Source organism: Acartia tonsa, chromosome 7, assembly GCF_053477335.1.
Source record: "Acartia tonsa isolate MP-2025a chromosome 7, ASM5347733v1, whole genome shotgun sequence".
NCBI lineage: Eukaryota > Metazoa > Arthropoda > Copepoda > Calanoida > Acartiidae > Acartia > Acartia tonsa.
In genome coordinates this window covers 21,792,459-21,936,637 of record NC_137266.1, presented here as the reverse complement: position 1 = coordinate 21,936,637, position 144,179 = coordinate 21,792,459, and the positions used below count along the sequence as shown (strand labels likewise).

The window sequence follows — 144,179 nt, the reverse complement described above, 5'->3', positions numbered from 1 at the left end:
GATAGATCACCTTTTTTAGGAAGGACAGTAAGATGTCCATCTTTCCAGTCTTGAGGGATCTCGTTTTTCTCCCAAATTTTCTTGAGAAGTACTTCTATTGCATCTGCAGAAACCTCTTGGCTGGCTTTCATGGCTTCTGCTGGTATATCATCAGGACCAGCTGCTTTACCATTTTTTAGAGAGCTAATTGATTTAAGGATTTCTTCTTTTGTAGGTGCAGCCACATTCACAGCAAGGTCTTCATCGATATCAGGGATATTGATATTACCTACTGGAGGGGGCCGATTCAGAACATTATTAAAATGTTCAACCCATCTGGCTTGCTGTTCTTCAAAGGATGAGAGAGTATTTCCTTCTTTATCCTTTATGAGAGGGGTGGAGGATGCTTTCTTATTGATAAGCTTTTTAGTGATATTGTAGACTTCTTTAGAATCATTTCTTGCTGCGGCACTTTCAGCCTTGGTAGCAAGTGCATCAATTTAGTCCCGTTTATCACTCCTGACACTTTTTTTGATTCTTTTTGACAGGATTCTGTAGGATTCTTTGAGCTCCAAGCTGTCAGAGTTGCAGAGTTTTAACTTGAACTCTTTTCTCTGTTCAATAAGATTCAGACTATTAACTGAAAGCCATTCTTCCTCCTCTCTTTTTTTCTTACCCAAAACATCTATGCATACTTCATTGTAGGATTTTTTGATGTACTCCCATGTTGTTTCAACAGTATCTAAGTTGTTGGTAGAGTTTTCATCATCTTCGTCATCTGTATCTATGTTATTTGTCAGAATTGCAAATTTATTTGTAAGTTTCAATGTAAATTCATGGTTGACTTCAGGATTGACTAGTTTATTTAAATTGTACTTCTCTCTGTAGGAATTTTCATTTCTCATAAATTTAAGTTTTAGCTGTATTTTTGCTATGACTAGGTTATGGTCTGAGTTACAATCAGCACCTCTCTTAGTTCTTACATCTAAAAGAGATCTTCTGAATTTCTTGGAAATACAGATATGGTCAATTTGGTTCCTAACTCTGTCACCAGGTGATGTCCATGTATATTTATGGACTGTTTTGTGAGGAAAAACAGTGCCTCCAACAACCAGGTTGTTCTCCAGACAAAAGTCAGCAAACCGTTCACCATTATTATTCATAGTTCCAAGGCCATGTTTACCCATTACTCTTTCATAACCATCATTATTGTCTCCAACTTTTGCATTCATATCACCCATAAGGATAAGGATATCCTTAGCTGAGTACTTTTTTTGAATCACACTCTCCAACTTACTGTAGAAGTTGTCTTTAGCTAAATCTTCAGCTTCATTTGTTGGAGCGTAGCACATGACAACCCTCAGATTAATATTTTTCATGGAGGTTTTGAAAAATGCTTCTATGATTCTTGGTCCATGGGGTTCCCAGCTTTTGAGTGACTTTTGTGCATTTTTAGATAGCATAAATGCAACTCCTTGGGTATGTTTTGCATTTAGTTGACTGTGACCAGAGTAAAGTAGCTTGACACCATCTCTGAGGTTTTCTTCACCTGTTCCTATCCACCTTGACTCACTTAATCCCAGAATTTGAACATTGTACCTATTCATTTCATTTAACACTATTTCGGTTTTCCCCGCTTGAAACATTGTTTGAACATTCCAGCATCCTATCCTAACTGAGGACCTTGTGCTCAAGATCATCCGCCTGTCTGGTCCACGTTGGGTTTGCCTGCCAGCCATCCTGTTCTCCATTTCTGAAGCTTCTTGTGCACTTTGGTCAGGTAATATTTGGTTTTGATTCGTAAACATTTCAGTAACTATGTTTTTCTACCAAGATGGGGAGTTAGCCCTTCTTGAACCCCCCGTAGGGGTAGGGGGTGAGCTGCGTTTAGAGGTTCATGTTCAATTTTACTTTAAACTTTTTAGAGGAATAGATTTTTCTATAAATAATTTCAAAAAACGCGCTGCTAGAGCTATACTACACAACAAGACCAAACTTCTCAGAAGAAAATATATTTTTTTTTATTCAAGCCTTCTCAACTCTATAAAAAAAAATAACCATATTGAAAAAATTCTTTAAAAAAACACAAGCTTTACACTAGTTAAAATTAATATATAAGTTTAACATAAATTAGGTTAAAAACGTTAAGTATTGTTTCATGAAATACTTTCTCTATTGAGGGCGAGATCCTTCGCAACAAACAATAACATACATCCTGTTATTTTTTTTGTAACCGGGTTTTGTCCTTTGGCTAATTTGAAATACTTTTCAGTTATGAAATTTTTGCGAAAGCCATGCCCCACCAAATATTACTTATCCTTTTTTAAACTCTTTTGGAGTCTGTTTCTTGGGCAGGTAAGGATATTATTGAAAACGAATACAAATACGAGAAAGCACTAACAACAGTTTTGAATTAGCATAATAAAGGGTTAAATCTAGGAATCAAAAGGGATAAGACAATAGCCGATAAATTAAAAAATCAACCAATAAAAACTCATTAAAAGTTCCCAAAGTTTTAAAGCCGACAAATAAGAAAACGTTATAATAAAACTTTTGGGACTATTGTAATAAACAGCCCCTTGTCCCCTCCCTGGGTAGAATCTCTGTAATCAACTATTGAACACAAATATTCCCCAGGAAGTAAGGGAGGAGACAATGGATCGAATATTCAATTTTTAAGGAGTCTCAGACTTTGGGGACTGGCTTAAAGGGAATGTGCACGAATACAGCAGATTCTTACTGATTTTGGGGACTTGCGCATCAATGCCCCGCTAACTAGCTGAGCTAGTTTTGAATATGCAGACAGAAAAGTTTTTTATTTATCGCTGGTTTTAACAAATATTTTTTCCCAAGAAAATGTCTTTTCATGTATAGAAACTCTACTGTGATATTTATGTATTAAATAATATAAGAACCGCTTAAATTTAGGGGTTAGTTATAAATATATCAGAAGGGTTGAGGTAGTTCTAAACAAGATTTTTCTAGTGATTAATTACAGAATGTTTACTACATTGTGATGTGTTGATAATTTAATTTTCAAGTAAATGATTTTTTTCTTAGAACTAATTTTGTTCTAAATTAGGTTACCATGATCCCTTTACAATTTTGGTAAAATTTTCTTGATAAATCTGGTTTTCATTGCTTTTCAGCGAACCCTCTTAAATTGAATTAATTGCCCATTGTCCCCTCCCTTACTCCCTGAATATTCCCCCATTAACGCTTGAAGGTCGTGCAATCTAAGGGTTGGTTGTCTGAAGTTTGGCCGATGGCTCAGTTATCCCACAAGTAATAGCCTTGATCCTATTTGTTTTTAATGAAAATTCTCCCTATTCATGGTCTAGGTATAGAGAACTCATTTTTAAATTTTAGTACATACACCTTCTATTCATACTACTCATTCATCCATAGAGCAACAACCAGGAATAAGAGATATGTTTATTCTGATAATATTTGTACAGCTCTACATTTGTATGACAAATATTAAAATAAAATAGAGGGGAAAGGAGTATAAATGTATGTTCACAGGATGGGACCCTGTGCAGACTTTCAATTGGGTCCATAAACATCATCCAATAGCGTTTTAAATTTCAACACAGTCAAGTCGGAACAAAAGAGCAGAAAGCAATTTTCTAGCAGAAGGTCTCAACCACTGGAACCGGGTAGTTTTCTGTGTTATACATCTATACTTATACATTTATTTGTCAAATAGTTTGTTTCAGTTTCAGATTGTTTACAACAAAATGACAGCTTAACTGTATAAAGGGAAAATAGGATTTGGCTGAAAATTGTGGAATGGGGCGGTTGTGTTATGACTGAAGATTTTTGACAAAAATGGACATAACCCAAGAAGGCAGAGGACATTGGACTGTAAATTATCCTGGTCCCTAAAGTTTTATATACAAGTTCTCTCATTCATTGGCTTTAAAATTTTGGTACTTTATCAATCTTGATTTTTGTGTTAACTAGCAGTGTCCGAACTTTTCAACCAATGAAATAGTTTGTAATGCAAAATAAACTTCATATTTAAATACTTGGGAGTTGGTGATTAAATTAAAACAGTATAATATAATCAATTGTATCTTTTTTATTTGTTTGCTACGTTGGGTTCCTAAATTTTAAAAATTTTCCTATACCTTTCTCCTGCATAAAAATAAGGATTTTGATGTACCACATTTTTTAATAAAAAAGGATTAATAAACTACAAGGTTTAAATGATAAAAATTATAATTTGAATTTAAATGTTAAAACAAGGACAACACTATCATTGAAAGCGAAACTTACACAACAAAATAACTTTGCAATAATATATGTCATTATTAAAAGACTTTTTGATAACACAGCTATTCTATAATTAAAACCTTTAAAGTCAAAATATTTGCGTCGTTGTAGCATTAGTACAATAGTATTACCCGAGGTTATACAAATGATTTGAAAAGTACCAAAAAAATATGTTAAAACTTGTATGTTTAAATTTAAAGTTAGAAGGTTTACCATATAAAAAGACTAGCCTACAGCTCACGTTGTTCGCTGGTCTGTAATGCTCTTGAGAATATTAAATATCCGTACTGGAAAGGTAGAAGGCTAATGCAATTATTAAGGTATAAAATCCTTTTTGCTTTTATTTGCTTTGCCTTTTTTTTTTTAATTCAAGAGCTTCTATAGTTATGGATGTTGTCATCTTTATTTACCTGTTAAATGTTAGTAGCGAAAAGTTTAAAATTTTTATTCCTTACTTAGTCCGTTATTCTGTCTATAGAATACTAATATTTTGTGTGAAGTTTTGTATGACCACTGCACTGATCATCGTTCGTCTGTCTGTTGGTTATGCCGCGTTTTCTTCTTTTTGCTTTTAAGTTTTACTTTTACTATTAGGATTTTTGCTACTTATGGATATTATCATCTTTGTTGATGATTTTTAAACTCAGGGATCTTAGGAAATAATGTTTTATATTTATTTTACATCCCCCATGATGATAAACAGGGGTAAGCCTTCGGTTGATTTAAAAGTTTGAACACTTCTTGTTTAAACTGACGAAACACTTATTAGGTTTTTTAGTCAAAGTAGTTACTAAACTTTGGTTAACAGTGTAATTTACAGTCATATGTTACCTCCTTCCCTGAGGAAAAGAAATTTTGGAATTGAAATTGTCCTTCTTACTCTATAATTCACTCTAAAATATTTGTTTTCTCAGCTGCTATAAAAATTAGATGGCTTAAATTTTTAATCATGATTATAATAGACATTTGTTATTATAATTGCTTATTGCTTATTTATAATTCAAAATGTCCGTCCGTTCGTCTGTTGGCTAGGATTAGAGGAAAAAGTAATTTTCTCATTTGCTATTCAATGGCTGAAAATTGTGTTAATATTCCCTATATAGCTTGCCAGTATGGACCATATATATTGGTTAGTTCTTACATCCAGTAAAAGAGAAGGAAATGGGGTAAAAGGGTTGTATAATGTCAATGATCTATTTCTTGTTAAAAGCCAAACTTTTCTACAGTGGGGGTTGATCTGTCCATCTGTACGTCCCTAACAGATAGTTCTGATAGCCCTATCACCATGACGTTAGTATGTCCAAATAAAATAACTTTTATTTAAGCTATTAAATGACATATTTACTTAAATTTTTGCTGAAATCTAAATATTTTCTCTTTTAAGTGCAGTTACTCTATATTTCTTAATGTTCTTTAGTAGAATTGATTAATGTTTCTATTTTACGAATTTTGTCATCCTTGTTAATGTTATTAATATAGATTAATTATTTATTTGATTTTTTAGATTTTATAAATGAAGCAGGTACAATTTAAAAACAATATTGAAAAGAGCAACAAATCACAAGAAAATACAATATTAATTTCCAAAAATACCTTACAAATACCGTCTAAAAAGCATAAGAAAAAGTGCAATAGTAACAATAGGTATTAATTAATAACAAGATAGATTATATATTATAATATCATTTTTAAAAATAACAATCCGAAGCTATCTTTATACATAAATATAATCGACCATAATATGGTAATGTGAGGGGGGGGGATAATTAAACTTTCATCGATTTTGGAAAAAAAGCATGTATTAAAAACATCTTTAAATAAGGAAGATTGCATTCAAACTTTTGTAAAAGTGGATTTCATCATTTTAATATTACTAGAGTTATCTTCTAAAGCTAATTTCTTCGAATCTTGATATCAGGGTGTTGAAAGAGCTTCAATCTTCATGGTAGAGTTGTAAATTTTATTGATAAAGGACACTCTGAAGTTTCCAAATCAAAAATAATTTTCAAAAGCCAACAGTTAAGAAAACTAAATAGCGTCCTCCAAAAATACAATTATCAATAACATAATAATCAATAAATACAAAGCACATCAAGTAAACATCATCAAAATTGCCAAAAATCAGTCCATTATTTTAGGCCATATTGACCAATATTTTCCTAAGAAACCTGTCTATATAAATATTAGAAAAAGGCCTATGCGACCAATATCATCATTTTCTTTTATTTTCCCTAAGTGTCTTAAATTCTAGTACCTAGTGATTTTAAACAATAACGTAAATTGGTATTAAACTTTATTCCAGACAGGACAAAGTAAAATATAGAGTTCTATTTTTACAAACTAAACCTTCTTAAAAAAAAGAACGATTACGTAAAAAGTACGGATATCAACCCATTAGTTTTATCTAATTTTAAAAAGAAAACCAAAACGGATTTGTAACCCATGAGTAATCTCATATAAATATCCACAGAACCGACATATATGTGTTTCATAATAGGCCTTAAGATAAAAGCATGGGTATACACTATACATGTTATAATTGAAGAAAATTTATATTTTAAAACTGCTTCTTCACACACAGACACAGACACACACACACACACATACAAAATAACTAACAGAAAACAAAAGTACAAAAGAGTGCTAAAAACTACACTAAAAGCAACACATATAATACAACAAGTAATTAACACCATGAAACTGCTCAGAGCATCAAACCATATAAATTATTAAAGATCGAAATAAACTACTTTGTCTGTTTTATAGCACTCCCACGTGGAAAACACATTTTCAACTCTTTAAAAAAAGCCAAATTAACAAGTAAATTTGTTTAATTTTATTAATAGCTATGATGAAATAAAAGAGGGCAGACGTAATCCATAATTTAAGTCCTTATAAATTATCAAACGTAATTATCCGACTCAAAACAATTCTACCAAACAAGGCTAAATGAAAATTAAGTAATGAAATGTGTGAATTTGAGAGAAAAAGATTTTTAGAGAGAAAATTCAATAGATAGTAAAAACACTTTATACAAATGAAACGAACAAATACAACGACACCCGTACACACACATAGACTCATTTTCGTAGTACAAAAGTGCTACAAAATAACAAAAGAAAACTTATATTGCCTTAATTATATGAGACATTCTTTGAAAGAAAAATCAATTGAATTTATGATTCCAAAATACTATTTAAAGACACAAAATTCACTGGATTACTCACGCTAACAAATACTTAAACAATGAAACACAACTTTTCTGTTCCTTTAAATAGTATTAAGACTTAAAAAGTTCTTTACAAGTATCATTATTTTGTTGACCACAATTTCACTGTAGCTGATTTTAACTTTAGTTTAATTCGTAGCACTAACAAAAATATTTTTACGATCTCAATTCATACAAAAAATACTGCCAATATTATAAAAAATAGTTAAGCAGAAAGTATTTAATGAACGCAAGCTTAACAAATTAGATAAATAATATGCAATGGATGAAAACGAACCATGATTGATCTTATAATGAACACGTGGTAATCCACTAAAATTCATTTAATTTTACAGCTTCTTTTTTAAATGAAAACAAGATTTACCCAAAATTACAGAAAAAAAACCTAATAATAATCATGATGACCTATACAACACGTGGTTATCAAATCAAACGAGGGAGTATATTATATAGCTGGTTATCCAACTTTAAAAAAAAGTAAGGGGGGGGGGTGAATAAAATGTAAATTTTTGGGAACAAGTACAATCTATAATTTAACAAAAAGCACGATAATACCCTATTTACATGTTGGAATCAAAAATTCTAAAAACAGCTTAAGGAGTTGTTTCATAAATCCATATAAAACTAACTCCATTACTAAATCTATCCAGCGGACAAAACAAAAAAAAGAACAGGAGCAATAAAAACTTAATGAGATTTGTTCGAAATACCATAAAAAAATAAGGATGCAAAACTTTTTTAATGACAATTTAGAAGTTTTATATCACACACACAGAAAAAAATATATTATAACCTATCGCAACCGTGTCCGCTAATCAAATGAGTGTTGGTGATCCAACAGAGTTAAAACCAGTTTTGTACGAGAGTACACATTGTGTACTACACAAAGAGAGGAGAGGTGGTCAGACCACCTTCCTTCTTGGTGTCTCGTACTCAACTGTTATTAATTATCAGAGATAATTACTCTTTTTCACTTACTATCGCTCCTTGCCTTACAAATTTTATTCTCTTATTCTTCAATTAAATGTTCATTTTATCATCTCTTCAAATTCAGCTTGTAATAAAATTAGAATGCCTATGATTAATTATGTACTCCCCCCCGTCTCTCTCTCTCTCTCTTTCTTTCTCTCACTCTCCCCCCCCCCCCCACCCAACCTCTCTCTCTCATTCTCCCGTTCTCTCTCGGTCTCCCCCCTTTCTCTTTCTATCTCTCTCGCTCCTTCTCTTTTTCTCTCTCTCTTCATATATACGTTACACATAATGATTCGACTTTAACATTTTACGTTAGAATATCTGTTTAATATATATTTAATCAGTAATTATTAGTTTTATATTTACACCCAATGTAACAAAACACGATTTAACGTTTTGCTCCATTTTTTTTATCATATTTTAAAGATTGAAATCCTAATATTCTTCATTTCAATTTATCGTCCTCAAAGGGTTGAAATGTTTAGTTCAATATCTGACCACATTACGGGAGTGTCGCATGAATCATTTCATTTTAAAACTAAGTTTTCTTAGATTTACTATAATATAAAATTAAGTTTTCTGTTTTATGAATAGAAATCAAATACTTTAATGTTATTTAAATAGCAACATGAATTAAAAAACTAAATTTATGATGCTAAAAGTAGAATAATGGGTCTTAACGTTCTGGTCAATGAGAATTTAATAGGGATTATTGGAGCACTATGAGTTTTATACACTATTATACTCTTGGAAGATTCGAGCTCATTTATAGACGTTTATTTCCTATATAGATCTGTCATGGATCTTGATGCAATAAAGCAGGCTGTTTTGTAAATGTTAGAAATTGGAAGATTTCATTAAATAAAAGTAATCGCAAATATACTTAGTAAATAATTTAAAAAGGTTTGGCAGGGAACATTAAACAGGCACCTAAAGATGAAACCTTGTTATCTTATTCGTTGGATCAAAACTTTGGGTATTTTTATTAAATAGTGAATGGTTAGCTCTAAATTAGCGTCCAAACTTTCAACCAATAATTTAAATCTAAAGAAGGGGTAATTTTGTTTATCATCATTAATTTATAAAGTCTTGTAGATTAAGATTCCTAAAGGAAGATTTAGAAATTAAAAGAAGATACAAACCTTCAATTTTTAAAAATTGCATACGCCTGTGCGGCTGCCGAGCCTTGGAATTAAGTATGCAACGCGGATAAAATGAATAAATTGTAAATACTTTATTGTCACTGTCCTTTCCACGGACAGATACAGATATTGTGCAGTTTGGTTGTGGCAGTAAGTAAAATTCCGCAAATGTATGAAACAGAAAGATTTTTCCACTATTGCTTCGAAACCCATTAATATCCAGTGAATTAAAACCGGTTCTCAGCCATACAGAAAAACCATGAATAGCACCGTAGCTAACAAAACTGGTTTTAACCTTATAATTTTTCATATTGATATCCGCGGAAAGCTGTCTGTCTATAATACGATGCAGTAAATTTTAACTATTATTCAAAATTTATGTTGCGGCTTTTGCTATGTAATGTCAGAGAAAAATCTGTATAGCTGTAAAATATTAATTGACGCATAATAAGCATAGACTCAAGGGTTTGGACTTCTAATCGAAGGTTCATAAACGGCTGGAACGCACTTTTACAAATAAAATTAAAAGCTCACATAAGATGATTTCAATTGATTTAAATTGCTGAATACCTTGGTCTGTTCTTAGTCCTATTCATTACCATAAATGGAATTCCCATCCTTATCTACAGAAGCATCACTTTTCTAAAATAAAATGTAAAAAAAAAATGTAAGCTTGAATCAAGGTATATTATTGTACAGTCAAAATTTCAGCCAACGAAAGAAAAATTCAACAGAACTCGTTTCTCCTATCATATCAGTTGTATCTTATGTTGATATATTATTTCAAAAGCAACAACACCACCCCCCCCCCCCTTTGGATATAAATTGAAAATAAGAAGGGGGTATTTTTTCAGCTATTTGTTAAAAGCGAAGCTTTTCTATAATTAGAGTCGGTCCGTCCGTACGTCCGTCCGTCTGTCCGTCCGCCCGTAACGGATAGCTTTTTTCGTTCATTTAAGCATTTTAGAATTGTCCTATCGATTTCAAACTTTGCATGGTAATTCCTTTAGTAGTTAGTTTGTTTACAATTTTGCTTCGACTGTTATTTATTTTTATGCTGATTATTCAGTTCTGACACTATATAAGTGTTAATGTCCGTTTGTCCTACCGTTTCAGTGCTTCGCTTTTATGGATGTTGTCATCCTTGTTTTTTACTTTAGGCTATAGAGGTTACTTGAGTTTAGGGCACTTCAGGTATAGGTTAGGCAAAAAAACTTCCCCTTTCCCCTTATTTTCAAATTATTTAAAAAATATTAAGGGGAGTGGGTTTCAGTGATTGACAGTCATTTTTTTAAGCAACCATAGAAGTAAATATCTGTGACATAATATGTTATATATTATTCTGTATCAAATATACTGCTTTATATATCCTTATAATAAAGTAACAGGATGTGTGTTTGTTTGTCTGTCTGCGTGTCTGTCTTTTTATTTGTACCGAATGATCTCGCTAACCGCTGAACCGATCAGGTTCTCATTAACAGGGTAGCTTCTCATAGAACTAAAATTAAGAATGGAGGACCCCCCCCCCCCCTAAAAAAAATCCTCCTCCCCAACTTTTTTTTTATTTTTCTTTTAATATATGAAATAATAAGTTGGGTTATCATATTCGACTCTTCCCTCATCAAGTGCCCCTAGAGGCTTGTAGGATCGCAGCCGCTAGTAATATATATACTAGTAATGTAAATTTTTGCGATATGGCATTTAATTAAGTAGTCATCTTACACGTTATGGACAAAATGAAATTCGCTGCTTTAAAAAAAATTCTAGACACATAGTTCATTAGGTATAAAAAATATTTGAAGCAGCAAGTTTCGCGTTTATTTTACTTGAAATATCTAAACCACCATAAATAGTTTTGAAATTTATGAGAGCAAAAAAAGAACCCTTTTGTAGTTCTTTTCTATCACACCAAAACCAAGCAAATTATTTCAACTTTGGATCTATTCAAATTTAGGCTCATTGGTTCTTTTACATATTTACTGCAAGTTTAAGAATACAAGTATACAAATTACATAGCGAATTATTGAAAAAGGAGTTTATTTTTCTATTTTGCATGTGATTAGTAAAGCTTAAAACATAGGAATTTGCTGAGCAGGGTGTAAAAAGTTTAGGCAGGTGTCCCAAAATGTTTTTTTTTATACAATCATTAATATTCTAATCGAGCACCTGTAGCTTAAAAGCAACAACCACATTCAACCTCTATTTTTTAGTTAGTTTTTAAACATGAACACAATTGAGTCCCGATATATAATCTTATATATATATATTTTTATATCTGATCCATATCTGATCTTCCTAACAAACAAATCAGCTGTAAAACATTTAAATCTACTGTCTCATTGCTTGTTAAAGCAAACACATGCTTTAACAATCGAAGCCTCAGACTACAACTTTAAAAGAGTTTTGGATTTGCCAGAAAAATTTCAAAATAAATTAAAGGTAAGTCTACCTGCATACAAAACCTTTTACACTGTTTTTAAAAGCATAGTTTTTCTATATTTAATGTCAATACGTCAAACTCTTCACAAATTGTTGCATGTAGCAACTAATAAACATCATAAACTCTTGTTTGAATTATGAGTTTTAGATTTATTTACATGTGATTTTTGTTTCATGTTTTAAGCACAGCTCTCTATAATAAATTTACAAAGTATGTCCTAATTGATGATGGTTTCTAGGGGGCTTGGTTTCGCTTCGGATTCAAGACCTCTCTACGACTTGAAACATACTTAACATTTACTTAATTGTTTTGTAAATCGTACCTTTTCATTGCACGACATTTCTCTTAGACGTTCTAACTGTTCATGGTAATAAGTTACGCATGTTTCGGGCCAATGCAATTCCCCCACTCTAACTATTCATGTCGCGCAACCTGGTTTGTCAAGATTCAGTATCTGCTTTATAGTTTGTTAATATTTGAAGTGCGCTTTTATGGATGTCGTTATCCTTGTTTGTTTTACAATACTACATACACTCTACACAATCGATATATCATTACTTGGATAAGGCACCAGATTTTCATGTACTCTAATAAAGTGAAACTAGCAGATGGACAAAATAAAGATACCACCCATCAACCCTCTTTACCCCATCATATTGGTTGAAGGAACTAGCCAATAAATGAGATCCATGTTAGCAACCTAAATTGACGACAACCTTTCCCTTGTCAATATATCCATGTATATTCTAAATCCATTCATACACACATGCCTTAATACTACAAGCAACACTAACGGATTTACTTTTAAACATTCTTAGGCATACTCTAGGATTAGTAATAGGGATAACGAAAACCAGTATGGCTTAAAAGCTGATTTATATCCGCTGGATTAGATCCGGTTTCAACTTCTAAGCCATACTCAAATATCATGTATTGCATCCTATTACAGACAATTTTCCTGGAATATTAAAATAAGAATACAAACTTAAAGCCAGTTTTTTAGTACGGGCCTTCGGCCCCTGGGAGCTAACATAGATGATTTCAATCTTATAATTTTTCATTTTAATAACCACAGAAAGCTGTCTTTAATACAATACTATAAATAACTTTTCATTATAGCTTTTCCTCTCCGTAGCAATTTTAGCTTCTATGGAGAGCTTTTTCAAAAGGATTCATTCAAACTCAACCCTTTTAGGATATTTTCTTTAGACTATATTTTTTGGCGTTTTTACAGGGATGTAAAGGGATAAGCCAATGGATGATAAATTGTTGCATATTCCCAATGATGAATAACAAAATTATCTCTTAGGTACATGGTAGATTACAATTATTGATTGAAAAGTCCATTCAGTTAGTTTAAACCAACTATAAAGATTTAACAAAAGTTCCCAAATTTTTAATCAGACTAACTAGAAACTTGTTGAAAAAAATAGTTACTAGTTACTAGTACAATTTACAGTGGTTTTTGGCCATTTGTCGAGGAGCGCAGATGTAATGTTATACCATAAAAATGTAAAACATTTCAAAATAGTTTATTGCATTTAAAATATACAAATTGAAGTTAAAATTTGTACATATAGACAGCTTACATTTTATGGCATAATTAAATACAAATAGGGGTAACACTCAGGGATCTAAAGGGATAGGACAATGATCAATAAATTGATGTCCATCCCCAGTGATGATACAAAAATTAACCCTTCTGTAAATTACAATTACTGGTTGAAACGTTAAGACATTCAACTTAATGAACCATCCAATAAAAATTCATCAAAAGTCCCCAAAGTTGTTAAAAAAACGAATTAGAAATCGTCATTATATGACTTTGGGGCCTAGTGTAATAGATATTCCAATATGTTCTCCTCCTCTCTGGTAACACAAGGATGGCAATATTCTCATACGCAAAGATTAAACAATTCAGATAAATATTGCTTGTCGTTCTGGTTGCACGTATTTCTACTTTTTATTTCCTGGAAAAAAATATGGTATAAAAGGCAGGTTTTTAGTTGTAAACATTAATAATATAGCTTCTTAAACATCCTTAAAATTATAAACATAGTGGCTTTTTCCTTGTTTTAGAGTTAAAGCGCTAAGAAAAATAAAAGTTTTGCCGTTTTAATATTGCCCATATTTATTTTAAATTGATACATTTAACATAAACCATAACTTAAATTTATAAAGTTTTTATGTACACATTAGACTTAAATTAGATTGTGCAATGAAATAGGTTTAATAACCTTTAAATTTTGAATTGTTTACTATAAGCAATTACTTTGCATTATAACGTTATACCTAAGGCATTTTATAAGAATTTATTTTTTTGGGAATCATCAATTTAATATTATTTATTTCTTAAGACGACTTCATAAAATTTTTAGCTTTCTTGGAAGGTTTACCTAACTTTAGATTAAGGTTTTAAGATGCGCTGAAAGTGGATTGCCTATTCCTTCCCTAATTTCTAAAGTTGTACAGCAGATAACCCAATTATTGCAAACGTTATTTTCAGCTACTCCGGTCAAAGGTAAAAGCGATATAATGTATAAACGATTTACACATTATACATTCAAAATTTTGATTTTTCAAATTATGATTTTTTTAGAAGTTTGAAGCTTTTTTAGTTAGTAGTAAGTATTGAGATAGGACGCGGAAGCTAGGTATACTTTCGGAAACTAAAATTCAGTACATCGGTTTTAAAGATCTTTTAAAACACAAAAGTTCTAGCGTCCTATAAATAAAGGTGTGTCACTCTAAATTGTGATATTCAATAAGTCTATTGGCCAGACGACGCAAAGATGATCTCTTTTGTAACTAAAGAAATCATGAGTTAGATCAAGTGATAATCCAGCTTATACCAATAACGAATTTAATTCTGGGATCATGGAAAGAAAACAAAGTCATTCCTTAATTAGGACAGAAGTCACCTTCCTAGGAAGGACATAAGTAGCTTCCCTTATGTGAGAATTTGTTAGATGAAGGGCATAACTTGTCTCCCTTAACAAAGATTTTGCAAGATGAAGGACATAAGTAGCCTCCCTTCACCACACAAAACCTAGCTTTTTGGTCCTTCACATAGCAAAATCTTGCATAAAATAGTTTATCTGTCCTTCACATAGCAAATTCTTGCAAAACATAGCATTTCTGTCCTTCACATAGCAAATTCTTGCAAAACATAGCAAATTCTTGCAAAACATAGCAAATTCTTGCAAAACATAGCAAATTCTTGCAAAACATAGCAAATTCTTGCAAAACATAGCAAATTCTTGCAAAACATAGCAAATTCTTGCAAAACATAGCAAATTCTTGCAAAACATAGCAAATTCTTGCAAAACATAGCAAATTCTTGCAAAACATAGCAAATTCTTGCAAAACATAGCAAATTCTTGCAAAACATAGCAAATTCTTGCAAAACATAGCAAATTCTTGCAAAACATAGCAAATTCTTGGAAAACTTAGCTTTTCTGTCCTTCACATAGCTAATTCTTGCAAATTCAAAACATAGCAAATTCTTGGAAAACTTAGCTTTTCTGTCCTTTACATAGCTAATTCTTGCAAAACATAACAAATTCTTACAAAACATAGCAAATTCTTGCAAAACATAGCAAATTCTGGCAAAACATTGCAAATTCTTGGAAAACTTAGCTTTTCTGTCCTTCACATAGCTAATTCTTGCAAAAAATAGCAAAATCTTACAAAACATAGCAAATTCTTGCAAAACATAGCAAATTCTGGCAAAACATAGCAAATTCTTGCAAAACATAGCAAATTCTGGCAAAACATAGCAAATTCTGGCAAAACATAGCAAATTCTGGCAAAACATAGCAAATTCTTGCAAAACATAGCAAATTCTTGGAAAACTTAGCTTTTCTGTCCTTCACATAGCTAATTCTTGCAAAACATAGCAAATTCTTGGAAAACTTAGCTTTTCAGTCCTTCACATAGCTAATTCTTGCAAAACATAGCAAATTCTTACAAAACATAGCAAATTCTTGCAAAACATAGCAAATTCTGGCAAAACATTGCAAATTCTTGGAAAACTTAGCATTTCTGTCCTTCACATAGCAAATTCTTGCAAAACATAGCTAATTCTTGCAAAACATAGGAAATTCTTGCAAAACTTAGCAAATTCTTACAAAACATAGCAAATTCTGGCAAAACATTGCAAATTCTTGGAAAACTTAGCTTTTCTGTCCTTCACATAGCTAATTCTTGCAAAAAATAGCAAAATCTTACAAAACATAGCAAATTCTGGCAAAACATAGCAAATTCTTGCAAAACATAGCAAATCCTTGGAAAACTTAGCATTTATGTCCTTCACATAGCAAATTCTTGCATAAAATAGCATTTCTGTCCTTTCAATTTATGAGATCTTAAGCTACAGACAGAAAAACTTTGCTTTTTTGTTTTCAATAAACCAGGATATCATAACACTAATGGAGTAACAATGTTGTTTTCAAAGTACAGTTGAAGCTTTCTGACTGCCCTTGTACTAGGTGTGTTAGTGTCTGTGTATGTTCTCACAGCTTTAGTGGCCAGGTGGAAATATTGAGAGCCAAAATTATCAATTTAAAATTTAGAAATATAGATTCTCAACAAAAATGTAGTCTCTTGATTTTTTTACTAGGCTCATTACATATTTATTTTTATTTTTTAGAATATATATTTTTTTTTGGCCACATTATTATCATTTCTCCCCTTCCTTGACTGGCTATCTATCTATCAAACTTATTTCATAATCCTTTACAGTAGCCAACACATAAAATATTATACCAAAAAGTATTTAATATGAATCTAATATTTCTACATATTTATTTTTGATTATTATATCAAACTATTTTTTTCTTCATAAAATATACCTATACAATTATCAATGCTTATATAAAAGAAACAGGAGAAATTGCCCAAGAAAAAAAAATTAACTAACCCTCTCAAAGATAAAAATTTGGACATTTGTATTTGATGAAAAGTACACACCTCTCTACATAGAGCATAGGCATATTAGTGTCATACTTGTTAGTCTAATCTAATGCAATTCTCCATTTATCTGGTACAAACTCTAAAGATGGTTGACAACTTCATTTTCAGCGGTTCAAATAAATCAGCTGATAAATTATGTAACGATTGCAAGGGCTTACTTTGAATTTTTAGGAAAGCGGATAGAAAGTTAGATTTTTTTCTCCCCATAAATATTTAGAATTGAATAAATTAGAGTTTTTTTTTATTTTTGTAATACAAAATAAAACTAATTTACCATTCCATGAAAAATCATCCCTGAAAAAAATACTTGGTTTAATTATTAGAGTTGTTGTTTAATCTTTTATCTTTATATAAACCCAGGGAGGGAGGGTACATTAGACTTTAAAGAAGTAAAGTATTGAAAGGGGTATTTTAAATTAATTATACTGGGAATGTACACAAATTTACCGGCCATTATCCCTAGAGATCCCTGAGACTTCTGTTCAAAATGAAGCTTTTCTATAATTAGGTTGGTTCTTTCTATATGAAACAGTTACCTCTTTTCGTAAATTTAGACATGATATAATTGTCTTATCAATTTCAAACTTTGCATGATGATTCCTATAACAGACCCTACTGATTTTAGAGCTACGCTTTTATGGATGTTGGCATCCTTGTTTAATTTTGATTATACTTATACATGTTTGTATATAAATAATTTAAAGAAGGTGTATCAACTTTTTTTTTTATAGCTAGCCGGTTCTTTTAGTAAGTAGTAGATGTAAAATTTTTCATAGAATTCAGATATGCAATCGGTTTTTTTGTAGACCTCTTATTTTTTAAGTAATTTAAGTTTTTTAAAAAAATAATTAAGTCGGTTTTAAGGTACTAAAACGCAACAAAATAAAAGAAGAAAATGGCCAGTAAGAACAAAAATAGTAAGATCTTTAATTTGACACCTTACTTTTAAAATTCTGTTGAGTAATTATTGAAAAAATCTATTTTTTTAACCTCGGTTTAATAAAAACTTTAGACCTAAATATTTTCTCAAACAGAAATAAAAAACATGGGTTCATATATACCTTTAGAATCAGAAAAATATTACGAATCCATTGTAAGCAAAATTGAAAAAAAGTAAAAAAATTAAAAAATTTAAAAATGGCCAATTGTATTTTTTGTTCTGGCAACACTATCGTCTTCCCTTTTTTACCCCCTCTTTACCCCCTCTATACCCCCTTCCCATTTTTATACTCAATTCAAAAGTTAAGACGTTGCCTGTACAATATAATATGATATTTTCATATAATTCCTTTTATTGTAGTTTATATACTATATTGTAAACTTTTTTTTTTAATTTTGCTTCCAATGGATTCGTAATATTTTTCTGATTCTAAAGGTATATATTAACCCATATTTTTTTACTTGTGAAATGATAAAATTGAGTTCAAAGTTTTTATTCTCGTGGGTTTAAAAAAATCGATTTTTTCAATAATTACCTGACAGAATTGAAAAAGTAAGGTGTCAAATTAAAGATCTTACTATTTTTGTTCATAATGGCCATTTTCTTTCCTTTTTTTGTTGCATTTTAGTACCTTAAAATCGACTTAATTTTTTTTTTTTAAACTTAAATTACTTAAAAAATAAGAGGTCTACAAAAAAACTGATTGCATATCTGAATTCTATGAAAAATTTTACATCTACTACTTACTAAAAGGACCGGCTAGCTATAAAAAAAAGTTGATACAATTTCTTTAGATTATTCCAGATAGAGAGTAGACATTGGTCTGTTTATTACACGTTAGTCCCCAAAGTTTTATAATAACGTTTTCTTATTCGTAAATTAACCAACTTTTTGAACGTTGATTTTTGAATTGGTTGGTTAGTTTAGTTATGTGTTTAAATGTTCAACCACTAATTTTGATCTCAGAAAGGATAATTTTGTGCATCATCATTGGGGATGTATATCAATTTTCGGCCATTTTCTTTCCTTTTAGATCCCTAATTAGATCATAAGATTATTCGGGAATAGTCCCTTTTGTGGCAACGCTTTAAGGGGCGATTCTTCGTATTTTTAAAAGCGAAGCTTTTCTATAATTAGGGTCGGTCCGTCCGTCCGTCCGTCCGTACGTCCGTCCGTCCGTCCGAGATAGATAGCTTTTATTCGTTAATTTAGGCATGTTAGAATTGTCCTATCGATTTCAAACTTTGCATGATGATTCCTGTAGTAGTTGGGTACGATTTAGAAAGCGTAGCAACTCTATAATCATTACCAGAATGTCCCTACATCCATTTTAAACATGTTGATTTTTCTACTTTTTTAACAACAAATTTTCAAGTGTTCTAATTATCCGTTTGATCTGATTTTTGGTATATTGATTCCTGGGACAACAAAGAACAATATTATAAGCGAAGCAACTCTATAATCAAGTCCAAAAATTTAAGTATGCTGCTTCAAGCAGTTTCTCAACAAATTTACTTACAATTTTGCTTTGGCTCTTATACTTTTAAATTCTGATTATTCAGTTCAGATACTATACAAGTGTTAATGTCCGTTTGTCCGACCGTTACAGTGCTTCGCTTTTATGGATGTTGTCATCCTTGTAAAATGGCGTTTTAGAGGTTATTTAGGTTAGGTTAAGTTATATTGGGTTAGGTGATTGCCCCACAGGATATTTTATCTCCAATAATTTTATGATTCATCGTTCAGGAATATACGACGCATCGTATTATATTTAGCTTTCCGAGGCCATAAAAATGTACATATTATGCTTTATATAATTTTTCAGTATTGCTGAGAACCGGTTCTAATCCACTGCATATTGCTAGCAGACAATATTTAAATAATATTAATTTATAATCGACGCAATTTATGTAATAGTACATTATTAACAAGAGGAAAAGGGGGGAACGTTTAATTAAAACAGTGGAAAAAAAACATTGTAAAATAAAAAAAATCAAATCAAAATTCTATATTTTCAATAATAGAAAAATGAGGAATAGTCCCTTTTGTGGCAACACCCATTAAGGGGCGATTCGTCTTATATATTTTAAATGGCTTTTGATGGGTTATTTTAGTTTAGGTTAGGTTATATTGGTTAGTGATTGCCTCACAGGGTGAAAAAAAATAAAGAATCGCCCCCTAAGGAGCATTGTCAGGAAAGGGACTATACCCGAAAAATTAATTAGAATTAAACTACTCCTTAAGATCTACCAATTGGAACTGTCACATGAAAAATAATTAATCTTCTTAAATATATTACATAAATTCTTTAATTCAATGCTAGGACAATGGATTTAAATTTATCTTCTCCAGTGTTCCAGTTACATGAAATTGTGGAATAAAGATTTAATTTTATTGGTTATTTTAAATAAACACTGTACTCTTTAAACCTTATTTACTATTGTTAGGTTAGTTCTCATCTCCTGTTAGATAGAAGTTTAAACAGTACATTACTTTCTGCCTTCTATACTATTATGAAATTCCTAGGTGGCCAAAAAAATATATTTTAAAAAATACAAAAAAATATGTAATGAGCCTAGTAAAAAAATCAAGAGACTACATTTTTGTAGAGAATCTACATTTCTAAATTTTAAATTGATAATTTTGGCTCTCAATATTTCCACCTGGCCACTAAAGCTGTGAGAACAGACACTAACACACATAGTACAAGGGCAGTCAGAAAGCTTCAACTGTACTTTGCAAACAACATTGTTACTCCATTAGTGTTATGATATCCTGGTTTTTTGAAAACAAAAAAGCAAAGTTTTTCTGTCTGTAGCTTAAGATCTCATAAATTGAAAGGACAGAAATGCTATTTTATGCAAGAATTTGCTATGTGAAGGACAGAAATGCTAAGTTTTCCAAGGATTTGCTATGTTTTGCCAGAATTTGCTATGTTTTGTAAGAATTTGCTATGTTTTGCCAGAATTTGCTATGTTTTGTAAGAATTTGCTATGTTTTGTAAGATTTTGCTATGTTTTGCAAGAATTAGCTATGTGAAGGACAGAAAAGCTAAGTTTTCCAAGAATTTGCTATGTTTTGCAAGAATTAGCTATGTGAAGGACAGAAAAGCTAAGTTTTCCAAGAATTTGCTATGTTTTGCAAGAATTTGCTATGTTTTGCAAGAATTTGCTATGTTTTGCCAGAATTTGCTATGTTTTGCCAGAATTTGCTATGTTTTGCCAGAATTTGCTATGTTTTGCAAGAATTTGCTATGTTTTGCAAGAATTTGCTATGTTTTGTAAGATTTTGCTATGTTTTGCTAGAATTAGCTATGTGAAGGACAGAAAAGCTAAGTTTTCCAAGAATTTGCAATGTTTTGCCAGAATTTGCTATGTTTTGCAAGAATTTGCTATGTTTTGTAAGATTTTGCTATTTTTTGCAAGAATTAGCTATGTGAAGGACAGAAAAGCTAAGTTTTCCAAGAATTTGCTATGTTTTGCAAGAATTTGCTATGTTTTGCAAGAATTTGCTATGTTTTGCCAGAATTTGCTATGTTTTGCAAGAATTTGCTATGTTTTGTAAGAATTTGCTATGTTTTGCAAGAATTAGCTATGTGAAGGACAGAAAAGCTAAGTTTTCCAAGAATTTGCTATGTTTTGCAAGAATTAGCTATGTGAAGGACAAAAAAGCTAAGTTTTCCAAGAATTTGCTATGTTTTGCCAGAATTTGCTATGTTTTGCAAGAAATTGCTATGTTTTGCAAGAATTTGCTATGTAAAGGACAGAACAGCTATGTTTAGTAAGGTTTTGCTATGTGAAGGACAGAAAAGCTAAGTTTTGCAACATGAAGGACATAAGCAGCCTTCCTAATGTAAGAATTTGTCAGACAAAGGACATAAGTCACCTCCCTTAAGTTAGATTTTGTTAGATGAAGGACATAAGTAGCCTTCCTAAGACCAATTTCCAGTGACTTCTGTCCTAATTAGGAATGACTTTGTTTTCTTTCCATGATCCTAATTCTGAAAGAAATCACGAAACCTATACGTGTTTTTCAGCTGTCGTTGGGGGGCAACACGTCGTAAAATTGATGACCTCTTCATTTATTTCGCTTGTTGGTTATACCTAATAACTAAACTGATGTGCTATCACTTCTGCGTAAAAAGTTGTTTAAATTAACCCTCTTCCCTTATTTTGTGAATAAATTAAAAATAAGACGAGGGTGTTATTGATATTTAGGTGGAAATCATGATACACCTCAAACTATTAATTTAGGTGCATATATATTCTTGCCGACGCATCTATCTCTTTTAATTTTTATTATTCCCTCTATTTTCCACGAAAGATAAATGCTTATAGCCTATTCGGAAGGCTCTAAATCTCAGGGGCCAAACTCTATGAGGTACAATCCATGCGGGGCAATTCTAACCATTACTAAGTCTAACCTAACCAAAATAAGAATGAAAATACATAAAATACATTCGAAATTTATCATCTTTTTTCTTTCCTCTCTTACCGTTGTTTCATCTATTTTGGGTAACGTAGACAGATCTATAGTGATATAGGTATTTATGGTTACCTGGGCCGACAGAACCGATAAGATTTTAGGTTGTTGTTGTTATAGTAATTTTAATTGTAGTTGTTTTTTGTATCTTATATTTTTGATTTTATGACTTTGTTTATATTTTAATGTCCAAATAAATATGTTTAAGTTTAAATTCTAGAGAAGCTATGCTCCTCTAACCAGCGTAAGCTGATGAGCAAGATAACTATTTTGCTAACACATTTGAGCCCACTTCAGAGATACAGGAATTAGACAATGGATTATAAGTTTATCTCTCCCCCCACATAATGATGTAAATATCGAGGGCATTTTGATGCACAAAAACTTTTGCGCAATTTTCCTATCATAACCTCTCCCCCTATTTTTTTGTTGAGATTCTAAAATCATAATTTTGTTTTTTATGGGTTGATTTTTTTTATCGTCTATTGTCCTCTTCTCCCTGTTCAAGTTGGCACAATGTGTTAACGTTTGCAAAGTGTGTCATCACCTCCGCATACTGTTATACCTGCATTGTTCTTTATTTGCTTCAGAACACAGGCGGTTTTCCTAGTAATATGAGAATCAGGTACTAAAGGGATAAAACAATGGAAGATAAATTGATGTAAATTCCCAGTGATAATACAAAAATTTAACCCTCTTGTAGATTACAATTTGTAGTTGGAACGTTTGGACACTCAACTTATTGAACCAACAAATCGAAATTAATAATAAAAGTCCCCAAAGTTGTTAATAAACAGACCAATAGTAATGCTTTTGGAATGCAAATGTTTTTCTTTAAAGCGTTTTATTTCATGTATTTTAGGATAGGTTATGTCAAGTAAAGCTTATTTGAGCCCCGCATGGACACTACCTCTTAATAATAAGTCTTCAAAGAGAGTGTTTAGTAATATTAGATAATCATAACTAGAAATGGAATCAATAAAAATAACTTTGAGTTGAAATGATTTTATTTTTTTTTTCGAAAGTGGTGGAACACTAGTTTGCAATCTTAATGAGAGTAATCTTAAGGTCGTGAAAATATAACCTCAAGGTCGATTTATCTACCAAAAACTTTACCAACCAATTTTATTTTTTATAAAGAATTAGCTTCCCTAGCCCGTTTTAAATATCTTATTGTGTATGCAAACTAATAAAATGAAAATATCTTGTTTTTTTCATATCATGTTCTTTAAAGCTTAGCTCTAGTCACTCTTTTTAAATTTTTCTTTTAAACTAGAGATTTTGAAAATTAAAGATGTAGAATCCTTTCAACTTACTAAATTATTGTTTTTGTATGCCTGACATATTTTAAATTTTTTATTAAATCAGAATATTCTTTCTCGTATTCATTCGAATCCGGTGGATAGGAACCGGTTCTCATCCATACGAAAAAACTATGTCTAGCATCGTTTTATATCCAGCTTTCTACGAATATAGAAATGTACAATTTTAATCTTATAATAGTACATTCTACATCCGCGGAAAGCCGTTTATAATACGATGCGAGAAATAACTATTATTATATTTTTTTTAAATTTTTCATTAAGTATTAATTAGACTTTTTTATAGATGATTATGAAACAATATTTTGTTTGTTATCAACTTCCGGGTTTTAGAAAAATTAGGATAACAACTTCCATAAACGAAGCTCTGAAACAATAGGACAAACGAACATTATCACTTGTAGAGTGTCATAGCTGAAAAATCAGAATATAAATGTATAAAAGTCAAAAAAAAATGTAAGCAAATTCGTTGAAAAACAGTAACGTTTATAGAGTTTTTACGCTTTCTAAATCATACCTAACAACAAAAGGAATCATCATGAAAAGTTTGAAATCGATAGGACAATTCTAACATGCCTAAATTAACGAAAAAAGCTATTTGTTACTGACGAACGACCGGCCGACCATAATCATAGAAAAACTTTGCTTCTAAAAATCATAAACAAGGAAAAATGAACAATAAAAAAAATAAAAATCTATCTTCGATAATGATGATAGATTTAGAGGTTGAAAAGGTCAATTGACTATTTTTTACTAGCGTAGTTAATCTTCAGTTGTGTCTGTTGGTTGTTTGACAGAAAACTTAATCCTTATACTAAAGTAACAGGATGTATGTGTATCTGTGTGTCTGTCTTTGTGTCTTTACCGAAGGATCTCGCTAACCGCTGAACCGATCGAGTTCTCCTTAACAGGGTAGCTTCTCATAGGTCCCGGGAAGGTTTATAACTATTTTCTTCGGGGTGGGACACCCCCAACCCCCCAAAAAATAAAAAATAACCCCCCCCCCCCAAAAAAAAAAATAAAAAATTTTCACCCCCCAAAATATTTTTTACTTTTTCTTTTAAAATCTAAAATAAGAAATTGTGTTATCAAATTCGACTCCCTCCTTCTCAAGTGCCCCTAGAGGCCTCTAGGGGCGTAGCGGCTAGTATTTTTATATTTTAGCATAATAATTATAGATATACCAAACTTTTTAGTATTGTACTAAATCGTCTGATCGTCCCTAAAATCATCATTTAAAACATTTTAAGGTTGGTTTCATAAGTATTTTTTAAATACAAGGTTTATAGTTTTTTTCATATTATATGAACTTAAGGTTTGCAACTAATAGGCCGATTCCAACAATTCTAGATATTATGTACGCTCTCCGTTGGGGACATACACACGCTTTTAATTATTTTTAAGTACGGTTGATCCGATTCGATACGTACCGTGATGAAATCACATAAATCGTATGGTTTTATTAAAAATGTTCACACAAAAAATTAACAAAAGTTAAGGATTAATCCTTTTCATGTTAGACATGGTCTTCGATCTCTGGGCCGAAAGAAAAGAAATTTACCATTTTGTTCATTTCTTACCCGCGGAACACATGAACTGTCCATAAATGCATGGAAAAATATGAAATATGAAGCTGATATTTGAAAAGCTACACTACCTTGGACATTACCTATCATGTTATTCTTCTGATTTCATGCCTATCATGAACAACATATTAGATGTGTTATAAGTTACAAAATGTACAAATGATAATAAATGTTATAAGTCTAGATCTATGATTCCTTAATTATCACTTTGAAAAAAAAATATTTTTAAAGATCTTCTTTTGCTAGAAAATCTTTAATGATATGGACGTCTTATTGTGTTTAATTGGTCATCTACAGTAATCAATCTATTATTTTTTATCTTTTCTTATAAAAACAGTAATATCTCCAATATTTATCGCTTTCCACGAATATTAAAATGAAAAATTGTAAGAATAAACCCATTTGTATGCCCCGAAGGCCCGGGCTAACAAAACTTAGTATTAATTTCATGGTAACTATCTTAATATTCGTGGAAAATTGTCTCTAATACGATTCTATACATGATTTTTCAGTATGGCTGAGAACCGATTCTAAACCAGTGGATATTATTCGGTTTTCAAGCCATACTTGAACAATTTTTTTCCTATTTTTGCTTTATTAATTGTCGAAAATTGTCCGTGATACGAAACGATACATAGTTTTTCAGTTTGGCTGAGAACATGTGCTAATCCAACGGATATCAATCGGTTTCAAAGGCGTGTTTGAATATCAAACAAAAATTATTGTGTATAGTTATCAAAAAACCCATCATCCACTGTCTATCCCCTAGAGGCTAGGGTTATATCTACTTGATTAGGAATGATTAAATTGTAGAAAAGCTACACTTTCCAAAAGTAATATAAAATTTGAAACGAGCTGCATTTGATTAAGACTTCAAAGAGCTACTAAAAGCCACCAAAAAATGTTCATATTAGAGTTATTGCTGATTTGGAATAGAGTATCATGAATATCTTATAATTTTATTAGCCGAGATTTTTTTGATAGTTGTCAAAGCGTTTTATGCAAGAATTTTAAGTGCATTAATTTAAAAATATATATCTAGAGGTTTACTAATAGGTTGGATATGGGGTTTTTAAACATTTACCAATTAAAATCTCAGTTTAAATTTCTTTAGGGGTTTGACTTTCAAAAGTAAAATAAATAATCTCTAAATCAATGCCGACCAAGTTTTTTTTTCAGGGGAGAGGGAATAGTTGTTTAAAACACTCAATAAGATTCCTTTGGTTGAATTTTCAATTTTAAGTTAAGTTTCTGATAAAAAAATAACAATGGGAGACATTTTAAGAGAATTTATCCACCAAAGCTTAAAAATAACTCCTAAATCTACTTTAAACCTACATGATGCTTTCCTGACAAATATCCTAGATTTCTTATATTTTCTGCAGGTAATTGAATTCCCAATTGAGAGTTAAAATATAAATTCTATCAATCTAACAAAATTAAGTCTAATATCTACCAATAAAAATTGCACATTTTCAGTAATACAGGGATGGAACAATGGACGATATATTAATTTTCCCATATATATGTCTTGGGTAGCTTATACTACGTCATAATGGGGGAAGAAACTGATCAATCGAAGCGCCATTTTAATAATAAATGTATAAGTATCCAGACAACTACCTACTCCAAGTGGAAGAGACCCTTTTAGTGTCATAGTAAATTACTTTTTGTAAGGAATACGCTGTGTTATAATTCCGTCGCTATTAACTTATTTCAAAGACCCAATACATAATTGGTGTAGCCCCTCCCCTTCTCTGTTCTTTAACTTTAATTTTTCCCGGGGTTCCCAAGATAGTATTCTGTATATTATAGAGTGGCGGAGAGAAAGAAAGGGGTGTAAATTACTTGTTCTCTGCCTCCCTGATATTCTACATTGGTAAGTGCATTTTATGGATATTTACTCCCTTTGATCGATTACAATCAAAGTTTTTTAAAGGGACACTGTTTTTTCCATTTTTTTTAAATATCTTTGTTAATGTTAAATATCTTTAAAAATAAACATAATTACGACTGATTAGCGGCTATGTTCATATAGGCTGTTGAGTGAGGTATTTAACTTGAGAGGGGGAAGGTAACCCCCTAGCTAATAAAAAAAATTTCCCTGGACCTTAAGAAAGCTTCAATATAATGGAGTAACATATTGGTTCAATTACAAACAATAAAAAAGGAAGTAACGTATTCAGAATTCCAATCTATAATTCAAGGTAGAACTCCCTATATCAAATTAAATGCAAAAAATAAATGGTTTTAAATTATGCTACTTTTAATTTCATAAGTAATTGAAGAGAACAATGAAAGAATGTTTTTGTGTGTAAAAATAAATTGCAAAAAAACCAGATGTTAGACTGTCTCTTTAGAAAGGACTGAAAATGAATTTGGATATGCTCAAACTATCAATAAAATACTACTTCATGCGAGGGCACGTTTCTAGGAAGCTTAAAACATTTATACAACAAGGACAAGAGTATTTTTGCACATAATTTCTTTGATTTTTGTCCATAAATAGCTCAGCAGTAACTAGCTAAAGATATCTAATGAAGATCAGTTTAAAGCTAAAAGTCTCATGTACAAGGTGTATTTCCGTTTAGTGTTCTACTGTTATGCTATCTTTAACATAGAGAATGGCCGATCAATTAATGTACATCCAAAATGATAATGAGCAAACTTACCCCTTCTTTAGAATTTGTGGTTGAAAGTCCCCAAGATTGTTAAGCCAACGAATAATAAATTTTTTAAAAAACTTCGGAGACTAATGTTATTAACAGCTAATTGTTCACTACTTCCTTGGAGAAATGGCATATATATAAATTGGTTTGTAATTTTATATTTTTTTCAAGTGAAATATGAAATCTATGAAAAGTACTGGGAAAAAATCAACTATAATATAAGGCTAATTTAAGAGTCCATAGTATGTCCAAAGTCACTATAATAATGAAACGATATTAAGTGAAGCTTTAGAACTCCGAGTTTTTTTTAAATAGAAAGCACATTATTGAGATCTTATTGGACAGTCAAAATTAGTTAATAAATTTTCATATTCAAGTTATTTCTTTGAAAAAAGTGTATGATAATCTTGTACTTTATAAAATTTGAATACATTTCTCAGCTGTCATTATTAGTATAATATGGTTTCAACCCATTTGCCTATAATGCTTTGAAAATCATAGATTACTACAGAATACCACCGTCAGAATAACAAGTAAATTTATGTCAGTAAGTGGCATTTAACAGCAATTTATTTATTAAGACCAGTAAATCCTGATATATTTGTCTGTCTGTATTTAAATATATCCTTGTTTGTCCGCTGAACCGATCGGGTTCTCCTTACAGGGTAGCTTCTCATATGTCCCGGGAAGGTTTATAACTATTTTCGTGCGGGGTAGGACACCCCCCCCCAAAAAAAAATGAATTTTTTTAACTAAAATTAAAAATGAGAGGGGGGACACCCCCCCCAAAAAAAAATTGTTTTACTCTTTCTTTAAAAATATAAAATAAGAAATTGGGTTATCAAATTCGACTCCTCCCTCCTCAAGTGCCCCTAGAGGCCTCTAGAGGGCGTAGCTGCTAGTTGATTTATAAAGCTTCTTATTTACATCCTTTTTAGGGGAATAAGTGTTTAATTTCTTCGCTACTTTTAGGTATGATTGTTCTTGTGTGTTTTCAAATAGGTTTTATTTATAAAAAGAACTATCGGTATGGTATCGGGTATACCCCTAGTATCTAGAGGCTCTGCATTCAAAGGAACATAGAGGAGATAGAAAAATATCATAAAACCATCCCAAGACTTGAATCTGAAACCAAAATAGACTAAAACCATCACATGCCGTATGAGAAACTTACCTCAAATAGAGAACCTATTTGGGAAGATGATTAAAGTCCCTCCACAGATTATGACGTCATACGATAGAATAGCCAATGAGAGGCCAGCATAAATTTTACCATTGGTCAATTACAGTGTATACTGGCCTCTCGTTGGCTATTCTATCGTATGACGTCATAATCTGTGGAAGGACTTTAATCATCTTCCCTATTTAGTTCAATAGTTGTTAAGATCTTATGCTTAAGACTTTATATCTTAAGGTAAACTAGAGGTAGTAAATTGCTTTGCTACCTGCGTATTCATCTACATGTTAATCTATGATTGAATGGAATTGTCTGTTTATGAAATTGCAGGACCTTTTCAAAAGACAGGAATTCGTTTCGTATTGTTTATTTCCTGACTATACATGCACTGGCATGTTGCACAGGGGTTTAGTGAAACAAAACTTAGTTAAATTAAAGTAAAAATATTGATGCGCATCCAGCCATAATTATGCCACGCACAATGTTAAAGTAACAGGATCTGTGTGTTTCTGTCTGTGTGTGTGTTTCTGTCTGTGTGTGTGTGTACCCAAGGATCTCGCTTACTACTAAACCTCTAGAAAAAAAATATCCTCTCCAAAAAAATATTTTAACTTTTTCTTTTTAAATCTACAATTTAAAGTCGACTCCCCATCCCTAAAGTGCCCCTAGAGGCATCTTGGGGGCGTATATAATTAAGACATGAAGTATATAACTTGATTCTTATCTAGTCAAAACAATGTCGGACTTTAAGTTTTATTTTTTTTAAATCAGAAAGATCAGATAGTTCTATGTGAACTTCAAACAACACTTAAATCTAGAAATAAAAAGGCAATAAAACATATATTGGTTAAAATAACTGAAGGTTTAATTCCTCAAAAAATCTTTTCCATACATTTTATTTATCTGTTAACCCCTGATATAAAAGAGAACTATAGGGGGTAATTTTGCATATTAGCGTTCGGATTGGCATGCTATATCATTATTTTTTTAGGCTTCTGCCGAAATTTAACTAATCATACATTCAGATGGATAAGTCTGTCAGTCCGTCCGTTCTTTTTCACTTTGTCAAAGTGAGTTTTGTAAAATGACTGTATTTTCTTGATTATTGACGGATTATAAAAATTATTGAAAAAATAACAGCTTAGAATTAAATAAAACAGTAATGCCACATCAATAAAAATATAATTTAAAGTATATCTGTTTTTATAAAATTGAAAGCCAATAGATTTAAAAATGAGATTTTTCTGTATGTATAACGAAAATCCTTTTTTTTTCTTATTTTAGCTTCTTATTACTGTGCTACTTTGTAGTGTTTAAATTGATTTCAAAATGAAACAACAAAGTCAACCTAACCCTAGCTATCATTAGGCATTTGAATATTATTGAGACTCAATATAAGATAGAGATATGAATTCAAGATATGATTAAGTTAAAAACCACACAAAAAGTAAATTTATTTATAAATTAAAAATTTTACTTTGTGGGTTATATAAAACTTAAAGACTTTTTGTTCTTTTTATATCTTATTCTTTAAAAATGCACTTTCATGATTTGCGAGTGACTTAAAACACCAATGTAAAACGGTGAACATAGAAGCAGTAGATACCATTTTTAACGTCTTTGGTATGATTCTTTGTTACTAAGACTCGAACCTGACACTTCCTCCGGCGTGTTATGACCACTTGCAGGATTATAGTATTAGTATGGAGTAATATGGTGCTTATTTACTGAAATTTCAATTTCAATGGTGTATCTTTAATTATTTTGTGTCTTTTAGGGCTTGAATACAATTTTTAATAGTTAAGAAACTTTATATCTAAATTTTTGTCCATTCTTCAGATTTCATACATTATGAGGAAATGTTATTTTCTCGGCTCATATATAAGATAGACTTCTGACATTTAGAATACACTATACAGCTCACTTTGTCCTTCGGTCTGACGGACAGTCAAGCTACAAAAGACATTTTTGTATATCATATGCAGGTCTCGTGATTTTCTTATTTTCCTTTTCATTTTCTTTCTTATTGTAAAAGAACTGAACATATAAGCATTATCTATAATATATGTGTGCTTTGCTACTTGTTGTCATCCTTGTTATCATTGTAAATACAAAAAGAAACAAGCCTACATGCATTACTTGTACAGTATCTTTGTTATAAAACAAGGATGACAACATCCATAAAAGCGAAGCTCTGAAATGGAAGGACAAACGAACATTAACACTTGTAGATTGTCAGAACTGAATTAGCAGTATATTAATGCATCAGTACAAACAATATTTTAAGAAAATTTGTTGCAAAACTGCATAAATAGATGATACTGTTTAAGGACATACTTACATTTTTGGGACTTGTTTATAGAGATGCTTTGCTTATAACATTGTACCTTGTTGTAATAAGAATCAGTTTTCAAAAAATCAGAAGAATCGGATAACTTTAACCTACAAAAAATTGTTGTCAAAAAAGTTAAAAATCGACATGTTTAAAATGGACGTACGGACATTCTGGTATTGTTTATAGAGTTGCTACGTTTTCTTAATTGTACCTAACTACTATAGGAATCATCATGCAAAGTTTGGAATCGATAGGACAATTATAACCTGTTTAAATCAACGAAAAGAGCTAACTCTCTGTGACGGACGTACGGACGGACGGACGTACGGACGGACCGACCCTAATTATAGAAAAGCTTCGTTTTTAAAAACTAAACAAAATAGGACCACTCTACCAAGAGGTTATTGGGAAAAAAATGGAGATTAATGTAGTTAAGGAACTTTTCTACCAACAGCTGTAGATTGAATCAGGTAGGGATGGGACATTGGGCTGTTTATTAAACTAGTACCCAAAGTTTTATAATGACGTTTTATTATTCGTTAGCTGAACAAGTTTGGGGACTTTTATTAAATCCTTATTGGTTGAGTGTCCAAACGTATCAACCACTGAATGTAAGTTAGGGTAATTTTGTTTATCATTGGGAATGTACATCAATTTATGGGCTATTGTCTTATCCCTTTAAATCCCTGGGAAAAAATGATGTTGTATTGTTGGGAAAAAAGGGAAAGGGGTAATGCAGTTGGTATTAATTGGGGATTGTTGTTGTTTCATTTATTTACAAATGGGGGAGGTTATGGGGGTGCATTTAAAGTTGCCTGATTTTAAAATCTAATTGTTTTATATCATGCAACGCCCCCCCCCCCCCCAACTGAAGGGTTTCAAGACTACATTTGAAACAATGAATATTGTGACAGGGGACAAATTGTCGTCAATTTAGGATGGTAACATGAAACTCATTTATTGGTCAATTTGATCAACCAGTAGGAGGGTAAAGGGGTCTGTAAATGGGGGGGAGGGGGGGTGGTATCGAGTTTTTAGCAAGATGTGAGTTTTACTTTCTTAGAGAGCATGTTAACCTGGTGTAACATCCAAGTAATAATGTATCCATTTTTGAAACGCTCATCTAACCAAGTTGGGTGTTGAATACATTTCGTTCCTCTTAAAAAATATAATTTTTAATAATTATATAATAAGGTAAAGGCACTTGGAGGACTGGGGCGATTTTTCCAGGGGTGATTTCCCTAGGCAGATTAGAAGAGCCCTCTCTAACGAACTTTCCTAAACCTATAAGAAGCTTCAATGTAAATATCAACCATAAAGGTCCAACTGAGATCCTAAGCTACTGAGAGACATCCTGTTACTTTTATATAAGGAAATAATCATTGTCTAACTTCTTAAGAATGGTAAAATACTTTCAACTTTCCACTCCCAAAGAAAGGGACATGTTATCATACTTTTATTATATAAGAAGGGTAACTGTAATCAGAGTAAATCAGTAATCTGTTAAAAAAAAATTAGATAGACATTAGGCTGTAGTAAATCAAAGGGTGCCCAAAGTTTTATAACCACGATGCTAATTGGCTTTAAAACTTTGGGTATCTTTATTGAATTTTAATGGTTTCAAACAATTATTGTGTCTAAACTTGTCCACCAAAAATTTAATGAACCTAAATATTTGTCTTACTTTGCCCTGTCCCTAACCAAACCTAATATTTTAGCTCATCATTATCAGCAACGAGGTTACTTTATACCTGGAAAATGTCCGTTGGTTGGTTCGCAATTGCAATGTAAAGATCTACAAGGAAATAAATTGTAACTTCCTTGTTTATGATTAGACCTCAGAAATGATAAAACACAAGCTAAATTTGGTGATTGAATGACAATACCAGTCATGTATTCCAGAAATATAGGGATGGAAAAATGGATCTAGAATTCATTTTTTCGGCTGTCTTGGACATTGGGTACTGGAATCAATGTTACTTTTCTAGTTTTGACTAATTTTAAAGACTTTGATAAGTAGTAGTCTACACATTTCTTTGAATTTTCTTGTTAAATTTGGTTTACACGACCTTTCATTTAAAACTCTAATATTGGATAAATTGCCCATTGTCCCAATCTACGTAATATTTATAACTTGTTATTGCTGCGCTTTTAATGAACACAATTGTACTTGTTTTGTTTTAATTTGATTACTTCAATAAATAATCACAATTAGTACAACTAATGGGCATATATAAACGCTCAAAAATAAAAAAAAGTTGGTGAGAGTCATAAACGTGTTTCCTTGAAAAAAATGTAGGACTGTGATTGTAAAATAAAACACATAAATTTATTTTCTGTATATAATACGATGCGAATAACAACTATTATTCTTTGTATTTTGTGTGATATAAATTTCAATTATACGATCTATACATAAATTTCAAAATGTCTGAGAACCGGTTTTGATCTAGTGGATATTAACCGGTTTCGAAGCCATACTGGAAAAGTTTATTGAAGACCAAATGTTGAAATGGCATTGGAAGCAATTATTAAAATGAAACAATTAAATCCACGAAAGCAAATTAGAAAAACAACTGCATGTTTAGAAATGGATACAGGATATACATGGAGATATTGACAAGGCAAAATTTATGGTCAATTTAGCTTACTCCTGTGGACCTCATTGGTCAGTTCGTTCATCCAGAAGGAGAAGAGGGGTTTGGATAAAAGAGGGAGATGGTGGTATCGTTATTTTAGCCAACTATGAGCATCACTTCAATAAAATACATGAAAATTTGGCGCAACATCCAAGTAATAATATATCAATTTTTAGATGAGCAAGGGCAACTTAGTCCATTACAAACTAATCCTAAACTTTTTCATAGTGTCATACTCAAGAGGAGGTGGATGGTTCCCACAATTTTTATTGTTATTCAAACCACCTTCCCCCTTAACAGCACATAATACCACAATGATAAGTTTTTGAATTATACAGATACTACGCAGTTTCTGAAGTTTTATTGTGCATGATTATTAATTTTCCAAGGTCTGTCGATAATTACTAAGAAAGTAAATGAAATCTTTAATTGTCATAGAAAATTGTAGATTCGTCGACAAGTCATTATTTGTGTCGGCTGTTGGTAAAAAATAATTCACTTGCAAAATATGGATATGACAATGGCAATAAATTAATGTCAACTCTCCAAGTATGATAAAAAGACCCATTTTCAAATTAAAATCATTTGAAAAGTTTAAACACTGTTTGTTTGTACCATCCAATTCAGATTTGATCAAATAATTTAACCCCATATCAACTAATATATACAGAATGGCCAAAGGGGACCTAGCGGAGCACCATGGATCTGGAGGAGGCAAACCTGACAGACAGACTGACCGACAAGAACCTTATGCTTCTCAATGAAGTGAAAAGTCTTATACGGACAGATTAACAGACTAGAACCTGTTTGAAATTCTAGTATATTATTTTCTATGAGAATTGCAACAATAGTTATGAAGAATAGTGTATGGATTGTTTTATTGTTTTTCTTAGCCAAACTTTAATTGTTTTCTAAATGGTAGAGAATAGAGAAACTTAACTAGATTGATTATAATCATGAGGCAAAAAAAATATTTTTATTTTAGGTTAAGTAAAGGTTGGAAATGTCCCATAGGTTAAGTAGCCTTATTAGTTGGACCTAGGACCTAGCAGGGTTAAAGCCCCTGTCGAAGGTATATATATAAAAATATATTTTCCAGTATGTTTTCGGAACTGATTATTATCCGCTGGTTTAGAACTGCTTCTCAGCCATACTGAAAAATCGTGCATAGCATCGTATCAAATATAATCTTCCACGAATAATGAAATAATAATCATATAATTAAGATAAGTTTTATATTTTTTTATTTTGATATCTGCGGAAAGCTGTCTAAAATATGATGCGATAAATAATTTCAGCAATCTAATTAACTTATAATTTTGGTTGGTCAAGATCCTCATACAAAACACGAAACAAGGAAATCTTAGCAATTTTGATTTTTGCAACAATAAAAAAAAGTTTGCACAAGACGAAAAAGTACACACACACATAGAGGGACGTGCAAGCGTTTTTATTTTGAGGGGGGTGAAATAAGTGGTTTCAAAGTTTGAGGTGGGGTAAACACCCATTTACCCCCACCCTTGGACGTCTATGAACACTAAGAGATATAAGTTTTCCGGAATTTTAATGTAGGGAGGAGATTTGAAATCTGCATCAAATTTTAAGGATTTTTTATAAAATTCGTTTTTTGTATAATTCTTTATCTAAAAGCGGAAATACATTTTAAGTTAATTAATTTTGACGAATAGGATAGGTGGATTTTAAACTACCTGCGCTCTAATTGGTTGAATGATGTACGACATCCAATCATAGCGCAGATTTTTTAAATCCACCAATAACGGATGCCAAAATTAATTAACTTAATTTGTATTTTCGCTTTTAGATAAAGAATTATACAAAAAACGAATTTTATAAAAAATCCTTAAAATTTGATGCAGATTTCAAATCTCCTCCCTACATTAAAATTCCGGAAAACTTATATCTCTTAATGAACACACATATTACAAATTTAAAAAGATATTTTTGTGAGTGCAGCTACTCTATAACTAAGCTTTGTCTGCGTACCCAACACAGCTACTCTACAATGAAGCTTCTTATAGGTCCTTGGTAGGTTTTTATATCTTTTTTGTGGAGGATATCTTCACCGTCCTAAAGAAATCGCCCACTGACATTTTTGACATTTTTTTCTAAAACCAAAATCCTAAGTTGGTGGTTCGTCATCCCCACCCCTCTGTCACTGCTAACTTTTTTTGTAAAGTCCCCTAATTTAGGGGCGTAGTGGCTAATATATAACCTTTTTCATAAAGTAGTAAGGTTTTTTGCTCAATAGTTCAATCACTACTGAACGACTTGAGTTCTCAGTTATAGGAAAACTTCAGAAAGGATATTTTTTCTTCATTTCATTAAATATATCTTTTTTAAAAGCAGTTTATTCTTTGTAAATTGAAATGTGAATTAATAATAATTAACTTTGAATTTGAATTCTATACAGACACACTTCTCTGCAGGTCTCTAGCCTTTTAGAATCAGGAAACGACAGGGAGGGAGGGGATTGGTCTTCCAATATTTGGTTTCTGTTGGGCCCTTGTAGCATCTATTATTTTTAAAAGTAAATCAAAAATAATATGGTAGTTTTTTTCCTATGTTTAACCCTTGCGAGGAGAACTAACACTGCGGGGCCTATACTTGTGGTGCCCTAACCCTGTGTTGATACCAAATATCCAAGTTTTCCTGAAATTCATAAACCAATCGGTCCAATGGTTGCTCATATCATATACCTATTGCTCTAAACAGATGGGTTGACATCATCTATTTATTCTATCTACTATCTGTCTGTACCACAGGATCTCCTGTCTGGACCGATATGGTGCTCCTTTACAGTGATGCTTTTCATAGGTCCTTGAAAAGCTAATACCTATTTAAGGGGAGGGTCCAACCACCCTTCACAAGGGAATATCTGACTTTCCCTGAAAAAAATAACACCTCCTCAAAAAAAAACTTTTTAAATCTTTTATTTTTAATTAAAATCTAAAGGTAAGGTTGATCTCCCCCCCCCCCTTTCCCTCAAGCGGTCGATTTATATTAATCCAAACATTATTTTCTCCCATTGCTATATACCTTATTCCATGACTGTTAAAATGTAATATGGGTTGGGATCTTAAGTAATGGCAATAAGGCATCTTCAAAATTGTGCAATTACTTCGATTTTCAAAAAAACGGCTTAAAAATAATCACATAAGGTTGAGTGATGTAAGATTTTAAAATTTAAATATTTTTGATATTATGAAAAATGTTCACAAAATTTATGTTTAAGCTAAAGCAGATTCTAATTCTTAAGAACCCACCTCCGGCCAAAACTGCGTTTGGGTAGGAATTATCAAAATTATTATACAAATCATAATTTGTCTGAAAAACGAATGAATAGGGAATAATTATTTTGACAAACAATTCAAGGAACAAAACGAACATACAATTGAATCTGAGTATAAAAAGTCCTTTAAGATAAATTACATAAAAGTAACAGAATGCCTGCTTGTGTGGGTCTGTTAGTAGCGAAAAATCTTTTAAGCTTTCTTTAGGTCCAGTAAAGGTTCTTGACTATTTTTATAAAGGTTACCACCGCCCTTCAAAAATATACACCCTTCAGAAAAATCCCCCCCCCCCTCCCCCCTTAACTGATTTTACTTTTTATCTTTAAAGATAAAATTGTAAGTATAGGGTCAAATTCCCCTCTTTCTCCTTCCTCAAGGGTCCCTAAAGACTTCTAGTGGCGTAGCAGCTAGTATAATTATAATATTTCTGAGAGATTTTATGCAAAATACTTTAAAAGTTGTTTTCCCATGGATGGAGGGGATATTTGACCTGAAGATACACTGGTACCCAAAGCTTTATGCAAAAAGTTTGGCATTCAATGAATTAAAAACTGTATCTACTTTCATTAAATTAATTTCATATACCAAAAATCTTAATATCATACAGAAGAGCAATATTGTATATAATCATTGGTTTAAGAATATATTAAATTTAGAATTATAGAATCTCTAAAATGGAAGTTCTAATTAAAATTAGATTTTTGTAATATCTATCCCTTTGTTTAACAATAAGAATGAGGAAATAAAACATGAAAAAGAGAGAAAAAATGAGATTCATTAAAACAATTTTGAAAATATCATATTTCTGCTTAAAAGCTGCAGACTTATAAAAAAGCATTATATTTATATAAAGATATACTTAATACTTATAAGATAAACAATGGAAACTAAGGGATAAGACAATGGAGTATAAATTGATGTATTCCCTAATAATGATAATCATAATTCCCAGTTTTGAATATACAAATAATGATTGGTTGAAAACTTTTGGCACAGCTAGTTTGTTTTACCAAATAAAGATTAAATATCCAAGCTTCTAAGCCAACCTGTTTCTGAACTTTGGGTAATAGTATAATTCCAATTGTCTTCTCCCTCCCTTAATTAAAGGAAAATACCAGAGATCTAAAGGGATAAGACAATAGTCGATGAAGTGATGTACATCCCAAATGATGACACTCAAAATAACCCTTTCTGTAATTCAATAAAAGTCACCAAAATTGTATATCCAACGAATAAGAAAACGTTATTATAAAACTTTGAGGACTAGTGTAATAAAATGCCCAATATCCCCCCCCCTCCCTTCCTTCATGGGAAAACACACATGCAGATAGAAACTCGTAATTATCTCTGTTGACAACAATTATGGTTTGTGCGAGGCAGGGAAACCTTGTTTATAATTATAATTATCCTATTAAGATTTTAACCTTGCTTATGCATAAAAACAAGGATGACAACAGGATAAATAGCGAATCACAAAATAATCATGGATGAAAAAACTGACAAATTGATTTAAAAATCAAATGTTAATTGATCTCAAGAATAAATTCATTTGGAAAAAATTAAGAAAATTTTTCTGTTTTGATATTTATATTTTTGTTAGCATGACCGACAAACCGACAGATTAAGTACATTATAAAATTAGCCATCTAAACTCAATAAATCCCATTTTTAAATCTTTAAATTACAAAAGTATCTGAATAACAAATTACAAAAGTGATAGTATTTCGTTTTGCTTGTCTTTATTAAATATGATTTTACCCCGCACAGAAGCTTAATAGGGGTATAAGTTAGGTTTTTGTCTATTTTTAGGGGGGATATGTCGTCCCTGAAATTGAACTCCCATATAACTCATCCAACCCCCATTAAAGAAAAAGAAATTTATATATGACTTTCTTGTTTGTTGTAGAACAGATCCTAATTGTAGAGAAAGAAACGCTTATTAAAAGAAAAATAGCTAATTAAGATATATGTCATTTGTTCTTCTTATTGAGAACAAGAATGAAACCTTTCGGTGAGGCTTTTCTGGTATATTTTTTGTTGTAACAATAATAACAAAATAATAACAAAATTATCTTAGGAGACTACTCATAACTTCATGAAAAAACATTAGTTTTATATATCTTAATAAATGACAAACTTCATATAAGTCTGATTACTAATTCTATTGGAATTTTACTCAAGCGGGATTGCAACCCTATAATGCATCTAAGCTTCAAGCCAATTCAATAGGCCCTACTAAAGTTTAGCCTCGAATGGCCTTTGTGAATGGGATACACAACGAGATCTTATTTCAGTGTATCTCTGAACAAAACCATGATAAATAATGGGCAAACGTTCTTCAGACAACCATCCCTTTGGTTGCACGACCTTTGTCTGAAAATCCTAGCTTTGCCTGCATTGCAATGAGTTGCGCCTGTTATGGGCCAAGGCATTCCCACTACTCTTACTATTAAAGTTGCGCACCTGATATTAACAGTCAGAACCATATCGAACCTAAAACTTCTTCATGAGGCAAACGCAAACCTAACCTATCCAATGTATAAAAATATCAGTCATACCAAGTTGAATATAACTATAGAGTAGCTTCCCTGCCAACAACAAAGTGTTGGAATGAATGGTGCATAAAAATATGTAGGATTTAAGGAAAAACCTTGGCTGCCAACATCTGAGTAGGGGATTTAAAATGCTGCTACAATAAAAACAAATGGTGCTTTCCCTCAAAATGCCTAGCAAGCATAGAACCCCTACCCCACTATTTCAAAAAAAAAAAGAGAGGGTTGTACCAATGTACCTTTATTTATGCCTAACCCCTGCGGGTCTACCCTGCACCAAATCTATCTCAACCTAGGCCAGGCCAGTAAAAATAATTTAATTCATTTAAATGGGAGGGAGTTTTTGTCTTTGGCCAGGCACTTTGAGGAAACGGCTTAAACAATTTTAATAAAATGATGACAAATCTGTTCAATTAGCATTAACTTCTTAACAACTCTTTATATGGAAAAAGAACAAGAAAATGTTTTTTGTATCCCAACTTCTATGCTTGCAAACACTTAGTTTTTGTAATTGTATATTTGCTTAACTTTTCATGTTTCTTTAATAAAATTTATACTTTCTAAATCTCTCTATATTAATACTCATCTATGTTTTCTATCTATCTATCCGTCTTCATTTATATCCATTTTCTACTAAAGTATTTATCTATCTAATTTGTTGCTAGGTGTATTTGCTTCTAGAGTCTGACTGTTAGTTTTAAAAATCCTATCTTTCTATCCTTTTATCTATGTATGTACCTATCTATCTATGTTGTTGCTAAATATAATTGCTACTCTACTCTGTCTATTATTTGCTTTACATTATGCATGAAAATAAGATTCAAAATTATATCCTTCTATCTATCTATCTAAGTTGTTGCTAAATATAATTGCTACTCTGGTCTGTCTGTTATTTGCTTCACATTATGCATGAAAATAAGATTCAAAATTATATCCTTCTATCTATCTATCTATGTTGTTGCTAAATATAATTGCTACTCTGGTCTGTCTGTTAGTTGCTTTACATTATGCATGAAAATAAGATTCAAAATTATATCCTTCTATCTATCTATCTATGTTGTTGCTAAATATAATTGCTACTCTGGTCTGTCTGTTAGTTGTTTACATTATGCATGAAAATGAGATTTAACAATATCCTTTTAGCTTGTCTTTTACCCATCTTAACTACTGATTTTAAACACTTTATAAAGGCAAAACTGAGTACTTTGATCGTTCTAAAATGTTACACATTGATTCGAGTAACAATCAGGCATAATATGTAAAGCGTTGAAAAAAAATATTATTCTTATAAGTCTGTTTGTTCATTTAAATCATGAATAAGATATAACTAACAACGAAATAAATATAAAATATTACTTGGGAGGCAGATGTAGAAGTCGTCAATTTTACGATGTGTTGACCCCCAACGATAGCTGAAATAACGTATAGGTTTCGTGATTTTTTTCGAATTAATTTCATTGTTTATATTTACTGATTTTAAATAGCAATATTTATCTTTTGTATAAAGTTTCTTTAATATTAAAGGGGATTAGCCATATACCTTTACAATATTTTAAGCGGGGGTGGGGAGAGGATTGTGTGAAAGAAGTTAATTTAAAGTGTATACTGCATGCTTTTATTTATTTATTAACCTAGAATTTTATGTTAGCTCTATTTGTAAACAACGCAGTACATACGTCAAGGACTTTCAATTAGGGGGGAGGGAGGTGAGGAGTGTTCATCTCCCCCCCTCAAAAAAAATTTTATGTTGCTGTAGGCTACCCCCATTTTTTTAAATTCCAAACCTTTGAGTTCCCCCCAAAAAATTGCCGCTTTGCGCAATGCGCAATGGTCTGCAGCTCTTATTTTTGTCACATTTCACATATTAAACTTTTACCCAACCTATTTATCTGATTTTTGGAATAATGTTCCTAGGACAACAGGGTATATTATTATAGGCAAATCATCTCTATAATCAAGAAGTATATCATTGAACATTTTCCTGTGTTTTTACAATTTTGTAATATATATAAATTTTGTTAAGACTTATGAATTGAAATTATCTTTTTAAGTTTTTCTCTAAAACATAAAAGTCAAAAATCACAGAAAACCTTTGAATAAGGCATGAGAAGAAATTTATGCTGTTGATCTAAAATGTCGTAGTATTTAGTATTTAACCAAAGAATTAAGAGAGAAAAAATATCATTAAAAAACTATTATTGCATATTTTCTAAACTATAAGTAATCTTAGAATAAAGTTAAATGATACAAGATAAAGTAGTAAACATTTTTTTGTTTAAAGTTAAGGAACTCCGAAATTTCTAGTCTGAATTGGTCCAACTTAACAAGTGGGTTTTGGATTGGTTTTAGGCTATTTTAATGAGGCTTAGACCAAGTTTAGGCCGACTCTTAAAAATTATTAGGGGCTAAAATACACTAGACAAAAATCTACTCTAAAAACGAAAACCTCATCGTTCAATAATCAAGCTGTAAACAACATTTTATCAAAAAATATTTACCAACATTAATTACATACTTCTTGTTATCTTTTCCTAATTTTAAAAAAATGTTGTTGGCAAATGTTGCACAGGAATTAAGGAAACAGGATATTATAATAAATCAAGGAAAACGTTGAACAGTATAATACCAAGGTCTTAGATTTAGCATAAACGTAAGAAACTCATTTTTAAAAGTGAAGCTTTTCTATAATTAGGACCCGTCCGTCAGTCTGTACGTCCGTAACGGTTGGCTCTTTTTGTGAAAATAAACATGTTAGAATTGTCCTATCGTTTTCAAACTTTGAATGATGATTACAATACCAATTAGGTACAAATAAAGAAGCGTATCAACTCTATACGCGTTACCAGAAAGTCCGTACGTCCATTTAAAACATAATGAATTTTTGTATGATATAATTTTCCTTTTTATCTGATTTTTGGAAGAGCTAAGGAAACCCTAAGTCTTATGCTAGGCTAGAAAACTCTTTAAGATTTTGCTTATTATGCCCAAACTCTTAAATCCTGAATGATCCTAATTATTTCCTCCTACACTAAACATGACAATGGCCGGGTTCTACAAATACTTTACAGTCATAATGTTACAGAATCGTACGAGGCTAACATTGGTTAAAATTTACTGTAACACCATGATTTTTAGTTGATAAAGAAAGATCTAATATGCAATATCAGTTCCTTTTACTTATTTCTTAGTTTTTGGAAGCGCAGCTACTCAAAAACTAGACCCTGCACCAACTAGACATTTACATAAGATTCAAATAAGAGACAAAGTAAAGTGGCACAAAAAAATAACGTCATACAATAAAGTTGACCTATGAGAGGCCATTATACACTGTAATTGGCCAATGGTAAAATTTGTACTGGCCTCTCGTTGGTTATTTTATCGTATAACAAAGTTTAGGTTGCATAAATAAACATTGCTTTGATTCTTAGAGTCTAGAATAAGAAATGTTTAGATAGGTTAGACACCGTAGAGTATAAACTGGTCAATTTATTGACAGCGCAGTTACTGTAGAGTTTAAACTGCCTAATTTTAAGACTGCATAGACACTGCATTCTAGACATTCGTAAAGTGGCAAACATACAGATTGTCCTAGTTATATTGTTGCAGTGCTTAAAATAAGAATTTTCCTTATTATTTTTATATTTCTATTATATAAAGCAGTAAGCGTTTTTTGTCTTATGCTTAAGGTCTCAATTAATACTAAACTTAATGCGTTCTCTTTTTTAAGAAAGCCTCACATAGCTCCTGTAATGGTTTTCTAGAGGCTAGGGGCGTAGCTGCCAATAAATTACAATGAATATAAACGTTCTTGATCGTTTTTCTGTTAGTTGACTATGCGTAAATTGTTTCCTACAGACCAGGGATGGCGGAGACATTGGACAGTTTATTACACTAGTCCCCAAAATTTTATAATAAATTGTTTTTATTCGATGGCTTAAAATCTTTGGGGACATGAACTTTTATTGTTTTTTTTTTTAAGATGGGTGTCCAATCGTTTCAACCACTAATTATAACAAATACAACAGGTAAATTTGTGTATCATCATTGGGGAATGTGATGTACATCAATCTATCAACCATAGACTTATCAAGTTAGATCCCTTTGTGCCTATTCACTCTAACCTTTTTTTAATTCGGGGGGGGGGGGGGAAGGAGCAACTGATCATGAGATAATCTTCCCCAAAATTTAAGAAAATTAATACTTTTTCAGATTAAAATGTTGGGGGTATATTATTTTTTATTATATTGTCTTATCCCTGTAGAAATGAAGTTCTTACCCCAAACCATCAAACAAAATTTCATTTTCATATTTTTTTCAAATAAAATATTGGAAAAGAGGGGCAAAAAATTAACAATTATACAACAGGGGAAAAAACATTAGCTATAAAGCTAGTAATATTCAAGACATCAAAATTAATTGTCAGGACGTACAAGCCTGTATTGCAGAAAATCTTCGCCATTAAAAATTGAACATATTGAATATGTTGTGCGATTATTATATTTTGTTCAGGAGAATCACAATAGGCATTTTAAATTTGTAAATTGTTTAGAGTGTGTTATCATTTCCCCCTAAATATCAACAGAAATAGTAATAATTATATCCTATTATGTAAAGTAGCGAGCTTTTTTTGTTATTAGCGACGGATCTTGCTAACCGCTGAACCAATATGGATTCTTTCACAGGTCCAGAGAAGGTTTTTAACTATATTTTAACCAAAAAATGCTCCCAGTAGAGGCATCTATGGGCGTAGCCACTAGTACTTAAATGTTAAAAAACAATTCTAAAAATAAGCCAATTATTTTAAATTTTAAAATTGTAATATTTGATCCAGTGATTTTGCCAAGGGGGTATAGATATTGAGGGAGGGAGAAGAGAGGAAGACAGGCTTTTCCAAATACAGCTTTATGGTGGGTGTTTATGTGGTAAGCCGAAGCGTTTCAGCTCACCGGTTGTGAGTTCGAATCCAACGAGCCCTAGCCTTGAAGTATTCTACCAAAACAAACTAGCAGGATTTAGTCATACAGAAATTATATATTTAACTGAATACATTTACAATGGATGGTTACTATATATATACAAATAGATTATAACAATAGGTTAGGTTTGAAGGGGGTGTGGGAGACAAGGGCGTAGCCCGCGGCGGTAGACAGTCTGTGGGGGTAGCTGTGGTAAAAGGGGAGGCACCACCTCCCGGTTGTATAGTTGCCTGAGGGGCGCGTGATTGCTGCGTGTCCGTGCCCCTCCCCTATTTAGCCAGTCCAGTTTGACCGCTGCGCAACGGGGTCATCTGCGGTCATGAGGTGAATGGTGATATAATAGGATTAGTGCAGAAGGCTTGTCATGATAAGCCACTGCGTAGCAACTCTGTAAACTACCCGTCCGTCTGTTGCCGTATTACCACATTTACACCAAAAAAAGAATATAATTCTAGCTGATTTAATTCATTAAATAAATATCATTGGTTGAAAAGTTTACAAACAACAAATAAAGATATGATTAAACTACCCAAAGTATTTTAGACAACGAATGAGAGAATGTGTCTATAAAACTTTGGGTACTAGTTTAATTTCCAGTGTAATGTCCCCTTCCTCTCAGAATCCTTTGCTAGCTATAGACAATAAATATGTAAGAATAGATATATAATCCAGATAACCTTGATCCAGTGTTGAGGACCTTTTTCGTCTGCAGCACATTGCTTGCTGTTTTTTTTTGTTGTTGCTTGGGTATGTTAATATTTCCGACGCTATTGGCTGATATTCGGAGATCCGATTGAAAGTCGGCGCAAGGTCTACGTGGTGGGGACATACAGTTACTTAACCCCTTGCCCCTCTGGTTAAAGTAAAATAAAAGAGAGGGCTCGAGTTCTTTGTCCAAGGCTTGGGGGCCCTGTCACAACTTATTATTTTGTGTTTGTTTGTGTGGCAGTGATGCAACACCCTTGTTTAGAATTGAATATTATTATTTGCTAGAGTTTATCTCTTCTGGGCTATGTCACGCAATTATTAGTAGCGGAGCTACTCTATAATTACGTACTAGCTGGCAGGGAGGGAGGGCACATTCTACTGTTAATGACACTAGTCTTATTATAACGTTTACTTATTCGTTGGCCTAACAACCTTGGGTACTTTAATTCAATTTTGATTGGTTGGTTCATTAAGTTGAGTGTTCAAACGTTTCAACCACTAATTGTAATCTAAGGAAGTAGTAATTTTGTATATCATCATAGGAGATGTACATCAATTAATCGTCCATTGTCTTATCACTTTCTATCTTTGATTAGCTAGGCGTCTGTTTTAGATTTAATCCGTCAAAAATAAAAAGGAATTTCTCTCTGAATAAGAAACTGCTGTTTAGTACACTTTCTTGCGAATAATGTGGTCGGATTTTTCCTACACAGTGTTTTATTTACTGATATCAAAACAGAAATATTTAAAGAAACTGCTATTTTTGTTGGAAAATAAAAAAAAAGGTTTTGGTAATTTCTCTTCAACTGCTTCACAGGTAATCTTTTATTATATGCTTATTTCTATCTAAGGTTAGGTCAAATGGGTCGACTACTCCCCCACCCAAAAAAATATTCTCCCCCCCCTAGGAATTTTTAAAAAAATTTTTCTTATAAATCTAAAATACGAAAAATTGGTTTGATCAAAGCCCCTAGAGGCTAGGGGCGAAGCCGCTAGTTTACATTTAATCTGGTGCACCATCCCCAACCCTAAACTCAACCAAACCTACAAAATAATTTTAAATTAAGTATAGACTTAGCTGCACTATTAAAGCATATTTTTTTCTTGTCATAATAATAATAATGCAAAATATGCAAAAAAAATTAGTTGGCCTTTATATTTTCTTATTTCTTATTGAATTGTCTGTCTACGAAAAATGCTCCAAGGCTGAGCGAAGCTTCTATAAAATTCTATAAATTTAAATTCATTAACAAAAGACGCTTTTATTAAAGACTTCATTACTGATTATTCAATTATTAAGAAAGTAAGTCAAAATCTAGGAAATTTGGCTCAAAATCTAACTATTGCGCATGGGACAACGGTTATGGGTGGCCCTCTGACCGTCTTAATCTATTTTTGAAAGCCACCGGAGCACCCTCAAATCCTTCCCCTCGATTCAATAGCCCAAAACCTGCTAAACAAATTTTTAAAAAACGTAGACTAATCGCTCCAGACGTTTACGATATCTTACTGAACACATACATACCAGAAACAAACATAAATACATCCACCTACTTTTCCTATAAAATTGAATACCCAGAAACCAATATATTTCAAAACGGAAAACTTGAATGAACAATAATTATTTAATTTTAAGTTGAAATGATGCAATTAAATATTTTTGAACCAAAATTTATTTGTCATATTTCATTCCCAGAATCTTAAACCTATCAACAGAAGTAGGACATAAGGATAAGTAAACGGGTTAAGGATTATTTTTCAAAAATTTCTTGCAGTGCTGGAACGTCCAAGCTTTTTATTTTTAGGGAGGTAAATGAGGGGTTTCAAAGGTTTTAGGGGGTAATCTAATGTATTTTTAAAATTTTCATGGGGGTTAAATGAGGGGTTTTAAAGGTTTGAGGAGAGTAATCGTAACTTTAACTAAAAATAAAAATATTATTTTTTAATCACGAATAAAACAAATACGCCTATGTACAAGAAATAATCTATTAATGTAATACATGTAAATATAAAAAAAATACATCTAAATTGGTTAAAACAGCTGACTCGAAATTGTGTCCCTTAATCCAAGTAACTAAACCCAAATAATGTAATGTCCCATGCAAATTTATCATATCCTCTAAATTATGACATTTCATATCATTATATTATGGTGGCCCATCACTTCCAACATTTTCAAATCATCTAAATTATTACAAGCGCACAAATTGTTCTTCCCCCTTTTACTTCACTCTCGTCATGTCATTAAACAGCAATCTTTTACTACTGGGTAGCGAGGGGGGGGGGGGACATTGGGCTCTTTATTACACTAGTCCCCAATATGTTATATGTTGGCTTAACAACTTTATGTATTATCATTGTGGCTGTACGTACATCCATTTATTGACATTGTCTTATCCCTTTAGATCCCTGCTATTCTGTCTATAATTTTTAGCTTATATAAAAAACAATAAGCGGAAATGATAGTACACTTATTTTATATACACAGAGACAAGTATTCTATATACTATAGTAACGGGATGTTTGTCTAATTATTTGTTTCTATGTATGTCCGCCAAGATCATATAAGGGAGTTCTTGTTTTGTACCTCTATATCCCGAGTCATTAACATCCAAAACATTGCAGACAACCAACAAATGTATTGTACGACTCTTATCTGAAAGCTCTAACTTAGTGTGATTATGAGTTATGCCAGTTTTTAGCCCCATCGCGCATCTGCAATATCAGCAGTAGGTAGTTTTTAACATCTTTGGTTATGATGCGGTTTATGCCGTGATTCTTACCTATCACCGCCATAGCGACAAGCAGATATGCTACCTATTCTCCAGCTTAAAAGTTCGGGAAAATATTTTTTTTTTCAGTTAACATGTCACCGAATCATGTGAATGTATCTAAATGTTTCATGCTATCAAATATACCAATATTGATGTAATGAGTTGGAACGTTAGCTTTACTAATTTTAAGTTTTGGTTCTAATTTTGTTTATAAATGAAATTCAGATTATCATGTCCTTTATATAGAAACTAGCGGCTAAGCCCCTAGAGGCCTCTAGGGGCACATAAAAAGGGGGGAGTCGAAAATTTTTTGTAAGGGGGGGGGATTTTTTTCTAGGGGCGACTTCTCTTTTTAGAGGGTGGTGGTACCCTCCCCAAAATAGTTATAAACCTTCCCGGGACCTATGGGAAGCTACCGTGTTAAGGAGAACCCGATCGGTTCAGCGATTAGCGAGATCCTTCGGTACAAACACACAAATATCCTGTTACTTTATTATAAGGATATTGGCTTCGCAAAGAGTGGAGGTTTTTTTTAACCTATTAAAACAGCCTACAACTTTCAAGTTTCCCCAGTCCAGCAATAAACATTTAAAAATTTTCTAGATCTAAGCAAACATACAATATAAATAGACATACGGACATTCTGTTTCTTTAAATAAGGTGGTAGTTTTTTTTTAAATTTTGCTTCTCCGATTGACCCAGCGGACAAATTTGCGATTTCGCCCGGCGAAATCGCAAACTTTAGCAAGGGATTAAATGCGAATTAGCAGTTTTTAGCAAAATTTTTGTACTTTTTGCGAAAAATTTCGAATTTGCGAAAATTTTGCGAAATGTATAGGCTAAAAATTGCGAATTAGCAAGCTAAAAGTTGCTAAAAATTGCGAATTAGCAAGCTAAAAGTTGCTAATAATTGCGACTGTGTTAATTAGATTTTTGAGAGAACGAAAATATGCAAATTCGCTAATTTTTAGCGAAAAAAAATAGAGAAAATTCGCGAATTAGCATTTTTCGCAAAATATTTGCGATTCTTCGTCATCACCTTTAATAAATTCGCCTTTTATAAATCGCAAAAAAATCGCAGATAAAACTAGCGAATTCGCGGCTTTTTTTTCAAGAAATCCTTGCAAATTCGCGGATATTCTCTATTTTTTTCCCTCAAAATTCTTGCAAATTCGCGGCTTTTCTCTATTTGTTTCCTAAAATTTCTTGCTAATTCGCGACTTTTATTTTTGCGGCTTTTATCTTTTTTTTCTAAAAATCCTTGCAAATTCGCTAATTTTCTTTATTTTTCCGCTTAAAATTCTTGCTAATTCGCGACTTTTATCTATTTATTTTCGCGGCGATTCTCTTTTTTCCTCAAAATCATTCCGAATTCGCGGCTTTTCTCTATATTTTCCCCTCCAAATTCTTGCTAATTCGCGACTTTTGTCTGTTTCTCTCAAGCTCTAGCCTGCGTAAATATTAGCGGATTCACAATTATGTACTTCAGATACCCTTTACTTTAACTTCTAATTCAGAAGTTAAGTGATGAGAATCTCATGTATTAAATTTTAGGTGGCAATAGCTATTATCCTTTCCATCCTATGCTGAATGAATTCAAATTTTGTATACTGTTGTCTGTTGTTTAGATTTTTTATTCTTTCTTACAAAAAAATTCAAAATACCGGAAAAAAATGAAATAGGAAACCATTATAAATATGATATACTTATTTCATTTTTAAACAACCATACATATATTAAAAATACCAACAAAAAAAATATTTTTCTAAAATGTTAGAGACATCTAGCGGCAAAAATTTAAACTATATAAAGTATAAATTTATTAAAATTAAATTTAATGGCCATTGGAAAAAATATAAAGATAGCTCGCCACAATTTTATACACAGGGAGGGAGCGGACATTGTTTTTTACACTAGTCCCCAAAGTCTTAGTATTTTTCGTTGGCTTTACAAATTTGGCGACTTTTATTGGTTGCCTTAATAAGTTAAGTGTTCAAACATTTCAATCACTAATTCTAATCTACAGAAGAGGTAATTTTGTGTGTCATCATTAAGAATGTACATGAATTCATTAGCCATTGTCTTATCCCTTTAGATCCCTGATTTCTACACCTTATATTAAGTAAATTTCAAATTCAATGTCAATTTTATTTATCCGTAAATTTCCATATACAAGAACAGACAAATATTTAACCGTTATGGCATTGAATCTGATAAATTTATGCTGGATTAGAACCGGTTTTTGGGTCATGTATCACAATAAACACTTTTCCGCATATGGTAAAATAAAATCATAAAATCAATAACACTGGAATTAATCTTACAAGTTTTCATTTTACTATCCGTGGACAACCATCTAACGATGAAATAATCTATTCCTTTTAGGATTTGATGAAAATAAAGATTTCAACCTATAGGGACAGAAAGCTTTGCTATATATGTATACTAGCGGCTACGCCCCTAGAAGCATCTAGGGGCACTTTACTTAAGGTAGGAGGAGGAAAAGTCGACCTCATCCCATTTAAAATTTGAGTTTCAAAAAGATAAAAAAGATATTTTTGGGGGGAGGGGGGTGAAGACACCCTCTCCCAAAATAGTTTAAAACCTTCCTAGGACCTATAAGAAGCTTCACAAAATCGGTTCAGCAGTTAGCGAGATCCTTCAGTACAGACAAAAAACGCTTACTACTTTATATAAAAGAATATATAAAGTCTCTAGATGTTTGATCAACCTAATTTTTCATTTGGGGGGGGGGGGTGTCCCACCCCCCAAGAAAATAGCTTAAAACCATCTCAGGACCAGTTGGTATATTCTCTGAAGAGTAGAGCCCAATCGGTTCAGTGGTTACTGAGATCTTAAGTTTCAGACGGACAGACAGACATCGTTCTACTTTGTATTATAGATTTAAGTAGTTAGAATTGTCATATTGTTATTCAAATTTACAGTTTTTTAAAAGTGAAACTTTTCTTTAATTAGGGTCGGTCCGTCCATCCAGAACGGATAAATTTTTCGTCAATTTAGGCAGGTTAGAATTTTTCCATCGATTTAAAACTTTGCAAGGTGATTCCTGTAGTAGAAAGGTACAACTTAGAAAGCGTAGCAATTATATTAAATAAGATTTATTTTCAAATGGGTTTAGTTATGATATATATATTACATATCATTTACAGATATTATATTCGTTAATAGAATGTCCGTACGTCCATTTTAAATAATATTGAGTTAAGGAATATACTAGCTCTTTATAATAATTAGATTGCATTAAAGACCCTCTTATCCTTAACTTTCAAAACGTATGTAGGGTGAAGATTTTAGTGTTGGAACTAAATTATAGCTTGACTTAGAACCTTACTAAAATTAATTACGTTGTCTTTAGATTTTGTAGTATTTCAATTAAAATATTTCAAAATATTGAGAAAAAAAACAATTATATGAGAAACAAATTTAATTAGAATTTACTTCTTGCATTTTTAAACAAAAATATATATTTTAAAAACGCCAAAAAATAAAGTTTTTCTAAAAGGTAAGAGACACCTAGCGGCAAAATTTTTAACTATATAAGTTACTTTTATTGAATTTTCATTGAATGGTTCACTAACTTAAATATTATTTATTTGTTAGTTTGTTCTTCCAGTAGGAGGGGAGGGGTGGGGTAAAGTGGGTGGATAAGAGCGTTTGTTCTTTTAGCCAGCTAATTAAAGTACATGATAATCTTGTGTGAAATCCATGTAATAATAATCCATTTTATAATACTAGCGGTTACGCCCCTAGCTTCTAGTGGCTCTGTATTCAAAGGGGAGAGTTAAAAAGCCTAAAACCTTCCCAAGACTTAAAATAGAATAGCCTAAAACCAATCCACGACTTAAAATAAAATAGCCTAAAACTATCACAAGACAAATATTAAGCTTACCTGAAATAGAAAGCCCAATCGGTCCAGTAGTTATTGAGATCTTAAGCTTCCGGACATAGAACCGGTTCTAATCAAGGGGATAATAGTCAGTTTTTAAGCCAAACTGGAAAAATTTTAATGAACAATTGAATAAATACAACTACTCTATTATTAAGTGGATGTTTATACAGGGATAGGAAAATGGCCGATAAATTGATATACAAAATTACCCCTTCTGTAGATTAAAAATTTGTGGTGTAAAAGTTTGAACACTCAACTTAATAAACCAACTAATCAAAAGTCACTAAAGTCCCCAAAGTTTTTAAGTCAACCAATAAGAAAACGTTATTGTAAAACTTTGGGGACCAGTGTAATATACCCATTGTCCCCTTTCTCTCTCTCTGATATTTATTGTTTTTTATCAGTAGCGAAGCTACTCTATAATTTGAAATGTCCGTCTGTCTTAGTTTGGGGGAAACGTGATTTTCTCGGCTCTTATAAAAGATTGATTTTTTTGACAATTAATTACCCCTAATGAACAATTAGATTATTTGTTGGAAAAGTTTGAAGAGAAAGAGGGGACAATGGGCTGTTTAATATACTAGTCCCAAAAGTTTTATAATATTTATAATAATTTTTTTTTCTTTGGAGAATTTTGATTGGTTGGTTAATTAAGTTAAGTGTTCAAACGTTTCAGCCACTAATTTTAATAATATAAGGGGTAATTTTGTGTATCATCATTCAATGTCTTATCACTTTAGATCCCTAAGTTTGCATTAAATTTTCAATTGCTCTTTAAAAATATATAAATATACATACACAACTATCTCTTATACACAACTTATGTTACATACGTAAAATCATTCTTATATGATGAATTTCCCAAGTTTTAAGATTTTTTGGATAGTCCTCCAGGTTCCGGAGCTCCAGGCCTCCAGGTGGTCTCTGTACAGGTAAAAGTTAAATATCAACTTTTTTTGATGAGTGAGAGGTCAACTTACAAAACAAAATATGCATCTTTTTGAATATTATTCACATTTTGGAAGAAAAAACATAAAGATTTTGTTTTATAAGCTAACATCGTATTATAAACAGCTTTTCGCGGATATTATAATGTACAATTATAAGATAAAATTAATTAGCCCTGAGAGGCCGAGGATCATAAATTGATATACATACATTCCCAATGTTGATAAACAAGATAAGATGATAAACTAAAATTGCTTTAAAACGGACATATGGAAGCTTCCCTAAAATGAATTACTTAATCAGTTTAATGATTACCGAGATCTAAACGAACAAACACAAAGTTATCAGCAAAGCACCACTGTTTTTTTAATTTTCAAATGTTAAGCATCCTGTAATTGATTTAGTTTGGGATAAATATTTATGTAAATTTTTAAAAAGTATCCAACTTTTAAAAGCCTTCCAAAATGAGCAAACGTTTTATAAAATTTGGGTAGCAGCATATTTTAAATTCTAATCCCCAATCCGTCCCTGTTTATTACGTGTCCAGTTTGACCGCTCATATGCTCTCACGTGCAGGCCTCATGTAACTGCTATTGGTGTAGTGCGCATATTTGACCGACAATGCTCGTGCGTTTTCATCTTTGAACTAAATAAAGGGTATATAAGAAAGACAATTCACATCGTCTCTATTAATACCCAAAAACATGATAAAGGAAGATCTCGATCATAACTATTTTCGGATAGATTCACCCCCTCTCTTTCTCCATTCCCTTTGAACTGGATGGTTCTAGATTATATATTCCAAAACTTGCTAGCGATAAGGTGTTTATACAAGTGCGCCAATGTTTTTTTTTATAAAATTGTTAAAAAATGACATCTGTTTGGTTTTCCTTTGCAACTAAGCTTTTTTTAGGTACAGGGAAGGTTTTTAACTATTTTGGGAGAGCGTATCTCCACCCTCCCAATTTAAAATCACACCCCCAAATTTTTTTTCTGAATATTTCTTATCAAAACTTAAATTAAAAAGTAGAAGGGCGGTTGACTTATCCCCCTCCCACCTTAAGAACACCTAGAGGCTTCTTGGGGGCGTCCGTTGCCCCTAGTCTTTCTTAAAATAAAAGCTATGTCTTGCATTTTTTTTCAATTAGGTGTTTGATCGTAATTTCATATGGTAAAAATATTTTTCTTATTTAATTGTTATCCTAATAAGATAAAAGTTATGCTTGAAAATTGTTTTAATAGCTATTTTTATATGTTGCATTTTTAGATAAACGTCAGAATTTGCGTCAGAATTTGCGTAATTTGCGTCATTTATATTTCAGATTTTTATTACCCGTCATCAAAAACATCAATTGTCTATTTATCGGGAAATGTTCTCAATAAAATCTAAAGGGATTTGCATATCCTCAATGGTGACACACAAAATTACCCCTTCTGTAGATTAGTATTCGTGATTGAAATGTTTAAACACTCAACTTAATAACACAACCAATGAAAATTCAACAAAGTCCCTAAAGTTGTTAAGCCAAGGAACAATACTAAGACTTTGGGGACTAGTGTAAAAAACAGCCCAATGTCCCCTCCCTCCCACTGTCTTTTCCATTGCACATTTAAAATGGAGTTAAACAAATTTTTACTTTATATAGTTCAAATATTTGCCGCTAGGTGTCTCTTACTTTTTAGAAAAACTTTTTTTTAAAGCGTTTTTAATATATGTATATGTATGCTAATTAGCAAGATTGAAAATTTTTAATAATTTGCAAAAATATGCAAAATCGCACTAAATCTTATATGCTAAACTTGCTAATTAGGAAAATTGGGAATTTAATTTTTAAATGTTATATGCTGAGCTTGCTTAAAAGCAACCTTGGGAATTTTAAAAAATTGGCGAAAATATGTAAAATCGCACTAAATCTCAAATGCTGAACTTGCTAATTAGCAAGACTGAAAATTTTAAAATATTGGCAAAAATATTCAAAATTGCACTAAATCTCATTTGCCAAACTTGCTAATTAGCAAGATTGAAGATTTAAATTTTTTTTAAAAATTGGTGAAAATATGCAAAATCGCACTAAATCTCATATGCTAAACTTTTTAATTAGCAAAATTATAAATTTTAAAAAAATTTGCAAAATTGCACTAAATCTCATATGCTAAACTTGCTAATAAGCAAGATTGAAAAATTTTTTAAATTGGCCAAAATATGCAAAATTGCACTAAATCTCATTTGCTAAACTTGCTAATTAGCAAGATTAAAAATTAAAAAAAAAATTTTAAATTGGCGAAAATATGCAAAATTGCACTAAATCTCATTTGCTAAACTTGCAAGATTGAAAATTTAAAAAAAATTTTAAAAATTGGTGAAAATATGCAAAATTGCACTAAATCTCATATGCTAAACTTTTTAATTAGCAAAATTATAAATTTTAAAAAAATATGCAAAATTGCACTAAATCTCACATGTTAAACTTTTAATTAGCAAAATTGTAAATTTTAAAAAAATATGCAAAATCGCACTAAATCTCATATGCTAAACTTGCTAATAAGCAAGATTGAAAAATTTTTTAAATTGGCCAAAATATGCAAAATTGCACTAAATCTCATTTGCTAAACTTGCTAATTAGCAAGATTAAAAATTAAAAAAAAAAATTTAAATTGGCGAAAATATGCAAAATTGCACTAAATCTCATTTGCTAAACTTGCAAGATTGAAAATTTAAAAAAAATTTAAAAAATTGGTGAAAATATGCAAAATCGCACTAAATCTCATATGCTAAACTTTTTAATTAGCAAAATTATAAATTTTAAAAAAATATGCAAAATTGCACTAAATCTCACATGTTAAACTTTTAATTAGCAAAATTGTAAATTTTAAAAAAATATGCAAAATCGCACTAAATCTCATATGCTAAACTTGCTAATTAGCAAGATTGAAAATTTTAAAAAATTGGCGAAAATAGGCAAAATTGCACTAAATCTTATTTGCTAAACTTGCTAATTAGCAAGATTGAAAAATTTAAGAAAATTGGTGAAAATATGCAAAATCGCACTAAATCTCATATGCTAAACTTGCTAATTAGCAAGATTAAAAATTTAAAAAAAATTTGCAAAAATATGCAAAATCGCACTAAATCTCATATGCTAAACTTGCTAATTAGGAAGATTGAAAATTTTAAAAAATTGGCAAAAATATGCAAAATTGCACTAAATCTCATATGCTAAACTTGCTAATTAGCAAGATTGAAAATTTTCAAAAATTGGTGAAAATATGCAAAATCGCACTAAATCTCATATGCTAAACTTGCTAATTAGCAAGATTGAAAATTTTAAAAAATTTGCAACAATATGCAAAATCGCACTAAATCTCATATTCTAAACTTGCTAATTAGGAAGATTGAAAATTTTAAAAAAATTGGCGAAAATATGCAAAATCGCACGAAATCTCATTTACTAAACTTGCTAATTAGCAAGATTGAAAATTTTTAAAAATTTGCAAAAATATGCAAAATCGCACTTATAAAGCTAAGATAAAAGTTGCAAAATCGCACTATATCTCAAAATTTTTTAAAACTTGCTAATTAGCAAGATTGGGAATAAATCTAATTAGTGCTAAATTGCAATCATTAGCAATTATTAGCAAGATAGGTAATTTGCAAGTTTTCATTTTAAGTGAATTAGCAAGTTTTAGCAAATTTTAAGATTTATTTCGAATTTGCAACTTTTATCTCAGCTTTTTTTTTGCGATTTTGTATATTTTAGCAACCCCAAAAAATTCCCCCAAAAAAAGCATTTTCGCACATTTTCGCTAATTTTTTTTTGCATGTTTATTCGCGATTTCGCAAGGTTTCGCAAAATATGCGATTTTGCAAACTTTCGCTAATTTTTGCAACATATAATCGCAAATATTTAGCGAATTCGCCATTTTTTCGCAATTTATTTGCGAAAGTTGGCGAAAATTTCGCAAATTTGTCGGCTGGGGAGTTATGCTTTTCAGGTCTTATATTCTTATTTATCATTTTTTCTTTCCTTTTTTCATACCTCGTTTTCTATCTACTTCACACTCTCTCTCTCTCTCTCTCTCTCTCTCTCTCTCTCTCTCTCTCTCTCTCTTTCTCTCTCTCTCTCTTTATCTCTCTCTCTCTCTTTCTCTTCCTTTTTCCATCCTATCCCTCCCTCCCTTTCTATCTCTCTCTCTCTCTATCTATCTATCTTTTTCTCTCTCTCTCTCTCTCTCTCTCTCTCTCTCTCTCTCTCACTCTTTCCCTCTCTCTCTCTCTCTCCTTTCTCTTCCCTTTTCCATCCTATCCCTCCCTCCCTTTCTATTTCTCTCTCTCTCTATCTATCTATCTCTCTCTTTCTCTCTCTCTCTCTCTCTCTCTCTCTCTCTCTCTCTCTCTCTTTCTCTCTCTCTCTTTCTCTCTATTTCTCTCTCTTTCTCTTCCTTTTCTCTGTGTCTGCCTCTCTCTCTCTTTCTCTTCCTTTTTCTGTCTCTCTCTCTATGTCTCTCCTTCTCTCTCTGTCCTTCTCTCTATCTTTCTCTATCTCTCTTTCTGTCCTTCTCTCTCTCTCTCTCTCTCTCTTTCTCTCTATTTATCAATCTGTCTGTCTTTCTCTCTAACTCTCTATCTCTCTCTCTTCTCTTTCTCTATCTTTCTTTTTCTCTCTCTCTTTCTCTCTCTCTCTCTCTCTCTCTCTCTCTCTCTCTCTCTCTCTCTCTCTCTCTCTTTCTTTCTCTCTCTCTTTTTCTCTCTATCTCTCAATATTATTGTTTCTATAATGATAAATGAGGGTATAAACCTTGATCCCTGCAAATAGGCTATCAGAGCGGGTTCTAGCAATTATTTGTACAACAAAAATCACAGTTGTTTTTACAGGTTGGTAAGGGCAATAGGAAAAAATTTTGATCTCTCAAAAGCTATTCATAGTATGTTGGACACTTTTGATTAATTTTGATTTTGCCTCTAGCCTCCAAGGGCTTTGTCCTATTAGGATAAGGATTTTTTTTCTAGGTTTAATTTTATTTCTAAAGATTCTAAATTTATTACTTTAGAGTAAAGGATAACCCAATAAAAAGAAAAACAAACGGTCGTTGTTCTCAGTGGCGTGCGAAGCAATTTGTCTAGGGGGGGGCATTTTGAAGATTTTGTAAAATTTTGCCCCCCCCTAAAGCAAAGTGCCCCGGGGGGGCACTTTGCTTTAGGGGGGGGCATTTTGATTATATATACTAATTTTAAATAAAGGCGTTTTAAGGGGTGGGATTATTTGATTATGGGCCTTCTAGTCCTTATCCCTTCTTCCCCATCCCTTCTCCCATCCCTATTTCCCGTTTAAATCCCCTATCTTTTCCCCCCCATCTCTTCTCCCCCATCCCTTCTCCCCACCCTGCAATGACCGAAGGGAAGGGAGCTAGAAAGCATCTTCGAAAAAAAAGTACAGAATATAATTTAACCTCCCCCCCCCCCCCCCACCACAAAACATTTTTTATGGGTGAAAGGGGAATATATAAAATCTTAGCAGGAAGGATGAATAACCCCATTAAAAAAATTTTTTGGGGGGAGGAGATAAAAACACTCATTTTGGAAATAATTTACCAAAAATTAACCTAATATGTAAAACTGATTTTAAATATTTTTTTATTGTATGACAACAAGGATGACAACATCTTTAAGTAGCAAAGCACAAAAAATCATTAATAAGAATACAGACAAGTAGATTTAAAGAGCATCTGTTGAAATAAATATATATTTCAGGTAGAAAAAGTCACAAATCCTTTTTCCTGCATATTGTGTGATAACATACTGGATTACATACTGGATGCTCGAGACAGCAAGAAATTTTATTTTTTTTAATATTATAATCCACAAAAAAATTTATTGTACCATAAAAACCAAAGATATAAAGAACTATGTAAAAAATAAAAAAAATTACTTGTCCTTTTATCTACAGATATAAAAATCTCTTAGAAATATGAAAAACTTTGGGGTATAGTCTCTTTTGTCGCAATGCCTCTTAAGTGGCATTTCGTCGTATTTTCATAGTAGCTTTTAATAGGTTATTCTAGGTTAAGTTAGGTCAGGTGATTTCCCCGCAGGGTTAGGCAATTGGCCCCGCAGGAGCTATAAATATGGGAATAGCTACTGTGAAAATACGACGGTTCGCACGCCACTGGTTGTTCTACCCTGTCTAATGATGCTAACTCTGAGATTGATGTTACGTTTTAATGTATTTCCGTCATATTTAGGTCTAAGGAAACCACCCCTATGTCTATGGTATACTTGTGCGGTCTTTATATCATAGATTATACATTCTTCAATTATAAAAGGACCAGCGGCTTCGCCCCTAGCCTCTAGGGGCTTTGCCCCAAGAGGTGTGATCAAACCAATTTTTCGTATTATAGATTTAAAAGAAAAATTTTTAAAAAATTTCTTTGGGGTGGGAATTTTTTTGGGGGGGGGAGGTGGAAGTCGACCCCACTATTTTGATTTTAGTTTTAAAAAGAAAATTTTTTTTTCGGGGGGGGGGTATTTTTCATTTTTGGGGGGGTTGGGGGTGTCCCACCCCCCAAGAAAATAGTTATAAACCTTCCCGGGAAGCTACCCTGTAAAGGAGAACCCGATCCGTTCAGCGGTTAGCGAGATCCTTCGCTACAAACAGACAAACAGACAGATAAATAGACAGACAGACATCGTTCTACTTTGTATTATAGATATAAATATAACAAGGATGACAACATATGTCTCTGCAAAACTCATTTTTTTTAAAGACCCTGCGGCTGTTTAGCTAGAAAGAAAATGTGTTATAATCATCAGTAGCTATACCAAGCTTATCAAACTCAAAAACAGAGTGATGCAGAAGAGTGGTTTATCCAACCCCCTGGTATAATTTAGGAAGATGACAGTAGTTCGAGTTCTCGGATTTTTTAAAACTTGTTTTGTTCCCCCCCCCCCTTATTTTTGTGCATTAACTGATGAAGGAAGATCTTGATCATAATTATTTTCGGATAGATTCACCCCCTCTCTTTCTCCATTCCCTTTGAACTGGATGGATCTGGATTATCTATTTCAAAACTTGTTGGCGATAAGGTGTTTATACAAGTGCGCCAATGTTTTTTTTAATAAAATTGTTAAAAAATGACATCTGTTTGGTTTTCCTTTGCAATTAAGCTTTTTTTTTAGGTACAGGGAAGGTTTTTAACTATTTTGGGAGAGCGTATCTCCACCCTCCCAATTTAAAATCACACCCCCAAATTTTTTTTCTGAATATTTCTTATTAAAACTCAAATTAAAAAGTAGAAGGGCAGTTGACTTATCCCCCTCCCACCTTAAGAACACCTAGAGGCTTCTTGGGGGCGTCCGTTGCCCCTAGTCTTTCTTAAAATAAAAGCATTCGTCGTATTTTCATAGTAGCTTTTAATAGGTTATTCTAGGTTAAGTTAGGTCAGGTGATTTCCCCGCAGGGTTAGGCAATTGGCCCCGCAGGAGCTATAAATATGGGAATAGCTACTGTGAAAATACGACGAAATGCACCTTAAGAGGCAATGTCACAAAAGGGACTATACCCGAAATTTAAAAGATACAAAAATAGCCAAAAACGTCCTGAAAAGCAGTCCGACATCCATGAATTTTTAATAGTTAATTATACTCTATAATGATGGGAATGTTAACATTAAGTTTTAGCCTTCTATCTTTAATTGCAGTTGAAAAAATCACATTTCCCCCTTAGCATTACGTACTGACAGCCATAGTGAATTATAGAGAAGCTAAAAAGTTATATCAACATATCCTACCCTCTTTATATGGCACTTTAAAACTCTGTTAATTTTTCATTAAGTGGTGTTTCCAAGGATTTATAAGGGCAGTGCGTGAAGCGCACCTAAAAACATTTACTCCCCCTTTGAACTAAAATTAATTAAAGACAACAAGAGTGGCGTATTTTATCAAGTTAGGAATATAGAGTGTAGTTAGTTTTAAGGGTTTTTAATGAAAATTGCCATAAAAAAACATGTCTTTTTGTAAGGGTATGTAAACAAAAAAAATGATAAACTTATCCTGAAAATAATATGACATCATATATAGTTATTCATTTAGACAGACATACAGTGTTGAGAAAAAGGCTTAGATAAATATCAATGCTGTTTCTTTTTTATATAAAATAACTTTTTGATTAAATATTTGTTGTTTACAAATGTTTTTATAGAAATAAAAACAAAATATACAATGCATGTGATAAAAAGCAGAAACCATTTGGAAGTGCGCGAAGCGCAATTTTTTTTTCTTCAAATATGCAGGGAAGGAGGGGTTTTTGGGCTATTTATTACACTAATTCCAAATAATTCATATAAAATTTTCTTATTCGTTGGCTAAACAACTTTGGGGACTTTAATGGAATTTTGATTGGTTGGTTAATATAGTCAAGTTTCCATACATTTCATCCACTAATTGTAATCTATATAAGGAGTAATTTTGTGTATCATCATTGGGGATGTACAAAATTTCTTTGGTAAAAAGTTTATATTATACCAAATAAAATACTTCCTATTACCTGGTTTGTTATGTTCAGTGAAAAAGATTATAACCTAATTTCTACACTAATTAAAAAATTTGGTAAGGTTAAATGAATAGTAACTGTCTGTTTGGCGCAAAGCGCCAAAAATTTTTTTTGAGTATTTCTTGATCTTTCTTTTGGAAGCTGGGATAGTTTTGCTTTTTGTAGGGTAGGGGGCAAAAAGGGGCATTTTTGTTGACCAGGGGGGGGCAAAATGGGGCATTTTTCAACATTTAGGGGGGGGCAGGGGGGGCGGTGGCTAGGGGGGGGGCAGGGGGGGGCGTTTTGGTCGCTAGGGGGGGGCGATTGCCCCAAATGCCCCCTTCGGTTCGCACGCCACTGGTTGTTCTACCCTGTCTAATGATGCTAACTCTGAGATTGATGTTACGTTTTAATGTATTTCCGTCATATTTAGGTCTAAGGAAACCACCCCTATGTCTATGGTATACTTGTGCGGTCTTTATATCATAGATTATACATTCTTCAATTATAAAAGGACCAGCGGCTTCGCCCCTAGCCTCTAGGGGCTTTGCCCCAAGAGGTGTGATCAAACCAATTTTTCGTATTATAGATTTAAAAGAAAAATTTTTAAAAAATTTCTTTGGGGTGGGAATTTTTTGGGGGGGGGGAGGTGGAAGTCGACCCCACTATTTTGATTTTAGTTTTAAAAAGAAAATTTTTTTTTCGGGGGGGGGGTATTTTTCATTTTTGGGGGGGTTGGGGGTGTCCCACCCCCCAAGAAAATAGTTATAAACCTTCCCGGGAAGCTACCCTGTAAAGGAGAACCCGATCCGTTCAGCGGTTAGCGAGATCCTTCGCTACAAACAGACAAACAGACAGATAAATAGACAGACAGACATCGTTCTACTTTGTATTATAGATATAAATATAACAAGGATGACAACATATGTCTCTGCAAAACTCATTTTTTTTAAAGACCCTGCGGCTGTTTAGCTAGAAAGAAAATGTGTTATAATCATCAGTAGCTATACCAAGCTTATCAAACTCAAAAACAGAGTGATGCAGAAGAGTGGTTTATCCAACCCCCTGGTATAATTTAGGAAGATGACAGTAGTTCGAGTTCTCGGATTTTTTAAAACTTGTTTTGTTCCCCCCCCCCTTATTTTTGTGCATTAACTGATGGATAGTGGAAGATGGCGATCATAACTATTCTCAGATATCTTCAAACTAGTTTACCCCCTCTCTTTTTTTCCTTCCCCTTTCAAACCTATAATTCTGGTGTTCATACAAATGCGCCAATTTTTGTTTTATAAAATTTTTTTGAAAATAACATCTGTTTGGTTTTCCTTTGCAATTAAGCTTTTTTTTAGGTACAGGGAAGGTTTTTAACTATTTTGGGAGAGCGTATCTCCACCCTCCAAATTTAAAATCCCCCACAAAATTTTTTTTCTGAATATTTCTTATTAAAACTCAAATTAAAAAGTAGAAGGGCGGTTGACTTATCCCCCTCCCACCTTAAGAACACTTAGAGGCTTCTTGGGGGCGTTCGTTGCCCCTAGTCTTTCTTAAAATAAGAGCTATGTCTTGCATTTTTTTTCAATTAGGTGTTTGATCACGAATTTCATATGGTAAAAATATTTTTCTTATTTAATTGTTATCCTAAAAAGATAAAAGTTATGCTTGAAAATTGTTTTAATAGCTATTATTATATGTTGCATTTTTATATAAACGTGAGAGTTGTGATCACAATTGGCGTAACATTTGTACTCTTTGGCGTCAATGCGTATTTTCAGATATCCATTACTCGCTATCAACTGATGAAGGAAGATCTCGATCATAATTATTTTCGGATAGATTCACCCCCTCTCTTTCTCCATTCCCTTTGAACTGGATGGATCTGGATTATCTATTTCAAAACTTGTTGGCGATAAGGTGTTTATACAAGTGCGCCAATGTTTTTTTTTATAAAATTGTTAAAAAATGACATCTGTTTGGTTTTCCTTTGCAATTAAGCTTTTTTTTTAGGTACAGGGAAGGTTTTTAACTATTTTGGGAGAGCGTATCTCCACCCTCCCAATTTAAAATCACACCCCCAAATTTTTTTTCTGAATATTTCTTATTAAAACTCAAATTAAAAAGTAGAAGGGCAGTTGACTTATCCCCCTCCCACCTTAAGAACACCTAGAGGCTTCTTGGGGGCGTCCGTTGCCCCTAGTCTTTCTTAAAATAAAAGCTATGTCTTGCATTTTTTTTCAATTAGGTGTTTGATAACGAATTTCATATGGTAAAAATATTTTTCTTATTTAATTGTTATCCTAATAAGATAAAAGTTATGCGTGAAAATTGTTTTAATAGCTATTATTATATGTTGCATTTTTAGATAAACGTCAGAATTTGCGTCAGAATTTGCGTCATTTGCGTCATTTCTATTTCAGATTTTTATTACCCGTCATCGCATTAACTGGTGTTTATACAAATGCGCCAATTTCAAATCCCCTACCTAAAATTTTTTTATAATATTTTTTATTAAAACTCAAATCAAAAAGTAGAAAGGCGGTTGACTTATCCCCCTCCCACTTTAATAATACCTAAAGGCTTCTAGGGGGCGTTGCCCCTAGTCTATCTTAAAATAAAAGCTATATCTTGCATTATTTTTTTCAATTAGGTGTTTGAACACGAATTGCATATAGTAAAAATATTTTTCTTTTTTAATTGTTATCCTAATAAGATAAAAGTTATACTTAAAAATTGTTTTAATAGTTATCATTATATTTTGCATTTTAAAAAAAACACCAAAATTGACCAAAATATGCGTATATATTTTGTACTCACTTGCGTCATTTATATTTCAGAATTTATTTACCCGCCATCTTTAGGAAGGGTGTACTGTACACCCATCTACATCCCTCTTTACAACATCCAAGGGACCAAATAAAAATTAATTAAAATTAATTAGAAATCCAAGGGCACAGCGGTCTCGCAGCTTATCCGAAGCCGCACGTATGAGTACAGCTGCGGATATAGCATTCTTCTTAAAAAGGTGTGAATCGGCTAGGGCTGAATGTGTTTGAACTTTGAACTGGAATGCGACTAAGGCTGCTGCCAAGCCTTTTTCAATTAAGAAAAAGGTTGCGAGATTTTTTGTCCTTAAACAAAATTATATTATATAATACAATTTTAATTTGCAAAACTATCATGTAAAGAAAAAAAGATATAAAAAAATCTTTTGCTGAAAAGTTTGAACAATGCAAGATTGAATTAGCTTATCAAGATTTATAAAAGTTTTTGTAGCAATTAATAACACATTATGTTTGTAAAACTTAATGTACCAATATAATTACCAGTCCGATGTCTCCTCCACCCTGTTATTACTGATTACTTTCCTTAAATACACATGAAAATTAACCATTTCCTTCGCGCCATGCCAGAGACAGGTATCCCCAGGGAGGGAGGGGACATTGGGCTGTTTATTACACTAGTCCCCAAAGTTTTATAATAATGGTTTCTTATTCGTTGGCTGGACAACTTTGGGGACTTTTATGGAATTTTTATTAGATGGTTCATTAAGTTGAGTATCCAAACATTTCAGCTGCTTATTGTAATCTACAGTAGGAGTAATTTTGTGTACCATCATTTGGGCATTCATGGTATCATAATTTAAGCCTTGACTAAATCTATAAAATTTCGTTGGTTCATATTACCTATACACTGATACAGCGCTTTTATATATCCTTATATAAAAGTAACAGGATGTTTATCTATCTATACATGCGTCTGTTTGTACTGCAAGATCTCTCTAACTAAAGCTTCTTATAGGTCCTGGGAAGGTTTTTTAATAATTATTTTGAGTAGGAATACTAAATTTCATTCTTCTGTATTTCATAAAATACACAAATAATAATTTTTAAATGTGTATCCCTCCAATCCGTGTGAATAATATGATACATCCCAGGGATCTTAAGGGACAGGACAATTACGATAAACAAAATTATCCTATCTTTGAATTAGTATTGTTAGTGGAAGTGTTTAGATTCTACTAGTTTTCACAACTAAATCAAGATTTAATAAAAAGCCATAGCTTTGAAGCCAATGAATAAGAGAACTTGTTATTAAGACTTTGGGGACGAGTATAATTTACAGTCCAATGTCCCCTCCCTCCCTGTGTACATGCTATTTGGAATGGGAAGTACTTAATAGTAATTTAGATTAAAACCAGGGGTGGATTAGAAAACGTTTTAAGAACAATAATTAAAGACAATAAATTGTTATACAGTAATTAATAAATAAGGCGAATATATTCATTTTACTTCGCTTATTCTGAAGTAGCTTTTTTTGGGAGGGAAAGGCATTATTTAACTTAGGGGAGTAGTGAATAATATGTCAAAAAAGTTTGTATATTTTGTTTCTAACTCACCACGCAAAAACTCATATGCCCCCAATTAAAAAAGAGACACCCCATAGCATAGAATAGTGTTCACTCACTTCAGCGTTTTTTTCATATTCCCATGATTTTTAGTATTCGCAAAAAGACACAACATCTAAAAAATATGAGTGATAAATCAGTTAGAGAGAGGGGCACAGACGTGAATTCAGTGAATTTTGATTTGTTGTTTCATTTAGTTGAGTGTTTAAACGTTTGAACCACTAATAGTAACCTACAAAATGAGGAAGTGTGTCATCATTGGGAATGGACATCAATTTATTGGCCATTGTTTAAATGGGTGTAAATTGATTAGAATGAAGCAAAAATGATAATTGTTATTTTTTGCTGTTTGTTTTTAAATTCAGCTATCGTGATTTGCTGCTAAAGTGCTACGTGTGCTACTGTGAATGCACGCTGAAAGAGACACCCCATAGTAGAATAAGCCACTCTCTTTAATTTCTTGGTTACACAAATTTTGTGGATTGGGCATTTAGAATTTTTATTTTGCAAAACCAACCTATCTGATAGCAGTAGCGAAGACGAAGAAAGTCTCTCAATGGAGCCATAAAAATGAGGGATGAGGAGAGAAGGAGTGGGAAAGAAAACCCCTAAAAATGAGATGGATAATCGTTTTTATGTCGTAACATGCTTATTTTTTTAGGGACTTGTCTTCAGCAGTAGCAGCCGAATTTTTTTAGTCATAATGTTTTTATTGGCCTACAGTCGCAGCCGAGCAACATAATTCAATAGTAAGAGTATTTACCTAATACCTATCTTCAATTAAGTATACCAATCTACCCTAAATAAATTAAAGTTTATGTCGACTATATGTATTTGATAAAAGTGATCATGACTGACATATACTTTTTATGTCATCCTGATGACATCAAATAAAAGTTTTCAAACAAAATTTAATAGGCTTGTCCAAGAGTTAGGATTTCCCAAAGCTTATCTAGTGTGTTGGACGTAAGCTGCAGATATGACGGACGTTACTTGATTTTATATTGTAGAGAAGCTTCGCTTCTAATTCATATTACAACAGAGATTTCTATTCACAAGTATATTGGTCTAGGGTATTTTGGGATAGGACAAAATTTACAATAGTTATAAAGGTAGAATTTAGATTCCTTAAAATAGCTACAATTTTATAATACTTTCATTATTCAAAGGGAGCGTAGTTACTTTTGTTATAGGTATGTCTGCTACACTTACACAGATAAAGGAATATGTAAGACTTTTTTTAAAAAATCCAAACTCCTTGGCTAACCTAGAAAATTCTATAGGATATGGCCCAATGTCACTATAACTGAATACTTATGTTCATGTAATAACTAAACTACACAAAAATATTTCCTGGATATCTGCTACTTAATATCCCTGAAAGGCCAAGGTAATCATGCAAGTCTACTAAACCAACAGTGTATTAAAAGTTGAGTAGCGCAGACACTATAAAACTAAGTAAGTCTATACTTCCATTCGTAGGTAAATTACAAAATGTATTTTCTTGGTTGATTTTACATTATTCTAAAATTTAAGGAAAAATCTGAGAGCAACATAAAATAATATATGTTTAAAATATCTGATAAATTAGTATGTTAACAAAAGCATGAAATCGTGTAAATGGCAGAGCTACTCTATATTTCACTTTGTCTCTCTGTCCGTAGCGCTACGAAGAAAATGTGATATTCACGGGAGTTATTTAAGATAGTTTGCGATGATACCACTTTCCAAGAAGAATCCAGAATACAACTTACTTTGTTGGTCGGTCCGTCAATCATGCACCAAATTAGATAAATAAAAGATTCTTCCATTGTCCTTATTTCTCTAATGATTTTCTCCCTCTCTTTTTTTTGGCTACTAAACATTTAATTTAATTTTTTACTTTGTCCGTTTGTCAATTATGAATCCCAACAAGAACTAAAGACCCAAAGTTTTAAGTCAACATTATTGTCGATATAATTTTGGGTACAAACATAACTTACAGTACAATGTCCCATCCCTCCCTCCCTGGGTCAACTTGTTATATACTAATTTGGAAGCAAAAAGGCCATAACAGCTAAAAGTGTTGGTTTTTAATAATGGGCATTTTTAAGCCAATGGGAAAATGTTTAAATGTGCGCATCATCTAAATAGATGAACTGAAATTTAATTTTCGAATGTGTACAGTTTCCTCGGTGCTTCCTCATCCTATCACAATATTTACTACTAGCTAAAAAACGTCAAAAAAATCAAAATTTGAAAAATTAAAAATTTTGATTTTTTTATAGAAGTTTGAACTTTGAAGCTTTTTTAGCTAGTAGTAAATATTGAGATAGGATGAGGAAATACCGAGGAAACTGTGTACACATTCGGAAATAAATTTCAGTTCATCTCTAAATAGACATCTCTATATTAAAGGTTCTATTAAAAATTTTACGTACATTGTACATTTCATTAAAAAAACATAAAAGATAAAAATTTACTATTATTCTACAATAAAAAAAGTTGAAGAAACTTTCCTATGTGACTTTGTTCTATAGTGTGCTATCAATACCTCTATATATAACACATCATTTAATTATTACTACAGCGCAAATTGACCAACCTACCTGCTTCATTCATATAATCAAACATCTCCTAACATCTTTTAGCTACTGTGTCAATTTTTGCAAAGAGAGAGAGGGGGGGGGGTCAATTTCACTAGTCCCAAAAGCTTTATAATAAAGTTTATTAATCTTTATCTTAAGAACTTTAGGGGCTTTTAATGAATTTTAATTGGTTGAATTATTATTAAGTGTCCAAATGTTTCAACAAGGGGTAATTTTGGGTATTAACATTGGGGATCTACATCAATTTATGGGCCATTGTCTTATTCTTTTAGATATCTGCATTTTTTGCGAATATGAAACATATTGCGGATATATTTAAATGCGACAGTGATTGCACACCGACTCTGTCCTATCCGAAAACAAAAGTCGTGGCTAAGACATTTAAAGGGAAACCTAACAAATTAAATTTGTTAAAACAGGAAAAATGTAATTAAATAGGTATGTTTGGTTACCCAAACAAATTTACTGTTTTGGTACACTCATATGGAATAGATACTCCACCGAACACAGTAATAGTGTCTGACTGATTATGACGTAACAAAAAAAAATTAGCCAATGAGAGGCCGCTATTGACCAATGGTAAATATAGTGGCCTCTCATTGGCTAATTTTTTTTGTTACGTCATAATCAGTCAGACACTATTACTGTGTTCTACTCCACCAAACCTACCGATAAATATAAAAAAACTGTCCATTTTACGAGCAGTTGTTTGGAAGATCTTACAGGACATTATAATCTTAAATGTGAGTGTCCCTTTGGTTGACTTCTTATGGATAGAAATTAAAAGTTTGCACGAGCCAAGTCTCAAAGCATGTATTTTTAGACAGTTAGTGTTATTGAGGATAGGTGTCTGATTTTGTCCTTGTAGATTCTTCTAATCATAGTTGTTTGCAGTCATGCTGCTCTTTTAAAATTATGTTAGCTAAAATATAAGGTTACACAGCTGATATAAAAGATAGGTGTCCAAAACTATTTATGTAGATTCCCTGAACTAATAGTCAAAATTTATTTTTCAATAGGCTGGTCAGCCCTGACTATGAACAAGATTTTCCTTGTTCATATAGAAATATAACTCGATCATTTGTTATCATCTTTTAATTTTGTAGGTGACACAATTTCAAATTAAAATAAACCAATCATGAATCTCCTTGTCGCAAAATTACCGTATTATTGGATGTTTTTTAGACAAATAAATGCCATTTTTGTACATTTAGCGGCAAATTTAAATTTGTCTCATTATTTTTTTTGTAATAAGTCTGCTCATATAATCTAGGGGCTCTTTTTAAAGGCTTTAAAAAGGTCAAAACCATCATGGGACTTGTTTTAAGCTTCATAAAATGAAGAATTCAGCACATGTTCAGTAGTTATTGAAATCTTAGGCGACAGACAAAAAACTTACTACTTTACATAATAGGATGTGTTAATAAGGTTTCTGAAAGTGTCAGCACCTAAGAAAGGATGTAAGTTTAATGTATATTTAAGGTATACCCACGAAATTAAAGTAATGAGCATCATCATTAGTAGCGCAGCTAATCTATAAACTTTGGTATGTACGTCATTGTCCTGTAAGTTTAATGTTTAATTTATCTATTATAAACATTTAAAAATACATAAATTCATAGTTTGTTTCATGTTTAACTCGAAATAAATTATATAAAAACAAAAGTTTAATGTATATTTAGGGTATACCCACGAAATTAAAGTAATGAGCATCATCATTAGTAGCGCAGCTACTCTATAAACTTAGGTATGTACGTCATTGTCATGTAAGTTTAATGTTTAATTTATCTATTATAAACATTTAAAAATACATAAACTCATATTTTGTTTCATGTTTAACTCGAAATAAATCATATAAAAACAAAAGTTTAATGTATATTTAGGATATACCCACGAAATTATAGCACTTTGAGATAAAACGCCTGTTTTTCTAATGACATTATAGCTACTATCTTTCACTTAACTTTTTAACAATATTTTGCTTAGCTTATCATGGTCATGCTTGTTATTGATATAATTAAGAGTTCTGGAAAGGTTGTCTGAAAGGATGTCTCAGCAGGTTGTCCTTGTTAAAGCTGCATGTGTCTTTTGCATCCAAAAATGTTGAGCAATCAAAGGGACAAAAATGTACAATGAAATATATTTTACATTGATTTATTTTATTCCGAGGACGTCAAATTAAGCTTTGAATTTTTAAATGAGTGAAGATAAAATGATTCGCGAATTTCCTCCCCTTCTCAAAGCAATTTTTATCCTAGGTGTATAATTTACATTGGAGGGGGGGATAAGCAATTACTCCCTCTGAAATATATATGTATATATATTTTAAGGGGGAGGGGCATATTATAATGTGTAAAATGTAAACGTTCAAAGGTAAATTAATTCAATACCAAACGATTACTTCTTTGTCATAATTTCATTCACGCTAGGTTTGGTGATTTTCTTTAAATATTTCCTTATTTTTTAAGAATGTAAAGAAAGGTTTAAAAGCCTAAACCTTCAGAAAGACTATGTTCACAAAACACATAGGTCGACCTCTGGAAATTTTAGGTCGACCTAAAGAAGTTTTAGGTCGACCGATTTTATAAAGGCATTTGTTTGTTGTACTAGTATAGGTTGACCTACAGAATAAATCGGTCGACCTCTAAAAGTTGTTTGTGAACTGGGCATTAGTCATAATATAGATTAAAACATTATGGGGAGTTAAATGAAGCTTTTCTTAAAAAGAAAACTTGATCATTTCAGTGCTTAACAAGATCTTATCCGACAAAAAAACAAGGTGCTTTTTTACAAATATGTTAAGAGCAGACCCCCCCCCCCCCCCCTTATATTGAAAATTAACTAAAATAAGGGGAAGTGGGATATTTTTCCTACGGGTAACCAGTGAGAGGCCCTAACCCAGCGGGGCAACTCAGTGTTACTTTATATAACAGAATAATTAAACAAATATCTTTACACTTTTATTTTTGATTCTTGAATTAAAAATACATCAAAAGATTTGAATAAAAAACAGAAAAATCTAAGCACAGAAGGGAAGGAAAGATAGAACAACACAGACACAGTCCCAGCAGTCAGAGGCACCGATGACCTGCTCCATGCAGCCAAGGATCTCATCAGCGGTGGTCCAGTCCTGGCAGTTGTCCCAGGCAGCTGAAATATGAAAAAATAATGATAGGTTTCCTTTCATTAAAAGTATAAAATATTGTGCTTTCCCTCAAAGTGCCTGTTAAGCCTGCAGAAGGGGATAACCCTCCGGGGCTAACCTAACCTGCACTGGGGTGAAGTAATAAACATACAAAAAAATAACCCATCATAAATTTTAATTAGTTCTGTTTTCGATTAGACACTTAGAGAGAAACCGACGTCAAAACTAAACTTAAATAATTTTTTGTCTGAACTGATTTCATTGCATACTTTTTGACAGATAATTTTCTCCTTTACAGGAAAGATTCGTATGTGTTTTTTGAACTTTATAGATAAAGTCAATAAACATGGAACTATGAAAAAGGCACTATTTCTTTAGCATCTTGTTTTAAAAATGGATTAGAACCAGTTCTCAGCCATACTGAAAATCGTGTAAAGACAATTACAGACAATTTTCCACGAATATTAAAAAAATTAAACCAGTTTTGTTAGCCCAAGCCTACGGCCCCTCGGGTCTAACAAAGCTGGTTTAATATAATCATTTTTTGTTTAATATCCGCGGAAAGCTGTCCATAATACGATGCGATAAATAACTAATAAAACTTACTTCCAATTTCAGTGACGCAGAGAGCAGCAGTATCCATGGTGCACTCAGCGGTTTCCCTAAATTCATAAAGTAAGTTAGTTTTTATATGTTCGATCATGTATTTGGCCATAACACTATCAAAAGTACTTACAAAAAAGACCTTTTTAGATCCAAGATACTAAAACAGTTTCTTTACAAGCCCAAGTAATCAGTTTTTAAATATCTTTCTAATTCAGGGTCAATTAATGAAAGCTTATCAAACATATAAAAACGGACTTTATGTATTATACATTTGTACATAGATACAAAAATAGTCATTGCTTTAATAACTTTTTAAAAGCACATTCCCTCAACTTTTGTCTGAAAATGATTAAAAATATTAGAGGTTAAATTTTTTCTATGAATTATTTCTTATCAACAATTTCATATATTCTCCCAAAAAAGCTAAAAAAAACACAAACAGACGGACGTATACATATTTCTTATCTTACATAAGAATAAGACGATGTGTGTTAGTCTTGTTTGTACAGAAAGATCGTTACGTGCTGGACCGATATGGCTTCCCAACTTCTTATGTGTCCAGGGAAGGTTTTTCTTTGATTATTTTGGGGATTACCTTCACCCTCCAAAGAGAAATCTTTATCGAACTATATTTGTATATTATCTATTATATTTTTACTTTTTCGACTTATAAAAGTAGAGTTTCGATAACTCCCGACCCTTTGCCTAAAGTACACCTAGAGGCCGCTAAGAGTATTAAAAAGAATGACTTACATTGTCTTGACAGCCATGGAGGCACCAACCATGGCCAGGAAGAGAACAGAGGCGATCACGGACTTCATTCTTAGGTTTAGTTGGTCTAAGAATAAATTTATTCAGTATAGATATATAATCTAGTCAACAACCTGGTTCCAGAAGTAGGGAACTTTTTCGTCTCCTAGCAAATTGCTTTCTGCTCTTTTGTAGCGAATTGCCTGTGTTAATATTTGCGACTCTATTGGCTGATAATCAAAGACCAAATTTTAAGTCGGCACATTGTTTATGGAGTGGGGACATACAGCTATTTAACCCCTTCCCCTTCTATTGTTTTACTTTAATTGGTGTAAGTAATAAAATCAGTTTACTTATAAGCTAAGCTACAGTGGGCTACTGTAATGTGGTGAAACTTTTTTCATAGTCAATTTAGATTTTGTATTGTAAGATAAACTGGTACCCAAAGTTTTATAAATACAATATACCTAACAAATTAAGAGTGTCCAAACTAATAAAGTAACAATTTTAATCTGTTTAGGATGTTCATTAATTTATCATCCTTTGTATTATCCTTGTGATATGAGAATTTTCAAAAGAACGTGTCCTAATTTTTGTTTAACCCATTCGTGACGAGCTCTCAAAGTTTAAAATTCTGATTCACTGGGCTTAAACAAAATAGATTTTTTCAATAATTACTCAACAGAATTCAAAAAGTAAGGTGTCAAATTAAAGATCTTATTATTTTTGTTCATAATTGCAATTTTCTTCTTTTTTGGTTGCTTTTTATTACCTTAAAACCAACTTAATTTAAAAAAAAAAAATTAATTTACTTCAAAATAAGAGATCTAAAAAAATTATTACATATCTAAATTCTATGGATCATTTTTCATCTACTATTTACTAAAAGCACTGACTAGCTATTTTTTAAACAAAATCAAAAAAGTTAGGAAACGTTCTTTAAAAAGAATATTTTCAATTAAAAAAATTATAGTAGGGTGATAAAAACTGTATTATTAAAAAATCTAGAAACTAATGTTACCTGAAGGGCTTACCAAAGTAAAGTACTTAATAATTCGTTTTAAGATAAGGTTTTTATACCTTACAAACCCTTTATCTTTGTTTATTTCAGGGAGGAAGGGGACATTTGGCTGTTTATTACTTTACTAGTCTCTAAAGTTTTATAAATAACGTCACTTTATTCGTTAGCTCAACAATTTTGGTAACTTTTATTGAATTTTTATTGGTTGGTTTGTTTAGTCGAGTGTCCGAACGTTTCAAGCACCAATTATAATATAGTAATTAAGGGTAATTATGTGTATCATAATTGGAGATGTACATCAACTTATAGGCTATTGTACTATCCCTTTAGAACCCTGGTTATTTGCTTTCATATTTTTAAAATATTTTTGTATTCGACTACGTTTAAACATTTATGTAATGTAAGCAGTTGCGTCATAAGCCTTTAATTTAGTGTTGGTCTCCCAACCTGCACCTGCAAGTTACGTATACGGATAATTTCTAATAATTCTAGAAATTATTTGATGATTTGAATTTAGGTGTAGAAGGGGTAGAATAGTGTTGTTTCTTGCAGGTATCGAAACTCGAAAGGAAAGGGAGTGTCAACCAATCCTTTTTTCTGTTGTTGGGGGATTCATCTTTTAAAGTTATTTTAATTAAGGTATACTATATACGATGGACATTCCATAATCCATAACGTAAAAGTACTTTAGCTAAGAAGGTTTCGTGATTTTTTAGTATAAACATTTTATTTAATTCTTGTACTTTTTTAACTTTGCCTTGGTGAAACAACCTTTTTTTCTTACAGAAGTTAAGCTAACGTTTCCTTTGCGGTTTGAGATTAATCTTAAATAAAAAACCTTAGTACCTTTTTACCTATCTTCAAAACTATAATTATCTAAATACAGAATAAGTTTACCAAAGGTTTTGTTTTTTATTTCTAAAAATATGTTAGGCATGCTGTTTGTCTGCTTAGATCTCGCTAATAAATGATAATGAAATGGAAGGACAAACGAACATTAACACTTGTAGATTGTCAGAACTGAATTAGCAGAATATTAATGCATCAGTACAAACAATATTGTAAGTAAATTTGTTGCAAAACTGCATAAATAGATGATACTGTTTAAGGACATACTTACATTTTTGGGACATGTTTATAGAGATGCTTTGCTTATAACTTTGTACCTTGTTGTTATAGGAATCAGTTTTCAAAAAATCAGAAGAATCGGATAATTTGATAATCGACATGTTTTAAATGGACGTACGGACATTCTGGTATTCATTACAGAGTTGCTACGCTTTCTAAATTGTACCTAACTACTGCAGGAATCATCATGCAAAGTTTGGAATCGATAGGACAATTCTAACCTGTTTAAATTAACGAAAAGAGCTAACTCTCTGTGACGGACGGACCGACCCTAATTATAGAAAAGCTTCGCTTTTAAAAATTACATATATTCCTTCATAGTTTTATGCCATTTTATTTCTAAATATGTCTTGTGATGTTATTCACTACCTATACTACCCTTCCTCCTATTCCTTCCAATATTAGAGGACTATATTAGCAACCTAAACTAAGGACAAAAATTCCACGGTCACAATATCCACATACCTATTCTATAGACATTTTGACTAAAACAAATATGACAACATCCACAAGTAGCGAAGCTCTAAAAGTTCTAGAAAGGACAAACAGACTAAGTGATTCATAAAGATGTTCAGTGGATAAATGTGCATTAATTCTTAAAAATCACGAAACCTTTCTAAAAAATATTAACAAAATTATTTTCAATGTCTTTTATGCATGACAAACAGACTGACAGACAAAGTAAATCAGGTCCTACCCCAAACGTAAGAGTCCCAAACGTCAGAGTGGACAAACGCAAGAGTCCCAAACGCAAGAGTCCCAAACGTCAGAGTGGGACAAACGTCAGAGTGGACATTGCTTAAGTAAAACATCAGAGTCTATGCTATTTTAATTATATGACAAAAAATAGACAGTTAGGCCCCCTAGCCTGCCTAGCCGCGGGCGCTCGGCCCCCTAGCCTATAACCTAACCTAACCTAATCATAAAGAAAATGACTCTGGCTGCAGCACTCAGCACCCTGGCCTACCTAGCCGCAGCGCTCGGCCCCCTAGCCTGCCTAGCCGCGGGCGCTCGGCCCCCTAGCCTATAACCTAACCTAACCTAATCATAAAGAAAATGACTCTGGCTGCAGCACTCAGCACCCTGGCCTACCTAGCCGCAGCGCTTTAATGATTATAAAATCGAGACTCATACGTTTTACTTATAAAATGTCCACTCTGACGTTTGTCCCAAAAATCCTGCGTTTGTCCACTCTGACGTTTGTCCCACTCTGACGTTTGTCCCACTCTGACGTTTGGGACTCTTGCGTTTGTCCACTCTGATGTTTTTCCACTCTGACGTTTGGGACTCTTACGTTTGTCGTGGAACCGTAAATCATACACTTGGCGCTCATTGGTACAGGGAATCTTCACCAAAAATTTCAGCCGTCTATCTTCAACAGCAGCCGATATAATTGCATTATTTGACTAATAGCGTTATGGACAGACATACAAAGTTAATTATAGAGTAGCTTCGATACTAAAAAAAACCAATACAAGTTAATGAAAATATTTGTGTATTATCGCCGACTCTTGACACAGAGTGAAAATACAAATTTCTTTACAATCACACGTAATATAGTAATAATAGTAATAATAACATTAGAATTTAATAATAATTTTCTTCTTAGTGACACAACGGCGGCTGAATGAATCTTTTTTTTATGCTTTTATGAAATTATATGTTAACGAGGCACTGCGCTTTAAAAATTAAATGCACAATCTCACGCCGTTATTTAAATATGACACAAGTTTTTTTCCGGCGTGGTTGGCTTTCAAAATGGCGGTAAATTGTTTGCTTTTGCTGTTAAATTAATGTATTTTTGTGCCTTTTTCTTTGAAAATCTTTTGTTTGTTGTAAAAATATAATATAATATTTAATTTTTCAAAGTGTAACAAAATTGAACATTAAATGCCTTAAAGATTGAATATAATAATTAATCTTGACGAAATCATTGCATAATTTCTTAAAATTAACAATACATAATATTAAAATGATTATTTTAACATATTAATTAATTTACAAATGCTAATACAAAATATTAATGCCCTCCCCACATAACAGATATGTTTTTAATAACCTTGTAGATTTAAGTTAGTGGATATTTTTAATTTTAAGAACTTTTCATTGAAGGAGGTATTTATATTTTTGGGACTATTATTTCAATTAGAGCATTGAAAATAAAACTTAAAGCCTTGATTTACCCAATTTTAAGCAAAGTTCTTAAAAATTAAATTTCCACTCTGACAATTAAGTTTTTTATTAAATCAACACATTCAATGAAAAAAATGAAATATTTAACTTCGATACAAAGTACTTAATACCTAATAAATGTATCAGAGCAAAAAATATTAAAACATCTTTTTAAATTGCATTTTTCTTTATTTAAAATACAAAAGGTACTTTTTAGATTTTATTAAAAATAATTCATTCAGGCTTCTAGCAAAAGTAAGACAAATCATTAAGTAGTATAGACAAAAAGCATACACTTTTTTATTAATTAAAGATTAAAGCTCATTCATAACGAATTAAAATAATACAACAGATTAAATTGGACTTAAATATTTACTTTTTGTTGAAGGACTAGACATATTGTAAATATTTCATATTACGTTTTTTAACAGAACAATATTAAAACTTTACAGCTGTAGAAAAAGAGATTTAGGTATCAGTATTACACTATGGTCTATTTAAGGGGTTTAGTGGAAATTTGGTATAGCTTTAATCAAATTTAAATATTTACACTTCTACCAGTCCGAATTCATTAAAATAAAAAGTTATGAGTAATATATTACACTAGGCAACTTTTTAAATTTGGTCATGTATAGGTGCGTGCACAGGAATGTGATTGGGGGGTAACCAAAAAGGGGTGATTTTTAAAATATAATTTTTTTTACTACTCTGTTATTTTTAAAGATAATTGAACCAAATTTTTTCCCTGAATCAAATACTACCCTAGGTAAACGATTATTAATAAATAATAGGGATTTCCCGCCGAAACCGCCGTCTACCGCCGAATTCCGCCGTGTTATTTGCTACCTCCTTTGGCTGTTTGGAGTCAATAGAAAAGATTGATATATTTGAATAAAAGTATTATAATACACCTTTTTCTATCCACTTACAACTGCTTTTTAATATTTATAATTTATTTAAGAGGGGTTAGGTCTTTTTAAACTTAAAGAAAATGAATATTGAGACTGGATAATCAAGCTTCCTATTAAAGATATTGATTAATTTTTTTTTGTAAACTATCTTATGTGTATTTTTCTATCTGTATAGTCTACCATTATAAGTACCTATTTATATTTAGTACTGTCCCTCAAGGGCCTACAGGGGCCAACACCACCCCACCACCCCTCTTTCTACTACCAAACCAGAAGTTAAAATTTTACTTCTGTTTTTAAAGGTATCAGACTGAGTTTTAAAGAAAAAAAGTATTCTTATAACTGAACTAAATATTTTTTTGAATATATGCCCCCCCCCCCTAGATATACCACACTTTTCTGGGATCTTGCTGAGTCAAGTATCAACTGTTGGGAATATCAAAGGATGACTCCATGCAAAATTTGAGCCGGATCCGGCCAAAACCGGCCGTGAATTTTATGAAAAACCGGTTTTTTCCGGTTTTTAGGGGGTATCTGTAAATCGATTCAGCTGGAGCAAAACCGGTTAGAGGTACAAAAAATTTTACTTCACATGAAATTTAGCCAATGCAATTGCCTACAAAATTGTACTTCATCATCAACTTGATTGGACAACTCTTTCCCCTCCTAAATGTCCATTGAAACCTCGGAAACAGCAAAAATCGCCAAAAATCACGCCTTCGGCGGCAAATAACGGCTAAACGGTCAGCCGGAGGCGAATGAAACATAAATAAAGAAATGTCTGCCTCAAAAAGTTGTTCAACATCAAAGAGATGCTTGAAGTCTCTAAAACGACTCCTTCCCCTCCTTTAAGGGGAAAAACTGAAAAAACGTGATTTTCAAAAGTATGCCCACTTCGTGGGTGTGGGGGGCACTGAACCCGTCACCCCAGGGTCACCAAATATAAAGTCTAGGCGGCCCACAATGCTGAATTTTCACCAAGTGAAAGTCTTGTGTCATTATCTCTTATGAGAAAAAAGTTATTAATTAATTAAAATTTCAAATTGTGATTTTTTGATGGATTTCTTTGATGAAATGACAGGCCGGTCAATTTTTAGGCCATTTTTTGCGGTTTTTGGGCCGTCACGCCCATACGGTTTGAGATAATCTCACGGGACCTTTTGCCCAACCTAAGTCTGGTTATTTGTGAGGTCTAAGAAAAAAAATAGACTTACGCAAAAGATTAAAATTATAATCTTTACACAGAAAAATGGCACGAGGTGAGGGTTTGAGGGGGCAAAATGAGCCGACCAGCGAATTTTGACGGCACGCAGCGACGTCGTGCTTCATCCAATCCGGGATTTTTTTCTTCTTAGACCTTACAAATAACCAGGCTTAGGTCGAGCAAAAGGTCCCGTGAGATTATCTCAAACCGTATGGGCGTGACGGCCCAAAAACCGCAAAAAATGGCCTAAAAATTGACCGGCCTGTCATTTCATCAAAGAAATCCATCAAAAAATCACAATTTGAAATTTTAATTAATTAATAACTTTTTTCTCATAAAAGATAATGACACAAGACTTTCACTTGGTGAAAATTCAGCATTGTAGGCCGCCTAGACTTTATATTTGGTGACCCTGGGGTGACGGGTTCAGTGCCCCCCACACCCACGAAGTGGGCATACTTTTGAAAATCACGTTTTTTCAGTTTTTCCCCTTAAAGGAGGGGAAGGAGTCGTTTTAGAGACTTCAAGCATCTCTTTGATGTTGAACAACTTTTTGAGGCAGACATTTCTTTATTTATGTTTCATTCGCCTCCGGCTGACCGTTTAGCCGTTATTTGCCGCAGAAGGCGTGATTTTTGGCGATTTTTGCCGTTTCCGAGGTTTTAATGGACATCTAGGAGGGGAAAGAGTTGTCCAATCAAGTTGATGATGAAGTACATTTTTGTAGGCAATTGCATTGGCTAAATTTCATGTGAAGTAAAATTTTGTGTACCTCTAACCGGTTTTGCTCCAGCTGAATCGATTTACAGATACCCCCTAAAAACCGGAAAAAACCGGTTTTTCATAAAATTCACGGCCGGTTTTGGCCGGATCCGGCTCAAATTTTGCATGGAGTCATCCTTTGATATTCCCAACAGTTGATACTTGACTCAGCAAGATCCCAGAAAAGTGTGGTATATCTACCCCCCCCCCCCCTATCTATCTAAAAATAAGATGACCATCATAAAATTGATATCAAACAAACTTTAATTCATTTTAGAACAGTAAAGAAAAATCGGAAGACCAAGTAATAGACTAAAACAGTATTTGCCAGCTAAATCATAACATAAAAATGCTTTGTATCTTACAAAAAAAAAGACAGAAGAAACGAACACATTTACTCTTTGAAATCTTAATGTTCTTAGAGTTTTACAGACAGATGAGGGGACTAAGTGAACTAAAGAGTAGATGCTTGTTGGTGAGCTTAATCATCACAAAAAAATCAGCTTTCTTACAAAATAAAACTGCGTAGTAGATCAAATTTTCCCTACAGATATATGATGTCTGTAAGAGAATTAACGACAGACCGGCGGACTAAATAAATCTAACAATAGATGGTTGTTTGTACAGATAATGTTCATAAAATTATTTTCTTTCAACCGTCTTGAGTCGTAGCAAAGAAATTCACGACGTTTACATATAGATTCATACAGACTGACGGACTTTGCGAATTTGAAAGTAGCCACGCTACTACAAAAATTTTTTTTGCACTTTCCTTCTAAGGACTAGAGTTGCAAACACCTTCCCTAAACACTAAAACCAAAAAAGAAATGACCTATATGCAACAAATGTTTTGTCTTTTTTTAAATCTGCAAGCGGCGGATTTTTTTGCGGGTATTGCGGATAAGTCGCGGTTTTCCTTTAAAATTATTGTTTCTCATGTAATTTCTGATTAATTTTAAAAAGTTTTACTCAATTATCTTTAATAGTAATGGAATAACAGAGAAATTAAGTTTGCTGTTATGATTTGTAATTCCCCCCCCCCAAAAAAATTTAGGTTTTACAGGCAATTTTCAGATTAAAATTTTTTAAAGTTGCGCTACCGACCCCACTCTGGAAACTTAACTAAAAGTTGTATTATATTCTCAAAATTTAGAATCATATATGGTTTGGTATGGGGTCGGCAGCGCAACTAGGAGTAAATTGACGAAAACTAATTTTTTTTGCTAAATTTTTCAATTAAAAAATGACGAAAATTATTTCATAGATTTACTTTCAAGGCTTAAAATTAACACTTATAAGGTAAAATATATAATAAAAATGTTTTTATTTATTGATTTGGTGTATATATTTGTAAAGAATATGAACGAAATTAGTTTTTAATAGATATTTATGCAAAAAAAAATTATTTTTCATATCTAGGTAGAAAATAAAAAGTAGATTTTAGACCTTCAAAAAATATTGATTTGATCCAACTTTGAGATAAAAAAAAACTTAGTTCCAAACGTTATTTTTTCTTTTCCTTGTCCATTATGCATGAGCTGGGGTATGTAAATCAATAATATCAAGTTAAAATAAGAAAATTTGACCATGACTTTTTTGCCAAATTTCCACCCTTAGACCGTTGTGTATTAAAATCTTTTACCAATTATATAGCTGTAAGTAAATCCTCACAAAAAAGATTTTTTTTTTTACATAAAATGACTTAATTTAAAAATGATTGAAAATTAATATTAAGATGATAAAATATGAAATAACAAAATACTTCAGTATAATAATTTTCATTAAAACCACTTTTATTAAAGTGGTTTTATATAAAAAAATAAAAATTGTAAAACTAGCACAACATTTGTATATTTGTAAGGTGTTGTTCACAATTTTATTTGTTTTTATTCCCATATCATTAACAGAAAAAAATCTGTCAAAAATATGAAAAAATCCGTCAAAAAAGTTAACTCATTAATTTGGCTTCCTGCCCATGTTTTTCAGCGGTGGAGGGCCCCTAATACGTTGCTGTTCTTGATTAACCAGCTGTTGTTGTGTCTGCAGTAGCTCCGCAGCTTGTTGAGGAGTAAGTCCGGCCAGACTGGCCATCATGCTGTTGAAAGCGGCCACTTGGGCAGCTGCCATGTTCTGAAATATTAATATAATTTAGATAACTTAAAGTAAAAATTAGGGTAAGGCGGGGCGAACTCTGTGTCGAGGCGAAGTCGATAATTTTCGACACACTTTCATTAAATCAAATGACATTTTTCTCCATGTTCTAATCGACTGACAGAAAAAAAACATAAAGTCAAATTTGTTCCTTATTAAATGCCTACAAAAAAAGTATAAAATGAAAATTTAGTGAGACGAATTTTTAGGGTACTTAGGGTAAAAGATGTACATATCCCCCTCCCTCCATGTGATAATTCTGTAATAAATAATGGTGCTTGCTAAGACATCCCACTTGCAAAGGCTTCATTAAAAAGATGAAAAAAAGGGTACCTATCTATTTATGGTATGAAAATCTAATGTTTACCTGATTCAAACTTGGAAACAGAAGTTGTTCTAGTGCAGCCTGTGCGGGTCCTCCAGGATTTCCAGGAGGCGGCACCTGTGCCGTGGCCACCCCACCAGGTAATCCAAACTGCAGAAGGGAGCCAGCACCCCCCAACTGGATGGCCGGGCCTACCCCGCTTGTCAGCTGTATCCCAGCAGGGAGTTGAATACCTGGCGGTAGGGAGAGGCCGCCAGCAGTACTGCTGGAAATAGTCAGGCTTGAGGGAACTATAATATTGCCAGGTAGCGTTGATGACATAGTAGCCGCTACTGAAATAGGCGTAGCTGTTATGCTCAGCGCTGGAGAGCGGCTAAGCTGGGCTCGCAGTGTAGAGCCGCCAGTAACACTTGTAGGTATTGACTGCTGGTTAGCCAGAGGCGCTTGCAACTGCTGCACAAGGCTTGACGCCAGAATACTGCCGGCATTTCCCAGCGGTTTGCTGGGACTTATCACAGGTTGAGACGACATTGTGGTGCTGCAAGTTGTGCTCATATTCAGCCTGTCCAACACGGTGGTCAACGACTTCTTTTGCCCGGCCAAGCCGCCAGCATTAATGCTACTTATCGACGCGGTAATGGACGAATTTCCCATGCTGGACGAAACTTTTCCGCCGCCTAGGTGAACCGGCCGGAATGAAGTGTTATTCTGAACGCGTGGTTGGAAAGTGCCTCCAGCACTTTTTGTTCCAATTATCTGCACAGCCGGTTCATTATTTTGCTGTTGCTGCAGAGAGTTGTTGGTTGACTGTGGACGGATGGGGGTGGCTGTGGTGCCGCTGCCTAGTCGCATGGGCATGGTCTGTTGGGCAATTATGTGGGGTGGCAGGCCCGGGGCTTGACTGGCCAACAACTTGGTCATGTTGCTCAGTGGGTTGATTATGGAGGCATTGTTGGAATTATTTTGCTGGATGGGTTTCTTTTGGATTGATAGACCTCCAGCTGTTAGTGTACCTGAAAAAAATTAACAGTTTAATTCAATTCCTACGACTGCTTAAACAAAAAGTAGATTTGCTTGACTACTAGAGCGACTGATACTTCATGTATGTACAATGTACATTTAAACCCAATAGAAATATCTTTAAAAACAATTTAAAAATCATCAATGAGCGGTAAAAAACAACTTACCTAAATTACCAACAGTATTACCACTATTCTTCTTGGTAATTTTGAGAGCTTCAATAGAGGTGTTGGACCCAATCTTACTATTCTTGGCTGTAATAGTAATCTCTGGCTTGGGTGAGGGTTCACGCGACTTGTTCAGCTTGGTCTTACCAGCCGCAGCCGCCAACACTTCAGCAATTGAATTGTTGAAGGTGAGAGGTATGGCGGCGCCTGATCCTTCAGATCCCTTGAACAGCTGAGAGTTGCTGGATTTTATGTTTCCACTTCCACCCATAACCACCTGAAATAGTTTCAAGTTAAATATTTTTTTTTAACGCGTGAGGTTTTCTGTAAAGCTTAGCTGCTTCTGTGTAATTTAAAGCAAGTTTCATATTTTTATTTAGTTTTTTTTAAAAATAAATTGAACAACCCTTTTCAGTAGGTAAATATTTCTAGTGTAAATTAAGATATATTTTGCTGTCTTGATTGACACAAATCTTGACATAAAGGGGGGGGGGGGTGCGTAATGACATAAGCTCTTAAACCGTGAGCAAAATGGTCTAAATATTGAGCTAGACCCTTCAAACTTGGTATATAAGCCTAGTCCTATAGGTATTACATCTAAATGGCAAAAAAATCCAAAAATTTTTATTTTTAGGTTAGGTTAGGTAAGAAAAACTCTGCGGAAATGGGGTTTTTAGGCTTTTTTTGGTCTATTTTGATGTGGAAACTTGCCTTAAATTGTTTTTTCTTAGGGTTTTAACTTAATTACACTGTATCTATTCATATGGACATTATTTAAGATGATTCAGCAAGTCGGGGACCGACCCCAGGGGGCTAGGTGTGTGGCCTGCAGGGGTTAAGTTCATTTTTCCCAATATATTTGTTGTGATACATTAAATTATAGGTTTTTTAGGTCAAGGAACTCAAATTCAGAGCTAAAATAAGCATTAGACTAATCTGAAGCTAGCCCCAGCGGGCTAGGTTGGTGGCCCGCAGGGGTTAAGTGCATTTTTTCTAATATGTCATATATCTTGTTATATATCAAACTATAGGTTTTTTAGTTCAAGAAACTCAAATTCTGAGCTAAAATTAGCATTAGACTGACCTGAAGCTAACCCCCCCGGGCTAGGTTGGCTTTCTGCAGGGCTTAAGAGCATTTACCTAACCTAACCTAGAAACTTACTTATATTTGTACAGGTTTTTTTCTTGAATAAACTGTGTCTATTAATGAAGACTTTATTTAAGATGATCCAGCAAGTCGGGGACCGACCCCAGCGGGCTAGGTGGGTGGCCCGCAGGGGTTAAGTGCATTTTTCCAATATATATGATGTGATACATCAAATGATATGTTTTTTAGGTCAAAGAACTCAAATTCAGAGCTAAAATAAGCATTAGAATAATCTGAAGCTAACCCCAGCGGGCTAGCTGGGTTGCCCACAGGGCTTAAGTGCATTTTACCTAAGCTAGCCTAGAAACTTACATTTATTATTTTTTTTAGGTTTTTTTCTAGAATAAACTGTCCATTCATGAGGACCTTATTTCAGATGATCCAGCAAGTCGAAGACCGACCCCAGCAGGCTAGGTGGGTGTCCCTCAGGGGTTAAATGCATTTTTTTTTTAAAGTATGTGTTGTCATACATCCAACTATAGGTTTTTAAGGTCAAGAAACTCAAATTTACAGCTAATAAAAGCATCAGAATAATCTGAAGCTAGCCCCAGCGGGCTAGGTGGGTTGCCTGCAAGTCTTAAGTGCATTTTACCTAACCTAACCTAGAACCTTACTTGTTTTTTTATGGTTTTTTTCTGGAATAAACTGTGTCTATTTATTGTTTATTGTTTATTGTTTATTGTGATTTTACTCTTAAGAACCCAAGTAGGGTCATAGTAAGAGGTCTGAATAACTAGGCCAAAGTCTGAATATGATTATCAAGTCTTTTCTTGAATGTAGATAAAGTCACGGCCTTTTTCACATTAACAGGAAGATCATTCCAGAATTTAGCTGCTCTAACACTGAATACATTTCTGGACAGATCTGTTCTTTTCACTGGAATTTGAAGGCTTATCACTCCATGGTCAGAATTTATGGCTCTTGTGTTTGGTCTATTTTCGTTCACTATCTGAAACCATGTCCTTGCTTCTACAGAGTCAATGTCATTCAAAATTTTAAATAGTTGAATCAAATCTGCTATGTACCTCCTTTTCTCAAGTGTAGGCAGATTAAGTTCTTTCAATTTCTCCTCGTATGTTTTACCTTTCAGTCCAGATATCATACCAACTGCTTTTTGCTGAACTTTTTCAAGTGTGGCAATATCTCCAACTTGCCATGGTGACCATACTGGTGTAGCAAATTCTAGGTGAACTCTGACATATCTTTTATATAGGTTTAAAAACACATGTCTGTCACGATAGTGGAAGGATCTGGATATCTGGAACAGGACTCCTCTGGCAATTCTGGCAGCTTCTTTGCAATACAGGCCTGGTTTCAGGGATTCATTAAATGTTATTCCAATGTCTTTTTCATGATCGACGACATTTAAGATTTCTCCCTTCATAGTGTAGGTAAAATTATTATTTCTGGAACCTAAGTGCATAACTTTGCATTTAGACACATTAAATTCCATTCCCCATTTATCTGCCCATTTAGTTAAAGAATCAAGCTGAGACTGTAGAATTTCTTTGTCGTTCTGGCTAGTAACAGTATGGCCAAGCTTAGTGTCATCAGCAAATTTGCTGAGAATGTTTATCAGTGGGGCAAAGTCATCCAGGTCATCAATAAATATCAGGAACAGCAATGGACCTAAGACACTTCCTTGTGGAACGCCAGACAGAACAGCCAACCAAGATGAAAATTTTCCATTTAAAACAACTCTCTGTTTTCTATTGGTCAACCAGCTTTTTATCCAATTAAAAATGTTGCCTGATATTCCTTTGGCTTTTACCTTGGCCAGAAGCTTGGAAACAGGGACTTTGTCAAAAGCCTTGGCAAAGTCAAGATACACAACATCCACAGGTTCTAGATTTTCTTGGCTGTTTATAAGTTGTTCTAAAAATTCAAGAAGATTAGTTGTACAGGAACGGCCTTTAATAAAGCCATGTTGGCTCTTTCTCAACAGATTATTTTCTTGAATATGTTTCACTATACAATCTTTGATAAAAGATTCTAGAACTTTACAACAAATACACGTTAAGGAAACAGGTCTGTAATGCTCAGGCTTACATTTTGATCCTTTTTTATAGATTGGAGTAACGTTTCCAAGTAACCAATCCTCTGGAACAACTGAGCTACGAATTGATTTGTTGAAGATGATGGCTAGTGGACCAGCTAGCAGAGAAGAAAATCTTTTCAGAATTAAACTTGGAATACAGTCAGGGCCACTTGAAGGAGAATCTTTCAGTTTCTTTAACTTCTCTTCAACCATGTGTTTAGTTATAAACAGTAATTTCAGTTCTTCTTTAAAGTTTTCAGGAGGAAGGTGAGGAATAGTTTTGTCGTGATGTTGAGTAAAAATGCTAGAAAAATAGTCATTCAATATTGTGGCCATGGAATTGCTGTCGGAAATAACATTACCATTAACTTTGAGAGGACCAACATTTGATGTGGACTTTGTTTTAGATTTCATGTAAGCATTAAAAGGCTTTTTATTTGAATCCTGGGACAATTTTTTTTCAAAGTTTCTTTTAGCTCTTCTAACGGCATTTTTGCATTGTTTCTCTACTTTTTTGTAAATTCTTAAATTTTCATCACTTCTGTCTTTACAATAAATTGCAAATCTACGTCTTTTTTGGCGGCACAATCTTATCACATGTTTATTTATCCAAACTGGTCTAGATTTAAGGTTTCTTTTTTGTTTTGGGACAAACTTTTCAATACCGTCACAAATTGAGTTTTTGAAAACATTCCAGCCTCCATTGCAGTCTAAATTTTTAATTTTGTTTTCAAGATCCAGATTTTCAAGGTAATTAGTAAAGTCATTTGTGTTCATTTTATAAAAATTTGGTATCATATCACAGGTTTCGAGAGGAGGAGAATCACATAAAATGTCTATACTCAGTATACAATGGTCACTATTAGCAAGATTTCCAATATTTTCAATATTTGCTATTCTGTCTGGGCAGTTAGTAAACACTAAGTCTAATATGTTACCTTTGTTGTGTGTTGGGAAGTCAACAAGTTGATAGAAAGCTTTGTCAATCACTGTATCCAAAAAAGTTTTATGCTTGTTACTGCTGGATAACAACTTCCAATCTACGTCTGGCATATTAAAGTCACCAACAATAAAGTTTGTCACATTGTCGTCAAAATTGTTAAAAAGTTCACATAGCTTTTCATTATTGTCATTGTTAGAATTTGGAGATCTGTACACTAGAGTAAAAATAGAGTCAATAGTATTGTCACAATCTAAAAGTTTGAAACTGGCAAACTGGTTAAATTCAGAATTATTGTCACAGGGTAAAATAGTTAGTCCATGTCTAACATAAATAATAAGGCCACCACCAATTCCATTTTGTGTGTCATGTCTATCAACACGAAGATTAGGATCAAAATAATAGTCTTTTAGTCTGAGCATAGCATCTTGGATATCACTATTACACCAGGTTTCTGTAATAAGAATTAGGTCAGGTTGTTTGTCAGCAGCTAAGATTTCTAAATCAGGAAGTTTTCTTGATAAACTTCTTGCATTTAGATAGACAACATTTAACATTGTCTTTTGTTTCTTTTGGAGTTGTTCACTCTCCCCTCCCCTTCCTCCTCTCCCTCCTCCATTTCCGATCTGGTCCTTCTCATGCTGGCTGTTCTTTCTCTCATTGGATTGTCCTGCTGGTTTATTTTTACCTTTCTTAGCATTCGGTGTCCTCTCATTCCGACCAGTTTCCATGTAAAGTTTTTTGCATCAGTGTCCGACATCTCCTGATTTTTTTGGTTTGCCTCAGCTAACAATTTTTTCTCTTTCTGAAGTTGGAGGGGGGTAAGGTCTGGAGCAAGAGAAATCTTGTTATATTGTGTTTTTTCAAGTTTCCAAGCATTCTTCAGAATTTTATCTTTTATCTGGGGACTACGAAAGCCAACAGAGAGAGGTCTTGGCTTTGGTCCAGGTTCTCCAACCCTGTAGATAAATTTAATATCAGCTTGACTGTCAACATCAACATGTAAACTGCTAAATATATCGACAACAGTATCTGTATCAGCATTCTTTTTGTCCTTGTTTGTAAGACTGGGATCAGGTTCAGGCAGGGAGAAAATCATTAGATTGGCTTTTTTTGATTCTCTGAGATTAATTTCATCCATAAAATCCTCTTTTGAACTTGCTGCAGGTTCTCTTTCCTTCAACTCCTTAACATCTTTTTCAAGATTCTGTATTTTTGTGGTGTTAGAGTCTATATCCTCCCTGTGCTTATCTCTCGTATTTTCAAGATCAGTTACGTTTTGCTTCAATGTATTGATTTCTCTGGTGTTATTGACAATCATTTTTTGAAGCTTGGAGAGACCTAGTGAACAGCCATCACAGGACCAACAATGAGAACCTTTTTTTCTGAACATTTTGTCAATTAGTTATAACTCTTCTTTTTTTCCCTTCGCCATTATACAACAAATGACTATAAAAGTACTTATCTTCTCCCCTTAGACTAGGCTTCAAAGAAACCTTAAAGGGTGGCCCTGCGAAGGATCACCGTGAGAATAAAGTACAAATAAAATCACAAGAGTTTTCTATCACAATAAGTTAAAACATAAACTAAAAGTGCACTTCTTTTTTTTTGTTTACTTTTTTTTTGTAAGACTTTTTTGTTAGGCTTTTTTTTTTTTTTTTTTTTTTTTTTGTTTGTTTTGTAGGAATCTCTTTTTTGTTTTCTTTGTTTTTGTTCTTGTTTTTTTTAGTAGGGTACAATCTTTTTTTTTTATTATTAGGTGCACTGTACTAAACAATTAAATATTTATAACAATTCAACTAGCAAGTATTTGACAGATATATATAAAAAAAGTTAGGGTGTTAGAATGTTAGTAGTACTTACTTTCACTACATACGCTCCAGTAAATACTTAAATTATTTTGGTTAGTAGGGTTAGCAGGTTAGATTTAGATCAACAATTATGGTTATCATTTGGTACATAAAGTAAAAATTAAAACTGTTTAAAAAATTTAGAATTTGGGCTATCAAAGCTTCCCAAGACGCTCCTGGGCTATCAAAGCTTCCCAGACGCTATCCCAGTTTTGCCGCAAATAACTATTTTAATCAGATAATTATTTATTGCAACTCTGAGTGATATTCACTATCAAAATTTAATGTTCTATGTTTCTTTCGCCAGGCTGTATAGCCTCCTGGCTAAACGCATCACAACAAGAAATTATTGTGTATCACTCAGCAAGCTCTGTACCTCTCATTTTTTGCCTAGCCCGTACATTTTATTCACAATTTAAAAAGCACTTTTATTATCTGGAACTGGGCTTACGGCTTCTGAAACATGAGAGGCTTGATCCACCTCTCTCTCTCTCTTAGTGAAGTGAATCAAGCAAATTTAGCTTGGTCAGTTTAGATTTATAACATTATTTAAGATTTAAGACCCCAGCAGGCTAGGTGCGTGGCCCGCAGGGGTTAAGTGCATTTTTAGTTGTCATACATAAAATTATAGGTTTTTTAGGTCCAGAAATTCAAAGGGGTAGTTTCACGAAATGCATTTGAACTTGATTTAGTGAACTGCATATTTTTTCCTGGTTAATTGGTTAAACTACATTTATATGGCATATATTTGAAAGAATTTCAATTTTGATAGTACAATGTTAGCGGTGGAAGAATTTAATATGCTAATAGGATACAATTTTTTAATTTAATGTATACCACATACCACGAAAAAACTAGCATCAGGTTGCTATTGTGTTTTTTAGCTCCAAATTGACTTTAAAAACCTATAGTTTGATGTATAACAACACATAATTTGGAAAATTTACCCCTGCAGGCAACCCACCTAATCCGCGGGGGTTAGCCTTAGGTCAGTCTAATGCTTAAAATAGCTCTGAATTTAAGTTTCTTGACTTAGAAACCTATAATTTGATGTATGACAACACATACTTTAGAAAAAATGCACTACACCCCTGTGGCCACCCACCTAGCCCGCTGGGGTCGGTCCCCAACTTGCTGGATTAACCAAAATAATGTCCTCATTAATAGACACAGTTTATTCAAGGAAAAAAACAAAAAGAATAAGTAAGTTTCTAGGTTAGGTTAGGTAAAATGCGCATAAGACCTGTGGAAAATCTACCTAGCCTGCAGTGGTTAGCTTCAGGTAAGTCTTATGCCAATTTTAGCTCTGAATTTGAGTTTCTTGACCTTAAAAACCTTTATTTTGATATATAACAAGATCTATATTGGAAATAATGCATTTGACCCCTGCGGGCCACCAACCTAGCCCACTGGGGCTAGTTTCAGATTAGTCTTATGCTAAATCTAGCTCTGAATTTGAGTTAACTGACCTAAAAAACTTATAATTTGATGTATCGCAATATATATATTGGGAAAAATGCACTTAACCCCTGCGGGCCACCCACATAGCCCGCTGGGGTCGGTCCCCGACTTGCTGGATCATCTTAAATAAAGTCCTCATTAATAGACACAGTTTATTCAAGAAAAAAACCTGTGAAATATAAGTAAGTTTCTAGGTTAGGTTAGGTAAATGCTCTTAAGCCCTGCAAAAAAACAACCTAGCCCGGGGGGGTTAGCTTCAGGTCAGTCTAATGCTAATTTTCGCTCAGAATTTGAGTTTCTTGACCTAAAAAACCTATAGTTTGATATATAACAAGATATATATTAGAAAAAATGCACTTAACCCCTGCGGGCCACCAACCTAGCCCGCTGGGGCTAGCTTCAGATTAGTCTAATGCTTATTTTAGCTCTGAATTTGAGTTCCTTGACCTAAAAAACCTATAAATTGATGTATCACAACAAATATATTGGGAAAAATGAACTTAACCCCTGCGGGCCACCCACCTAGCCCCCTGGGGTCGGTCCCCGACTTGCTGAATCATCTTAAATAATGTCCATATGAATAGATACAGTGTATTTAAGTTAAAACCCTAAGAAAAAACAATTTAAGGCAAGTTTCCACATCAAAATAGACCAAAAAAAGCCTAAAAACCCCATTTCCGCAGGGTTTTTCTTACCTAACCTAACCTAAAAATAAAAATTTTTGGATTTTTTGCCATTTAGATGTAATACCTATAGGACTAAGCTTATGTACCAAGTTTGAAGGGTCTAGCTCAATATTTAGACCATTTTGCTCACGGTTTAAGAGCTTATGTCATTGCGCCCCCCCCCCCCCCCCTTTACTCAAGTGAAACAATTTCTTCATAATTTATTTTAAAATATAAATATTTCGGCAAACATAGCACCCTCTTCACACTATGCTTTCTAGCTGGATGTTAAGTGTATTTTATAACAATATTTAAAACCTACCTTATCTTCGACACTATAGGTAGTATTAGTATCTTGCAACAATTTGGCCAGGTTCGGCGTAGATTGTTGTCTGCTGGCAGACAATTGGTGTTGATTGGTTGGTGTTATCACTGCTGAGCCACCTCCACCCAAACTCTTCATTGTCGGGGTCAGGACAAGAGAACTTGTGCTCGTAGCGTTCAACCCACCCTGCGAAGATACCTACAAAAATAGTCAAATTATTATAATTTTAACGATCGTTTTAATGGTTAGGTAATGTACGTATAATATATATCTTACATGAAAGCTGAGTACATCATATTTATAGGCAAACTAAAATACACGAATTATCTACTTCTGAAGTAGCCTAGCTTCTAAGGTAGAACAGCGAGATAGAAGAATTCCTCACAATTCAAAATGTGTATACACATATTTTTTTTCAGAACCTTAAATCGAAGTAAGAAATAATACCTTTAGTGTTTTGATAAAGTTATCTAAAGGAATAAGACAATATATGATAAATTGATATACATCCCCAATGAAAATATCAAAATTGCCCTTCTGTAGATTTAAATTACATTACCTTAATGGGAGTAATACATGAGGGTAACGGGGGATACAAACTATTTGTATTTCCCATGGATGATACATTCATTGTTGAATGCGTTGTGGATGGCATCAACAAAGGCGCGGATGAGGAAACCACAATGGATGTTGGGGGCATGGGTCGGGGTATTAGTCCCAGCTGATTCATCAGGTCCTGTCGCACTCGAATCTTTGATGCCGAGTGGTTTGCATTGGCTTGGGTTAACGCCAAGGATTCCGGGGATAGAATTGAGTTGGGCGATAGCGGGTAGACACGAGGTATTCGCAAGATTGTGGAGGAAGAGGGGGTCGGAGTTTCTTTGCCTGTTGATGAAGGTGTGGGCGAGGGGATAACAGGACTGGGTAGGTCGCTGGGCAGGCTCGCCAGGATCTCTTCGCCAGGTACGTGAGTCAGTGTGGGCGCCGGCGGCGCCTCCAAGTTGGGACGGGTCGCGACGGACAAGTCCGCCGTCGTTTGTTTGCCCTCGTAGGCCGTGATTCGATTTTGAACAGATTTCAGGTAGGCTGAGGATTTTAGGGAGGCATCTTGGGCCAAACAAATGTCGCCTGACCGCCAATATTTTTCCAACAAAATTAAATGGCGGAAAAAGCTTGTATAGTTTCCGTAAGGATAATGCAAGTCTTGCCATAATTTCTTGGTATTCATGTCAAATTGAATATTAACGGCACATTTATCACTGGCCCCGTCGTCGGCGGGATAATCACGGTCACCGTAGTTTGTAACGTGCAGCTTGGACTCGGAGCTCGGCGAGGCAAAGTCTTTTTCTTTCCGGTTGCGCTTGACGCCGCCCGGCGTTTTTGCCGCCGTTTCTGGCGTGTGCGCGGAAATTTTTATCTTGCACGAGCCCTCGTCTGTACTCTGAGACACCTGAAATACGACAAGATTGGTATACATCAAAACCTAGGTATGCCTTTTAGTTAGAAAGCCTAGTTACCTAATGCCTTTTAAAATAAAATAAATTTATTCCTTTGAATAGGTATATTTAAGCTGTAATAAATGACATAAACATCGAAATCATATGCAGGGCGACCACTCCAAAACCAAAAAAATATAGTATATTTATAGTATATTTTTTCCCCCCATATAGTATATATAGTATATTTTTTTTTACTCATATAGTATGATATAGTATCGGACTTTGAATTATTTAGTAAATCATAGTATATACTTCATCAATAATACCTCAAAGCAATGTTGTAATCAAAGCAATCTCACATATAATTAAGTTAAATCTATGAAAAATAACTGATATTTAAATCATAATTACAAACAATAATATATTTTAAGGGATTTTCTCCATCTCTTTCTTACTGTGGCAGTGGCGTGCCAAGCACTTTGTCTTGAGGGGGGAGGGGGCAGTTTAAACATATTGCCCCCCCCCCCCCCCCGGCCCCTCGGAGGCACTTAGCTTTAGGGGGAGGGGGGCATTTTAATCATATATACCAATTTTAAATAAGGGCGTTTTAAGGGGGTGGGATTACTTGATCCCTTTCCATTCCCCCATCTCTTCATCACCATCCCTTCTCTTTTTTAATAACATTTTTTTATGTGATAAAAGCATCCGATTGATCTGATTTTTTGTTTACTGATTCCTATTACAAAAAGATACAATTTATGAGCGAAGCATCTCTATAATCAAGTATTAAAATGTCAGTATGTCCTTAAAGGGAATTCTATATTCAAGAAGTTTTGCAACAAGTTTACGTATAATTTTGTCAAACCTTATATTTTCATATTTTGTATATTCAGTTCTGACACTCAACAAAAGTTAATGTTTGTCTGTCATATCATTTCAGAGCTTCGCTTTTATGGATGTTATCATGATATCATCCTTGTTTATTTGTTTAAAGAGGTGTTCGCAAGGATTTGTTAGGGCGGTGCGCGAAACGCTCCTAGAAAATTTTACACCCTTTAAACAAAAATGTTGGTGTTATTTTATCAAGTCTAGAAATATTGGTAGATTGTTGTGTGTTTTAATTAAGGTTTTTTAAAAAACATGTCTTTTAGTTAAGGAAATATACACCAAAAAATGATAAACTTTACTGAACATCATGTGAAATATATTTATATGATCAGGGGCGTCCAAGCTTTTTCATTTGGGGAGAGGGGGGGGGGGGGGTAATTTGGTTTTGGAGGGGATAATTGGCAATTTCGTAATATGGTAAGATTAATGGAAGCTTCATCATATCACAGTAGCTTTTGATAGGTTAGGTTAGGTAACATAAAGGTTAATGATTGCCCTGCAGGGGCTAGAAATAGGAGAAAACCTACTGTGAAAATAAGACAAAACACTCCTTAAGAGGTGTTGTCACAAAATCCGTTTTTTGTTATAAAAATATAATATTATATAGTATATATAGTAAATTTTGGTCAAATAAAGGCAATAATATATAGTATATATAGTAAATTTTTGTCATATAGTATGATATAGTATCTAAATTCATCCTATATAGTATAAATAGTATATATAGTATGCAGTGGTCGCCCTGCATATGTGTTTGTTTTAACCCTTACAGATCGGGGAGGGGGTCATATTGACCCCCCCCCCTCTATTTTTTCAATGTCATTTTTTTTGAAGGTAAGATAGAGAGTTGTAACTTCATGACTTTTTAAGTTTAGTAATTATACGTCGGCAAGAGTTGATTTTATTAGGATATCTGGTCTGTGTCGGTCGTGGTGTCCGGTCAAAGTCGGTTGGGTAGCACCAAAATTTAAAAAAAATTCTAAATAATTCTTAATTTCTACATTATGACTTTGTATATAAGATAGAAACCTAAATTTTTTTTGTTGAATACTGAGATATCAATGACCTTATGAGAAAAGTGGTGTTATGACCGTTTGACCGCACCCTGACCGACTTTATGACCGATTTTTGTCCGGCTTTTACTACAGACATATATCATGAATATCGTGGCTTCTATTACAGCTAGAGACCTATAAATTTTTTTGGTAAATCCTTGAGCAATAATAAACAGATAAAAATATTAATTGGCGCCGCCAACCGCCGTTTTACCGCCGTAACCGCCGAAAATGGCGGTTTCCGTTATTTGCCGTTTTTTAGCGATGATCAGAAAAAGTATTTTTTTTGTTATGAAAAATAAAAGTTCGTCCTAAAATTTGGTCATCCTAGCTGCAAAATTGGCCGCTATACAGCTGTTTTAAAATTTAGCGGCTGGCCGCTAAAAAGCGGCTAAGGAGCGGCCTGACTGCTATGACTAGAAAAAGTAATTTTCTCTAAAAATACACATGAACCACCAGAAAAAAAATTTACGTCTTTATCTGTAACAGAAGCCGAGATAGAGGGGGGGGGGTCAATATGACCCCCCCCCGATCTATTAAGGTGGGAATAGGGGCCCGATCTGTAATGGTTAAATACAGTAAGAATTCTGTTTTTTTTTGTAATTCAATAGACTGACCTTAAACATCTTCTTAGGAAGTTTATCATTTGGTTTGTTATGATTCTGACTTTGTAACTGCGTAGAATCTTCTCCAGTATCTCCTAGCTCCAGGTACGCGTAGAGTCTACAAATGGGTAAACATATTGAACACTGTGTAGAATTTGTTCAGCTCAATTTTAATATAACGAGATGATCTCGACCATAACCTTCCCCATGGGCCCCTACCCCAAATTTTTTTAGTATGACAATATTTTCATATCTCATAATTAATACATAAAATTATCCATTCTGTACATTAAAATTAGTGGTTAAAACGTTTGAACACTCAACTCAATGAATCAACCAATCAAAATCCAAAAGTTGTTAAGCCAACGAACAAAGATACGTCATTATAAAACTTTGGGACTATTGTAATAAACAGCCCATTGTATGTCCCCTCTCTCTCTCTGATCAATAATAAATGTGACAACCTACCTTCTTCTGTAATCTTTGTAGAAAGCTTTATGAGTTTTATGATTCTTGAGATAATCCGCCTGTAAACTTTTCTGCTTTATTGTACAGAAAGTCTTGCACAGCTTACACACAAAATTGTTCTCCTGATAAAAAGGGAAATTATTAATATTAAAATTTTGGTAATATGCTTATTCTAAAACTAAATCATCTTGATAAAATATGGATGTAGAAATGTAATCTTATACCTAGGTAATACCTTTAAGTCTCAATTTTTTCTCAGTAAAAAGTTGGTATTTTTATTATAATTAAGACAAACATCTAAAATAACATACTGATGAAATGCTTTTTGATACTAAAATGTGTATAATTACAAATTCTATCAAATAATGTTGTCGGATTGTTCCTACACTGTTTAACCATTGGTCCAAGTAAGAGATAGTTCAAATAGTATTCTACTTAAAAATTTACCTTGAGATCTGCGGGAATGTTATCCTCCCTAAGAAGGATGTTCATGTCCTCCACGTCCTTCTTGGTCATGCCCAGGGTGCAGATAGATCCCACTGACAGCTTCCTCTTGCATAATCCACACGTTGAAAAGAAATCGATCAAACTAAAGAAAAGAATTTACATTAAAACATAGAAAATATAATTTTTTTTATAAAATCATAAAAAATTATTAGAAGATAGATTTTATTTGTATATCTGTTTAGTTACCTATCTATCTAGGTTTCTTGTTATATCTTTAGTAGCGACTAAGTCCCTATAGGATTGTCTATTTATCTATCCATCTATCTTTCTTTCTTATTACCTTAAATGTTTAGTACATAGCATAAATGTAGCATTAACAGCTCTTGCTAGTCGATCTATCTTACTATATATCTATCTATCTATCTATTACCTTGAATGTTTAGCACATAGCAAAAATGTAGCATTAACAGAAGCTCTTGTTACTTTATCTTTCTATCTAAATATCTATCTGTCTGTTTGTTTGTCTGTCTATCTATTTATCTATTACCTTGAATGTTTAGCACATAGCATGAATGTAGCATTAACAGAAGCTCTTGCTACTCTATCCCAGTCCAGAGTTACCTGAAAGTATTATCATAATATGAATAATAGTTTTAAGAGTCATTTTCAGTATGAATTCGAAACCGAATAATATCCGCTATATTAGAACCGGTTCTCAGCCATAATAAATATATAATATAGCATCGTATTACAGACAATTTTCTGTAAATATTAAAAAAAAAATCATAAAATTAATATTAGTTTTGTCAAGCATTCAGGCTAACCTTATAATTTTTATTTTATTATCCGCGGAAAGCTGTCTAAAATACGATACCCATCCCCGTAATAATTATTTTATATATTTCTGTTTCAGTAAAAATCATGTAAGTAATATGAAGAAAAACTGTACCTTTTTCATAAGTCTCTTTTTCAGTCTGTTCAACCATTTCTTAGACACAGACCCTGTCACAGGACGGTTGCAGGTTCGAATCAGACATTTCTTAACCTTCTCCTCGGTAGCAGACCTGCCGCCGGTCATGCCTGGACCAACTCCAGGTTTGGACATGTCTCTGGCGGCCGCCCGCCGGTCAAGGAACCGGAAACAGCGGTCGCACAGACAGGCGTCCAGGCCAAATTTTGTAAATTCCATGGCAAATTCCTAAAATAAGAAATAAATAGAAATCATAATGTTTACAGTTTCACTTTAATCGATGTGTTCGGTTAAATATGGGTTAAGAACTTCCTGCAGCCGCTGGAACTAAAGTCGAGGTATAATACTAATTTCCCTTCCTTATATGTTTTTATAAAAACAATGAAATATCTTTATCTTGCTGTTTTTGCTACAGACAATCCTCTTTGCTAATATATATTTATTGACAATACCTGCTTCTCCTGTGTTTTCAGCTGTTGAATGTGCAGTGGGGTATCGAGCATACCAAACTTGAGGCTACAATAATAGCAGCAGTCAGCGCAGGTCCTCTCTGGATGGATTTTAAAGCTGCTGGCCTTTTCAGGTACTACTGTAGATATTGCTTTCACACTAAACAAATAAAAAAATAAGAGATGGATGATTTGTAGGTAGTAGATCCTGGTATATAGTACAAATTTTCAAATAGAGACAAAACTTTTAGTCAAATAAATGGAGGGTGGGCAACTTTTTGTAACGAGATCTAAAACACAAAGGAACTGATCGAAAAAAGAGTTACGTTAGGATTTAGCATTACATTTGCATTACATAAGGTAAAATGTGGAATTTTCTATTTATTTTTACCATGTAACTATTAAACCAAGAAGTGCAAAGTGAAATTGTATAACTTTTAAGCAAATGCCCTTTTCCTTTTAAGAAAATAACAGTGAAATATAGTACTTACCCAGCCTTCTCATCACTAGACTTTTGACTATCCGGGCTCAATTTCCCATCCTCATGACCATCTGCTCTACTGCTGCCCCCCTCCAACCGGTGCCGTTCCTCCAGCTCTCTGGTAGAGGCTGTACTGCTTGCAGCGGAGGAGGGTCGGGTCGTTGTGTGGGCTCCTTAACAAATTATTTAAATGAGAATAATTAAACTACTAAAACAGCCAACACAATAAACAAACAAAAAAACTTAGTCAAAGACAAATCAATCCAACACATTTAATTTTCTAATTCAAGTATGATTGGGGCTGAAATGAAAATACAATAGGTAAAGATTGGAGAATTAAACAAAGGTATCTTAAGGTGTAAAATAAAATATTCAGAAATTAAAAATAGTGTTTGTAGGCTCTACTAGAACATAAAATGGTTAGGGATGAAAAAATGTCTACCTCCAACTGCATCAGTAGCCACGCTACTATTCTGCTGTTGTTTGGATTTGCTACGCTTCGGCCGTGATCCGTCGGCTGACCGGTGGCTTTTTGACAGTGGCTGGCTGTCAAAATCGTCCTCTGTGTCACCTTATATTATAAAAAAATTACAGATATTTTTTTAAAAAGGAAATGCCATACATAAGTTTAATAAATACCTATATTGATACAAGGGTGGCAAAACGTGAAAATATGTCTAAATTAAATTGAGGGATAAGAAGGGGAGGGGTCGATAACCATAAATGTTAATGTCTGATCCTGTAATTTCATGGGTGGGAGTAGGATGTGCTATTAAAGAAATTTTCAAATTTAAACTCAATTGTAAAGTGGGGTTTTGAACTCACGCCCTCCTCAGTTTAAAGTACCCCTAGATGCCTCAAGTGACATTGACACTATTTGGCTATAAGGTAAACAATCCCATACCTCCGTCGCTTTCCATAGGCCGTCTTTTCTTGCGTTTACCCAGCCTTGGTCTGGTCTGATCCGCGACCAATCTGTCCGCTGTCCGCGTTACACTTGTGTCCGTGTCGTCAGACATCAGGTCACCGTTGGATATCTGTACAGTTAGTTTTGTTGGGTGACACTTATTTGTTGGAATAAAGGGAGGAAGAGGACAATGGACAGTGAATTAAACAGGTACCAAAAGTATCTTACTCGTTGGCTAAAAAACTTTGTATACTTAAGGAATCTTTCATCGAAACTTGAATTTTATGGTGGCAGTGGCAAAACCTTTCAACCAGTAATTCTTATCTAAAGAAAGGATAATTTTGTTTATCATCATTTGGGTTGTATATCAATTTATATCAAATATGATAATTCATCAGAATTTTGATGAAATTGTATAGCGTGAACAAGTACAACTCTGTAAACTAAAGGAACAATTTTTCATTTTTATTATTTTAACTTGATTTAAAGGTAGTCGAGCTTATTTCTTAATTTCGAAAAACTGAATTTAAAACTATGGAGAAAGTAAAGTATAGCTTCGCTACATATAACAATACAAGTTGGCCAACAATCCTGAAGTTTGACAGGTGTGTATGGCTGCAGGTGTACAGCCATGACGGCGGCTAGGGCATCCTCCTGGGACAGGATGGTCGGGGACACAGAGTACCTCTTCCCTGGAGACTTGGAGTGAGGCGGTGTACTGCTCACAGCACCTAGAATAAATAAATATTAATGTATATTTCATTGGCTGAATTGTGGATTCATTTAAAATTAATAGGTATCAACAAAAAGTTAGTTTTAATAGAACTGATTCCTTTAAAAATAAAAATTTTAGTCAGACATCATACATACATCAAAACAATTATACCTATTGCCGAAAAAGTTGAGAATCTGATAAAAATCGGTTAAGATACGCAAAGGAGCACGGTACTTAAAATGTGACACACGAACACAAAAGACACTTTTTGAGACCATTGATTTGGAGATCTCTAGGGCCATACAAAAATAATTTAAATTGGTGGAAAAGATAAAAATATATGCCATGTTCCACAAGGCATAAAATGAAAACATAATTGAGTGGATTAAAGTTAACAAGGACACTTTTATCCATGAATATTGATTGATTAGCCATAGTCTCTTAGGGTTTGGACCTAAGTAGTCATGGAGTAGGCTGAGACACTTTTGTATAGCCACTAAGGCTATCAAGCTCCACGTTCAAGCACATTATGACTTGACCCGCTATCTCATGAGAGCTACTCATTATTACCTCACCCTCGCCGAGTATGGCAGGTGTCCCAAATTAAGTCACCGTAAAGAATGACGCTCTCCGCAGAGGAGCTTGGGATAAGGGTAGTACTGATATTATGTACGTGACTATTAAGTATCCAAACTTACTCAATTATCCCCTTCTTACACAACCAGGGGAAGTTGCGTGAATGTATTCAACCGAGAAATTCGAGTTGCCACATGGGGACTAGAACTCGAACTCTCATCACCGTAACTCAGTGCGTTACCACTGAGCTACGACGCCCCTTTATCCATGAATATCTCATTAATAAGCTAAGAAATATATATATAACCTAAGGGTAACCATTAAAGTATGACACTTACCAATAGCATGATGATCAGGTATAGAAATTTCCAGAGGTTCTGAGGACATAATAGCCCCAGTTATCAACAGGTTACTCCCAGAACTTCGCGCCTTTTCAACCTAGAAAGAAAATTATTTTTACTACATTTTTAAAACCATTTATGTACCTACATTTTATCTCTTTGGTAAGAGTCCATCAAAAAATGTAAAATTATTGAAAACTAGCGGCGGCTGCGCTGCTAGCATCAAGGGGCTCTGTAATCAAAGGGGTAGAAGGGAGCAGAAAAATAGCCCAATGCCATCCAAAAGCTTAAAAATAAATATAAAGTAGCCTAAACAATCCCGGGTTCAATGTAAAGCTTTCTTAAAAAGGAAAACTCGAATCAGTTCAAAAGTTATTGAAATTTCCAGCTTCAGACAAAAAACTTAGGTATTACTTTATACAATAGGATATAGGAGCTTATTTTGAACTAAAGGCCGATTAGGCTGTACAAAAAAATCAAGACGTAAACAATAAGATCCAAGCTATAGACCAAGGTAAAAGTTTTGTCCTTACCTCATTTAATGCCTCTATATCAATATGATTGAGAGGAATATCCTCATCATCGGTGAAATCAAATATCTCCGTACCCGCTCCTCCGCGCCCCATACTGTTCCCCTTAGTGGGCGAGGACACGGGGGTTATTCGCGGTGGCTGCAGCTGGCTGTCCTTCCCAATGTTATTGGTTGATCCAACAGGTATGGGTGTTAGTATGGGCCCAGCACTTTGGACGAGGCTTGTAATTTGAGGTGGGCCGTTGCCATCCTTGTTGGACAACTGTTTGGTGGGACTTTTCTTATTCAGACGGACTTTTCGCAGGGATTTGGTCAGGTCACTTGATGCAGTTGACGTTGGGGTGACAACAGGACCAGGTAGTGTGCTTGCTATGACCGGTGGTGCTTCAATTGATTCTGGCATTGCTGACAAGGGAGTTTCTGTGCCTGGAACAGCTGATTGTATACCAGGAACAGTTGAAAGGATACCAGAAACAGCTGACAGAGTAGGAGGGACAACGGATAAAGAACTAGGTACAGCTGAAACTGCAGCCGCTACAGCTCCTGCATCCAGGCTGTTCTTCCTAGATCTTGACTTCTTTGGTGATGGTGCAGTTGTAAGAACAACTTTGAGGAGGGATTGGTTATGATTGCTTGATGTGTTAGTAATTGCTGGCTTCGCCTCTTGTTCAACAGGAGACATTTGTGTTGACATGCTGATGACTGGTGCTGGTTTGGATAGTGATGACTCTAGTTTTACAGGTGACTTTCTTGAGGTTGTGGCTAACATAGGTTCTTGAATTTCTAGAACAGGTGGCTTTGAGTCATCGTCAGAAACTTGTTTTTCAAGAATTGGAGGCGGCAGGTCTTCATCATCTTTAGTTTGCACTGGACCAACCTTAGTTTCATCAATGAAAAACACATTGATATCACTTTCTTTGGATAAAACAGGTGCAACATTGTTTTCTGTTGATTCATCAACTTCAAGAACATCATTAGTTTCAACTCCCACCTTAACTGGTTTGACATCCATTATATCTTGGTCGGCTGGCGGAGTTAGATCCTCAGCTTTGCCCTTCTTCTGTCTGACATCTTTTGCAATCTTTGGCAGCAGTTTCACATCAGCTGTGGTAGCGTCTCCTGCAGCAAGTTTCTTAGCCAGCTTTTTGCTGCTCTTCTCTCTGTCCCTTTTCTTTATAGTTTTCTGTGTGTCGGTTGCGAATATGTTGTTCATTTTTGTGAATAGTTTAGACTTGTCAAATGGGGCCAGCTTGGGTTTGGTGGTGTCAAAGCTTTCTGAACTATCACTAGACTCGCCCTGCACAACAAAATTAAGATTAATCAATCAATTTGAAAAATTCAAAATTCTTATTAAAGATGATAGTATTATTTCACTAAAAAACATTGTTTTATAGAATGAAAATATAGGAGGTTAAAATTCCAGTTATTTTGATTTGGTGAATGTTCCTTATTTATGATTTATGACTCAGTATGGACCTATATTAACATGTCCTTGATATTTCTTTTTAAAAATAGGCTTGGGGGGGGGGGGGGGGCGAGAATTCTCCTAATTTTTTATATCTCCATAGGTACACCTTTGTTTTACTTAGGTAGGTAGGTTCTTATGGATTAAGAAATCTAGGTGTGTTTCCTATCGCAGAATTTTAATATTTAACAAATCGGTAATAATAATGTTTAAATAGTCTTAATTTCCTTGAGAGGTGAGTCTGGATTACTGGTGGATATATAGACCTGCTGTCCATTAACCTGGTTGGCCAACAGGACAGGTACCTGATCCAAGGGAACATCTCCACACTCTGAAAAAGAAAACTAATGATTATAATATTCACTCGTGGCTTCTAAGTGTTGTATATAATGTAACAGAATAATCTTAATCTTAATCCAAAATGTCAAAATCTTAGTATTGACAGATAAAAATAGCAAAAAAGCTAACTAAAATACCTAAGTATATAAATGAACAATTAAGATTTATGCGCATCTGATATAACAGCGGTAGTAACAACTTTTAACATCATTGATTAAGCCCCGTTTTTGGGCTAAGATTCGAACCCATTCTCCATCAATAGACAACCGGATGCTATATTCTTGAGTTTAATAAAGTAACTTACCAAGAGAGCTGAAGGCAGGATCCAGGTTGGCTGCCTCCGTGTCCGGCAGGTGTTCTATCAGAGCACTTGACACCGGTACCATACCAGAGGAAAGCTTGTCTGAAAAGGAAAAAAATAGGGTAAGGGGGGGGAAATTTCGGTTTTTTTTCGGTTTTTTTGAAAAAAAATGGGGTAAATATTAATATTTTCAAATGAAACCAAGACCAGTAGAAAGCTTACGGAAAGGACTATCAGGTCCTAAAAGGACATTATCCTAGGACTTTTAGAAGTTGGCCGAAATTGACCGCAAAAAAGTTACCGATATTTCCCCACCACCGGGGGAAATATCGGTAATTTTTTTCAACCTAAAAAAAATCGATGAAAAACGGCCAAACGGCCAGTCGAACATAAATAATCATAATTAGTATAGGTTATAGGGATTATCCACAAAAAGTTTCATAATGATCGGACTATTCCTTCTATGTTAAAAATGAATTTTTTTGAAAGACACGAATTTTCGATTTTTTTTTTCGAAAATTTTTTTTTAAAAAACTTAAAATTAATATAAGAAAAAAACGTATTTTATTACTTTTTAGGCCTGATCCTAAAAAAGCTCACATTGAACTATAGATTTAGCCCAAAAAACATGAAAATTGATTAAAAATTGACCTCAAAAATTGAATTTGAAGCAAAAGTGTCATCTTTGCAAAAAATCTTGACTACATTTTAACCTTAAAAAAATCGATGAAAAAAGGCCAAACGACCAAACAAGCGTAATAAATCATAATTAGTATAGGTGATTGGGATTAACCACAAAAAAATTCATAAAGATCGGACTATTCCTCCTATGTCAAAAATATTTTTTTTTCAAAGGACCAGAAATTTTGATTTTTTCCTCGCAAAATTTTGATTCAAAAAATAAAATTAATTTTTTTTTTGTTTTTTATCTGTTCTATTCATTTTTAGGCCTAATTCTTAAAAAGTCCATATGGAATAATAGATTTGACAAAAGAAAACATGAAAACATGACCTTAAAAGTTGAATTTTAATTTCTTTTGAAATTACCGATTTTTCCCCCGGCGCCAACTTTGGTCATTTTTGAAAAAAATATTAACCCGACTTTAAAGCTCTCAACGGATTTGGAAAAAGCGGGCAATTTCTAGTTCAAAAAGTTTTTCAGATCAGCTCTAGGTCTTACCAATTTTTGTGTAGGTCGATCTTTACACACCTACTAAAAAATTTTTGGATAAAAAAAATTTTCGTCCGACTTTGAGACCCAATAAGTACCCTTAATATTCATCTCACAAAAAATTCATTTTATACTTTTTTGTAGGCAATTTAATAAGGAACAAATTTGCTTTTATGTTTTTTTCTGTCATTTGAAAGAAACATGGAGAAAAAGGTCATTTAATGAAGGTAGGTCGAAATTACCGAGAATAGCCCCTTACCGAAACTTCCCCCCCCTTACCCTATATAAAATAATATTTATTTTGATCACTAATTAATCAAAAGCTAGGTATAATTTTGAAACTTTTTACAAAAATCACGCAACCTTTCCCAGACAATTTTAAAGTTAACTTATTTAGATATTAAATAATTCTTAATCTAATCTTTATTTCATCTTATCAATTCAAAGACATTTATATATATAGATTTTTCAAAACCATAATTCAATAGTGAGAAAATAACAGCTAATAGTCTAATTTACTTATCAATAGAAACTAAAGCTAGAGGCTTTATAAATGGTAACTAATACTTTTGTGTTTGTCATGTGCAGCAGTAGTTAAAGAAGGGGGAAATTCTTGGTCAATAAAAAGTTAAGACTTGAAGACAAAGGTCATGCAGCCAATAGTTAGTTGAATTTAAGTGATGTTTACCAAATACAAACAAGATACCAACAAGCTAAGGTAAATAGGTAAACAAGAATGACAACAAACAAACAAAATGATTTAAAGATCATTTGTTCACTGTTAAGTGGTCTCTTGTCAGAAACATGATGAAAACTTAGAATTGATAAAAGAAAGGGAGAGATCAGGTGATAAATAAAAGATCACAAACCCTATTATACTTATTTAAATTATATATATCTATACTAGCGGCTTCGCCCCTAGCCTCTAGGGGCTTCGCCCTATATAGTTTTGGGAAGTCAACCCTAAATAGTCTTAATAGAAATATTCAAAAAAATATTCTTTGTTTAATTACTCTGTGATAAAATTAAACCCAGGTTGTGCGCTTTATGCAGAAAAATTTTAATTTGTACAAATTAAACCAAGGTTGTTTGCTGTATACAAAAAAATTTCAATTCGTAAAAATTAGACCGAGGTTGTTCGCATACACAAAAATTAAAATTAAAAAAAATATATTTTGATTTTTTTTTTGGGGGGGGGATTCATGGGGGCTTTGCCCCATGTTGCAGTGGGGTTCCCCCACCCCAATTACTGGTTTTTGTTTAAAAAAAATAAAAAAAAAACATTTTGGAAGTGGGGATTTTTTATTTTTTGGGGGGTTGGAGTGTCCCACCTCCCAAGAAAATAGCTTAAAACCACCAGAGGACCAGTAGGTATATTCCCAGAAGGGTAGAGCCCAATTTGATCAGCAGTTACTAAGATTTTACAAAAAATGTAAAAAAAAAAAATTTGGGGGTTAGATTTTTTTATTTTTGGGGGGGTTGGGGGTGTCCCACCCCCCAAGAAAATAGCCTAAAACCACCACAGGACCAGTAGGCATATTCCCTGAAGAGTAGAATCCGATCGGTTCAGTGGTTACCGAGATCTTAAGGGACAGACAGACAGACGGACAGACAGACGGACAGACGGACAGACGGTCAGACGGACAGACGGACAGACATCAAGCTACTTTGTATTATAGATAGACGGACCGACATAACGGACCAAGCAAGTTGAATACTTGTAAGTTGTATTGGTGAGGGCAATCTTCCAGTAAAAAGTAACAGCCGACTAATTTGATTGGCAGCCGCGAGTTACAGGCTGACTGAGGGACAGACAAAATTAATTATAAAGTAGCAATGGATATAGAATACGTGGATACTGTCAGATTCTCGCATACCCTAAAAATGTTTCTCCCAGGTGGTTAATATAATGATACCCTCTCATGACTTTACACCATACCCTCCCCTGAACACAAAGGAACATATTGATTAATAGCAACCTAAATTGACGACAAAATTTCCTTTGTCACAATAGCCACGTATTCTATATCCATAAAAGTAGCTTCTCTACTAAAACAAATAAAACTCACCAAGAGGAATCGGCATGACACTCTGCACATTATCCGTAACAGCCTCACCATCTGTTTCTATCACAATATCACCAATATTTTCACCAACTACTGTTGCTTTGTCAGGCGTAGTTATAACAAGAGCACTGGCGGCTAGTAGAGCTGATGTAGCATCAACCTGGCCGTTGTTGATATCCTTATCAACAGCTGCTGTTGCCAGTTGGTTGTTGACAAAATTTGTTGTGGTGGAGGTTGTGGTTGTTGTCAAGAGATCATTTATTCCATCACAAGCTTTTATATTTTCACCTGGTTTTAAAAAGGAAATAATACATATGGAATAATTATCTTCAAACTTGCAAAGCTGAATATCTTTTTTTTTAACAATTTCATGGGGAAATACCTATAGGTATATACAATTTTCAATTTAAAGAAAGCTAGGTTTTGAAAAAAAACATATTGGTTGTCATTATAGAAAACTTTTTAAATAGAGGGAGGTAGTTTATATTTTAGTAATCATTAGTATCAAGGACACTTAGAATCGTAAAATATGATATGATTATGCAGGTCCCCAAAGTAAATATAAACACGTTTTCACATAAGAATACAAACTCCATATTCATTAATTCCATTCCTGAGATTGTGATGGTTGTTGCATTACTATCACTAGCAACAACCGTTGTGCTAATTGTTGTGGTTATAACTTGACTTGAAATAGCTGTTGCAACAACAGCGCTGGTAGCATCACTGCCGTCAGTAACTATGCTCTCAACAATACTGTTGTTGTCAGTAGTATCACCAACAGCAGTTGCAGTGGTGGTGGTTACAGGTAGTTGTTCTAGAGAGGAGGTTGCTGTTGAATCACTTTGGAGGGGGTTTAGTAAGCTCTGCTCTGTTAACTCGGATCCTGAAACAAAAATAAAATAAAAATCTCCTAAACAAATCAATTTAGGTAGGTAGATATCTTGACGAAATAAAAAAACTTTATATTTTTATGAAATATCCTATTGCATGATGTAGGATGTATGCGTTTTAGGTATGAGTGTGGTTTATACTGAAATATCCCCCGACATTAAAGAAGTCCATTGTAAATATTCTCTAATCTTTGTATGACAAAGTTAGACAAAATAGCTTATCCTAATGTTTCATAACGAATAAAAGAATTTTTGGACCTAGATATTTAGCTCAATGAATTTACTATTGGAGTTATTAAATAGATTGTAGGTCAAGTAAGATAAAATTACTATATTCAAATATCGAAATGTAACAAAAATCATAAATAGGCGATGTTCACATAAACACAAAACTAACAAGTAATGCTTTGAAAATTATTTGAAATACCGTCTATTTCACCATTAGAGGGGAGGGGGGGGGGGGAGGGTAATCACCCCTTTACCCCACCCTTGGATGTTCCTGTCTGTCTGTCCTGTTTAAAGATGTTTTACCTTGATCTTTGGCGCTGATTAAAGCTGAAGATTTGTCATCACAAATATTTTTCTCTTCAGTCTTATTATCATTAGGAGTAGTAGTAGTATCAATCATATTCACATCTGTTTCATCAACAAGAGGTGTTGCAACTATATCACCATTATTAGCAGCTGCTGCGTCACTACAAGCAGCTTTATGATCATCATTATCACTTTTATTGACAGAGGATGTGTCAATATTATCACTTGATCCTATGCAAAGATCATTTTTAAGAGATTCATCTTCTTCCTGGCCTTTAGCTTCAGTAAGACTATCTTTAGCACTGGCTACGTGAGAAGCACTTGTCACAGCTTTACCATCATCATCAACATGATCGTGACCGTTTTCAGTGGTCATTTCACTGTCGGCAGCGGCGGTTTCGCCGTTGACCGTTTCAGTCTCACTATCATCACTGCTGCTAGACGACGTGAGCATTTCAGCTTTGGAGGCCCTAATATCCTGCATGTCCGACATTTCCGGCGCGTCGGGATTCTCCTTAATCTTTGGCATCTTTGTTTTGCGCACGTTAACGGAAGCCGCCGTAGCCGCCGCTAGCGGCGGCGGCGTTTGTGGCCCGGCAGGTTCCGTAATTTTTGTGTCTGGCGATAAAACAACGGCTGCTGCCGCCGCCTGTTTCACAGCTTGTGCTCGCTGCTTGCCTCGCAAGGTTGCTGCGGGTGAGCCTCCGCGTCCGCGAGAATTTGCACTGCCTCGGCTGTTTGTTCCGCGCCCGCCGCGGTTATTAAATTGAGGATTACCGCGTGCTGGCGATTCCCGCCTGCCCGCTCGGGCCGGCGACCGACTGCCTGATCGGGTACCGGTGGTGGATGTGAGGTCGTTCAGTTGCTTAGTTGCTCTGGCTGAGGGGGTGGTGGCAGCCCCCCGGGTGCTGCTGACACCCCCCCGACCCCCTCGCCCCCGCCCCGACATTCCAACCTGAAAATAGAAAAAATATTAATTTTTATCTTAAAGTATTATAAATGAATCATTGATATTTCCATAAGTAAATTCTTATGTAGAGTGCTAACATACGTATCCTAATTATAGAGAAGTTTCAATATAGTTTCAAAATAGGAAATAAGAAAAAAGGGGATTAATGTTTATTGTGTATTTGTTAAATGCATAGGTAATAAACCTGATAAATAAAATACATTTATATAATTCTATTTTATTTATGCAAAAATGTACAAAATTGGAGATAAAAATATGCGAAATAAGTCTTTCCCCCTATATATAGGGCCTATATATTCAAATGTGTAATTAACAAGAAAAATCGTACGCATAGTAATAACAAAATGACGTAAATATTAAAAGTAAAAAATGTCAATATAATCCAATCATCCTATAGTAGAAGATTTTTGTCAAAAGGTTAAGATCTCAATCACTTCTTAACCGATTAAGCTTTACCTAGCTCCTGTGATTGTTTTAAACTATTCTATTTTTAGATTTTTGTCTTAATATAGTTTTGAGCCATTTTTCTAGCCCCTAGCAACCTCTTCTAATACTGAGTCATTAGAGGCTAGAGACGTAGCTCCAAAAGTTATAAATAATATGATATGAAAAAAAAAACCAACTTCTTAAAACTATCGCGTCATTCACCTAAATTTCATAGTGACTGACGCACAGACTTACCCTATTAAAAGAGCTTTTATGCTGATAACAAAAATCCAATGGACGTTGTAAAACCTCATAAGCAATATCATTAAATTCTTTAAATTAATTTGCGTTTTATTTTATGACAAAACTGAGCAATAGCATGTATGTTTTTTACAAGGTTAATTTATCCCCCCACCCCTAATAATATTTGATACTCTTTTTTTATTTTTCTAAATTAAGGATTTCAAAAAATTAAAACCTTTTTCTACAGTTTACTTTCCCCCAAAGGACCAAGCAAGCACAAAATGTACCTCACCCCATATTCTTTAATTAATTGAAAATAATACCTAAACTGCAACAAAATAAACAAAAAAATCACGACTTTTAAAACTCAAGATATGTAAATAATCATATGACATTACTAAAACAATCATATAAACCTTTTTTAACCGTGATTAAAGATGCCTACTGTAATTGGTAAAAAAAATGAATTTATAAGTTTAAAGACAATGAAAAAGTGCATAAAATTCCTTTTATTTCATTTTGATTTATAAATATTGTTATAAATATATAACTTAAAAACGCTACAAATTCCATTAAGGACCCTAAATAACCTTTAATTTAATTTGCAAGTTTATATTCTAAAATCAAGAAATCTCAAATTGACCTTGAAATTCAGCTGTTTGCATATAGCTACAGGGATATAAAGGGATAAGACAATGGCCAATAAATTCATGTATTTCACCAAGGATGAAACACAAAATTACCCCTTCTATAGATTAAAATTAGTGGTTGAAATGTTTGAACACTAAACTTAATAAACCATCCAATCAAAGTTTAATAAATTTAATAAAAGTTCCCAAAGTTGTTAAGCCATTGAATGAGCAAACATTATCATAAAACTTTGGGGACTAGTGAAATAAACAGCCCATTGTCCCCTCCCTCCCTGATGATATAGCTAGGCACTCCACACTCTAGCACTATAACAACTGATCAAAATTTTACAATTAATATGACGACTTTTACAATTTTATTCCATAAATAGTATTAAATACATTATGTAATAGTACATATAGCAACTTAGATGCAATACTTTACAAGCTTTTAATCATGGAATAAAGGAATTTATAAAGGGAGTAATAGCTATTTCCGCGGATATTAATATGGAAAAAAATGAAAAAAAATGTTAAGATTATAACCAGTTTTGATAACCTTAAGGAGCCGATGGTCCGGGCTAACAAAACTGGTATAAAAATTATTGATCTTTATTTATGATTATGTTTTAGTATGGCTGGTAACCGGTTCTAATCCATCCAATATTAATCGGTTTCGAAGCCAAACTGGAAATATAACGTACTTTTAATCAACTTACTTAATCTTTTATTGCTACAAAATTGTGTAATCATGTATTATCGAACATTCAGAAAAATGTCTACACAAATAGGCATAGAATTCTTTCAGAGATAGGATAATGAAAAAGGAAAATTTTTCAACCAAAAAGCACATTTTTTAGGAAGCCTAGGCTTTAATTATGTCAATGTTTAAAATACATCCAAAAGTTTCGCTTTTTTGCTTCTCTTGCCAGTAAATAATAAGACATCCAAACCTAGGTGTGTCATTATTTCCGCATAATGAATCAGTTATCAAATCCACAAATTATTACTACAGCACTAAATACCCCAATTTTTGCGCTAATTTTATAGAGGAGGGATGAGACATTTGGCTGTTTATTAATTAGTTTAATAAAAACGTTTTCTTTTTCGTAAGCTTTACTCCTTTTGGGACTTTTATTGAATTTTGATTGGTTGGTTCAATAAGTTGAGTGTCCAAACGTTTCAACCACTAATTGTAATCTACAGAAGAGTTAATTTTGTGTATCATCATTGGGGATGTTCTTCAATATATCGACCATTTTTGTATCCCTGCTGTAGATCTCTGCTACTTTAGTGTCTTTATACGAAATAAGAAACACATTTCAGTTGTGATAGCTATACCCCCAAAAATGTAAAAAATTCTAGTTTTAAGTGTCATAATCCTCTTATGTTACCAACTCTAAACCACAAAAAATGCCAGGAAGAAAGAAATTAATAAATTGGCCGCAAAACAATATCATTACCCTCAAAAGTTGAATACTTAATTATCAAAATGTTTACGAAAATTTGTACCTATACGGGGAAAACTCTTTTTCGTTTTTTTTACTTTAGGGCAGGTTGGGTTATGAGGGAGAGCACCAAATGGCCATGTACCTATCCCTACATCCGTGACAAAAGAAACTATTCAGAACTTTTGGCAGTTAACATAAAAAAGAGACATCAAACACTAAACTGTTCCAATTCTGATTTATTTCAAAATAACGAGCATAAGAAAAAAAGTATTTCAAGTAGCGAAGCTACTCTATATTAAACTTGGTCTGTCTGTCCGTCAGTCCGTCTGTCGTTCCATAATGATTTGGTATAAATGTAATTTTTTCGCCCGTTATTGAAGATAGACAACTAAAATTTTAAGTAAAGTCCAATTACATATGCGCATCTACTCTATACAATGTTTTGTCAGTCTGTCTGTCTGTTGGTCATCATTTAAAGCCTATAAATGGTTTTGGTCTATTCTGCTTTGAAATTACAGTCTTGGAATGGTTTTATGCTAAATTTTTGCTCACGAATACATAGCCACCAGATTTAAGGGTCACAGCCGTATCATCATAGTGTATCATAAAATAGAATAAAATGTAAATTTTTTTCTCAATACTTTCCTGCTGGAAACGAATTGCAGAAGTATAAAAATATAGAAAACATACACTACTAGTAAACATATGTATATAATATAATAAAGATTGTGTAGTAGCAAGATTTTACAACAACAAAGGTTGTAGGAATAGGTAAACAAAGTATATTTTCAATTTATTACTTTAAACAAATTTAAATAATGATGACAACACCAATAGAAAGGAAAGCACAAAATTTAAAGAATAGCCCTTAACAACGATAAGAGTCAGGAATTTAAAGGTATAAGACAAGGGTCGATAAATTGATGTACATCCCCAATTTTGATACACAAATTTGACCTTTCAATAGATTACAATTAGTGGTTGAAACTTTAAGACAATTAGCCAAATTAAGCAACCAATCAAAATCCAACAAAATTCCCCAAGGTTAATAAGCAAACGAATTAGAAAACGTTATTATAAGACTTTGCGGACTAGTGCCTTAATTTTAATTTTTCACAAGAAATTTTCAGACGCTTATCTTGTTTAGCTGAGAACATTTTTCCTCATAGCGTTAGAAACATGTGGTCAAACAAATGAGATGGAAAGGAAATAGACGAAAAAAATGAAAAGTATGTTTTTCTAACATTTACACATCCCTTTATCCCTGCAAATAAGAAAGAATTCAAGCATGAGAGAAAAGAATAAGGCAGCTTTTATATTCCCAACCCTATTCCCTTAGAACAGTATTATCCTCCCCCCCCCCTTGTTTCTTTCAATTTAGAAAGAAAGAGTGAGAGAGAAGGAGAGAGAGAGGGAGAGCAAAGGGATAAATGTAAGTTCATTTTATATATATGTAGTTTGTAATTCAACTAAGATTTAAAACAGTAAAATTGATATTAAAACAAAAAAGCCCTAAATTTAAAATCATACATTAAGATTATATACAATAGGGGAAATTTAACAAGTCTTTCCCCCCCTTAAATAACTCTAACCTCATATTTATCATTCAAAGGGGTAGTTTCATAAAAGGCATTTAAAAAGTAAAAGAACTTGGAGACCCTTCAGATATTTTGGCAGAAGGCATAAAAATTTGACTATACATATAAAGATAAACAAATGAAAAAATATATACAACTAACAGGCTTTTGAATGTTGTATACATTTAGAATTTAGGGTTTTTAAGTACCTTCATAATAGCATATTCTAATATTTAAAGTATTAAGTTTTTTTTTGTCTGGCGCTTAAGATTTCAATAACTGCTAAACCTATTGAGTTCTCCTTTTCCCGGAAGGTTCTCCTAGGTTCCAGGACGGTTTTAGACTATTTATTTTCATATTTAAGTCTTAGAATGGTTTAAGTCTATTTTTTGACAACTTCAGAGCCCTTAGATGCTAGGGATGCAATCGCTGGAAGTATGAAACAGCACACAGCAATGTTATTTGCTATTGAAACAAGTTCATTATTGGTTGCTTTAAGCGGACACCGATTAAGTGACATTGAGCCACACAATGATGGTCTCCTAGCTCGTCTCTCTGCACTGAACAGCCAACACAAATATTCGTAGCGCAGGTAGAACTCACATACATACGCCGAGCAGATATATGTACATGCTGAACATGTTAAGCTAATTAGAGATAAAGGATTCTATAAATTTTTATGAAATTTCAATTTTATTATTTAGATCTTACATAAAATGATCATGTACTCTAATAAGCGAAACTTGTAGCTGGCTAAAATAACGTTAACCCCATCACCTCCCCTCCAACTGTAAGAACGAACTGACCAATATGTAATGTTGCCATAATATAGGTATTCTATATACATATCTTTTAGTATGAAGAAATATAAGTTTTTTAAGCACTATTGAAAGCTATAGATGTTCTTAACCTAGCCTTATCTAAATAAAAAGCAAAAACAAACACATAAAAAATGTAGTCCATTTTTGGTTGCAGTGGAATTACCAAAAAATAATTCTATGATTAAAATCTGTCGAAAAATCTTTTATGCCTTTAGTAAAAAAGTTACTAAATTTTTAAAGGCAAATCTAGTTTTATAACATACAAAATGTAATGATTTATTTCAATTAAAATAAAGCTTTCTAACTGAACGACATCAAAATCCTTTTTTCATTGATTTACTTTTTCATGCATTACTGATAGTTAACACAAGTTACAAGTAGCATTACACACATACACACACACACACACACACACAGAGTAGGCCTAGTTGTGTGTGTGTGTGTGTGTGTACTCCTAGGCCTTAAACCATGTTACAATACATGCATACAGCGTGGTGTGGGTGTGTGTGATAGGCCTAAACCAACCAATAACACTATGAAATGAAAGTATTTATTATATAGGCCGCCAATATATGTATATGTATTTTAAAAAGATTGACATATATCATTAAAGAGTTTTAACATCCGAAAACAAACCATTTAAAAATCTCAACTTATGATGTTTAATGATGTTTTTGAAGATTATGAGTTTTTAAAAGTTTTTTTGCTTGTTTTCTACGTTAAGGATAAATATTGACTCCATTCTTCATTTTACATTTATATACATATGCAAAGATTATCTATAATTTGGGTCGGTCCGTCCGTCAGTCACTGTAAGATCTTTTCGTTCATTTAGACATGGTAGAAAAGTCCTTACGATTTTAAATTTTGCATGACTATTTCTATAACAGTTAGGTACGATTTAGGAAGCGTAGCAACTCTATAATCTATTCGTCTGATTTTTGAAATAATGATTCATAGGACAACAAAGAACAATATTATAAACAAGCAACTCTATATTCTAATCCTAAAAATCAAATTTTTATTTAATTTTGTTTAGACTTACAACTTAAAGTTCTGCTTATTAAGTACTGACACTCTAAAAGAGTTTTTGTTCGTTTGTCCTTCATTCTGATTTTAGAGCTTCGTATTTTTTTATGTTGTCATCAAGGACGTCCAAGCGTTTTCACTGGGGGGGGGGGGTAAGTAATCACCCCTTTACACCCCCCTCCAAACATTGGACGTCCTTGTAACGTTTAGATAAAAATTATAAAGTTCTTATCAAGAGGCAGGTGTGTCATTTTTTAAATTAAAATAAAAAAAGATTATATGATATTTTTTTGCCTAAGGAAGTATTATTGACTTAGAACAAAGAGAATGTATAAATAATTGGTAATGTTTCTTACATTAATATTATATAGATTTTTCATATAAAAAATGTATGTACGTATATAAACAAATATACACATATTATATCTCGAGTGTAAAAAGATAAATGGATATATAAAATAATTTTTTGAGTTACTGAAAATGTGGATATAAAAAGTATTTTTAGTACCTGTTGAATTTTGTGTTTTTTTTAGGTGAAATTAGGAAAATCGAAATGATCAACAAGTTTTCATTACAGATTTACTTATTACTTTATTCCTGCGAATAAGTTTTTACAGGAAGTAAGGACAAAAAAACTTTCTTTTTTCCCTTTGATCAAAGTGCTTATATGCTATGCAGGGTGGTTGGATAAAAAAAACCCAACATTTTTTTTACAATTTATACAGGGCCAATATTAAATTAAAACTTGGGGACACCCTGTAAATCTTTCTATTTATCAGGGATCTTAAGGGACAAGACAATGGTCAGTAAATGATGTACATCCCCAATGATAATACACAAAATTACCCTTTCTGTAGCTTAAAATTAGTTGTTGGAACGTTTGAACACTCAACTTAGTAAACCAACTGATCACCCCAGAGTTGTTAAGCCTCCTATTTATAGTTGTAACTTTTATACTATCTGCAGAGCCAATATTATGTTATATCAGGGGACACCCTGTAAATTCTACTATTTGTAGTAGTAGTTTTATATTATCTACAGGACCAATATTATGTTTTAACAGGGGGACACCCTGTAAATCCTACTATTTGAAGTAGTAACTTTTATACTATCTGCAGAGCCAATATTATATTATAACAGGGGGACACCCTTTAAATTCTACTATTTGTAGTAGTAGCTTTTGTAATATCTGCAGGGCCAATATTATGTTATAACAGGGGGACACCCTGTAAATTCTACTATTTGTAGTAGTAGCTTTTGTAATATCTGCAGGGCCAATATTATGTTATAACAGGGGGACACCCTGTAAATTCTACTATTTGTAGTAGTAGTTTTTGTAATATCTGCAGGGCCAATATTATGTTATAACAGGGGGACACCCTGTAAATTCTACTATTTGTAGTAGTAGCTTTTGTAATATCTGCAGGGCCAATATTATGTTATAACAGGGGGACACCCTGTAAATTCTACTATTTGTAGTAGTAGTTTTTGTAATATCTGCAGGGCCAATATTATGTTATAACAGGGGGACACCCTGTAAATTCTACTATTTGTAGTAGTAGCTTTTGTAATATCTGCAGGGCCAATATTATGTTATAACAGGGGGACACCCTGTAAATTCTACTATTTGTAGTAGTAGCTTTTGTAATATCTGCAGGGCCAATATTATGTTATAACAGGGGGACACCCTGTAAATTCTACTATTTGTAGTAGTAGCTTTTGTAATATCTGCAGGGCCAATATTATGTTATAACAGGGGGACACCCTGTAAATTCTACTATTTGTAGTAGTAGCTTTATATTATCTACAGGACCAATATTATATTATAACAGGGGGACACCCTGTAAATCCTATTTGTAGTAGTAGCTTTTATACTTTCTGCAGGGCCAATGAACTTTCATTACATTAATTCATACGCTTTGCTAATTTGACTAAATTTAATAAGCTTAGTTTTTGCACATAAAATCTCAAAAGATATTTTTTTGTAAATAAAATACATACTTTTAAGGCCACTTTGGAACCAGTGTTGCGGAGCCGGATCCGGGAGCCGCCATATTTTTGCTGGAGCCGTAATTTTCGTTAGAAAACGGCTCCGGCTCCGGACTAGATAAATAAAGAGATTTTTTATAAATTATAATTTGGTAACTCTGTTTAGTCATGTGCAAATGCCTGTTTTAAGTTTTTCAAGTCCATTTTTATCAAAAATTGAACTTTTAAAACCTTCAAAAGTCAAAAATAGACGTGGGAAAAAAATATGTTGAGTTCTTCTTGATTTTAGGTTGGAGCCGGAGCCGCCAAAATTACAGACGGCTCCACAGAGCCGGAGCGAGCCTCATCAAAATCAAACGGCTCCGCAACGCTGTTTGGATCAATGATGGTTTAATCCTGATGGAAACAATTGTCCTTGATTTTAAAAGATGGTTTATAAAAACCTTGGGCTGGCATGATTTTCCATCAGTTGCCTGATCAAATAAACCGCAGGATTTAAATTTTATTATCTATGTTTACCAGGGAGAGGAAGGACATTGGACTGTAAATAATACTTGTCCCAAACTTATACTTTAAACCTTGATGTAACATACTTATATGATTTATTTTAATAATAGGTAATTTTGTTTAGAAAGAAATTTAAATTTATGCAAATGATAAATAAAAGCGATGTACCACATTGGATTTATTATTACTGGAATCTTACACCAGATAATGATATACTCTAATAAAGTGAAGCTCGCCGCGGGCTAAAATAACGATACCTCCTCCACCCCCTTTACCTCATCCCCTCCGCTCATATTGAATGAACGAACTGACCAATAAATGACAGTAGAAATAGCAACCTAAATTGACGAAAAAATTTTCCCCTATCATAATACACTGGTGTCCTGGATAGGAAACAGGTTTTTTTTGAGTTACGTATGACAAGACCTATATTTCTATGACCGGGCGTGTATGACAGTTCAGCACATAACTTTCATTAAATCACAGCTGATCATTTTTGTGGATTTTTTTGAAAATTACTTTTTTACCCAGATTTCCTTAGTTTTTCTCCAAAAAAACACATTTTTCTCATATTGACAGCTTAGTTAATCTAAATTTATTCAAAGAAAAGTATAATAGATGACAGCTGAACCAAAGATTATGTTATCATCAATAACAAGATCTTTCAGAATCAATTAACTAATCTAAGATTTGTAGTCTAGAAGTTGGGTAAGAGTTATTTGAAGTTGTTATTTGAATTAATGTCTAAACAGTTAAACAAAACTTAAGTTTGTTTTGGTAGTCAACACAAAAAAAATACTCACTTTTTAAGTCCCTCATGCATGCCTCATGAATTCTTATGGCATAGTTCCTGGCTGTAATAAAATGTCCCTCTGAGGTTCCACCAATGAAGTTTAAACTAACATGCTTCAGAATCAGCAATCTGTATAAAGTTTTCCTTGTAATATTGACAAGTTATCATGCTCAGTATTGATTCCTTGCTGACTTGATGTCTAAATAGTTCCTGTGTTATTGTTTGTTCCTGCTCATCACCATTGGAAACAGTCAGTTCAGTATAGTGGCTGCTTTTAAAGGTTTTGATGGGTTGTGTTTGCAGTTGATTTGATGTTGGTTGTGTGAAATTCTTGCCAGTGTCAGACACAAACTACACCAGATTCTTGTTTACTCTGGCCTTTAAGGTAAACATTGTAACCTGAAAGTATTGGGACAGGTTGGTTTTAGCTGTTCTGGGTAATGCATTTGGATCTACTGCAATTCATGGTAAAATATTGCTGGTAACGAATGTTTCCTGGTTCATGACGGGACAGTAGATGGCTGTTCTCAGAGCAGCTTTTCCAACAAACAATAGGCTGTCCCAGCTGAAATAACTAAATATGGAACTGCAGTAGAATATCAGGGACTGGCAAATTGCTTTGTATGTATTTTCTATGACTTACTTTTCTTTCCCTCTGGTGGAGAGAGCTTAAAGCATTTTGTTTTTAGGGTTAAGTTTGTTTCTAGGCTCCTTAACAAGATGGTCGATTTAGAAAAGATCACATATAACACCTAAGAACTTAGGATGTCTGACTTATGGTACTGTTTCATCAATGACAACAGTGCCTGCTTCATTCGAAAAGGTGGTTAAGACTATTGTAGATGATTTGGCTAAAGAAATTAATGGGTTCTGACTTTTAACCAATCATTAAATAAGGGGACCTATGCTGTTGGAGTTGTCAGCACAGGAAACTAGATTAGAGTGAGGTGTTGGCATTTATGAAATTTACAGTTCGAATAGTACATGGTATAGGACCCCTCCTTGTAGGTCAGCCTGTTTGGCAGATTTGTATGCATATTTAGATCCTCTGATAACAACAAAATGTTGTCTATCTCTAAGGTATTCACATAAAAACATTACATGTACTCATTTAAGTCTAGTGCATTAATATTATGCAGTTAAACTTCATTGTTTACAGTGTCAAAAGCTATTGAAAAATAAATGGCAGCTGGCACTGTTCAGTGACTGGTTTCTTATTGTTTACTAGGCTGTTGATTAAGGTTTTAATACTCTGTAAGGCAGTGGTGGTGAACCTGCCTGTGTGAAAGGCATAATGTTGGTCTGCAAGTTTAACAGCATCATTCAGGTAGGGACAAATCATGCTGGCAGGAAAAAGAAGTGAGACAGGGCAGTAGCTGGAACCCTAATTGTCAAGTTTCCCTGGTTTCAGTAATGAAATAATTTTGCCAGTCCTCTATATGCTTGGTATCTAAAAGTGATTTACTTTGTACATTGTACAAAATCATTGCTGATTCTGATTTGTTTAACCTTTTTTGGTGGAACCTCAGAGAATCCTTTTATTACATCCAGGATGTTTTACCTACAAATCTTAGAATAGTCAATTAAGGTTATTGATCTTGTTATAGCTATCGTCTATTATACTTTTTTGCATGAATTTAGAATAACTAAGCTGAAAATGTGAAAATATTGTGTTTTTTGGGGGAAAAACTATGAAAATATAGGTAAAAAAGTAATTTTCAAAAAAATCCATAAAAATGATCAGCTGCGATTTAATGAAAGTTATGTGCTGAACCGTCATACATGCCCGGTCATAGAAATATAGGTCTTGTCATACGTAACTCAAAAAAAACCTGTTTCCTATCCAGGACACCAGTGAATATCCACGTATATTGTACATCCAATATTACTACAAAGAAATATATTTTGTAGTACGACATATTTTCTTGTTGTTACTCTCTAGAATCAATAAGGATGACAACATACATAAAAGCGTAGCTCCTTAATAAATAAATCAGTGATTGATGTATGAATTTTTAGATAACATTTATTGAGTGGCTAAATTCTTTATTTCTCAAGGTCTCTGTGTAATTTATGAGTAGCTGCGCATAAATATTATGACCAAATTACCAACAATTTTCTATCAAGTTTCACAAAATCTTAAAGCCATAGGATTTTATTTTTTGCTGAATGTATGTACAACAGCTTCGCTTCTTATAAGAGAGAAAATTAGGATAACCAAAGTCATTGACACTTTAGGAGCATCACAAACACCCACACCCACATACACATACACCCACACAAACACAAACACCCACACCCACATACACATACACCCACACAAACACCCATAATACACACAAAAACAAATAACTGAAAAGATAAAGGTAGAGGAAGTTGGTACAAAAAAAATATTGCTCTCAGTGATAAAAATATTTTTTTTTCTGTGGGTAATAGGTAGTTGTCTGCGAAAACTAAAATAAGCTTGATTCCTTTTTGCTTTAGCAGGGTAAACATAAAGGATTATTCCTATTTCTTTATTTATATTCCTGAGGACAATAAAACTATTTTGTGGGCGAGATTTATCGTCCAATGACCTTTCCCTTTATCCCAGGTAATATGTGATGAAAGACAAAGGCATGTTATGTCCTGATTTGGGTGTGCAATTACTCTCCCCAATTGTATCACATAATCTAATAAACGCAAATTAATGCTATAGCACAAACTTCCTTTTCCTTTTAATACACTTACCAATAACACTCCTTCAATTTTATTCTATAAATAGAGAAAATATGCAGAAGTGATAAAACACCTTTGATTCTATAGGTTTAGTAAACTTAATATTGTAGTATTTCTTAAATGCTTCTTCTTACTATGAACATTGAAAATGAGGATATTTACGTCCAATAGAAGCGAAGCAAAAGCAAAAATAAGGTTTTTTTGCAGGAATTGCTAACAAATCATCGAATATGGCAACTTATAGCATATTTAATTAATTTTTTTTCATGAATTTTAAAAATATAACAATATACACGAAAGACGTACGTAGTCATAAAAAAGCTAAATTCCTATATTTTTAAATAAATAAAACATTCTATTTTGTTTATATATAAATAAAATTCTATAATTGATGTCAAAAGAATCGTACAAATTTATCTGACATGGTATTGATAATTTTAATTGACAACCAATCAAAAGGATAATTATTTAGCAGAAAATATATATATATCAATAAAAACACATAAATTTAGCTTATATTTTATAAATATATCAATTTTAAAATATAGGTATAAACAAGGATGGCGATACCCATAAACCAAAAAGTTGCACAAGTTTTGGAAAATTTTGCATTCCCATAAAAGAAATTAATGGTATATTCAACAATTATACCAAGCTTTATAACAAAATAATGGAAATGTTTTTAGTAATTTCAATTTTGATGAATTAATAAAACAATGAACGATAAATTAATGTACATTGTACATCCCCAATGATAAACAAAATTACCCATTCTAAAAACCTTAAGTGGAACGTTTGAACAATCCTAGTTTATACCAACCAATTAATATTTGACATGAGTACCCAAAGTTTTTAAGCTAGCCAATGATAGAATGTGTTGATAAACCTTTGGGAATCATTGTAATTTGCTGTCCAATGACCCCTGAGTAAAATATACTTTTCTGGAGTGTTAAAAAAAACTGAACGTCCAAACTATTGCTGTAATGTATAGAGAAGCTATGCTACTAAAAAAAAAATGCGCTGCCTAATTTGTTTGTGCTTCGTAGCCTGAAAAACAAATCACACAATCTTACGCAAGAAAAAGCGAAATAAGAAAATACTTTTTCTTCTAAATTTTTTAAATATTTTTCAGAAGGTAAATTGGGGAAAATTTAACACTACTTTAAATAGTAGTAACGGAATATATAACAGAATCTCTATATGTCTGCTGTACCGAAAGACCTGGCTAACCGCTGAACCGATATGGTTCTTTTTAACAGGATAGCTTCTCAACATGAATAAGAATCAAACAGCTGACAAACATATGCAAATTATTTTTCTATAAAATTCTTAAAGATATCTTAAAAGTAATCATTTTAAGTGCCACTAGAGGCCTCTAAGGGCATAGCCGCTGGTAAAAAATACCTATGTTATGTTTTGTATTTTCATATGTTGAATGCAAGTGCAAAAATAATCTTGCAAAAAATGTGATTTTAATTAACCTTCTAATTTTTAAACAAAAACTACTCAATAGGCATTTTTGTTTAGTTTATTAATATTAAAAGGTGCATGTTTTTAGGCAATTTTTTAAAGCGAAAACATACATAATTTTGCTTTTATAGAGCTTTCAGTGCAAAAAAATAGTCTCTTTGACAAGTTGGGGGAAAAAAATTAAAATCTTTAATGGATAACATCTTTCTTGTATTAAAATGAACATATTTCTATATTACATAACAATTCCTTCTTTATAATTGTATGTATAAATGTTTATTTATATACAGGTAATTCACAGAATTCGTTGGCGTAGTATGAATTTGTGTGTGCTAAAATTTCCGCAAAAATCAGTAGGAACAGGTATTTTTTACTAAAATGTACCCTGCCCCAGCCCCTTTGCTTCATAATCATTATTCAGACCGCATGCGGCTTGTAACTTTTTTATATTGCATCTTTTAGGAATACGAAAACTTTTGAAAATTTTATAATATGGGGAAGTGATAGTAATCAATCTTGGATTTTTGTACTACCAGAAGAACAGGATATCATTTAAACGCCTCTTTTGATTTGTCATCTATGTTGATTACAGAAGTAATAGGCCAAAGCATACATCCTATTACATAAAGTTAAGTAGAAGGGATTTTTTTATTCTGAAGCTTAAGATTCCAATAGCTACTGAATTGAATAAGTTCTTCATTTTATAGAAGCTTTACATAGCTTCCAGAATGGTTTTAGGTTATTTTATTTTAGATTTCAGTCTTAAGATGATGTTACTTTATTTTTCTGCCCTTTTCCTACCCCCTTGAATGCTGAGTTCCTATATGCTAGGGGCGTAACCGATAGTTCATAATAAACCATTGACATTATTTCAGTCGAATACTATTAAATATGGCTGACAAATAGGAGTAAAAAATATAAATCCGCCAAAAATCCAAGTTCAGATCCTCAACACTGGCAAAGAAAAATAGGACAGGGTTATGAAAGTGACATGAAGGGAGGGGATATTGACATATAAAATAATCTACAACACTTATTTCCCCAAAAACTTTACTACAGGCAGAATTCAACTAACACTTTCCTTTTTATGGGGGGTTAACTTTTTCATCCTCCATTGTCTTATCCCTACATCCCTGGAAAAGGGGGGAAAGAATGAAAATATCAAGTTTGATTAATGAGGACTTTTTGCATCATTTTCTCCCTTAAACCTTGTCTCACATTTTACCTTTAAATATTGTTTACAAATATGAAAGGGAATTATACAGACATATACCTTTTATAAGGGCCCTTCCTTGAAAGGTATTATAGTTATACCCAAGACTTCAATATAGAAATAAAATAGCCTAAAACCATCCCAAGACTTAGATATAGAAATAAGATAGCCTAAGACCATCCAAAGACTTCGATTAAGAAATAAGATAGCCTAAAACCAACTAGAGACCTATAAAGCTTATAAAAAATGGAGAATGCAATCTGGATGGGTTAGGAAGATCTAAATGGACAGACAAAGCCTTACTACTTCATTTGATGGGACGATTCTTTGGGTTGCTAATATTAATATTGAGTGTTTAGTTTAAGAAAGTTTACTTAAATTTTAAAAATTCAAACGAAATTATTTGTATAAAATAAAAAATCTTTTAAAAAGTGTTTAAATGATAATACAGACAAGATAAGTATATCATTTCTGTATAACAGTTTACTGTTGTAATAAGATCAACAGTTTTTTCTTAGTGCTTGTAACAAACCTATTATTATCAAACAGTAAAAAAATATTATGGTTGTCAAAATCTTTTGAATAAAAGTTTAAACCCTCAACAAGGTACAAAAATAATTGGATGATTCTATCAAAACCAAATGGCTTACCTATTGGGGATCAGTGGTCTCGTGGTAATGTTTACTTTAACCATGGAGTAGACAACAAATATTCATATGATCCTACACCACAAACTAACACACAGATCAATCTGAAAATAAAGAAAATTGAAAAATTAATATTAAAACACAGGGATCTAAAGGGACAAGCCAATGACCGATGAATTGGTACAAATATACACAAATTACACCTTCAGTAGATTACACTTACTGGTTGAAACATTTGGACACTTAACTTAATTAACCAACCAATCAGAATTTATTTAAAGTCCCCAAAGTTGTTCATAAACTTTGGGGACTAGTGTACTCATTGTCCATTGCCCATTGTCTCCTCCATCCTGATTAAAGCTCCTCTATGAAAGCAAGCTTTAACAAGTAATTTGTATGAAAGAATTTTGCCCCAAAAATGAAATGGTAAAAACTTTTTTAATACTTAAATTTTTAAAAGTATACATATTTTATCTTTAAATTAATTCTTAAAAAATTGATAAAAATGTAATTATTTCGCCATTGATAAGTATATTAATTCAGTGTCATAATATACATAAAATTGACATTTGAGAGTGTAATTATAGCAACAAATTCAACATAGCTATTATAAAAATTGATAAGCACATTTAAAAACAGAGCAAACATAGCAATAGGCTAAAAAGGGCCTTAGAATGTCTTATAACAGTTCATCTATTTAAAACAGACTGATACTGCTGTTCTACATTATAAACCATGATTTTTAAATGTCAAATACTTTTTAAATCATTTAGTAAAAAAATGTACTAAATATACTTGCTAACCTAACCCCACACTAAATTCTCAGTATACATGATGACAATTAGGCGCGGGGTGACCTTAATCAAATTAGAAATAAAAGAAACACATTCTAACAAGGTATAAAAACTGCAGGGATCTCAAGGGATAAGACAATGACCATTCAATCAAAATTCAAAAAAAGTCCCCAAAGTAGTTCAGCAAACGAATAAGATACCGTTATTTTAAAACTTTGGGGACTAGTGTAATAAACAGCCCAATGTCCCCTCCCTCACTAAAAAATGTCAGTGCTTTCCTCAAATAGAATAGAATCGCCCCTGTCCCTTATTATTAAAATAATTCAAAGATAGGAAAGATTAAATATAACCTAACCTATTCTAAAGTAACAATTAAAACCAAAAAGAATAACCTCCTCAATTTCAATTTTGTTCTTATTAAGCCAAAATGTCTATATTTATTATAAGTTTAATCAAAAGCATAGTTTCTATACATCTATCCCAATCAGTTCAATAAAAATATACTAAACAAACAGCAACCAATATGCCAAGTTTTAAAAGAATAGGACAAATCAATCAAAATCAAAACCAAAATGTAAAATAAAACCTAATAGAAAGTAAAATAAATCTGTGAAACGTTTTAACCAACTAAACAAATATTATTACTACAGTGAACACTGAAAATAAAAGGCAGGAATTTGGGAGATTTCACATCTACAAAAAAATTATTTTATGCTAGAATCCATGAGATTTTTATACTAATTTCTTTATTTTTAACATCTAAAGCACGTCTAGAAACAGTGTAGGACAAAAAGTAATCACATTTTATATAAAAATGTGACTTTTGTAGTTTTTTTTGTGTTATCCGGTGCCCCTATCCCTATGAACTTGAATAAAGGATCTAAATCTTAGAAATAAGATTAGAAATAACATATACATAGACAGTTGAAATGGTGGAATGGGGTAAAATCTTTGATGGTACATAAATAAATTTAAAGCAAATATATATATATAAAACCATTTGACTTAATTCAAATTTGGGAGTGCTTTTTTGAGAAGGTTCATATAGTTCTTAAAATTAATATTTTTTAGCCACTTAGGTTTTAAAAGGCTAGGAGCGAAGCCAATTTTAGTAAATTTCAATATCTATAACAGAGAGAGAAAAATCAATAATAACATAAAATCAATTTACAACCCTTCCTTCCCCCATATTTAAAAATGTGAAGGAAAATTATTATTTTATCCGTTGTGGTTTCTCTGTATCCAAAAAAAAAGTTTTCTCAATTTAATAAAACAGGGTTTCAATAACTCTAGTAACTCTATTGTTTTAAATAATAATTACTCATAGAATGGCCTTGAAAGAAGTATAGAGATGTGGGGGCCAAGGAGATGAAGGGGGGGAGGGGGGGGGACAAAGTCCCCAATGAATGAATTACTTTAATATCAAAACAAGATTTTTTATATTTACATTTGTAAAATGACCTAAAACGTATTTGAAGGTGTTTACAAAAGAGTTGGTTTAATAATCATTTATTGTTAATAAATCCCTCTATATGACATTTTTTTTAACTATTTACTTAAGTATTACTCCAATCAACGACCTATTCGGGACTGACGTACAAACATTAACACTTTCTTATACTATGTAATTACCTACATTTATTTTTAAAGTCTATAAACTTCTTATCGATTAGGTAAGATATCATTTGATATGATGTATATAATGGTGAAATTTAAAATGACATTATTTACAGGATGTCACATTAAAAATTAAAAAAAACCACAAATGCCATATTAAAATTAGATCTAATGGATTGAAACCAAATAGCACCTTGATAAAGAACACCATGTAGATTTTTGTTCTTGTTTTGAAGATTTCTCAATAATGTTAAAGGGATAGTTGCATGAAGTGCATTTAAAAAACTTGATTGCAAGCAAAAGTTACAAGAATACCATCTAACACATTTAATTTTGTATTACAATAAATAGAAATCAATTAGACCCAGACAAAATAGTCATCATGCTGGTTTTATGAAAATTGGACAGCCATATTAGTTGCATATATCCAAAAAACATGATTCTCAAGTCTTGATATTTTTAAAAATACCTAGTAGAAAATTTAAATTCTTTCAAATATACCTATGTCCTATAGATGTAGTTTGAACTATTAAAAAGAAAAAAATATGTATTTCAATAAACTCAAGTTTAAATACACTTGGTGCAACTATCCCTTTAAGACAGTAAATATCTAGGTAACACTTTTTAAAATTGAACACTGCACCCTACATAAATAATTCACTACATGTAAAAGTTTAAGTATGTAAAGGTAATAATCTTACTTATGCACAAGGAAATGACAATAATAGTCTAATTACTAAACAACACTTACTTATCCAAAATATTTATAATCTACCAAAAGCGGATTTTCAAAGTAAAAATTTGACTTTATTTGTTGTCCTATCTATAGATCCCTGTCTTATAGAAGATACTTTCTAGAAACTTATTCTATATAGATATGATTCATATTTGCATTAGAGTATATATTTTAAGTGGTGTGTACCATCGTTTGCACATAAAAATCAGAGGAACAATTTAATTGTGCAAACTATATTAATAAATTCTACAGAAGGGGTAATTTTGTTAATTATCATTAAGTATATTATTCATCAATAGTCCTATCCCTTAAGATCCCTGACTGATAGCCATAATAAAATGGTTTTTTAACGAAAGTGTTGGTACACCATTATAGGTATATTGCACAACCCTTGCAAATTTAACTTGTAAAAGGATACTATCAAACTTAGAACTCTTGTCAGTTTGTTTTAATTTTGACACATAGTACAATTATTATACATATTTATGGGGACTAAAAACACCCCATAGATATTAAATGCGATCTTTTAAAATATGATTTAAAAAAAATTTTGTATTCTTATCAAAAATTCTAAGTTAACAAACTTAAAAGTGTGAATGTCTCTTTAGAGAACTTGAATGTTAGGTATGATAAAACAGATATACGTAAATACATAAAAAAGTAAATATGCCTCTAGGACCATTGTCTACTCGACGGAGTGTTGGGCAACTCCCCCAAACCCCTACCATACAATATTTTTTTTCTTTAATTTCTTTTGGGTGTAATATCTCTAAGAGGGATCCCCATAACCACTATAAAGAAAAATTCTTTCAAAGTTATAAATAAATCATTATGGTGGTTCCCAAGATCTTTTAAGACTTATAGACACAGATTGCTAGTTTTCACTAGCAATTATAAAAGAACAACACTTTAAAAAACGTAATTTTTATGAAAGATTTTGAAAGTATTGCATAAAAGACACAAGTATAGTATGACGTCAAAATTAAATTCAAGTATTTCTCTTAGCTTTGTTAATTGCCATGGACATAAAGGATTAAGCATCTTAAAAAAAAACTTTTAAACATTTCTAGCAATATTTTTTATCAATATCAAACAAATTGATGAGAATGTTTTCTTTGTAAATTAATTAAATAAAAATACCTTGATAAATATTTTTTCTTCAGAAGTATGAAACCCTTTATTCTGGAAACGTATTACGTCATTCAGAATTTGATTTCAACTACCCATTTCTTTATTACTTGAAATTACAAAAATAAAATTATGAATCACAATAAGGATTTCTTTCGAAATTGTACTTTTAAATCCGTTATCAAGTGCTAGAGCGGATACGCCCCCTAGAGGCCTCTAGGGGCATTAGAGAGCGAGGGGGGACTTAACCTCCTCCCCCCACCCCACTTAAAATTATAGTTTGGCAAATCTTATAGGGTAATTTAATTTTCTTGGGAGGGTGGTGGTACACTCCCATAAATAGTTTAAGTTATGAACCTTCTCAGGACCTATGATAAGATATAACACTGTAAAGGAAAACCATATCGGTTCAGCAGTTAGCAAGATCCTTTGGTACAGACAGACACAGATCCTGATACATTTATAAATAAAGTTTGGAAACTGCCGATTTGTAAACCCCAATCAAGTTTTAATTTAATCTTTTGGCTGCGTGTCGGAGCCGTTTAATTTTGATGCGGCTCCGGCTCCAGCTCCGGCCCCTACCTTAAAATTAATATATCAAGTTTTGTTCATTATTGAATTTGATAAAATAAAATAAATAATATAAATATTTTGCTTTTATTTGATTAAAGCTATATAAAAGTAGAAGGATGTGTGTCTATTTGTTAAGTAACAATAGTTTTTCAGATAATTTATTGAAATAGACCGTTGCCAAATTATAATATTACTTTAAAAAATCATTTTTAGCTAATCTGGAGCCAGAGCCGTTTTTAACGAAAAATGCTGCTCCGGATCCGGTTCCACCAAAAATGTTGCTGCTCCCGGCTCCGGCTCCAAAACGCTGCTTTTGAGTCTGTTATGTTTATCGGTCCAACAATATTCCGTTCCTACATAGATAATACTTCATCGTAAAATCAGGCAAATACAAAAATTCTTACAAATTTGACTTGTAGAGTAGCTTTTCTACTTTAAAAAAATGGCACCAATTTGACTCTAGTGGTACAAACTTTTTTGGCACCAAAAAGGGCACTACTACAACATATATACAGTCGTAGTTTACCAATTTAAAAATGCATCTTGTGAAGAAAAAAAGAATTCCCTCAACTCAAAAAGTTATCCCAAAGAAATGGATGGTTAAGTTGAATTTTAGTTTGTGTAGAGTTAGAAAAAATTTAGGCGTTTTTTTAAGCAAAGCTTTTATATATAGAGTAGGGTTGGGCCGGATATCCGGTGTGGCCGGATATCCGGCCATTTTCAATATTCGGCCGGATACCGGATATTTAAACTATCCGGCCGGATATCCGGCTCTATAATTTTTTATACTTTGCACCAAGAATCTCTGCTTTTTAAAATCTTAAATGGCTATAATTTTCTTATTATTGAAGCTAGAAGAACATTTTTTCTGAATAAGTTTAACTTTATGTAAATTTATATAAGATTTCTGAAGAAATTTTTTTTTTACTACTTTAATATCTGGTAATTTGGCCGGTTATCCGGTAATATGGCCGAATAACAGGATAATTGTCGGATATCCGGCGTTGGCCGGATATCCGGCCGGTTACCGGATATCCGGCGTTTGAAATCAGCCGGATATCCGGTATCCGGCCAAAAAAGTATCCGGCCCAACCCTAATTAAGAGTCCATCCATCTAGCATGTTAAGTTTGGTAACTCTAGCGTTAATAATTAAAGATTAGTAAACAGCGAATTTTTTAAAGAAAATCATGTTTCCTTATAGCTTCAATATCAAAAGTGTTAAGGTCCTATTTTTTGGAAAATATCGATCAAGTAGTCAACTTAGAAAAAGGGGGAGGTAGGTTGTGCTAAAATTCCTTAAAGGTGTTAGTTTTAAGGCTTAAAAACAGTAGTAGTAGGATAATATTCACTAAATATGTGTATTCCTTATTGAAAATAACCATAGACAAAAAATTTATTTATTTATATTTAGTGAATATTATCGTTCTACTGTTTTTAAGCCTTAAAACTCACACATTTACGGAATTTTAGCACATCCTACCTCCCCCTTTAAAAACATTTACTTTTCCTTCTTTCCCTGATTAATTCTCTTTACACCGAAAAACTTTATTTTATCTTAAAGATACATTGTTTATTGGCTATAGTAGAAATTAAGCCACTTAATTGTTAGCCAATTTAAAGTTCACTTTAGGGGAGGGAACTTTGGGGAGGTATACATAAACGTGTTTAAGCTTTATGGGATAATGATACCTTGTCCCATAACAGGCGCAACATTACCATGCACAGTTAAGACTTCCAGACAGAGACATCCCCAGTGGTATTACTCAGAGTCATATATGAGATTTATTACTGTTTTTTAAACATTGCTTACGAGATCTGTACAAAAACTGCCCCCTACCCCCTTAAAAAAAATCTTTAATTAAGACATCTGTGAAGTTTTTAAACCCCCATAATTATCCTAATTATTTTTACCATTTAAAAGATTAGAAAGTTTAAAATAAACAAATCAATTAAGTGTATTTAAAACATTATTCCGGTAAATAAAGTTGTATTCAACTGATGTTCATCCTTTTTATAAAAAAAATGCCACCTTTTTGAATTTTGAAAGGAGCCATTTCGGAGTTAATCTCTAAGTAGGGGATAGATCAATCGGATAATTAGATCACATACACATTTTTATTATAAAAAAATCAACATGTTTAAAATGGACGTACGGACATTCTGGTAGTGATTATAGAGTTTCTATGCTTTCTAAATCGTACCTGTAACTACTACAGGAATCACTATGCAAAGTTTGAAATCGATAGGACAATTCTAACATGCCTTAATTAGCGAAAAAAGCTATCCGTAACGGAGGTACGTACGGTCCGATCCTACTTTTAAAAACTATTCAAAATTCTGTTTGTGGTAAAAAATACATTTTCTTCTGTGCGTGGTCTGTGATTGTAGCTAATATAAATGTCTTCAACTGCAATATCCCAGTTTTTCAGGGAGGGATAGGACATTTGAATAAAAGCTACAGAATGGAAAATTTTGTTTATCATTATTGGGGATGTGCACCAATTTATCATTGTCATATCCCTGAAGAACTATTCTGTTTCTAGATATATACCAAATTAACCCCATATTCCAAGGGGTAAAAAGTGACTGTATATTAGCAGGGAAAGGGGACAGGGGTTCTACAATTTAATCTAAGTTAAAGTTTTTTGGGTAAAAAACAATGGGTTGAACAGAGATCATAATGGATAAGACAATAGACGATAAATTGATGTACATACCAAATGATGATAAACAATTTATTCTTCTAGACACATATTTTAAAACCATTAAATCTGATTAAATAGACCTAAAGTTTTTGAGCCAGCAAATATGAAAATGTACATAAAAACATTGGGAACCAATGTAATTTGCAAATAAGGGTTTAAGGCAATTAAAAGAGACAAATTATCTAAAGAAATTGGGTATTAAAGAAATCCTTCAACCCATCCAACTATCCGAAAGCTTGTCCCCTAGATATCAGGTGGCCTGGTCGTGTAATCCTACTAGTAAACCAGGTGCTTCCATAATGTACTACCAAGGAAAATAGGGATAGGTAAATGGTAAAAAAAAAGCCTGTTCAATTCCACCCATTTCCACTACAATTAAAACGTAGTTAGCACTGTTAAATAAAAATGTAAATTCAAATCAAAAGATAATTAAATTTTTTTGCTGCATCAGTCAATTTTATTTCTTTTAGTTTCCGTGGTCAACTTTTAAAAACACAATATGTTAAGACTTTAGTCGTTAGTTAAAACAGATTTGAAAAAATGGGCATAAAGAAATGTCCTATTGCTTTAAAACTTAGCACAATGCGTTAAAATTTTAATAGCATAATATCTTTAAATATCTTAAACGCATTTTGATTTTGACTAAAATCATATTTCGAAGGGGTAAATATTAGCCAAATTTTAAGCTTAACAAAATGTCCCTAAATCCATGTTATATATATTTACATCTTGCCAACACGCCTAATTTAAATGTTTCAAAAAAAAATGTTTTTCCATAGAAATAAAGCTTTGCTAAAAATATTAATTCTAGCCAAAATGGATATTTTATTTAACTATGCTTTGAAAGAAAGCTTTACAAGGGACCGCCACAAGATTAAATCTATTTACTAGGAATCATTTGAGGACCATTACATAAAATGTAAAGGTTTACTGTTTGTCTGATAAGAATTCGGTAACTAACATACTAACGATTAAGTTATATTCTATTTCTAAAAAGGCTTTTATATAGCTCCCTTGATGGTTTCAGGGTATTTTTTTCAATTTATATCTTTAGATGGCTGGCAGCTATTTTTGCTGTTAAACTTTTCAATGGAGACCACGATTTTAGAGGTCTTTAGAACTAAATACGTGAAAAGAGACATTATATATAAGATATTATAATATAAGATATCCGTAGTAAGCTTTTTTGTCTGTAGCGAAGGATCTCGCTAACCGCTGAGCCGATATGGTTCTCCTTTACAGAAAAACTTCTTTTATGTCCAAGAAGGTTTTACCTAGGCTTTTCTATTTTTGAAAATAAGCTGGTTATGGTTTTAGGCTATTTTTTCTGCCCTTCCACATATACCATAAAATTAATACGCTAGACGTGTTAAAAGGGTAAAAACAATTTTAATGAATTGACATTTTGGTCAAATTAATACAAGACAACAACAAAAAATAACTTATCTTTCATAAAATCATGTAAATATGCTTATCAATAATCACTAAACTTAATATAAAATTAAATTTTATGGATAGTTTTAATTAAGGAAACCCCGTTTCCGGCTCAAAAAATAAAAATACTCAAAAACCAACAATAACATAAATTGAAATAAATAACAGTAAAAGAAACCTATAAAACTATTAAGCATTATTCAAAATTAAGTTTCATATTAATAAAAACTAGTATTTTAACCCTTTATAAAGAAACTACGTAAATAAAAATATCATATCTAAAAAAGCATAAAAAATAACTTATTTTCGAAAGTTTTCACGATCATTTTCTAAAAATAACGTTTTTTCATGATGTTTGCTAACTCACATAATAATGTCACATATGAAAATTGGTTTCAAATAATTAAAAGTTTTAAAAAATAATTGAATATATAAAAAAAAATGTAATGTAAAGGTGCTATAAGGCTGAAGTAAATATGTAAAGAGAGGGGAAGGGAAGGGGAGGGAAGGTTAATGGGAAATAAAAAGGGGAAGGGAGGCCGGTAAGTTTACCCAGGCTCTATACAGAGTTGTGTGCAGCTGAATTTATATACGTGTGTGTGTGTGTGTGTGTGTGCACCACAACATTTTAGGATTAACACGGACAATTTCAAATTTTAATTTCCAAAACTTCACTTTCATAAAAAGACACTATTATCAGATGATAAAATGGGATAAAATAAAGAGCTTTTTAGAAAGGTTTTAATTGTAAAACCTTTATCACTGTGCCTATGTTAGATATGGGTGCGTGTTAATCTTGACTATATCTGTGTTGCAGGCAAACCAACTCAAAGCTCTGTCTTTTATCTCGTTTCATCATAAACTTTTAACTTTTTACCACAAAATCCGCCTTTTTAGGCTAATAAAATGCAGATATTTTTTGCACAAAATGATCACTAGGTATTCGATAACTCGCTGCAATGGCTAAATGGTCCCTACCTTGGCTATTTCACGTTCAATTTTTACAAAAATTGGCAGCTAGTTGTGTATGACTCTGTGAAGATATGTGGCGTTGCAGTGTGGGTATTGTGGCGCCCCTTGCGGACAGACGGGGAACTATCTAAGAGGGAACTAGCTGTAGAGCGACCGTTACACAAAATTTTCATATGCGTTTTTGTCAAAATGTTAAAATGTTTGTAGAGATATACTGAAATCAAATTCTATATAATTAAGCCTTAATACAATATGAATGGTGAATTTATCATGATAATTCAATAGATTTTAATAACATTTTTTTGAATATTTAAGCTCGAATAACATAAAGATATTAAAAATTACTTTGTTCTTCAACCATGTAAATTTTAATATTCAAGTCATAGGCGTGCAAAGCATTTTTTCCCAAGCGGAGGGGACATTTTGATTAACCATATAGATCTTTATATAAGGACGTTACAAGTGGGAAGGCATATCAATTATGGCATATCAACCATCCCCCCTCCCCAAAAATGAATATAAAATATAGATCTTTGTTGAATGCCCTTTAAATGATTGTCAAATCAGTAATTTGTATAATTGAAAGAATCTATTGTTAGATGTGAATATAAATTAACCAAATGAAATGGTGTGCAGCGCACATTTAATTAAACATTTGCCATAATTTTTTTGTTACTGAAATTTCAAAATTACTTTTGTTCTATGCCGATGTTTTTTAATCTATTTGGATGGTAACAGTGTCAGTAATTTATTCCATTGTATGTCATATGCATATTTCATGTAAAAACACACTTCTTTTTAGATGTTGGTCCAACAATTTTTGATATTTAAAAAAAAATACACCTTTTGATTGTATGTAAAAGCAAAATTAGCTTGATCGTAACAGAAATTTCATAGTGTTTTAAATATTGAAGTCAAGTTCTATGAAAAAAATCTTCACTCACATCATGAAAATTGATTAACTGTTGTTATATGCATTATGACTAACTCTAAAAATGTAGATTTACACTAAAACATTTGAGGTTGGTGTTCTTCATTCTTAAAGTCTACAAGATATTGAGTTGAGGTTGGGATTTTAGGTAGAAATGGACATATAAATATATTTAGGATAAAATGAATTAATTCTTTCTATTATAAATAATAATCCACTTCAAGGAATAAAGTGTGTGAAAATAGGGCGGAGCAGTTTATAGAATTCTAAGAATTAGGCATATATCATAATGTTCTTACCAATATCTCATAAGGCAAGATTCTCCTTTGATTTTAATGTCATCATCTAGAGAATCCAGAGCCTCATCCACGTGTAATGGGATGCAATACTCTAACACCCATGGATATTAGGTTTAGTAACATTCACCAGACAACCAACCCTTTGATTGCACGACTGAAAAGTCCTAACTGTGTATAGAATAAAGGTACTAAGAAAGAGAGGGAATGTCTGATTGAGCCAATAGGAGAATCGCATCGGTACATACATTTAATTTCATTGGTTGAAATTTTGTACACATCTTGTTACGGATGCATGTTTTTTTTTTTATTTCATACATAGATAAAAGTCAGCTGTAAACAGTATATTTTCTTAGTAGAAAGCTTTGTGGAATCAGAGTTAATTGCCCAAAAATTTTGTTTAAATTTGAAAGCTTCGAAACGAGGTGGATTCCTAAAAAAAAGTTAGGCTGGCTACTCGCTGGTGAGGCAAACTTATTTTTGTGAAAAATCCTCCAAAATCAAACAAAAAATTTTACAAAAATTAAATAAAATCTTAAAAGGGTTATTAACATATGATTTTGTTTAATTTTTGTAGATTTTTAATGTGCTTTTGGATGATTTTTCACAAAAATAATTTTGCCTCACTATCTAGTAGCGCGTCTATAATTTTTTAAGAATCCACATAAGCTTGAGTCGAAAGTAAACAATACTTTTGTCTGCTAGAAATGTTCCTTCTTAGATTTGACGAAGAAAGGGTTCAGAATATGCTTCTATTCTTCTATTTCTATTGTGTATAGTAATGAGTTGCACCTGTTTACTACTCTTACTATTTATGTCATGCACTTGACATAGCAGCAGTAGGAACCAATTTAAATGTCTTTTATTTATGATGCGGTGTCGGTCCCAGATTCAAACCTTCCAGACAACAAGTGGATGCGCTACGTGTTAAGCCACGATCATGGGTTTTCATAATGTTCTTAATCTTACTGTAAACTTTTGCATGGCCATTTACAAGAATTTATGTGAATAGATAGATAATACCTTTAACAATTTTTGTTATCATATATTAATATAATTCCCATTATAATTATGAGAAAACTATTGATTGATACACTTTTAATCTAATTCAATAATTGGAAAAACATATATAAACTATTGTTTGTTAATATATTTATTTCTTCAAATTAAGACATTTGAGGGTAGCTTTCTTCACAGTAGGTATTTAGAGGGCAATGTTCTTCATGTGAGTCAATTTATATTTTTAACTTTTCAAGGCCACAAACAAACAAAGTTTTGAAATAAATTAAAATAATAAGTTTTAATGTATAAAATATGTAATTTAGCCAATTATTATTATCATCTTTAAAATCTTGAATAACCTAAAGCTAATACACCGCCGATTGATGTCAAATTCTTGAGTTTTTTTCTAAAGAAAGTGCGTGACCTTCAAAATAAAGATGCACATCCAGCAAAATGTAAAAAATGTAGTAATTTTCAGTCGCTATTTGAAAGTTACTCAACTAACCCAACACAATCATGGCTTCCCCTCCTCTTCCCTTTCTATTTACTGCCTTCCTTCCTCTCATTTCCCCCTTCCTCCCCTCCCCGCATCTCCCTTTCTCCTCAATTGAGAATTCTCCTCTGTTCGCAACCCTTCTTATTACACTCAGAGATTATACTTACTTGATAGAAATCATGGAAAAATAACTAATTTACACGTCATGCGGACTTTTATTGCCTCAAATTTATGACAAATTATCATGTTAGCCCCTTTTTTCAAGAAAAATATAAGTTTTAAGCATTTTTCAAGGTGTAAAACGTTGTAAAAGAACAATGTATTAAAAAAAGGTCTATCACAATAACTTCTCTTGTATTTGGAGTTTGATTTACGCTGTTATAGCCAGAGGGGGGAAGTTGGGGGGGGAAAAGGATGAATTTTGAAGATAGAATTGTGGGAGGAGAAAAAAGGGGAGGGAGCCCAATAGGGCAAGTCCATTTCCACATGGTGATGTAAGGGAGAGGTGGACAGATTAAGGCTTAAAATGAGAAAGGGATTATAAAGCTTTGCTTGATAAATAAGCAATGCCGAGGGGGAGTGGGGGTCATATCATATGGGGGGGAGTTTATATAAAAGAGTAAAAAAAAGGGGGGAATGGGTATGAGAGAGTCGACATATTATCAATACACTAAACTTGCACTATAAACTATATTATATACACCAATTCAAAACTAAGCTAAGCCATCAAAATTCAAAACTTTTAATTTAATTTATTTCATTTCCGGATAGATTATTACTTGTATTTCTATCATATCTATTCTTTTTTCAGCCGAAACATATGAAATTATGCGTTAGAATTGTTTAAAAACATGATAGCAAATTTTTCAAAAATTTAAATTTTTGTCTTTTTTACACAAATAAAGTTTTATTTTTTACCTCTAACATAAAAGAGAAGTATAAATAAACCAGTAAATGATCAAAAAGATTAAAAAAACATATTAAACTTTAAATATTTTGGACAATATTATGTTAGAAATAAAAAAATCGATAAAGTTTTTAAACAAACAACATCAGCAGAAAATATTAAATCCCACTTCAGAATCATTAAAACAAGGATGACAACATCCATAAAAGCGAAGCGAACAGAATATAAAAGAGTCGAAGCAAAATTGTAAGTAAATTTGTTAAAACTGATTGATACAGGATAATGTTTATGGACATACTTACATTTTTAGGACTTGATTATAGAGTTGCTTCGCTTATAATATTGTTATTTGTTGTCCCAGGAATCAATATACTAACAAGGATGACAACATCCATAAAAGCGAAGCACTGAAACGGTAGGACAAACGGACATTAATACTTGTATAGTGTCTGAACTGAATAATCAGAATATAAAAGTATAAGATTCGAAGCAAAATTGTAAGTAAATTTGTTGAAAAACTGCTTGATACAGGATAATGTTTATGGACATACTTACATCTTTAGGGCTTGATTATAGAGTTGCTTCGCTTAAAATATTGTTCTTTGTTGTCCCAGGAATCAATATACCAAATATCAGATCAAACGGATAATTAGATCATATAAAAATTTGTTGTTAAAAAAGTAGAAAAATCAACATGTTTAAAATGGACGTACGGACATTCTGGTAATGATTATAGAGTTGCTACGCTTTCTAAATCGTAACTAACTATTACAGGAATTACCATGCAAAATTTGAAATCGATAGGACAATTCTAACATGCCTAAATTAACGAAAAAAGGTATTTAAAAAATTAAAGAAATCAACATTTTTAAAATGGACGTACGGACATTTTGGTAATGATTATAGAGTTGCTACGCTTTCTAAATCGTACCTAACTACTACAGAAATCACCATGCAAAGTTTGAAATCGATAGGGCAATTCTAACATGCTTAAATTAACGAATAAACATGCCTAAATTAACGAAAAAAGCTATTTAAAAAATTAAAGAAATCAACATGTTTAAAATGGACGTACGGACATTTTGGTAATGATTATAGAGTTGCTACGCTTTCTAAATCGTACCTAACTACTACAGAAATCACCATGCAAAGTTTGAAATCGATAGGACAATTCTAACATGCTTAAATTAACGAATAAAAGCTAACTATCTCGGACGGACGTACGGACGGACGGACGGACGGACGTACGGACGGACGGACCGACCCTAATTATAGAAAAGCTTCGCTTTTAAAAATCAGATCAAACGGATAATTAGAACACTTGAAAATTTGATGTTAAAAAAGAAGAAAAATCAACATGTTTAAAATGGACATACGGACATTCTGGTAATGATTATAGAGTTGCTACGCTTTCTAAATCGTACCCAACTACTACAGGAATCATCATGTAAAGTTTGAAATCGATAGGACAATTTTAACATGCATAAATTAACGAATATAAGCTATCTATCTCGGACGGACGGACCGACCCTAATTATAGAAAAGCTTCGCTTTTAACAAGGGATGACAGCATTCATGAAAAGCGAATCTCGGCGAATTAGATTCGAATTATGGAGGGAGGCGACATTAGACTGTTTATTTACATTAGTCCCCAAAGCATTATAATAACGTTTTCTTATTCGTTGGCAAAACAACTTTAGGGACTTTCATTGAATTTTGATTGGTTGCAGTTTATAAACTTGAGTTTCCAAACGTTTCAACCACTATAATTGTAATCTACAGAAAGGTTTACTTTGTGTATCATCATTGGGGATGTACATCAATTTAACGGCCGCCCTTATCTTATCCCTTTAGATCCCCGGTTTCGAATATTATTTATATTACATGTACAATATTAACTTATAAAAATAGCAATATAATTATTTGAGAGAAAAAAGTTTAATCAAAATGTCTGTAAATATCAATATGTTTAAAATCTAATAAAATTCGGGAAGCTTATTATGTACATTGTACATACCTCTTAGGACATCCAATATTACTAAGTAGTAAGGTTTTTCGGCTTAAGCTTAAAAAAAGCTTAAGATTTCGGAAATTGCTGGTTCGAATTTGGTTGTACTCTTCAGAGAATCTTTATAATTGTCCTAGGGTGGTTTTAGATTATTTTTCTGACATCCGTTGTAATCCTCTGGAAGCTAGGGGCGTATTGTGGTATAGTAATTGATTATATAATGTCAAATCATCATAGGAATTATCAAGTTATAAATTAACTAAACAGAATGATTGAATCATTTTGAAAAAGGTGTAAAAAATCAGAAAATTCACATGTTCTCTAATTATATTTAGTTTTCTAATTCCTTATCGTCACAGAAATATTCACACATGGTTTTATATTAAGAGGACTATTCTATCATGCAGAGATTTACGATTAATGCTTTCCTTAGTCGGCACGCTTTTATTCTAGAGAAGTTTTGCTGTCAAAAATCAATACCGGATAGTTTAACAAGAATGACAACATTTATAAAAGTAAAGCATATATCTAACAAGGATGACAACATTTATAAAAGCAAAGCATATATTTAACAAGGATGACAACATCCATAAGCGCGAAGCTATGAAACGGTAGGACAAACGAACATTAACACTTGTAAAGTGTCAGAACAGAAGAAGGAGATTATAAATGTAAAAGTCTTAACATAATTGTTAGTAGATTTGTTTCAAAACTGCTTAAGTACAGGACATACTTACGTTTGTAGGACTTGATCATCGAGATGCTTTGCTTAAAACTTGTTGTAATAGAAAAAAATGTATTCCAAAAATCAGATGAATAGAATAATTATATCACATAACGGATGGACAGACCGACCTTAATTATTGAAAAGCTTCGCTTAACTATTTGATTTAAACAATCTATAATACAAAGTAGAAGGATTCTACTCTTCAGGGTATATACCAATTGGTCCTGTGGTGGTTTGAAGCTATTTTCTTGGGGGGTGGGACATACCCCCCCAAAAAATTTAAATTCCCCTCTCCCAAAAAATTGTTTGAAGGTAGTTACTTCACATAAATTGGCAGCACCAAACGTTTTTTTAATCTGATTTTCAATTACCTCTTGGGACAAAGCTCCTAGAGGCTAGGGGCGAAACCGCTATTAGTTAATATAGAGGCAGTAGAAGGGGATGTGATTTTGAATTGAACCCATCATTTTTAAATTTTGGAATAAGATAAAAAATTTTTTTACCGTAGACAAGCAATTTTTGTCTGATGTAAAAGGTAGCGGTAAGAGCTTGTCTTTTAAGGTTGATCATTGCAGGGAAGCATTATATACAGCTTGAGTAGTGGGTGTTTTAAGTTTTTGTCTTTTTGAAATAAGTTGAATATTACTGGATTTTTTATTTACATCTAATTGATTTGTTAGAATTGTTACTTCAGAGAGGAAGGAGGGCATTTATAGTGCAGATTGATTGGGTTTTACAAAGTAACAGTGTTCAATCTATTCCACTAATAATTTAATTTAGGGGTAATTTTGTTTGTCACTTTTGCAGGGTACAATAATTTATCATCCATTGTCTCCTGTACTTCAAGATCTTTGGATACCGTGCTTAGAATTCCAGGGATCTCAATGGATATACAAGAATTTTATTGGTTGGTTCATTAAGATGAGTGTCCAAATGTTTCAACAACAGATGGGTTTATTTTGTGTATCACTTTATTGACCATTGTTTTATCCCTTTAGATCATTGTTTTAAGCCATTAGTTATAAAGAAAATTATACGTTGTATCATTTATTTTATTTTTTTTGAAAAAATCATTTCTAAGTTAAGACAATATAAAAAACATGACTAGAAATAGTTGCCTTATGTGCAAAAAGATAAAAATTGATAAAACATGAATCATACAAAAACAATTTTTAGGTTACAATTTAAAATAAACTAAATTTATAAATAAAATGTAAAATATCATGATAAATTAAAGTTTACTAAATTTATTTATTTTAGTATTTTGATTATTCTAATCAAATAATTTTGGTCTGAAAAGAAATACTTGCTTTAGAGGAAAATTAAGCTTAAAGAACAATCACAAGCTTTCAACTTTTTTATCAGCCGCCAGTTAGACCACAATTTGCAGCTAGAGTCATCAGCTTTTTCTTTAGCAGTTTTGAAGATGTCTGAAGTATGCATATATCTTTATTTATAAAGCAAAGATTTTTTTGCCTATGAATATTAGGCACAATGTTATAAGCGAAGCATATTTATAATCAAGTCTTGAAATGTAAATATGTCCATATTAAGCATCCTGTTTTTTTAGTAATTTTAAAAGAGATACGAAACGAAATTTTTATAAATTGATTTTAGATTTTATCGATATTGTCATCCTTGTTTATGTATAATTTTAAACTTTTCACTTAAAATAAAATAATATATATACTCTTATCTTTTAGGGTATTTAAAAAGCGAAGCTTTCTATAATTATGGTCGATCAGTCCGTCCGTCCGTTACGGTTGGCTCTTATAGTCAATTTAGACATCTTAGAATTGCCCTATCAATAAAAACTTTACATGATAAATCCTTCAATAGTTAAGTACGATTTAAAAAGCACAGCAACTCTATAATTGTTACCAGAAAATCCGTAAGTCAATTAAAACATGCTTCTTTTTACTTTTTTGGACAAATTTTTTTTACAATATAATTATCCTATTCATCTGATTTTTGGAATAGAGATTCAAAGGACAACAAGGTATAGTATATTATAAGCGAGTGATCTTTATAATTAAATCCTAAAAAAAAGTATTTCCCTTTACTCTATCCCGTATGTTCAT

General features: G+C 32.7%; 1 protein-coding gene and 1 long non-coding RNA gene across 2 annotated transcripts; both read right to left on the bottom strand.

The window, feature by feature from the left end:
• Window positions 1–71,808: 71,808 nt before the first annotated feature.
• Window positions 71,809–74,429, bottom strand: LOC145325085 (uncharacterized). Its single transcript, XR_013881395.1, has 4 exons — window positions 74,381–74,429; window positions 73,363–73,447; window positions 72,610–72,665; window positions 71,809–72,008 (listed from the first exon to the last, which is right to left on the bottom strand). It is a non-coding gene; the product is annotated as an uncharacterized LOC145325085 (long non-coding RNA).
• A 7,856-nt stretch (window positions 74,430–82,285) lies between these two features.
• On the bottom strand, window positions 82,286–135,851 carry east (enhanced adult sensory threshold). Its single transcript, XM_080167930.1, has 24 exons — window positions 135,738–135,851; window positions 125,775–125,875; window positions 109,286–110,243; window positions 108,478–108,747; window positions 107,865–108,152; window positions 104,628–104,726; window positions 104,214–104,315; window positions 102,521–103,818; window positions 101,985–102,084; window positions 100,950–101,086; window positions 100,353–100,488; window positions 99,891–100,019; window positions 99,459–99,621; window positions 98,971–99,127; window positions 98,498–98,746; window positions 98,096–98,169; window positions 97,549–97,690; window positions 97,102–97,223; window positions 96,646–96,751; window positions 93,206–94,096; window positions 92,644–92,844; window positions 84,221–84,497; window positions 83,076–84,046; window positions 82,286–82,687 (listed from the first exon to the last, which is right to left on the bottom strand). Exons 3-24 carry the CDS (start codon window positions 110,235–110,237, stop codon window positions 82,514–82,516), a joined length of 7,038 nt encoding a protein of 2,345 aa, XP_080024056.1. The 5' UTR covers window positions 110,238–110,243; window positions 125,775–125,875; window positions 135,738–135,851; the 3' UTR covers window positions 82,286–82,513.
• Window positions 135,852–144,179: the final 8,328 nt, after the last annotated feature.

What these genes read in the sequence shown, in the direction of transcription:
- east (XM_080167930.1), bottom strand. Translation starts at nt 110,237, where the DNA reads ATGTCGGGGCGGGGGCGAGGGGGTCGGGGGGGTGTCAGCAGCACCCGG. An exon ending in TAATCCAGACTCACCTCTCA is followed by an intron (nt 103,819 to 104,213) that starts AGGAAATTAAGA and finishes ATTTTGTTGTGC; the next exon opens with AGGGCGAGTCTAGTGATAGT. An exon ending in GGCTACTGATGCAGTTGGAG is followed by an intron (nt 99,622 to 99,890) that starts GTAGACATTTTT and finishes TAATTTGTTAAG; the next exon opens with GAGCCCACACAACGACCCGA.